Source organism: Notolabrus celidotus, chromosome 10, assembly GCF_009762535.1.
Source record: "Notolabrus celidotus isolate fNotCel1 chromosome 10, fNotCel1.pri, whole genome shotgun sequence".
Taxonomy (NCBI): Eukaryota; Metazoa; Chordata; class Actinopteri; order Labriformes; family Labridae; genus Notolabrus; species Notolabrus celidotus.
In genome coordinates, this window is record NC_048281.1 from 4,970,147 (window position 1) to 5,114,325 (window position 144,179).

At 40.2% G+C, this 144,179-nt stretch overlaps 5 protein-coding genes and 1 long non-coding RNA gene across 9 annotated transcripts; 5 read left to right on the top strand and 1 right to left on the bottom strand.

Moving 5' to 3' along the window:
• The first annotated feature begins 6,070 nt into the window (after positions 1-6,070).
• fn1a (fibronectin 1a) lies at positions 6,071-40,143 on the top strand. The gene is made up of 49 exons (XM_034693943.1): positions 6,071-6,374; positions 7,140-7,265; positions 7,378-7,515; positions 7,835-7,966; positions 8,685-8,822; positions 9,772-9,930; positions 10,330-10,527; positions 10,616-10,798; positions 12,347-12,523; positions 16,310-16,465; positions 16,814-16,942; positions 17,172-17,315; positions 20,372-20,493; positions 20,592-20,760; positions 21,132-21,317; positions 21,455-21,583; positions 21,762-21,851; positions 21,970-22,164; positions 24,882-25,160; positions 25,281-25,544; positions 25,838-25,932; positions 26,213-26,381; positions 26,490-26,576; positions 26,810-27,001; positions 27,465-27,737; positions 28,862-28,976; positions 29,092-29,168; positions 29,255-29,344; positions 29,518-29,784; positions 29,904-30,020; positions 30,202-30,366; positions 30,496-30,651; positions 30,773-30,886; positions 31,566-31,835; positions 32,030-32,241; positions 32,650-32,737; positions 32,888-33,073; positions 33,156-33,245; positions 33,410-33,601; positions 33,708-33,797; positions 35,406-35,508; positions 35,624-35,843; positions 35,958-36,128; positions 36,281-36,419; positions 36,583-36,750; positions 37,489-37,614; positions 37,875-37,981; positions 38,179-38,298; positions 38,661-40,143. Exons 1-49 carry the CDS (start codon positions 6,245-6,247, stop codon positions 38,727-38,729), a joined length of 7,512 nt encoding a protein of 2,503 aa, XP_034549834.1. The 5' UTR covers positions 6,071-6,244; the 3' UTR covers positions 38,730-40,143.
• A 2,356-nt stretch (positions 40,144-42,499) lies between these two features.
• On the top strand, positions 42,500-50,771 carry umps (uridine monophosphate synthetase). Its single transcript, XM_034693673.1, has 10 exons — positions 42,500-42,741; positions 44,707-44,860; positions 45,301-45,425; positions 45,511-45,698; positions 45,784-45,875; positions 45,956-46,116; positions 46,200-46,317; positions 46,442-46,617; positions 46,706-46,820; positions 49,382-50,771. The coding sequence occupies exons 1-10, from the start codon at positions 42,592-42,594 to the stop codon at positions 49,558-49,560; spliced, it is 1,458 nt and encodes a 485-aa protein (XP_034549564.1). The 5' UTR covers positions 42,500-42,591; the 3' UTR covers positions 49,561-50,771.
• A 2,565-nt stretch (positions 50,772-53,336) lies between these two features.
• Positions 53,337-53,973, top strand: LOC117820045. The gene is made up of 2 exons (XR_004632676.1): positions 53,337-53,510; positions 53,676-53,973. It is a non-coding gene; the product is annotated as an uncharacterized LOC117820045 (long non-coding RNA).
• A 4,131-nt stretch (positions 53,974-58,104) lies between these two features.
• Positions 58,105-65,664, top strand: cryba2b (crystallin, beta A2b). 4 transcript variants are annotated; one of them, XM_034693677.1, is made up of 5 exons: positions 58,105-58,144; positions 63,334-63,522; positions 64,394-64,535; positions 64,870-65,012; positions 65,292-65,664. In XM_034693677.1, exons 2-5 carry the CDS (start codon positions 63,365-63,367, stop codon positions 65,437-65,439), a joined length of 591 nt encoding a protein of 196 aa, XP_034549568.1. In that variant the 5' UTR covers positions 58,105-58,144; positions 63,334-63,364; the 3' UTR covers positions 65,440-65,664. The 4 variants fall into 4 exon arrangements, with proteins under 4 accessions (XP_034549568.1, XP_034549566.1, XP_034549567.1 ...); XM_034693675.1 differs by lacking the exon at positions 58,105-58,144 and adding an exon at positions 62,625-62,700; XM_034693676.1 differs by lacking the exon at positions 58,105-58,144 and adding an exon at positions 62,850-62,935.
• A 4,647-nt stretch (positions 65,665-70,311) lies between these two features.
• fev (FEV transcription factor, ETS family member) lies at positions 70,312-73,239 on the top strand. Its single transcript, XM_034693678.1, has 2 exons — positions 70,312-70,883; positions 72,027-73,239. Exons 1-2 carry the CDS (start codon positions 70,778-70,780, stop codon positions 72,566-72,568), a joined length of 648 nt encoding a protein of 215 aa, XP_034549569.1. The 5' UTR covers positions 70,312-70,777; the 3' UTR covers positions 72,569-73,239.
• A 20,194-nt stretch (positions 73,240-93,433) lies between these two features.
• Positions 93,434-96,466, bottom strand: cdk5r2b (cyclin-dependent kinase 5, regulatory subunit 2b (p39)). Its single transcript, XM_034693679.1, has one exon. The coding sequence runs from the start codon at positions 96,109-96,111 to the stop codon at positions 95,215-95,217; it is 897 nt and encodes a 298-aa protein (XP_034549570.1). The 5' UTR covers positions 96,112-96,466; the 3' UTR covers positions 93,434-95,214.
• Positions 96,467-144,179: the final 47,713 nt, after the last annotated feature.

The following is a 144,179-nucleotide window of genomic DNA, read 5'->3' on the forward strand; positions in this document are numbered from 1 at the left end:
TAGTGTTTGATCAGTCTTTTACATACCAAACATGTTGCACTACTCTCACAAACGCACAATTTTTAGGAACTTTTTAGGCACCCTGGCAGGAACTGTTACTGAACAAGACTGCACTAAGATGCATGCAGGTGAACACACATGCTAGCCCCAGTTTGAAACTGCATGCTCTATAAGATAAGGGTGGGCGGATTATCCCAAAATATCGATGCTACAGATACTACGCCTCATTTTTGAAGATTGATTCTAGCGTCAATAGGATCGATACCAGTTTCAGTTTCTCTCTTCTAGGTGTGATCCATCTTATCAAAGAGTAGAGCTGTCTGCAAACAATGTTCTGTTCTCTTGATCACACTTAGTGCATGCACTCTTTGCTTCTTTACTGCTGCTGTCCTGTGTGCTCAAACAACGAACAAACGCATCCTTCATCGCGCAGCACGCACCCTGACTAATGGTGCCAATCAGACATGCATTGCATGCCGTGATGACTGAAAGTAAGAGGAGCATCTTGTGGAGCTATTTTACAGCTGTCACTGAAAATGTAGTAAATTCCTACTGTGTAGGAAGGCTGTTCTCCACCAATTTGTTAAAACTAGGGATGCTCCGATCAGGTTTTATGCTGCCGATTCCTATACCGATCAGCCATGAGTGCCGATCACTGCCGATCACCGATACCGATCACATGGATTTTCTGTACATTTTTCAATTTAGTTATGGTGAGTGCTACATGAACTGGGAAAAAAGGAACCATAAAATCACCTTGATTTAGAAAAAAAAACATGTTTTTTCTTACTTCTTCAAGAGAAAAAAATACAAAAACCTTGCAGTCACAATGCAGCAACTATTCAGTCAAAAGAACAACTGAAAAACACTTGAATGTACCTCCTATCAGTAACCCAATCTTTAACAGATTGGAAACATTAAGGCTCTCAACAGGCTAAATAGTGCAGAAAGTCCAATAAATAAAAGACAATATGTCTCACAAGTTTGTCTTTCAGAATATGCCATGTTTGAAACTCGTGAAACTTACAGAGAATGGGATTCCTTCTTTAGGGAGACGTTCGATGTGAGAGTACACTGTCTGGTGTAGCTCTGGCAGCGCTACGTCTCTATGAATTATTTACGTCCCGGTGGCACGTAGCGGGGCTCCAAGTGAGAGAGCAGTCGGCGGAACCCGGTGTCTTCCACCACTGAGAAAGGCTCATCTAGCCCAATTAATTCAATTATTTTTCGGGTTATTTGCTTAGCCTTCTGACTGTCACGCTCATACTGGCGAGTGTTGCCACCGTGGGCTGTGTTAGCTGCCGTCTGACTGATGCTGCTCTGGCTGTCTTCTTTTCATTCACTGCCGTGAGCCTCAAAAACTCTCCATACGCCGCCAAGTGTTTGCTCTTTAAATGTCTTATTAAATTGGTTGTGTTGAGGCTTTTTTAACGTGCTTCCCCTGCAAGGTATTTTTTCGTTGCATGTGTTGCAGGATGCAAACTTTACATCACTCTCACAGACTGTCTAAAAATTCCACACGGCAGACATGTTTGTTGTGGTTTGCCGCTGCGCACCTGCGCAGTGTGAAGGAAAGGGGGAGGGGGCACACTACACACAGGTCCTCTTCGGGCTGCAGGCTGCAAAGTATGAGCTACAGGTGATGTTTTTTTGTGATCGGCAATGAAAGGCATTGATCGGCAAACGCCGATCACGTACTTTTTCACAGAAATCGTCCGATTATGATCGGTGGCCGATCGATCGGAGCATCCCTAGTTAAAACATATAAAAATCCACGTCAAAGAGAACTCTGAGTCTCAAGGGAAAATAGGGAGGAGGAGGGAAATGCTTCAGGCAGAGTATTTGTTGTTTGCCTTTAAAAACTGTCCTGTGTTTTAGCACCAAAGTACATAAGATACTTTTAATAATAGAAAGTATCAGTGTCGGTATCGGAGATTCTGGCCCTGTATTACTTGGTATTGGATCGAAACCAAAATTTGTGATATCACACCCCTACTATAAGAGCCTTATATAAAAACATATACACAGCAGCAGTCTCAATCAAACAATAATTCCAAGACCCGCTTATACACTTTCTTTGGGACCCAGGTCTGACCGAGTACGGGTCCTCGTTCAACCATGGCTCCATTGAAAGCAAATATTCTGCTAAATTCCAAGCGACAATTTGCTGAGGACAAAAGACATTCTCACAATATTTAAAAAAATCAGACCTTGTACTTGCTACACAACTAGAGGCTTAACTTCTCTGCATAAGGACACTTAAAGCACAAGGTATAAGCCGTTGTTTTTGTGTGGCTCTTTGACCATGTTTTCCAAGCTCAAGAACCTATTGTCTCCAAACAATGTAACCAAACTGTATACTGGAAATGATGCTGCCCAACTTTCATTGAGACCATCCTGAGTGATTGGCTTTTAATGGCACCATACCACTTAAATCCAGATTTTATAACCATGAGAATGTTTGTATATTCTCATGTGGAGCCACAACAGGCCAGTTAGCTTGCACAATAACCAGATAATAGCTTTAAACGGGTTTGTCTGGCTTCATCATCATTCATCCCAGCATTGCAGTAGCAGAAGTCATTTAGACATGGTAACCACAGGGGAAATGAGCTCAGTTTGGTGTAGTCATGTGAGGATTTTTAAAGGATACAAAACTGTGGTGAAAACATGATTAACTTTTTAGTTGAAAAAGGCTAAATTACTATAAATTTCAGACATAAATTCTAAAAGATGAATGGAATGAGAAGCCTTAACGAAGCCACCACCCAGGGGAAATATTGAGTCTTTTGGGTGGTGCCTTTAGTTGGCTTTGGCACAGTGGATAACTATGGTTTAATGCAAATTATCTCACTGCTTAGGATTGATATGACAATAATTATGTCATTCTTACGGCATGAAGCAATGACATGTTTTTCTGTCCTCTTCTATCAGGCCTGAAGATGGTTGTCCCTCTGCGGTAGAAATTTGCTGTTGTGAAGATCTCTCACTTCAAGTTCAACACAGAAACATGTTCGTGTCAAAGCCTCCATGAGCTGTAAGACATGCACTCAAGGTGTAAAATCACTGTCAGTAGTATATCACATGACCTTTAACCTCCTTACCTCTGCATGACATCGCCATTCAACAAACAAGTCCTTATATAGGTGGATGTATTCTGAGAGCTCTGTACGGAGAAAAGGAGACCTCGGAGTGAGGGCAAGCATCACAGGAAGATGAGTTGTATATGTGCAGATAGAAAGACAAGCAGATTGCATTTACACTGAATCTCTTTAAGCTAAAACACATGTACAGCTTTGCTGTGCAGATGATGCACCTTCGTCTCTAGGGCTTGTAACATTTGTTAAAAATCAATCCACACAAAAGCTCCAGTCAGATTGACCTGCACGTGCATCCTTTTAAATAAAATGACTCATACTGGATAGTCTGTCCACATTGCCAGCTAGTAGACTTCCATGTATGGGACAAAGTGCAACAGATGGGTTCTGTTCAGAAATGAAGACTCACAGTAAATGACCTAAATGGTCGTACAGAGGCGGGACTTCCTTTGCAGCATTGCTTGATTGCCTTGAATCAGCAGTTAAATGATGACTCATCTGATTTACTGCTGGAACACTTGAGCTCATCTCAGAGGGAAAAAAAATGGCAACCATTATTTTATTCATATTTGGGCCACTCTGAAAGAAAATTGCTTTAAAATAAAATAACACATCAAGTTTCAGGAATCTGTGAACATCAGTTGCTTTTTCTGCATCTATGATTTTTTTTTCTGTGTTTCATATAATTCTGAGATATTGAACATGCAAGCAGCCATCCCAATGCTGGTCAGGGAATGGTACAATGTAATATTTTATAATTATTAGTATTATAGAAAAAAAACATCATCATAGGCAAGGCAAGGTAAGTTTATTTATAAAGCACCATTCATACAAAGAGCAATTCAAAGTGCTTTACAGAGTTAAAAACATCTCTCTCTCTCTCTCTCTCTCTGTCTCTCTCTCTCTCTCTCTCTCTCTCTCTCTCTCTCTCTCTGTCTCTCTCTCTCTCTCTCTCTCTCTCTCTCTCTCTCTCTCTCTCTCTCTCTCTCTGTGCTTATGTAACACTGTACATAGTAAATAGTGTTGGGTCTTATTTATTTAAATTAGGAGGGATTATTATAAATAATCAGCCTCCTTCGCTGCTCTGAAGTCCGTAACTTGCATAGTCTCAAGTCCTCAAAAATAAGGACAGCTAGACAACTTTTGTTGTTGTTTGTTGTCACCTGAAAGCTGTTAGCCTCTTAGCAATAAGATATTAGTTTACAAACTAATAAGAACTTAATCTACTTTGTCTGCTAAACCACTACAGTATATCATGTTTTTTTAAGGCTTGTTAGCAGTTATCATCAACAAACTGTCTGTAATCTCATATCTTCTCAACATCAACTCAAAAGTATGAATCATGTTTAAGTGTCTGAATCATCACCAGGTGGGCAGCCACACTTCAACTTGGCTGATGCATCTGTTGATTACAAAATTAGAGGCTACCAGAAGAACTGTACATGTATCTATAGAGTAATTCAGAGACCTGCCATAAGTGAGTGTCTCACCTTCAAAGGTGTCTAGACATGACTGAAGACATGGCGGGGCGTTAGAACTTGAGAGGGGTTGAGGAGAGAGTGATTGAGCAAAATAGTGTCAGACACTATTCATCACTAAACACTTTTTTCAGCACCTGAAAGTAAAAATTCAACAAAAATTGAGAAACAAAAAATGTCAGGCTCATAATCAGAACCAACAGTAAATTAATAATCTTCAGTAATAGACTAAGAAGGAGTCATTTAGAAATAAGATACAAATAGAAAAAAGCAATAACAGAAAAGGCCAAAACTGGATGACCTGATTCAAAGTGAACCAAAAGAGAAAGTCAGGAGAGAATAATCAACTGAGCAGAAAGGACAGAGAATGATCCAGAGAGTGGAGAAGAGCAAGAAGTGAAAAAAAGATTGACCTCTTGACTTGCACATTTCAGGAGTTAGCTTGTTTCACTGATGTATCAGTTCAATAAAACTCCTGGACATATAAACGCTTTCCAGACATTGAAACCCTGAGCTACTGGAGACTGTCCAGACGCTGACGCCATTGACCTAATTCCTGCAGATCTCTCCCAGGACTGTATAAAACCTATAGGCCAACAGACTGCATCTTGTCAACCTCCTGCAGCAAGATGGTGCTGCTACACTGACCAATATGAAGCCAACACTTTTACTAGGCAAGGCACAGACATTTTCAAGGTTGGCATGAATCTTTTGCAACGATAAGTTATCAAGGCTTATCAAATAGTTTCACACAGGTTTTAGACTTTCCACATGTAGTGCATTTCATTGAAGTCAGCAGGGTGCTGAAGTGTTCTCCTGCAGCTGTAAACAAACAGTTAACGTTTGTCCAGCTAGTAGACTCCAATAAAAACCAAGTCCAGCACAACATGCACAAAACATTAATTCAAGCAGACAACAAGCACGCCAATGCTTGAAAAAGTCAACTTACAAGCACACCTGGGACTCTTTAGGCACAATCTTGGTAGTCATACAACAAGTGACTAAGGAAACAGTTAAATTAAAGGATGTTTGGGTTTGGGTTTTCTCCCTGGATGTAATCTCTAGAGGGGGAGATGAGAAAAGGTCTGTGGATATGTGGTGAAAAGCGTCCATAAACCCAAATGTTCACAGTATATGGGTGGGCTGTGGCCAGGGCTTTAACGTTTAGGACCGGGTGGGGTGATCAATTATCAAATGGGATATTGTCTCCACATAGTGATTTCAGAGAAATCATGAGGTTTGTTTACCTTGGTGTTGCATAGAGACAACCATGGCATCTTAAAACAAACCTCTCTGTGTTAGCTCATGGTTAAAAAAGGAGGAAGAAGAGTTAACGAGCCGAAATTTGCGTAATCATCTTTGCATCGTAAAAACTTTCTGTGCCTCACTTCTTCGACAAGCTGCGTGGGTTGTCGGTCTCTTTGTTGGACCTCCCTCCTCCGGCTGAAGCTAAGCCATGCCCAGATAAATCACTCCCCCAGACTGTTAACCTGCACACTGGGGCCGGAGACCGGAGAGGGGCGGACTGATCTGGAAGGTAGGAGCGCGACATAACATAAAAGTTTGCTCTGGAACCGACTTCTCCCCGTCCCTGGTGAAATATACTTTGCACAAGGAGCACCTGTAACCACAGTCTGTACAAAAAAAAAGGGGCTGACATTATACAGTATGCCCGGCAGCACCATAGCCAGGGTGCTGGTTGCGCTCTGCATCGGGAGTGCGGTGAACTGCATGCCCAAAGGGACGCACAAGAATCGGCGACAAGCGCTGCAGCATCAAACCAGCTCAGTCTCTCAGGGTGAGTTCTTTTTTCCGCAAGAGCATCTGGTAAAGAAAAAATCTGCCAATTTGATGTTGCAATGAATGATTTACAGATCAATGTGTTGTGTTTTTGATCGTGTGTTTGAACCTTTTAATTCTACTTTGGAATAAAGCAAAATCGAACCTCTAAAACGTATTTCATTGCGCACATCTTGTCTCTACTAAGTGATGTGAAATCGTTTAATCGTCCCTTTTGAAAAAAAGATAACATACATTTAGATAACCTAGTGCCATTTGTGTTTGCTTATGTCACATTGACTGTAATATGGTTATGATTTTGGAGTCCCAGTCCCAACTCCCAGATCTTTCGTGGTCCCCTCCATTCAACCGAGCGTGCATGCTGCAGATCAAAGCTTCATGTGACAGAGAAATACAAAGTATTGGCTTTAATTTTAAACTTGAAAAGAAGCAAGAAAAAAAAGGAGAGATGTTCATGTGAAGTCATGGGATGTGAACAAAGAGCCAGCCTGGTGGGGGGGAGAGAGAGAGAGGGATAGAGGGATAGAGAGAGAGAGAGAGAGAGAGAGAGAGAGAGAGAGAGAGAGAGAGTAAGGTGTAGAAGTGCGCACTGCAGCTGATTTATTACTCAGCCCTGGGGGCCTTTGATGTGAAGTTAACACATCCAGGGTCAATTTCACAGACATGGGTGAAGTCCTGTCCCACAATACAATGTTTATTCAAATGTAGGACTTGCTTACTTTGGTATTAATCCCTTTTTTTTTTGCATTTTAACCTGTAACAGAAGGATGCATTGAGAATGGTCATTACTATGCTGTTAATGACCAGTGGGAACGGCCATATTTGGGCAGCACTCTGATCTGTACCTGCCAGGGAGTTGCTGGCATAAAGTGTAAAAGCAAGCCTGAAGGTTAGTTGTGTGTTTCTTTGTGTTTTTTATGTGTCCACAAATATTTTTTGTATCATTTCCCACAGCAGTCCATCATCGGTGTATCATCTTTTTCATTGTTTTCTCACTGTAGCAGAGGAAAGGTGCTATGACAAGGTCAACGAGAAGCACTACACCGTGGGAGAAACCTACGAGAGACCTAAGGATGGCATGATCTGGGACTGTACCTGTATCGGCTCTGGGAGAGGCAAGATCAGCTGCACCATTGCCAGTAAGTTTGTTAATTCAGTGAGAGCCTGCTTTACAAGGAGCTGCTCTGCTGCCATTAACTCTGCTAACCCCAGACCCCACATCCCACCTAATGTGTCTCTGTGTATATCCTGGTTTCCCAGGCTGATGCCAGTAAACTGCTTAATCTCCATATTCTCCACAGCTGATTAGCAGCCGGAGCTGTGCAGCTGTTAGCAGTTAGCCGGGGGGGTTTGGATAATGGAAGAAATGTCTGAGGGTGTGTTTCTTTGCCTTTCTGTGCAAACCCTTAAACACACATTAATCTCTCTCTAAAATCCTTTTTCCTTCTGTCTCCCCAGATCGCTGTCATGAGGGTGGGGCTTCATACAAGATTGGTGACACCTGGAGGAGACCCCATGAGACTGGAGGCTACATGTTGGAGTGTGTCTGTCTGGGTAATGGAAAGGGAGAGTGGACCTGCAAACCAGTCGGTGAGTCACTCAGACAGTCAGCGACTAATGGATGACTGTATTGAAGCTGATGAGAAAAATGTCTGAAACTTCTGGTAAAATGCCATACAATTTTGTATGAGATATGTCAATCATTATCCATTACTCAAACTCTATATCCAGGCTCATTATTTAAAGGTGCAGTGTACAGAAATTGGTGGCATTAAGCAAACAGACTTAGTAGAAATTGAATATAATATTCGTACGTATGTTTGAATGAGTGTTTAATCACCTGAATGTAAAAATAGTTTGTTTTTTGTTCACTAAGATAGAGCCTTTTATGTTGACATAAGAGCGGGTCCCCTTACATGGAGGCCGCCATCTTGCATGGCTATGTTTCTACCACAGCATAGTACTGACAAACTAGTAACAGGCGTTTTTTGTATTTAGTTAGCTGCTGCTTGAAATGCACAAGTTGGAAGACAAAAATAAAGAAGAGTGCACAATATTTTGTATTAGATGTTTTGGTGGTAAAAACTTGACAAATGGGAGGAACATTTTTATCATGCAAAACATAAGCTTCATGTCCTTGAAGGCCACCGTCCCTTCACTGATGGGACAAGTGAGCAGGGGAGCGTTTCAATCCAGAATCTGACTGCTAGATAATGCTAAATATTCCCATTTCTCCACACTGTACTTTCATTAAAAGGTATGTTTGATCAAGGAAAAACAGTTTTTCACAAGTTTCTGTTTACTGCAGCTGAACGTTGCTATGATAACTCCGTTGGAACATCATATGTTGTTGGGGAGACATACGAGAAGCCATATCAAGGATGGATGATGATCGACTGCACCTGTATGGGAGAAGGAAGCGGACGCATCACATGCACCTCCAGAAGTAAGGAACCCAGTATTCTTCTTTTGGCAATCTCTTCCTCCCCTTCTTTATACACTCCTCTTTATCCATTGATCATGTCTGCTCCACTATACAGGATATATTTCAGACGGAGCATCTGAATAGTTATGACTTTAAAAAATGCAATTCGAAGGCCCAGCTTCATTTACCTAATGTGACTTGTTCAGCATTTCCTTATTTGTGTGCCTTCTCTCGTCACTTCACTTGTTGACAACAGATGACAAAAAACTGTCGTTAAGGGCCACGCAACTAGGAAAATGAACTTATCCACAGTCCCTGATGAAACACAGCTTACTTTGGACCAGCTCCACATGTCAATACACATATCATGATTAAAGATAGATGTGCTCTGTAGCCTAACTGGTAGAACTTCAGGGAAAATGCAGCTTGTGATTTGTCAAAGCATCTTTACAGGCTGTGGAGGAAATGGTTCCCAGTTGTGTTTCCAATTAGAACCATTACTTGCATTTTTAATGATGCTGGGTGATGTAACAGATTTAAATGAATGTCATTCAATGTTGACTTTTTGTTGCTTACAAGACTTCAGGGTGGCCTTGGACACTTTAGTGCTGGAGGTTGATCAATAAATTGTCACAATGCATATCTTCAAGAAGTTATCAACAAAGTCAGAAAGTACAAACATGCAAACAGCTGGAGGCCAGGAGGAGTCCTTCCCCACAGAGTCACTGCAGACATCTGTGCATGCAATCTGCACAGCAAACAACGACTAACTCTTATTTTGTGTTGACTTTGGCAGGTCCAACAGGCAAAAGCTGTGCTGCTCATTTTGTTGAGAAAGTTTAAGTCATCTGCTTTCATTGGATTTTTCTCCTATCAGACTCTGTGAAAGGCACCAAGAAACAGCCAACCCTCAGACTTTTTCTTGACCAACTTAAAATAAATGATACCTTCATCTTTTAATTTCTCCCAGATCGCTGTAACGACCAGGAAACCATGACCTCTTACCGTATTGGAGATACCTGGACCAAGTCAGACGCCCAAGGAAACCTGCTCCAGTGTCTCTGCACAGGGAACGGCCGAGGGGAGTGGAAGTGTGAGAGACATGCTTCTCTTCACACCACTAGCCTGGGTGAGAAATGATAATACCCCCTTCCCCCCTCCCTACCCTCTCTTTCCTGCTGTCTGTGAGGAGAGAAAAATGTTTACCAGAGACAGATGCAGTGGGGTGAAAGAGATAAGAAGTGCCAAGTGTCCAAGTGTTGAAGTGAGAAAAAGGTTTTTTCTAACACATGATCATGACCTCATGTGAAAGAGAGACTTTCAGCTGGGGAATAAAGAGGCAGAGATGAATCATGGTAAAGTTAGGGGAGAGGAAAGTCATCTTACACTGTACTCCAGTAAAGAGTCCACATTCTGAAATGTCTGTGTTTTAATTTAAAGTATCCTTCTAAGCTGCATCCTCACTTCATAAGGAAATGTATACTTGCATTATTGCTGCCCCTGTTCTAAATCTAACCTCACATTTCAGGTACCGGCTCTCGAGTGATCACCAACATCCAGCCTGCCGTCTACCAGCCTTCCCATGTGCCTTCCATTCCCCAGGATGGACCCTGCAGGACAGAAACAGGACTCTCTTACTTCATTGGCCAGCGCTGGATGAAGAACCAGGGGGCCAAGCAGATGATCTGTACTTGTCTTGGCAATGGCATCAGCTGTGAACAGTGGGGTAAGAGAAACGTACATGTGAATGAACAAATGAAACTGAGTTAGGTGATGAGCTCTCTGTCATACTCACTGTCACTTTCTTCAAACAGATGGACCAGCTCCGGTGTATGGTGGCACCTCAGGAGGTCAGCCCTGTGTGTTTCCTTTTGTCTACAAGGGGAAGACTTACCACACCTGTACCTCTGATGGACGCACTGATGGACAGCTGTGGTGCTCCACCTCTTCTGACTATGAGACCGAGCAGAAATATTCTTTCTGTACAGAGAAGAACGGTGAGCTGTGTAGACATTTTAAGGGGAAATTAGCAAAGTGTTAACACAGGTTACACAATTATTATTTATATTACAACCACCTTAATTCTGGAAAACAAACAGATAGTTTAGTCAGCTGTTGCTGATTAATAATTATGTGGAAAGTCTCTGCAGTCTGTGTCTGGTAAACACACTCAGCATGTAGTGCTAAAGTCTTATGTAAGGTTGTAGTTTTAACATTTGAAGATAAAGGCTGGGCCGAGTGTTTTCTTTTAGTAAGGTCAACACTTGTGGAAAAGGGCAGCTGTGTTAGCCAAGAAATCTGATTAACAGTGGACAAAAATGTAACCTTCCATTGAAACTTTCAAGAACTCGATGGACCTATAACTGTTGTAATGATTACACCTGTGAAAAGACAGCATGTATTTTCAGGGCTGTGAAGTAGCTTTTAGCATTGCAGAGTTGTGAACTTTGTCATCAACTCAACTCAACTCTCAACTCAACTTTATTTATATAGCACCTTTCATACATAGAAACATGTAGCCCAAAGTGCTTCACAGAGTAACAGACAGTAAGAAAACAACAGCAATGGTAAAATTATAGAAGGCATGAAAAAAGAAGAAATACTTAAAAAAGAAAAGAAAATCAACACAGTAAAATTAATAAAATAAGTAAGAGTGGAAATAAAAGTTAAAAATAAGGTAGAGTTAACGAGATCAGGTGAACACAATAAATAAATAAGATAAATAAATACATGTTAAAACAATGGTTTAGATAATAATGATAAAAATAATAAAAATGATAATAAAATAATAAAATAATAATAAAAATAATATTAATAATGATACTGATAATGCAGTCCAGGGCTAAAATAAATTACTCCACATTAAAAGCTAGATTAAAAAGGTAAGTCTTAAGTTTACTTTTAAAAACACCCAGAGAGCTCGCCGTTCTCATGTCCAGAGGCAAAGAGTTCCACAGCCTAGGAGCATAAAAACAGAAAGCCCTCTGGCCGGTACCTGTGTGAGACACACGAGGAACATTTAAAAGGGAAGCATTCGAGGACCTCAGTGATCGGGCTGGAACATAAAATGACAGGAGATCAGTGATGTATGGAGGAGCAAGGCTGTTAAGAGCTTTAAAAACAAGTAAAATGACTTTAAAATCAATTCTAAAAGAAACAGGGAGCCAGTGCAGAGTTTTTAAAAGAGGAGTTATGTGGTCAGTTTTCTTTCTCCTCGTTAAAACTCAAGCTGCAGCTTTCTGAGAGATTTTTTGGGCAGGCCCGTATCAAGGTTTGTTAGTGCATTATTAGTACTTTTATCTTTTGGTCAGGGGAATTCCTTTTTTGACTTTTGCTTCTAAGAATACACGGCTAATGTTGTATCAATGTTTACTAAAGGCTAGCTTTGTTTTCTGACCAATCTGAACTGGTAGATGAAAAAAAGAGCAGTAAAGTTTGTAACTGCCTTGGTATGAAGATTATACCATACATAGCTTTAGTTTGGATTTTATATCTAGATTTTTAATGTAGTTTTACTTGATTTTTTGTTGTTGTTGTTTCAACAGGAATTTTAGCAACACGTGGTGGCAACTCTAACGGTGCTCTGTGCCAGTTCCCCTTCCTCTACAACGGCAGAAACTACACCGACTGTACCGCAGATGGACGTAGAGACGGCATGAAGTGGTGTGGCACCACAGTAGACTATGATGGAGAACAGCGTTTTGGGTTCTGTCCCATGGCTGGTGAGTCTGCTTGTGTGTATGTGTGCATGTGTGTAGAAGGGGGCAGAAGGACTTCAGATGTGAGGATTAAGATGCTGACATACAATTGAAAACTATTTTAGGCTGTGCTGTATTTTACTTAATGTAATTTAAAACTTAAGAAGTCAGTTTAAAGGAAAACAGAGACTTTTAAAACTCTTCAGTTAAAAAGCATATGTTTGCAAAGCTGTGTAGTTTCTGGACGAGGTGAGACTTACGATCACGTTATAACCATATGGCACCGTTAAGTTCACACACCAGCTTCTAACAGATGTGTTAAGCCCTTTTACTTTGGAGTAATCCTATTTCAATGTGGCTGGATGTCAAAACAGAGGGGAAACCCTATTTCAGAATGTTTGTATACTCCAATGGATGAGCTTGCAGAGTGGTCGTGCAGCTCAGCTCAGTAGTAGCCCCAGGGGTCCTAACATGATTAGCTGATTACAAAGTCCCACCCTGTCTCAAGTGTGTCTCCACCCAGTATAAATCAAGGAGTTGACATTGCCTTTATAACAAGAGAATTGTAGGTAACCTTGTTTAATTTGCATGAAAACCATTATCAGAGTGATGTTAAAAAGAAGCCCGGGCTAATGGCTCAGACATAATCTAATTTACAGTTCTAACACCTTTCATTTATACCACAGGCTCATTCACATTGAAGTCCCTGCTGGCTTGTAAAAAGCATGCTGTTGTGTTGTTTAGGTGTCAATTAGGTCTCCATGGGTAACAAAAGAGACTGAAGCCAGTAAAACCCCAGGGGGTCATTGACACTGCCCTAATGTCTGTGGGCAGGGTAGGAGTGATGGAATGGTAATGATAACATAGATGCTGTTAAATGCAGAGAAAAACATTTAACTCTTAAGATGTCTAAAAATCAAATTGAGAAGCAGCTGCCTAGGCAAAGTCTCTTTAGATAACAGAGCCAGTTCAAACAAAGGAAAACAAGCTGTCACGATATATGTGCTTCTTTGGAATTCAGGTGAAGAATCAAAGCTAACACATGCCTTTAAACATAACTGAAAATGAAGGCTGACGTTAAATCCAGGCGCTTCTTAGATTGAAGTTCCTGAATGGTCTCGGTAAAAAGTGACATCATAAAACAAAATCCATAAATCTCAAGGCAGGTTATCCCCAGTTTACATAAGAAATCACTCTCCCCGCTGTCTTTATCTAAGTAGAGTCTGGCGGACTTCAAAGTGGACAGATAGAAGATGGAAAATTGTGTTTGGCAGCAGGCTGTAAAATGTGCATGGTACTCAGTGGAAACATCTACAGGACTCATCTGAGATAAGCAGAAGAGAACTGGGGCACTGGATTTGTTTAATCTCATCTTGAACATATCAATTGTAGTTTTTGTACAATGCAGGCAGCAGATGAGCGATCCTTTAAAGAATTGCAGACATTTGAAACTTGTTTAACTCCACTCTGAAGTCAGGGGGATTTTGCTGTCTGCAGATGATTAGAGTTGACAGATAAACATATGGAAGATCTATTGTGTCTCTTCTTGATAAACTGTGATTGCATCGCAAAGGACGGGCAATAGATTGTGCTTACTTTTTGATTAACCTGACACTTTTCTCTTCAGAATCGCTCTATATGCCTGCAGCAATCCAGAGCCCCACCTTTAGGCCAACACCCTGTTGTTAAAAACACCTTGTAAAGACTCAAGAGTGAAAGAACAGTAGCCTTTAGACAGTGTCAGAGCAGTCTGTCTGTGGTCAACCTCATCCAGCAGTCAAAGCAGCAGGGGGGCTCAGATATTGACATTAATGACTTCAGAGAGATCGTCAAAACAAACATGGTGCTTGAGATGTTAATGGTGGTACTTAAACATCAGTAATAGTCTGGAGCCCCTTCTCCTCCACCTGTAGCCATCTTCTGAAGAGATGGTGTGATAGGCTTATCTGATATCTGCCATGTGTAGTGCAACAGTCTCCAGCTGTGAGATGCATTCAGGGTAAACATTCATTATGCAAACTGCATAATAACATTATGAGATCCACTTCTCTATCTCTGCCTCAATAACCATCTTCAAAATCTGCTTTAAATTAAAACATTAAAATTCCAGACATTATATTTACACCAGATCTATGATGCTTCATTTTGATGGCAGAATTTTGGGCCAAATTGCCTCAAGGAAGCATTACTCACTTTTAAAGAGATAAATAATTGTTGGTTCTGTAAACATAGTTGAGTTGAGGACAAACATATTTAGACAGCCTTTGTTATTGGGATAGATTGGAAAAAGACAGAAGAATGTCCTTGAATGTCCTGATTTCACTTTGTGCAAACCAATAGATCACCCTCCAGCTAGAGACAAATGGGAAGAATGTGTTGAAAGCACCCCCACACAAGGTCTCCGATAATTATTTTAAGGCTCGCCATGCTGGGCACAGAAGAAGCATCATACTAATAAGGGAAAAATGTGCTATGCCACAGAACATTTGATGTGATTTGTACTCTTTGTTAGGCTTTTGAGGCGTCAAAAATAAACAGGGCAGCTAACAATACATTTAATAAAGGTGTTTTTTATTATACATTAATCCCAAGTCAATGTAATGCAACTACAGAAATGGGTAAAATAATAAAAGTCATAATCATAAAAAAAATACTTTAAAATAAAATCAATGCAGTAAAATTAATAAATAATTAAGGGTAGAAAGCAAAATTTAAAATCAGTTCAAGTTAAAAAGATTAGATAAATACAAGAAGTAAATAAACAAGACAAATAAATGTTGTTAAAATGTTAAAAGTAAATTACTCCAAATTAAAACCAGATCACAAAGGAAAGTTTACTTTTAGAAACCCAGAGAGCTCGCCCTTCTGATATCCAGAGGCAGGGAGGTCCAGAGTTTTGGTGCATAAAGACAGACAGCTATCTACTTTTGATTGCAACTTTAGTATAAAAAATACATCTCCATGCAATAATCCCTTATATGTAAACACATTTTTTAATTCATGCAACATAAAACATAAATCATAGAGATCAGATGTAGTGATCCAGTCCTTACTGATTGTTAAATTCAAGCCCCAGATCTTGTTGTTGTAGATCTCAAACCACCTTTCAATCAGGTACTTTTATCTTCTTATCCGTGTCCTAAATTCCAGCAGCTGTAATTCAATACACAGCCTTGTTGCACACCATGAACACCAAGTCTGAGGATTTATCCTGCAGAGAAGGAGGTGGTCTACCTAACTGTAAAATTTAGGGCTGGGTCCCAAGACAGCAGATCTTCCCTTTATCTTAACCTGACAACACTTTGTGAAGAGTTTTGCATGGATGCATGTGACTCTACCTGAAGCAATGTCAGTCAGAAGGTTTTAATACCTGGCACAAAGTGTAGATACTTTGTCCAGTTGAAAGAAATGGTTTCCCCTCACACACACAACCACACACAGAGTTCATGCAGGCCTCTGCATGCTCACCCACTGTCACCAACTTCCTGATAGAAACAAGAGACAGCTGTTTCTGGCTTTTAATTTAGGGAGATCTCCTTTCCTATGAGCACAGGGGTTTTGATGGTTTTATCACTCCCAGCCTTGGGTTGTAAATGAAGGTTATAATGAGTGATCTTGGAAGTTGATTTTTTACTTATTAATGCACTTGAGTCTGTTTTTAGCTCTGTGCCAGTAAGCACTGCCTTTGTTACCAACAAACGATACCTTCATGTGCATTTTGGTGATTCCTGGGTTTCTGTTTCTTGTGGTGTAGCTCTAAGCAAAAAGAATGCTATATGTGCTTAGTAACTTGTGTCCTGTTTGTTGTAGCCCAAGAAGAAGTGTGTACCAGTACCGAAGGGGTGATGTACCGCGTGGGAGACCAGTGGGACAAACGCCACGACGTTCTGGGTCACATGATGAGATGCACCTGCGTGGGCAACGGTCGAGGAGAGTGGAGCTGTGCTGCTTACTCCCAGATTAAAGGTGTGTTGGTGTAGAACCAGGAGAGACACAGAGGTCATATGTGTAGAGGAAGAAAAGGTGATTGAGTGGCATGTCAGTGTGGGGTAGTAATTAGTGAGTAATATTAGAATTTTGAGTGACGAGGTGAAAGGTCACATGCCGTATAATCACCCACCTGGCAAAAGATGAATAGACAGTGCACCTGCATCACACACACTCACACACACACACACACACACACACACACACACACACACACACACACACACACACACACACACACACACACACACACACACACACACAAACCTTACACACTTGAGAACTCACCAGTGTCTTTAAAAATGCATGTTTGGTTGTCCATTGCAGATCAGTGTATTGTGGATAATCTGACCTATGAGGTTAATCATACCTTCACCAAACAACATGAAGAAGGCTACATGATGAACTGCACGTGTTTCGGACAAGGGCGTGGCCGCTGGAAGTGTGATGCTATTGGTGAGTTTTACTTACATGTGCATCTTCAGTTTCAGCTCAAATGTTAACACTTCCAATTTAATAACCTGAACCCACTTTTTCACCCCTAATCGATCCATTCTGCTGTGAGACACACACATCCCCAACAGAAAGCCCTGAAATGTTAAGCAGAACAATATTTAAGTGGTGTTCAAAACTCATGTCAATTCTTCCTTTTTCATGACTCAGTGTAATGTCTCTGTGTCCTCAGACCAGTGCCAGGAGCCAGAAACAAGAGCCTTCCACCAGATTGGAGAGTCTTGGGATAAAGTCATCCATGGGATCATGTACAAGTGCTACTGCTATGGCAATGGTGTTGGAGAACTGAGCTGTGAGCCTCAGCAGTCCTTCCCTGGTAAGATGTTAGAGCTATTTTAAGGTTGGAGAATGATGCTGATACACATGTAACACATGTAGGATGAAATATTTTGCTGTAATGTTAATGTTAAGGTTTCCAGATGTATATCAGGCTTTGGTGGTCAATCCTGCACTCTATGATCAAGACTCATTGATGGAATATTAGATTTTTGACACTAGCCTGTTTATGGAAGTTATCAAAAGGTGTATTCATTCTTTATTTTCATGTTATTAGCCCGATCAGGGTGAAACAAACATTCCTTTTTGGTTAGATACGTACTATATCACAGTTTTGATATCCTTCACAGCAAGTTTCTTTAAAGCTCTGACCTAACTGGCGATCCCAGTCCAAGACTTAGAATATGAAAGCTGGAATAGTAAAGATAAGGAATGGGCTAAATGCTAACAGGAGCAAACTGTTTGTTTAGGTCACCTCCAAAATGAGGCCCTTGACTTTGATGTGAAACAGGCAGAAATGGGAGGGGGTGTGATTTCCTGCTTTACAGAGTCACCCCCCACCCCGAGCCTTTGTTCTTGCTAGCATGTGGCACATCCCCTGCGCTGTTGCCACAGCTGCACAAAACACCACAGTGCAGGTGTGTGCATGTACACTCCCTGACAGACACACACACACACACACACACACACACACACACACACACACACACACACACACACACACACACACACACACACACACACACACACACACCTACCAAATGTAAGCCTCAGAAGCCTTTTGAGGAACATTTTTCATTAAAGGATTGTGGATTTTGGAAAGAGATTTAGATTGAATGTAAACACATGTCTGCGTTTAGATTTAGGCTTTTTAGCTCTTAACCGGGATCACTGGGAGCAAAGACACGCCATGTTGGGTGGAATTTTGTAGTTTATGTTACCTTGTTACCTGAGACCAAGCTTAGCAAGATAGTGCTAACGCAAACAAACTTCTGACAACTATCTGTCTCACAGTCTGGACTGACTTCAGGTGGCCTCTGGTGTGAGATCTGACTTCTCATCTCAGCCTGTTTTTGTTGTATTTTTCAGAACTCTGTCCTGTTACTATCTACCATGTTTTGCAACCCAGTGTGCAGGTTGATCACATTTTCAGGCCTCCCTTTTTCCTGCTTCTTAGAGTGAGATGCATATTCTTGAGCAAGAAGCAAGTCCCGTTTTCTCTGTAGCTCTCCTTGCTTTCTTGAGCTGTAGCTTGTTCTTGTGTTACAACCCAGAAAAAAAGCATGCAGTGCTTTTTTCTCTACTGACCCTTTGTCTCCCAATTCTCTGTAAAACAAAAAAAGCTGGAGTAAAGTGTCAGTGACTGCACAGTAGAGTGCATTTAGCTTTTTTCAGTAACCCAGATTTTTAGAAATTGTCATCATAAATATGTCTCTGTAGCTACAACAGAGGCTGCTTAGCAACAGAACTCCAGGCTTGCCTTACAGAGGGGAACATTTGAACCGTTGCTTGTTTGCTCTTTGTGAAGCAGGTTGAAGGGAGATACAAAATGTAGGGCACTATTCTGCCGTAAGTGGCCATAATAGCAACCATCTGTGAGTTTTCTTTGTGTGTGTGTGTGTCTGTATAGAGGCAAAAATACGGCGTGCTAAGATTTAAGGGCAGCAAGAAACAAACCCAGACTCTCAATTGGCTCGCTGGTTAGAACACCATAAAAGGTAAAAATAGAAAACCCAAGTAAAGGGGATTTTCAAGGTTTCTCAGATTTAGCTCCTTTATTGATAAGATCTTTTAAAAAAAAGTTGTTTTCTTTTCTGCCGTCTGTGTTTAGCCCTCCTCATCCGGGGTGTTGTGGGGCATTTTACATTGTTAGTTCGACTCCCCACATTACTTCCCCTTTTCTGCGTCCCTTATCACAACCTCACTGTTTGCATCTGCCGGTATCAAGAATGAGTGTTGTGTCTAAGTGTACAAAGTGACGGGGGCTGTGTGCATGCTTGTCACAAATCTGAATGCATGCCATGCTGGGAGAATTAACGTGAAATATTTCCACTGCAAGTGCGCATCTGTTTCTATGTGCGGACCACATCTGATTCTATGTAACCCTTACCCTCGCCATTGGCCTGTGGGTCTGTAATAGGCAGTAATTGGTCCCAGATTGTTTTTGAGGTTTGTGTATCTGCAAGCAACTTCTGGTTAACCGAGCCACTTGCTCACAAACTTTGATTACAGGTCTGCTATTTGGAAAAGTGGTTAGAAAACCTCGGTTCTTTATAGAAGCTACCAGTTTCTATCAGCGCAGCTTATGACAGGAGTCTGCTCGACACATGACTTCTGTTTGCATTAAACACGACTTGGTGGTACCCTTTTTTTCATCGCTGGAAACCACTGAAGAAATAATAATGTTAGCTTCTACTAATAGGATTTTCTTCCTTTGGTGTCTACCATGCTGCCAAGTCTATCATGTTCAACTTTTATCCACTCAGTGATCAATCCATACACTGTAATGTGGACCACGACTGTCTGCAGTAACACAGTGTATTGTCAGATATCAGGCGTGGTAAAGGATGGAAGATTAAAGAAGGGATTCTGTCTATCAAAATAAAGAGATAAGTTGAGTGTGTAATTTGTCTATGATGTCAGCTTTCCTCTTTAAAGTTTTCTACATGCTGCTCTTTTAATAGGCCTGTCTGAGGCTGTAAAGGTTAGGAAACATGATGACAGAGAGAGAAGGCTTAAGAGCAGAGAAAGTAGAGACACAGTTGCCTCCTCTCCAACTGCTGGAGTCTGGGCTGGAATCTCACATAGTCATGCTACTTTTTCCTCACTCTTTCTACGTTCTGTTCAGGGAAAACACGGCCACACACTCAGACTTTCAAACACTGTCAAAGTGTACAACAGGTTACTGAAATTTCTGTTCCTGCATAAGGTCCAGTTGAATTTAGTGTTTTCCTGTCAAAAAGAGCCTCTCTTTGTTTTGTGTTTTAAATCTGTGCGTGCTCCATTATGATTTTATCTTTACATAAAAAATGGAGGTCCCATTCTGGTTTGTTTAGACTACAGGTCTCACCCCCTTGCCTCTATTGTCTCCCTCAGGTGGTACCCGCCCAGTTCAGGTGATAATAACAGAATCAGGAAATCAACCCAACTCCCACCCCATCCAGTGGAATGCCCCACAGTCTGCCCACATCACACAGTATGTCCTCAAATGGAAAGTGGTGAGTCTTCTTTTTTAACTCATTTAACTCCTGTCTTGCATGCTACACTATAAAAAAACTCCCTTTTTACAATTCTAATACCTCTGTCACTTAAACAGAAAAACACTGTGAGCCCGTGGAGAGAGGTGATGATCCCAGGTCACCTGAACTCCTACACCATCTCTGGTCTGAAGCCCGGTATCACCTATGAGGGTCAGCTGATTAGCGTGCTGCGGTTTGGACGCCAAGAGATCACACGCTTTGACTTTACAACCACTTATGGATCATGTGAGTGGAGGGAGTGGATGGATCTCAGGGCTAGCTGAGTTTATGCATGACAGTTGATTTGACCGTTCTGACAATGAGAAGATTATTTCGCTACTTTTTTCATGCAAGCCCGTTTAGACATGGGTCTTTTCTTTTTTCAAATACTAGCTTCATACTTGTTTAACCTAGCTTACTCTAATACAAATATCTAAAAGATGGTATTGAAGTCTGGGGGGGTGAAAAAGTTCTTGCAGGATTACTAAAAATCTCGAAAAAAATGATACCTAACATTCCTCATTTCGCTCTTTCTTTGATTGTTCAAGCACACACTGTTAGTCTCAAAGTCAAAAGTGGTCACATCTCTCTTTATTTCTTTCTCTGTTGCTCTGTAGTGGCTACATCACAAGGCGAGACCACCCAGCTTCCTCCTGTGGTCGACATCTCAGAGTCTGTGACCGAAATTACCTCCAGCAGCTTCGTCATCTCCTGGGTCTCTGCCTCGGACACAGTCTCTGGTTTCAGAGTGGAGTATGAGCTCACTGAGCAGGGACAGGGCACTGGACAGCCCATGGTGCTAGGTAAATGCAGACACACATGTACAAATCACAGCAGGATTTTTTTTAAAAGAAGTAGTGACAAGATTATGCATGAAATGGATAAAAACTGTTAAGATATGTGAATATTAATCCATGATGAAAATATGTCCTCCTGTCAGACCTTCCTCGCACGACTACCTCAGTGAACATTAATGAGCTTCTACCTGGGAGGAAATACACTGTCAACGTCTATGAGGTGACAGATAGCGGAGAGGACAATCTCATTCTGACTACTTCACAAACCACTGGTTAGTAGAAGCAGACATGCACACAAACACTCCCATTTCTTCTCCATGCCTTTCTTTCCAGCTGCAAATATTCCCTTGTTTCCCAAACATGCAAAAAGTGCTGGCTACCAGGAATATTATGATCTAGTGAAATGCTTGTAATTCTCCTTCTCACACTTTGACCTCATTTGATCCACAGCGCCTGATGCTCCTGTGGAGCACGAAGTGGACGTGGTGGGAGAAACCTCCATCGTGATCAGCTGGGATAAACCACTTGCTCCCATCACTGGTATGCAAAAGACAATCTTGTTCACGGCTTGAAAATCTTCTGTTATCATGAATCTTTCTGCTAATGTTACCTTCACACAATGAGCTGTTTGTTCTCCTCCTCCTCCTCCTTTGTGCAGGCTACCGGGTCGTCTACACGCCATCAATTGAGGGTGAGAGCACAGAGCTGACTCTCCCTGACACAGCAACATCCGTGACTCTGAGTGACCTCCGACCTGGAAAGTTGTACAACATCAGTATCTACGCTGTGGAGGATAGCCTGGAGAGTGAGCCGGTCTTTGTGCAGGTCAACACAGCTGGAGATCCGCTGCCAGGTAACAGACTGAGATATGGAAAACAAATAATATTTATCAGTGGAGGTCAAACTCAGCAAGACTGAATCTTTAGTAAGAATGCTTTGGTTGCCTGAGCATGTTAAAGAGGGGGAACAATAAGATAAGACGTAGATTGGTACTGTCTTGCATGGTTTTCTTTTTCATGGAAGTTTATACCAACTTCCATGAACATTAGGCTCAAGCCTTTGTTTCTGTTCTCCTGCTGCCTCTGGAAAGATAAATATGTACCTACAAATAGGAGACTTTTACTGGCCAGTGCTTCCTGATGCAACTTCTTTGGTCTAGTATTGTTTGAAAAACTGACATCACAGAGATCAAATGCACGTTTCACAAGGTCAAGTCTTTGCAATCTGAACATCTACATAGTTTCTCAAGGGCTTGTGGGAGTTTTCTAAGGTACAGGGGATTCGGTCCTTCTTCCTGTTAGCACCAGAAGTTGGGGTGCATTGACTTAAACTCTACAACTTTGGTGATTTGAATCTCAAGATATAATCATTGGTTCCTTCCCCTCACCTGCTCTGTTGTTGGTTCACACAAGTTTTACTCGTTACCCTCCAGAATCAGCCCCCATATTATCTACAGGCTTATTTAGCCATTTTTGAAAACTGTTCCTATTCTCAGCAGTGGATCGATGATTTTTCCGATAGAAAGTAAAGTCACTGAGTTCACAGCTGTTGAGGTCTTATTCTGCTCGACTGGAGTTATGTAAAACATCCCTGTCTGCCAGGATGAACACGCTCTTGGGCCAGTTGAGCAGATGCTTCAATTGTGTGTGTGTGTGTGTGTGTGTGTGTGAGTGATTGTTTGTACAGTGTGATGGAATAAAGATCCATGACCTGGTTGAGTCCTCTGTAGCAGATTTACACTGAGTAGCGTGGACCAGGTCTACACATAGGAAGCGGTCTGAGCTGGAGCCGTCACTGCATCAGTTGTGGAGTCACTGCCAAGTGTTGACTCATACCTTGTCATTTGATTTTGCAATGCAATCATATTGATATTTTCTGGAGAGCTGAACCTGCCAGGATCTTGACTGGTACGATCTTTTGTTTTGATTAACTTCTCGAGACAGCTGGATCTGATTAGATGTGACTCGTAAGGTCAGGATGAGTGAGCTGTCCATGTTGAAATGAGGTTTGTTTAAAGTTTTGAATGACAAAGAGTTTATGCACAGCCCCACACAGCTTTATTTATTCATTTGACCTTTCTCCTTTCTTTTCATTGTCTTTTCCCTTTCCTCCTCCTCCTCTCCGTCTTATTGACTTATCTCATCCTCTTGCCTTTACAAGCTCTTTTCTTTTCTTTGCTCTCTGTCCAACTCTTCTTGAGTGCTGTTGTAGGTTGTAGCTGTTCGTGTGTATATAGCACCTGGTCTGAAAACGATATGTAGCCGTGCAATGCTTTGGCATGGAAATGTTGTTAATTCTGAGTTTATCTGATGATATGCAACAAAGAATCACAGTGTTTGCTTTTTCAAATCCACTCGCATGTGCAAGGATTATTTGCATATGCTGTCACAGAGCTGTGAGGCCAACTTGTTCAGAGGATGACATGAGTTTCCACTTTATTGCTAATTTTTGAGGTTGTTGGAAGTATCAACTTGTTGCACACTTAAGCTCTTAAGCTGAATAACATCCTTGCACTTAGCATAGCTCCAAAAGTATTTATACATCCATCATTCTCCCTTAAGGCAACAACCTCTTTCTATAAACTGCAAGTTGCAATCCAGGAATCCAATGATATCATTATTCACAATTGGGATTCACCCTTGCAGTATTAATATGCATTTTAATAAGATGCATGTTATTCTTAAGGTAGAAGGATGGGTTGGCATGTCACATTTTCTTAATACTAACATGCTTCTTCTTCTCTGTTGCTTAAAGGGAGGATTGGATCACTGGCTAACAATAGCATTAGACTCCTGTGAATCCTTTCATATCAATCAATCAATCAACCTATCAATCAATCAATCAATCAATCAATCAATCAATCAATCAATCAATCAATCAATCAATCAATCAATCAATCAATCAATCAATCAATCAATCAATCAACCTATCAACCAATCAATCAATCAATCAATCAATCAATCAAGCTTTATTTGTATAGCTCCTTTCATACAAAAATCCAATGCAATTAAAAGTGCTGTACAGCAATTGAAAAACACTGAAAAAGAAAGAAGTAGAATTGAAATAATGGCAAAAAAATACTACATATTAACAAAAAAAATTGACTAATGCACACCAACAAAAACAAAAATGAATGTATCAAAATATCTATAAAAGTATAGATAGTTAAAATAAAAAATTTAATTAGAAAAAAGTTAATGTACAAAATAACCATGAAAATATAAAAAGTTAAAATTAAAAGTGTAATTAGAAATAAGTTAATGCATCTAAATAACCATGATAATATACATAATTAAAATAAGTATATAAAAAGGCTAGATAAATGTTGAAGATAAATAAAAGCACTATAATAACAATACAATGGAGTAGAAAATTAATACAAAAATAAGTAGTTTAAAATAAAAAAATTAAATTTAAATCAATATTAAAGTTAACATTAAAATAATACAATTATGAAACCAGACAAAAAAGCCAGTCTGAAAGGTTATAGATAATGGATAAGAGACAATGTTTTCAAAGTGAAGATAAAACATGAACATTAAATCTATATTTTTCTCTTCCTGTCCACAGATGAGGTGGTTTCTCCCACAGACCTGCAGTTCTTTGAGGTGTCCGATAAGAAAATCGTTCTGACCTGGTCCGGCCCGACTACTGATTTATCAGGTTACCGTGTTACCGTTGTTCCTGTGGATGAGAGCGGATCTCCTCAGAAGGAAATGACTCTGCCTGTCAGTCAGAACTCCTACATTGAAGTGACCCACCTACAGCCTGGAACACAGTACCGCTTCAACGTCTACACCACCAACAATGGAGAGGAAAGTGTGCCGCTTACTGGGGAGCAATTTACGAGTGAGTATATTTCTGCCTTCCACGATGCTGTCAAAGAGATTTTAACACACTCAAAAGTCTGTTTTATAAGTGGATCTGATTTTTTGTGACTAATCAATATCATAATATCTTTCTTCTCAGAGCCTGATGCTCCCACAGATATCCACTTCTCTAATATCACTAAAGACAGTGCTGTGATGATGTGGTACGCCCCCCGTGCAAAAATCACCGGCTACCGTCTCTTCCTCACCGTCGAGGGCTCTAACCCTGAACAGCTGCGCCTACCTTCTCGCCTCACCCAGTACACCATCCTCAACCTGAAGCCGGAGACGGAGTACACGGCGACTCTGCATGCAGAGCAGGGGAATACTCTGAGTGCAGGAGAGTCTTCAGTGTTCACCACGAGTGAGTGCCTGATGCATATTTAAACAAATCACTTTGAAGCAGTGTGGTCGCTGTGTGTTTGTGTAATGAAGGCTTGTGTTGTGGAAGTTTGAGTTGTTCCAGATGAGTTGATGGTATATGTTTGACAAAGTGGTGGTACTAATTAGAATTCTGTGGTTTTAACGTGTCTTATACTCCATGTGTCATCAAAATGCTTCCAAAAATATCCACAAATGTCCAAATCAAGTTAAGGAGGTTCTCATATTTGACGCACATCCTCATCAAAAGCCGCTTTGTGTTCTGTGTGTTTATAGAACCACCAATGGGCAACGCTCCTCCATTCAGCACTGATGTAACTGACACCTCCATTATTATCTCCTGGACTCCAGTTACCAGCATTGGATACAAGGTATGCTGTCTGATCTTTATAGATCTCTGTTTATACTCATGCTGTGTAGAAAGCACATGCTCTTGGTGTCATGCAGGCTCCATTTCAGTTAGATAACAGGAAAACTACAGACCTCAGGAAGAACGCTGATTGGAGAGAGTATGTCACACCAGAGAAGTGAATGTTCCGCTGGCCTCCATGTTCTTGGGAAAACCCTGACCTATGACCTTTACCTCCTGTACTCCTGATTCATGTCTCTGTCCACGCTGCCTCTCTGACCATGTGAGCATTTATCTTTCAGTTGACGGTTCGGCCCAGTCAGGGAGGTGAAGCCCCCAGAGACGTGACTTCTGAATCAGGGAGTATTTATGTTTCCGGTCTAACTCCGGGGGTGGAGTACACCTACAGCGTCCAGCCAGTCATAAACGGGCATGAGGAGGGAACACCAATCACACGCCGTGTCATCACACGTAAGAATACACTTATAAATACTGAATGATTCCTCCTCTTCTTCTTTATTTACCTTTACTCTAATTCTTCCTCCTCCTCTGAATTCACTTATTCTGGTTTATTTCCAGCTTTGTCTCCTCCTACTGACCTCAACCTGGAGACTAATCCTGGCAATGGAGATCTCACAGTCCAATGGAATGGAGCCAGTACACCAGGTATTTACACACACCTGGATATTTAAATGCAGATGTAAACAAAGGACAAACTAAACTTGAAACAATTATTTAAACCACCTGATTAATAGTAACGATACCTCTCTCATGTGTCCTTTGTTTGGAGGTTTTTTGATAGACCTTCTCTTCATTGGTTTAACCATCTGTTTAACCTGCATTACAGTCATGCAAAACATCCCTTTTCTAAATGTTCTCTCCTTTATTCTCACTGTTAGACATCACTGGCTACAGAGTGACATGCACACCCACCAACGGACAGCAAGGGAACAGTTTGGAAGAGTTTGTGGAGCCAGAGAAGAACTCCTGCACCCTGGAGAACCTGAGTCCAGGAGTGGAGTACAACGTCAGCGTTTTTACTGTGAAGGATGACATGGAGAGCACTCCTGTGTCAACTATTGTCACACCAGGTGAGTGAGAGGTTGTGATGATTTCAGACCATACTGTACAGATATCAAAAAGGTGATATCTTGAAATAACATTGTAACAATCAATATCTAACAAATACTAATGCTGCTAAATTAGCATTGCTGCTCTAACTCAGCTAAGTTAGACCAGAACAATGCTGATGCTATGTTGCTTCTGTGTATATATGAACTATCAATGGACATGCTTCATTGAAATAACTCAGACATCTCACTGGATGTTGATATATGCAATTAAAAACAACCTTCCATTTGTGTGATGTGTTAGATATCTCACCAACTGGAAGTCGACTTCATTTATTCTTTTGCCCTAACAACCGCTCCTGTCTTTTTCCAACTCTTCTCTTTTCATCCCGCCTTTGCCTCCTGTTTCTTTGGTGTTCCTGCTGTCTCTCTTTCCCTCTCCTTACTCCCTCCCCTCCCCAAATCCTCCCTTCCACCTCTCCAGACGTTCCACAGCTGACCGACCTAAGCTTCAGGGACGTCAGCGACACCACCATCAGTCTTCGCTGGTCGCCATTTAACACCACGGCCATCACAGGTTACAAGATCACTGTGGTGGCGGCAGGTGAGAGTGTACCCATCTTTGAAGACATGGTCCTGCCCAACACTGGCCACTACACTGTGTACGGACTGGAGCCTGGTATCGACTATGAGTTCAGTGTCACCACTGTGACGGACAATGGAGAGAGCGAGCCAACCACACTCATTCAGCAGACATGTAAGACACATGTTCCCAACAGATTACATCTATTACATTACTGAGAGAGAAAAACAATAAACAAGTCTTTAGTTATAAGAAAAAAAACCTATCCTTTAAGTCATTTGATTTGCCTTTGAGGAAGTTACAAATCACACCATGTGTGCTGAGATTATATAATGTAATAAGGCTCCCATTAACTTTAAGACACGGATCTTCAAAGCTAACTTTTGAAGTTTGTGGTGTAATTGCTTTGCATACTGTGTTGACAGTTAAATAATCCTGTGTGTGCATATGTGTGTGTTAGAGTGTTTGTGTTTGTGTGTGTAGACCATCTGGTTTTAGTTAAGAGGCTTTTATCATACTTAGGCTCATTTTTGCCCCCCAATGCAAACACTGCTTGTTCTTTCTCTTTAAAGATGTCGTTAAACTTCAGTCATGTATTTACACAGACATGCACATGAAACACAGACTCCTCCTTTAAAAAGAGAGTAGTGTGATTTCTTTGTTGTTTGAGTCATTTCATGAAATTCTTCATTTCTTTCGACCTCACTTATTTTCATAGAATTGTTACACTTCTCTTGACACTTTTCAAATGATGGGTTTTTAACATTATACACTATATGGACATAAGTATTTGACCACACATGTTGATTATTAGATTCAGGTGTTTCAATCAGACCCCTTATCTCCAGTGAAGGCCATCTTAATGCTTCAGCATACCAAGACATTTGGAAAATGCTATGCTTCCAACTTTTTGGGAAAAAGCCCTTTTCTGTTCCACCATGACTCTGACCCAGAGCACAGAGCAAGCACCATGGAGAACATGGTTTGATGAGTGGAAGAACTTGACTTGCCCTGACCTTAACCCCATCAAGCACCTCTGGTTTGAACTGGAATGGAGATTGTGAGCCAGGCCTTTTTGTCCAACATCAGTGCCTCACCTCATAAATGTTCTACAGAATGAGTGGGCACAGTTTCCCTCAGAGATACTCCAACATCTTGAGGAAAGCCTTCCAAGAAGCAAAAGGGAGACCAACTCCATATTAGAGTATATGTATTTGAATGCAATGTCCTTACAGTCCATATAGTATATGTAGGCCTTTAAAATACCTTCAGATCCTAAATATGTCTTTTTCCTGCAGCTGTTCCAGCACCAACAGATTTGGGCTTTGGCCAAGTTGGCCCAGACACTATTGAAGTCACCTGGGTGACTCCCAAGGTCCCTAATGCTGCTGACATCAACAGCTTCCTCATCAGGTAAGAGAAGGAACTAAACGCTCAGTATTCCTTGTTGCATACAAAATAACTTTAGTCATCCTGTAAAACAAAAAGCATTATAAAATGACTCCTTGTTTGTCTCCTCATCATTCAGGTATCATCCCATCGATGATGAAGATGATCTTACAGAAACAAGCACAGGAGGCAGAAGCAACAACGTGGTGCTGAGGAGTAAGTTCTATAAAAAATAAATGTTACCAACAACAATCAGACAGCTGGATTTGTATTTATGTCTTTTTTTGTCCCCCTGTCAACAGACCTGATTCCTAACACAGAGTATCTGGTGAGCGTGGTGTGTGTTTATGAGCAGAGGGAGAGCTCACCCCTTGTTGGCACCCAGAAAACAAGTGAGTGGTGCCTGCAATCATTTGAAAAGAGAACTAAATCAGACCAGGAGTGGTTACCTTGCCTCTTTTATTCCATAATTTATTCATATGATCAAAATGATTCGCCCAATAATCAACTGTTCTGTGATCTGGATCTTCATGCACCCTTCTCTGTGTCCCTCAACCTCCCTCAGCTTTGGATTCACCAGTTGACATGAGTTTCTCTGAGGTCTTCACCAACTCCTTTACCATCCACTGGCATGCTCCCCAGAGCAAAATCACCGGTTACCGTATCCGGTACCAGATGGTCAGTGGCGGCAGGGCCAAGGATGAGAGGCTCCCCCCATCCAGGAACCATTTCACCCTGACAGGACTCACAGCAGACACAGAGTACCTGGTTAACATCTACGCAGTGAGCAGGGCAGAGGAGAGCCTGCCACTCAGTGGAAAACAGAAGACAAGTATGAAATCCTGATTTGAAATTTTATCAAGACATGCTTTCATCATCATCTTCGTCATCATCATCATCATCATCATCATCATCATGTTGTTGATTGAATTTTTGTATCTTTCTCTCCAGTCTCTGATGCTCCCACAGATCTGGAAGTGCTAGACTCCACCCCAACCAGCATCACAGTCCGCTGGGATGCTCCACCTGTCACTGTGCGCTACTACAGGATCACCCATGGAGAGGATGGTGAGATACTTCAGTTCATGTTCATGGTTTTGATTTGTTTCTATATTCAAAAGAAAGAAAAAAGGTATTAGCAAGCCCGTAGCTATTTTCAGTCAAAGTCTCTTACACTGCATGCACTCATTTGTCTGTAAATGATCCAAATACTGGTGTCTCTAACATGTATCACATTGTCTTCATCCAGGAGGTCACAGTAATCCCAAGGAGTTCACAGTGCCTGGAACCCAGTCCACCGCCATCATCAACAACCTGAAGCCTGGAACCGAATACACCGTCACTGTCTATGCTGTGACTGGTCGAGGAGACAGTCCCGCGTCAAGCATTCCAATCTATGTTACACATAAAACAGGTACACACACACACACACACACACGCTTGTACTCTCAGGGGCTTAATCACAGTCATTCATTCTAAGTGATTATCCTACCCCCCTCTGTATCCACTCACAGCTTTCTCCTCAATATCCCTCCTTTCCTAGGCGTCAACTCTCCCTCTGACATGGAGGTGATGGAGGTGAATGACAACAGTGTCACAGTGAGGTGGAGTCCTGCTCAAGGCCCAATCAAGGGATACAGGGTGACCGGGGTCCCAAGAAATGGACAGGGGCCGTCTTTTACTGAAGTGGTGGCTCCAGGTACAGTAAGATTTGACTTGAATTGTCAGGTTATATTTATGCTTGTGTATTGATAACCACTATAGGAATGTTTTATTTTTTTTTATCTCTATTCTCACATTATTTTCTTGCTCTTTTCCAGATCAAACAGAGATCACTTTCTCTGGACTGATGCCCACAGTAGAGTACGTTTTGAGTGTGTATGCTCTTGGACAAGATGGAGAGAGCTCTCCAATGGTTGTCAATGCTTTAACAAGTAAGGCTTTACACTTTTTGGAGATATAATGTGTATATATATTAAATATATATATATATATTTTTTTTTTTTTTTCTCTATCAAGATTTGTTTTTATTAGCAAAACTCAAACTTTGTAATTCAGATGCAATATTCAAATATATTTATGTGTTTTAAACAGAGGTAAAAAAAAAACAAACTCAAAAGACAAAGAGAACAGTTATAAAAATTTTAACTTAAATGGGAAAAATATAAATTATATATATATATAATTTTCCTCCTTTTCTTTTTATTTATTTATTATTATTTCATTTTATTTGGATTTATTTTTATTATCACATATAATTATTTTTCTCATTTAAGTTAAATTTTTTTATAACTCTGTTTAAAACACATTAGATATATATATATTAAAATATATATATGTGTGTGTGTGTGACATATATGTGTGTAATTATATATAGTAATAATAATAGTAATAAGAATATAATATAATCTTTTTTTTATTAAAAAAGAAAACAGGGAAAAAATATATACATATTCATGCATATATATATATATATATATATACACAAATTTTTTTTAGAGATATATTTTTGAAAGTGTTTGCACATTCTCAGAAAAATTACAATAGAGAACAAATCTCTTCCTCTGCTTAGCCTTCCTTGTGACCCTTCACTGTGCTCTTATCACCCTCTAGACGTTGACCATCCCAAGGACCTGACCTTCTCAGACATTGACTCCACCTCCCTGAGAATCAGCTGGGACAGTCCTGAGGGAATTGTGACATCTTACCGCATCTTGTACTCCAGCTCAGAGGAGGGTGAGAGAGAGCTGCGCCCTGCTCCCAGGGGGGACGCAGAGTCCGCTGTTATCTACGGCCTGCAGCCTGGCACTGAATACACTGTGAAAGTGATCGCTCTGCATGATGACACAGCCAGCAAACCACTCATTTCTACACAAGCTACAGGTATGGAAGAAACTGTCTTGTTATTTTTCAGGTGGATAATATCAATCAGATCAGATATGATGAATGATTCAGTTCAGGAACTTTAATGATTTGTATTTCAGGAAGGAATTTGAAGGTTTAACATCCTTAATTTGTCAATACTGACAATACTATCTCGTACTCACCCCCTTTTTTACTTTCTTTCCTCCTCCCAGCCATCTCACCACCCACCAACCTCCAGTTCTCCCAGGTCGGCTCCACATTTTTCACCATGAGCTGGTCTGTACCGGGTCAGGAAAACCGTCTCACTGGACTTACTGGCCTTACTGGTTACCGTGTGGTGGTGAACCCAAAGAACAAGAGTGGTCCTACCAAAGAGATCAACTTGGCCCCAGACACCACGGAAGCACACATCTCAGGACTCATGGTAAAGAAGGGGGGATAACATGTTTGTGTCAGTGTCGTAAGAGACGATGAAAGTTGTTTTAACCCCCAAGATTCCCACTGCTATCCATCCATTCTCTAAGAGTTTACTCATGGATTATATTTTGCTTAATTGCAGGTGTTATTGAGTTCATTTTAGGCCATAGTTAGATAAACATGCACATGTGGAGGCACACCCACTTAGTGATTATAACTCACAGACAGAACGTAATACACAGACCGAATCATGCCTGTGGGCCGTGCTGGTCCACAAGCATAAACATGCAAGCACAGTTGTGATTTCTGCTGCAGCCAGTATAATTAAACTCAGTCCCATGGAGACTGAGCAACACTGTGAGAGACTTCAAGTCTTACTTACTATTTTTCTTTCTCCCTCTCTTGTCTTCTAAAGGTTGCAACTAACTATGAAGTCCATGTTTATGCCTTGAAAAACTCTCTGACCAGCAGGCCGGTCCAGGGAGAGGTCACCACTTTGGAGAGTGAGTGTCTCAAACAATAGGATTGCTTTGTTTTGATGCTGAAATAGAACGAGCGGTGATTTTGGAGACAGTTCTTGTGTTTTGCAAAAAGCCACTCTTGTGTTTGCTACTTCTCACTCTTTTGTTTGTTCTCATAAAATCCACCTCAAGATATCAGCCCTCCTCGTCGCGTGCGCATCTCAGACGTCAACGACTCCTCCATCACTCTAATCTGGCGCACCAAGACAGAAACCATCTCTGGCTTCCTGGTTGAGACCACACCCACCTCCTCCTCTTCAGGGGACACTCCTATTCAAAAGACCATTGGCCCTGACTCCCGTTCACACGCTATCACAGGTATGCAGATATCATTTCAACATCAGATCCTCAGTAACACTACACACAATACCTTATTAAACTGTCCTCGTCTTTAATTCAGGTTTGGAGCCAGGCACCACTTACAAGATCACCATCTATACACTGAAAGGCAATGGACGCAGTGCTCCTTTCACTCTCACAGCCACTACAGGTAACCATTCATACAACCTGTCTATCCCACAGTGTTGATGTACTTTTGACCTGCACAACCCAATGTATATGTAACTTCCAGCCGTTATGTTATCCTATGCTTTACAAGTGAGGCCACTGCTGTTGATCCAAACATGACACTATTCATTTCTCCATCTCTTTTAGCCAAACCATTGGTCATCCCTCCCACAAACATCCGCTTCACCTCCCTGAACCCAAGCAGCATCTCTTTCACCTGGGAGCCCTCCCGCAGTCCAGGAGTTACTGGCTATTACGTCACCTATGAAGAGGCCGGAGGTCTGCCTCGTGAACTGACACCAAGGCCTCATGCAGGCCAGAGCTACTCTGTCATCAATGGTAAGTGTACACCATGAGATACATTCTGCACAGATGGATGAATAGTTTGAAACATGCTACGAATATCAAATGTTCAGAATGTTAATGTGCTGTACTTTCATGTCAGGTCTGAAACCAGGAACAGAGTATGTTATCAAGATCGTCGCTCTGCAGAATACTTTGAGAAGCACACCGCTTGTTGGCAAAGCCAGAACACGTAAGTACATCTAGCATCCACATCCAAGGTGAAAGGCTCATGCAAATTTATGACTATTCTAGTATTTGTTTCATTCTTTCTTTTACAAAGCGTAACATTAGGTTATTACTTAATTTGGTAAATTATTTTTTTTAAAGTAGAAAAATAGAAGAAGACTATGAAGTATGTGTATTACAACTTTTCAGATACTGGAAGTAGAAAAAAAAGGAATGAAATAGAGAAGAGAGGAAAAATCTACAATATAAATCATGCCTATTCATGCTCTTCGATATAAAACATACAACAAATGCATATAATGTATCAGAAATAAGGAGTCTATACATATGTACATTTGAGCTAGATATAGAGCAAAACAAAGTCTATGTCTACAAAAAATAAAAATACACAGTGATCTACATGATGGCTTCATCAAGAAAGCATAAAGGGTAGTGTGTAGATGCTTTCTGTCTTTTATTCAATGCAGGTAATGATGTCATAAAGAAAGACATTTTTCCATTTTGTGTCAAAGATACTTTTAGCACTCCTCAAACTTTGAATCTTTCACTTTAAAGCTAGGCGACCATATGATCGTGACTGGGATTTGATTGGTTTCATCATTTGGCTCCTGATGGCAGGGATTGGTTGGTGTTTTCCCAGGTTTACTCTGGCTGTAGATAGCAGCTTTTTTTTTACCTCTTTTTTAAGAACACATTATGTATTGATTACCATCGGGACACAAAGATAATTTTAGATTAGATTAGATTCAATTTATTGTCATTGGGAATGTCACAGGTATAAGCAATGAAATATAGATTGCATCTAACCAGAAGTGATTGAGTTGTAAATTAAATAAAATAAATAATACAGAATATACAGAGTTATGAATGATGAATAAATATAATATGATATGTATCTACATGAGTGACTATTGACTATTGCTACAGGTATGTACAGGTATGAACAGGCTATGGCTATTTTAACCAGTATAACAAAAAGTGTATCTAAATCTGACCACCAACCCCAGCTTTAAGTTGTATTTCTGTAGGTTATTGTCATCAAGCTTTAACAATGTCAAAATGCATTGTAGAGAAAGTTCTCAAAACATTCAAAAAGCAACAAGTAATAGGTAGACATTCTGCAAACTAACAATTAGAATGTTTGACAGCTGGTTTAGGCTGCCCCCTGCTGGCTGCTGTTAATCCTGACACATCATTTGAGATGAATAAAATATTCTTAGCTTTTTACAACAAAGATCAGATGTGCTGAATGGGACATCCAAAATGACACATCATTCTAGATATCAGTGATGTAAGTTTGAATATCCAAAATACATCTAGACTAGTGAAAACTAGATTTTTACTTATATGAATCTTGATTTTACTTTCTAGGAAGGTTCATACAACAGATATCTAAAATAGTCATTCTGGATATGGAGAATGACATTGGTGATATCTGAAATTGAAAGCCCAATTACACCTGAATAGCAAAAGTGATGCCATTCGTGCCAGTAGAACAATATGGATACCTGAAATAACCATCCTGTTTTAAGTGGTCCAAATTCAGCCCTTGAATCCTTGTATTAGCTTGCCTTGCTTGCTTCTAACAGCTATCATACATGTCTTTTTTCAGAGCCAGCTACAGACTTATTGGTGCCCAAGCTGCCAGAACTCCCTGTTCCTCACAGACCCACCACTGACATCTTAGACGTCCCTGAGTCCTTCAATGACCAAATGTAAGAGCCACATCATACTGTCATTATAAGGCAACCTAACAGTTTATGTCTGCATTTTAGTCCATAGCTTTCCAATAACTATTCCTTATTCATCTCTTTCTCTTTGTTTGTCCAGTTTCGACTCCAACCACGTTCGCTTGGCTGGTACAAGTGGTCAGAACCAACCGGGCCAGCAGGGCCAGCATATCTATACAGAGTACCAAAACCTAGGCCCTAATAATGGACTCAACGGCCCATACGGTGGACCCAAAGAAGGAAGGAGACCAACTCTCAGAGAGCCACTCATCTATATTCCTGTAGCTGGTCCTGATGGAAACAGAGTCCCCCTGGTCAAGGTGTGTGGACTGTTTGGTGGTTGAGATAAAACATTTTGATACATATTTATTGTAGATTGATTATAGGTGTATATTAGTGATGTTATATTGAATCTCTGGTGTTTGATCCTGTAGGTGAGCGACGGTCCTCTCCCGGGTCTTGCATTTGGTTTCCCTGACAATGAAACAGACTTGCCCCAAGAAGCACAGACTGTCACAACCATCTCATGGCAACCCATTCCCCAGACTTCAGAGTATGAGGTGTCCTGTAATCCTCTCACAGACCTGGAGGAGGGGGGCTTCCAGGTATATACACACACACACACACACACACACACACACACACACACACACACACACACACACACACACACACACACACACACACACACACACACATTGTTAGAGCTCAAAATATAAGAAACCCTCACTAACTCTCTCTCTTTCTCTCCTTATAGATGCGTCTTCCCGGCACCTCCAGCAGTGCCACACTTATTGGATTGACATCTGGGGCATCCTATAATGTTGTAGTGGAGGCCATGAGGGGCGGGGCTAAGGAGAAGGTTTTGGAGGAAGTTGTCACAGCCGGCAATGCTGGTACAGTAGTACACACTTAAGTTTGAAATGTATTGCTGGCCATGAGATGTATAAGAAAGGCTCTCACTGTAGAATTGAACCGTGTATATCATCAGTCTCTCAGAATGTGAATCATACAACAACCATTGGCTCTCCTTTTAACTTGTTTTCTTCTATCCCTCAGTTCCAGGTGACATCCCCATCACAACCAGCCAGGACGTGTGCTACGACACGTTCACACAGACTTACCATGACGTGGGCTCAGAGTGGGAGCGCATGTCTGAGACAGGATTCAAGCTGTGGTGCCGCTGCCTGGGGCTGGGCAGTGGTCACTTTAGATGTGATTCATCCAGTGAGTACAGCCATAGAATTGGACAGTTTGTGTTCTATGTGCAGTAAATCACTGTAATACAATACTAGCATGGGCAGCCTCGAAAACAAGAATTTGATCTTTACCAGCATCTTTCACGTAACGTGTTATCAGATGCTTTTTTTATTCGTCCAAATTCATAATAAGAAGATTTGATCCGTTTTTTGGTTGAGCCTGTCTACAGTCTGCCCATGCTGGTCTTTCAGTTCTGCCTCTCTTAACATCTCAGTTAGAGAGGACAGCTGAAAGCTAAGCTAAACTAACTAGCCAACATCATTCTCAGTTATTTGTATTGTCCACACAGCTAACAAGACGATACCAGAAACTGAGATCACCATCCAATCACTTCAACTTCCATTTTTTTCACAGTCTTTATGTCTGTATTTGCCTCCACTTGGACAATGTTTATGATGTTTCACATTTACTCTTTGTTTCAACATCAAATTTAAGGATGTAATCATGTTTTCCAAGGTTGTGATATATAGTATAATGTTTATATATATATATATATATATTGCATGTAATGCTTGTTATAGGTGCTGAGGATATAGCCTTGTGAAAAGATGCACTTGTGATTGCTCTGAATCTTTCTATGCAACAGGCAAAGGCAAAATTTGAACTTATGAACTTTTGTCTGGCTGCTTCGTACCTTAACTAATGAATTTCTCCCCCGTTTCCTCTCTTCTCCTTTGCCTTTCCTATTTACCTTCCTTCTTCCAGAGTGGTGTCACGACAACGGGAATAACTACCGCATTGGTGAGAAGTGGGATCGGCAAGCTGAGAACGGTCACATGGTGAGCTGCACCTGCCTGGGAAATGGCAAAGGGGAATTCAAATGTGAACCTCGTAAGTACTGGCTGGCACACACACAAACACATCTCAACCTGTACATATGTAGACACCAGGCTTGCAGCAATTTAACACATGATGATTTAATGCAGTTTTTTATAATGTGTCCAAGAATAATCTGCACTTAAATCTAATGCTGTCAAATAATTATACTATATATATATATAATTTTGATTGTGTTTTCATCTGTTATTGGTATACAATTATGTCAGTTAAAAAAACTGTTTGATCTTAATCATGTTCCCCTCTCTCTTCAGATGAGTCCACATGTTACGATGAAGGGAAAATGTATCAGGTGGGGAACCAGTGGCAGAAGGAATACCTGGGTGCTATATGTACCTGTACCTGCTACGGAGGACAACAGGTTTGTGACACTCTTTGTGAGCTTGTGAGCATGTGTGCAAACAAACCTGTGTGTTAAAGGCTTACAGTACAAGTTCTCTGAATGTCTTCCTTTTGTTTGCTTGTACGAAATGTTCTTCCTTCAGAACTGCTTCAACCTTGTGATCAGACTGTGTTTGTTTGTAAAGTACATTAACCTCCTCCTCCCCTCCTCTGCAGGGCTGGCGGTGTGAGAACTGCAGAAGGCCCGGGCTGCTCACTGATGTCGAAGCTGACCTCCTTCAACCAGTCAGTCCTGATGTCTTTGACCGATACAGAGAAAACGCCCGGCGCAAACTGGTCAGTGTTTCGCAATAACAATAAAGTCCCAACAATGAATGAGCATCAGAGTGTAGTCAGATATGATCACATTGTAAACATACTTTAAAAGTTTAAACTCTAATAGAACAGGACTTCGTTTTATTTACCTCCAAATGCTGTAGAGGTCAATTTACACTTGTTGAACGTGTGATGAAACACCATAAGTGAAGTGGTCACAGTATTGTCTTTTAAAGGCTGCTGCTGCCTCCAAACTGAAAGTCAAGAGTGAACCTCTTTCCCTCTAATATTGATCTGTACAATTTCAAGTATCAAGAGAATGTTACTATAAATCCAGTTAAATCTAACAAACAACAACATCTCTTCCTTCCTCTTCTCTACAGAACATCCACTGCCCCATCGAATGTTTGAGGCCGGAGCTGCTTGCAGACGCCCAGATCCCATCGAAGTAGAGCGTGAGGGAGTGTGAGTGAAGAAGGATGAAAGTGAAGTCCTTGACAGCATCGCTACCACTTTAAGAAGGAAACTTCCTCTTGTTTTCATTAAAAGAAGACATTTCCATCTGACCTGTGCCTTAGAGGTTTTACCCTCACAGTTACGTTTAGTGCCTTTGGACCAGTGTGTGAGATTTATGGGCATCTACATTGAAGCAGATGGCAACAGTGTTTCTTCTTGAAGAGTAATGTGAGTTGAGTTTGGTACTAGCAGAATGCAATCTGCAACTCACCTGTAGATGGCGACCAAATCTCCACACTGGTCTTTTTATTAAGACTTTCATACACCAGCCACTGTGCCTTATCGAATATCTGCCCTGCTTTTCATCCATTCTTCAGAAACAAGGAATTCTTCATCCAATCTAGTTTTGACATCAACCTGTCGGAGCACAAACCCTGCTGCTTTATCACCAGCCAGTATTGTTGTTTATTTTTACTGTTGCAATGGAACTTTTGATGAATTCAAGCATTCCCTGTCAAATGTCTTCATTTTACAACATCAAAACACTCACAGTATCTCTGATTCTATGTAATTATGTTCCCTATTACTATTTGTAACAACATTTGTTACATTCCCCATTATTTTGAGTTTCACTGTGACTTTAACTTGTAGCTAGGAAACGTTTAGATTATGCAGAAATGCATTTTTTGGCTTCTTTTACATTTCACAACCAGGACAGAGTTGGTTTATAGCAGAGCAAGCCATGAAGTATTTCCACTGTTTCCAAAAACAACTTTTACAGCTTGTGTCTCAGCTGGACTTACCCGTCCAGACTGTCAGAATTAGGTCAAGCATTATTTTTTTATTGAACTGAATCAATGGAAAACAGTATGGTTTTAAAAGCTGTACAATAGCTGTCCAGTGTCATTTCTGTTTCTTTGTCTCCAGTGAGCTACTACTTTGTTAAGCAGAGCAGTGGCTCACTAATGTTTCTCTTTGATTTGAAGAAAATTCTTATCAAGAAACCTTCCTTGACAGATGTTAGCGCTGTCAGTTTAATGTTGGAACAAATAAAAAGTTGCATTGCTATTAGTAAAGCTTAGAGCTCTGAAGTCACCATGCAGATATAGTTGTCTGCACTGTAAAATGTTGTCTATTAAAAAAAAAATTCTGGCTACAAGTTAAATGGTTAATTCAAAAAATGTATGAAAAAATTCACCATTGCTTCCTAGTGAAATGCGTTTTAATTACATACATGTTTGTAGTTTTTTATCCTTTATTTATCCCTTTTTATTCAGGCATTTTGTTCAATGCTTTTTTGGGGTGTACACTTTATTTTTATGACTCACTTGTTTTTTTATATTGTTGGTGCCAAAATCTGAACTACTGTGGACTGAATCTTTTTAATAAACTAAAAAAAATCCAAGCCAAGTTGTGTCGGGTTTTTTTTGTTAGAGGGAGTTGTTTGATGGGAGACAAAATCAGTTAATGAGTTATTTATCTGTGGTAAACAAACAACCTCTATGTTCCATAGACTGTATAAGCCATGTTCTCTTTAGTGGGTCTTCACCATAGACAGCATAAAATATTCACTTGTATTCTGAAAAGCAACTCAAACAACCGGAAGTAGGAATAGATTTATGAAGTTATTACCACAAGATATCCGGTCAACGTGTCCTGCCTTCAAAATAAAAGATAGCTCTCGATTTCTTTTTTTAAACACTTGAGTGATGAAACTCATAACCAGAATTATCTTTCTGGGCTCAGTGTGGTGCAGGGATTATATCGGGTTTTAATCTTAGTAAATTAAACGAAAATGCAGAAAATAAGTCATGAAAGAGACAAAACAGCTAAAATAGGCTTGACGGTTTTTCTTGTAAATTGCTAAACAAGTTGACACAAAAAAACAATTCAAAGCTGAACATGCACTGTCACAGGCAAAGCCTTTTATGGTACATAATGTGCTACATTCTAAGAATTGTGCAGACATATCTGTTTTAATTGACAGTTTCTACAGACTTTAGTTTAATTAATGCTAATGCTATGCAAAATCTTACATTGCGCCAGATGATTTTTTTTAGAATACAAAAGATTTAGGAATTTGGAAATATGTACTACAGTGGATAGCAGAAGTCTACACACCCCTGTAAATTCCAGGTTTTGTGATGTAATAAATGAGACCAAGATAAATCATGTCAGAACTTTTTCCACCTTTAATGTGACCTATAACATGAACAATTCAACTGAAAAAAAATGCACTCTGTTTGGGGGAATAATAAAGAAAAAATAAATAAAATAATGTGTTTGCATAAGTGTACACACCCTTTAACTAATAACTGTTTGAAGCACCTTTTGATTTTATTACAGCACTCCATGTTTTTTGTAGGAGTCTATTAGCATGGCACATTTTGATGTAGTAATATTTGCCCATTCTTCTTTACAAAAGAGCTCCAAATCCATCAGATAGTGAGGACATCTGTGCACAGCCCTCTTCAGACCACCCCACAGATATTCAACTGGATTCAGGTCTGGACTCTGGCTGGGCCATTCCAAAACTTTAATCTTCTTCTGGTGAAGCCATGCTTTGTTGATTTGGATGTATGCTTTGGTTCGTTGTCGTGTTGAAAGGTGAAATTCCTCTTCATCTTCATCTTTCTAACAGAGGACTGGAGGTTTTGTGTTAAACTGACTGGTGTTTGTAACTGTTCATACTTCCCTCCACCTTGACTAAGGCCCTGGTTCCATCTGAAGAAAAACAGGCCCAAAGCATGATGCTGCCTCCACCATGCTTCTCTGTGGGTCTGGTGTTCTTTATGTGATGTGCAGTGTTGTTTTTAGGACAAACATACCTTTTAGAATTATGGCCAAAAAGTTCACCCTTGGTTTCATCAGACCATAAAACATTTGATGCTTTTGGGAGACTTCATGTATGTTTTTGAAACATGTTGTCAAGCTTGGATGTTTTTCTTCATAAGAAAAGTCTTCCGTCTTGCCACCCTACCCATAGCAGAAACATATGAAGAATAGGAGAGATGTTGTCACATGTAGTACACAGCCAGTACCAGTCAGAAATCCCTGCAGCTCCTTTAATGTTGCTGTAGACCTCTTGGAAGCCTCCTTGACCAGTTTTCTTCTGGTCTTTTCATCAGTTTTGGAGGGATGTCCAGTTCTTGGTAATGTCAGTGTTGTTCCATATTTTCTCCACTTGATGATGACAGTCTTCACTGTGGTCCATGGTATATCTAATGCCTTGGAACATGTTTGTACCCTTCTCCTGACTGATACCTTTCAACAATGAGATCCCTCTGATGCTTTGGAAGCTCTCTGTGGACCATGGCTTTTGCTGTAAGATGGACTGAGGACATGTGATGAAAATCCTCCTAGAACAGCTGATCTTTATTGGGATTAATCAAAGTCACTTTAAATTATGACAGGTGTATACTGACTACTATTTGTCATGAGTTTGAATGTGATTTTTTATTCTGAACACAGCCACATCCACAGTTATAAGAGGGTGTGTACACTTATGCAACCACATTATTTTATTTTTTATTTTTTATTCTTCCCCCTAAAAGATTTTAACTTTTTTTAAAAATTGAATTGTTAACGTTACAGGTCACATTAAACATGGAAAAAGGTCTGACATGATTTATCTTGGTCTCATTTTTTTACATCACAAAACCTGGCATTTTAACCATAGACTGTATAAAATAGGGTGTGAAGACTTTAGCTATCCACTGTATATATTTTATTTACGGTGCTTTTATTTTGAAGAAACCGGAACGGAAGTGTGTTTGTTTCTGCCGCTCAGGAAGTAGTGAGTGAGTGAGACACAAGTTCCAGTAAACTGCTGCTAAAACCCTCAGAACACTCAAGAAGATGGACAACGATTCAATCGACAGTTTGATCCTGAAGCTGCACGATGTGGACGCGGTGAAGTTTGGAGAGTACAAGCTAAAGACCGGAATGATGACTCCTATTTACATCGACCTGAGAGTGCTCGTGTCCCACCCAGCGCTCATGAACCAGGTCAGCACGTGTTACCGAGCCCAGGGCAGAATAACAACTCTTAATGATACACTTTAAACTATGTTAAAGTCTGTTGCTACTTTACGTACAATCAAAGTGTGGTAAACATCTTATTTGAATGCCTCTGACCCTCGTGCTGAAGTACTGAGATACTACTGCACACGTGGGTGTTTGACACCTTCTGAACATTCATCAATATTTAAGATTGTAGTTAAACATACACCTTTAGTAGTTCTTGAAAAAACACAGAAATAATCTGTCTGCTATTGACTTATGATGAGTTCATGCAACTTTAGGTTTTCAGTCTTACAAATAAATAGGCATAATTAGAGGGAGGAAAGGCATAGTAACTCATGATGCCATACAATACCTGATTCATTGCTACGATAACAATAATATCGCCATACAGCGGTTATTCGATAATTATCTAATTGCAAGACACCTGTATGTTGATGCATTGATGATGTAATTGTCATGTCATCAAGTAGAGACTCGGTAGCATAAATAATTGGGGCTGGAGATGCAATAATTGTAGCATGATGACGATATATTGCTGTATCGTTATTTTGTCCCAGCTCTCAGGGAAAACATGGAGAACTATGTTTGAACCAGTCCACTCCATGACATCAACATCTGACATTGTGTTGATAAAATTGAAGATCTACAAAGTTTAAAGAGATCTGTCATGGAAATGTTCAAACTCCACATGCATGGAGGGATAGTATGGAACTATTATTGTTGCAAAAGTATTTGTAAATTTGAATTATGATTCACAAATGCATGAACTGATTCACAAATGCACACACACAGATCTACAAATATGTAAACATATTCACAAATGTGTACATGAATCCACAAACCTGTACACAGATCTGTAAATGTATCAGTGAAAAATGCATACTAGTGATGACTCTCTTAAAGTCTAAGTGTTGTTAGCAATGATCTAAAAACACACACTAGTCCTCGCTTACAACTGAGGCGTTCCTCTCATTGGCTGTCTGTCTACACGTGACTTTTGCGACAGTTCTGTCGTGTGTGATCCACAAATGCGTAAAAGCCAAGCGGCAACCTCCGGTCTCAAACGATGAAGCCCATGCAGAAGTGTTATAAACTGCAATACATCGAGAATCCACTTGAGGCTGGCTGCAGAAACACCAGAAACCACATAGACATGAATGAGAAAAAGACGATCTTTGCAGCATTAATAAACATGTTTACAGCCTGGTTCAAAAAACGGCTTGGCCCTACGAAGCTAATCTCTCTAATGGCACACACTGTACGGGGGGCAATTTTTTTTCTAACATGACGGTTCAGAAGATATTGAGATTCCAAGTTTTTGCCCAAATAAGGACATGACTGACATGACTCCAGGTCGTCACACTCTGCCTGGTTGAGTTCCGCTTTTTCAATATGGCTGCTGCCGTCGATTGGCTTCAAAACAGCTCTCAGGAACAGATAGGTGACGTCACGGATACTACGTCCATATTTTATACAGTCTATGGTAAAAACACACCTGTGTGAGGCGACTGTTTCAGTGCCCTGAACTCAGGCTCACAGGCGACAGCTGCTGGACCGAAACAACTGAACCAGCATACAATTTTAACATTCACCCAATATTACGTTGTTTTAAGTTTACTTTTACAGACAGGTGATACTACCACTGAAACCTGATTCAAAACCACAAACTTGTGCTTACAGCAGGCGGAGGATGATCCATCGCGGCCTTCCTTCCTACATACTTGTAGATGTGTGTATGCATTTGTGCATCATAATGCACATTTACAAATACTTTTTCAACAGTAATAGCTCCATAGGATAGGGACTATGTACTGTATGGGTGAATTGGGGTACTCAGGAAATCTGTGTGCCTTGTTTTGTGATGCAGCCAACACATACACCACTGCCACAGCACCATCTGACCTCTTTTCTTTGTCGGACTTTTTACAACTTTTGCTTTCGTTAAAGGTTTCAAGTCTCATCTACCAGCGTGTGCAAGAAGAGGGGCTGCAGTTCGACAATGTGTGTGGGGTTCCATACACAGCTCTGCCTTTGGCCACAATCATCTGTTCAAGAAATGAGCTACCTATGCTTATCAGAAGGAAGGAGGCCAAGGACTATGGTGGGTGGCAAGAAGCTTTAGAGCTAAGAAAACACAACAATGGCCTTTTGTTTTAGGGTTGCAACATTTGTTTTCTGACTTAAGCTTTCAAATGTTGTAACACATTATTTTAAATCTCAAGGAGGACAAAAAAACCTCATCAAATATGACAAGATTTTTATCCACTATGATCCTCACCGATCATGCTACCTGTTAGAAGTATGATGCTTCTCTCTATGGACGTGAATGTTAACTGATAGTGCAGTTTGATAGCATCTCTTTCATTGACCATAAAGCAGGTATTATACTATTTACTCAACTTTCAAACGCCTCCTAATGCACCTACTTTTGTCTTGGGATAGCACATATGCTCCACTGTAAGATGACTTAGTTATGGCCTTGAATCAAATTGAAAGTTTCCACTATATGGACTCATGGCGCTCTTCTTTTAACCCTGTTAGGAACCAAGCGTCTGGTGGAGGGTTCATTCCAAGAGGGGGATACATGTCTGATCATTGAAGACACAGTGACCAGTGGCACCAGCATCCTGGAGACTGCTGAAGTGCTCTACGCAGGAGGACTGAAGGTACAGTGGTTGCAGCAGGGATGATTATTTCACAGGGATTCTTTTCGTTTGGGTGATTGTTTGTAATCCTTGTAATTTCTTCAAGGTGACAGATGCTGTAGTCCTGATGGACAGAGAGCAAGGTGGCGTAGCGATGTTAGCTTCTCAGGGAATCAAACTCCATCCGATCATCTCCATGTTTAAGCTGCTCAATGTGCTGCTGGCAGCTGAACGCATTGACGCCCAAACCGCCCAGAGTGTCCGCAAGTTCATCTTGGACAATAACACTTTCAGGTACAGTTTAAAGTCACATTGTTAATGTGCATGTAAATGTGCATGTATCACCTACTTAGTATGACTTTAAATGTTCCTCTTTTAGCTCCAAAAAGGAGAACGGCAATGGAGTTTCAGCCACGAAGAAGCAACGTCTAGAGACAGAGCTGAGCTATGGAGACAGAGCCAAACTACCAGGTATGTGGTCATGGTCACATGATCAAAAGTGGATTTGTCGTTGTTGTTTTTTTTTAATTGTACTGTTTTTTTGTCACCAGATGTTCACCCTTTAGCATCAAAGCTTTTAAAGATCATGGAGGAGAAAGAGTCCAACCTGTGTGTGTCTGCCGATGTGACAAGCAGCGAGGAGCTCCTTAAGCTGGCAGACTCTCTAGGCCCAAAAATGTGCATGCTGAAGACCCATGTAGATATTTTAAAGGTCGGTGTGAAGCCTGTATGTATTTTACAACAAGAATAGTGTCAGATCAAATCTCCTCATGCTGGTTTGATGTCTGCCAACAGGACTACACAGAGGCCTTCAACCAGAAACTGCAGGCTTTGGCTGAGAAACACAACTTCCTCATATTTGAGGATCGAAAATTTGCTGACATTGGGAACACAGTGAAGCATCAGTATGAAGGTAAAAGGGGACGTAGCATATTGTTGTGTTTGTCTTCCCTTCCTTATTTCAATCCTGGAGATGGCTAGTGTCAGTTAACAGCTTCAATTTTAAAGAAATGTGTTCCTATTTCTTCATTCCTCAGGTGGCTTGTACCAGATCTCATCTTGGTCCCACATAGTCAATGCTCATGCGGTGCCGGGGCCGGGTGTCGTGAAGGGTCTCAGCGCTGTAGGGAAGCCTATGGGCCGAGGTTGTTTGCTCATAGGAGAGATGAGCTCCCAGGGCTCTCTAGCTACTGGAGAGTACACAAAGGCCGTGGTGAGCATGTTTCTCTATTGTCTGAGCTCACTACATGTTTATAGTTTTACACTGTCCCGTTGTTAATCCCTGTTATCTGTGTTTACAGCTGAAGATGGCGGAGGAGCACACAGACTTTGTGATCGGGTTTATCTGTGGCTCCAAGATCTCAAAGAGGCCGGAGTTCATTCATATGACCCCTGGGGTGCAGATACAGGCTGGAGGTACTTTTCACAGCACTTTGCACTTCTTTGCATGTTTGGTCATTTTCTTTCCAAGAAAGTTTAGACATGTTCGTAAACATTATTAAAAGGTATCTATGACTGGGCGTTGGTTTGGCTTAGAGGTTACAGCAGGCCCATATACACAGAAGCTGTGGTCCTCATAGCAGTGGTCGCTGGTTTGGCTTCAGGCCACAGCCCTTTTGTTGCATGTCTTCCCCCACTCTCTGGTCCCCGCATTCTATGTCTTGTGGCTACAAGGGGTAATGATATGAAAAACTCACAATAAGATAGAAAGCCAAAGACAGATTGTCAGCAAAATTAAAGAGATCTTATAACTGTGAAGGGAGAAGGGAGGGACTTGATCCAAGGATTCTTCCTGTTCAGGATCTTCAACATAGGTCCACAATCAGAGAGAGGCTGTACCACAGTCCTGTGGGTAAAGCAGAGAGAGCACTGAGCTTTTGGCTAACTTAACAGGTCTGGTTTCCAGTTGCTGGTGGTTATTAGACAAACCACTGTGTGACCCTGCTGCATGAGCTCCTGCTGAGAATTCCCTTCCCAGGCTGTGGGGGAGCTCCTTAAGTAACCTGTGCTATGATTACCTGATTGGCTGCAACACCTGCACTGCAGTGTTCATTTTGGCAGCTATTTTAGATTTAGGCTGTTTTTGAAACCGCCAAATAACTAGCAGTACATACTGATTTGGCCAAAATTCAGTATGTAGTATGTGAACAAGAGCAAAATCTGCAGTATGCCAAAACTCCCCAGATGTCTACTGATTCGGGAAAATTTCACAGTATACATCGGACCAGTCTGCCTCATGTACAGTTTCCCACAATGCACAGCGCTCGTTCCGCTTTTTCTTTTTTCTTCTTTTTTGACGAGAGAACTCAGTTTTTAAGTGCTGTGAAAATTATTAAATTCCATATAAACCACTTCTTAACTTTTTAAATCATAAGTGATGCTAAAGAAGGAGTTTCTCTATCAGCTGCTTTATGAAACTGGAAATCCAGTGACATCTGGCTCAGCATACTGCAGTCCAAACCCAACAGAACGGTCATACATGCTAAATTCAACCGCAGTATGTAGGAGGCAGTACCTACTGCTTACTTCATTCGTAGGTAGTATGTAGCAGGCCGTTTGGAAAACAGCCCATGTCTAAAAGACAACAATGCCTGTTAGTTTTAGTCACATTTTAGTCTTTGAGTTTTGCTAAAACATTTTCTGTCTTTAAATAATTCATGTAGTCGATCAGATATTGGTAACAGGGTTATACCAAGTGTTAAAATCATCAACATTTCACTCTTAAAACACTTTTGCCTGTGTAATAAAGTTAAATAATTCAGCCTGTCCCTGCTAAAAAGTGAAAAGAAAACATTCTTGATGTCACCACTGTGACTGTATTTTGATTCTCATGGCATTTTTTTGCCCTGTAACACAAAATACAGGGCTGTATTGCACTTTTACGACGGTCCCTGAATGTACCTGCAGTGACAGGTGCACTGGACAGATGGCCGGTTCACTGCACTCTGAAATGCATCTGCATCTGGACAGGGAGTTGATAAAAACTTACCAGATGTGTCTGATGTTTCACCAAACTTTAAAAAATAAATAATAAATAAAAAGCTGTAGGCGCTGAGCTCTTTACAGTTATAGCGGCAAAAAGTTCAAATAGCAAACAGACATCCCTTAATTTTGGCTAACGAAATTAACACTCCTGCACTGGGAGATAGATCCCCTCCATCACCTCCCCCAGCCCGAGTTTGCAGTATTGCCCTCTGTGTTTAATTGGAGGGGCAGTTTCCTCTGGTTTGTCACAGTCTCTCTTCAGCTGTCCTACCGAATAAAGTTCAGAAAGCTTCCCCAAAAACAGTGATTCCTAAAGTTGGGGTGAGCACCCCCTGGGTGCACACTAAGTGGTAGGGAGGGAGATCTCATCTAGAATGTTTTTGTTTTTTTAGTAATCAAAAAAAGAATATTTTACCCACTATTGTAAAAATATATTCACACATAGTATATCAATTTGAAAGAAACCCTTCCTAATAAAAAATGTTTCATTAGTTTTCTGCCTTTCTTTGTTTCCAGGTAGGGTTAGGGTTCATTAACAGTTACCCAACAGAAGCATCAGGAGCAGCAGGTTATGACTGACTTGACTGACAGGCGGGAACACTGTAGCTGTTGGCGATGAGGCTCAAAGCCCGCCTCTTTACCTCACACTAGCACAACAGAAGTTAGGTTGCCTTCAGCATTTCCAATATGGCTCCCGCCGACGATTAGCTTCAAAACAGCGCTTCAGAAAAGTTGCATAACCTCATGGTTATAGTTTTCTTTCAAATCCACCATACTGCAAGAGCCTTGGCAACTATAAGCAGGTCACAGTTTGGATACAACACAAATACTGTCCAGTTCTGTGAGGTTTCTCCTCCAGTTGATGCTATGACTCATCTTGAACACAGGGAGGAGCTATTGGACAAACAATATTGCTTTGCTTTGCGCGCTATCAGTAGTCCTTCTCCTCCCCCATGTATCTCTCTCATCACCTGTTCCTTCCTCTCCTACAGGTGATGTGTTGGGCCAGCAGTACACCACTCCAGAGGACGTCCTCTTCAACAAAGGCTCTGATGTCATCATCGTTGGCCGAGGCATCTTGGAGGCTCCTGATAGGCTGAAGGCTGCTGAGTCATACAGAAAGTCAGGCTGGGAGGCTTACACCAGAAGACTGAGCAAGACCGACCAATAGGAGCGAGTTGTTTGTCACCTGGTTGAATTTCAAAATGTTTCTTTTACCTTACACTGATGAGAAGCTCTGTGAAAAAAACTGGATATATGCTTTAATTTCAGGAGGAACCCCAGTGTGCACATAGGAGTATACGTAAACACAAACAGAGACATTACAATGCCACATCTGTACGCACAAGTGTTACCACACAAACACACAAACATTTACTGACGTTTGTACGTGGTATCTGGAGACTGAGCCGATAACATGTAAATATGGGCTTCTGATTCTATCCTGTTATAAAGCTGCTTTGATATAATGACTCCTTCCTGTATACCCAGCTGCTGTGGTGCTATAACCAGGTTTTAAAATTTTGGGGAAAAGGATTCAGTATTTCGGTTTTCTTCCTCACCATGCCAAGTTTAACATACATAATGAATTATATAGATAGTTTTATTTTTGTTGAGTGTGACATGGCTTATAAACTTCAAAAGTCATAAATGGGTTTAATGGTATAAGCAGAAATGGATGGTACCTTCTACTTCCTGTGTAGATGGAGCTTTGTTGATTAAAGAACCATTCCTATGCATGCTTTTGTATCATCTCTGGAACATCAGACTGAGATCTTTATTACAAAGAAGAGGGTGTGACTGGTTTTGTTTACTTGTTGTGTTGTGGATTTGAATTCAGGCCATTTCTTGTTTACAAAATGAACTTTGGGTCAACAAAAGACTGATGGCTTTTTCTTTGCTTGATCGTTTGCAGCGACCTGAAGAGGATGTTACGGTTTGAGGTTGATTTTCAGCTGGAGAACTCTACAGTTGGTGTTAAAACCACTCAGATATTTTAGGTTGTTGCACATTTAGTCATGACTGTCCTCCTGTAGTCCAATGTCTACCGTCCATATAGTTTCATTCAAAATAATAAATACTGTGTTGAGAAACAATTCCAAAGGGATATACTCACTGAGTCATGATGTGGAATAACTAGTGATGTGAGCGAGCCAGCCTTTTCCACTTCAATCACCTCACTTATAAAAGACACAGTATGAATACCTTGTGTTTAGATAGACAATTATATTTGGTTTGTGACACCTCCTTGTAGGAACAGTCAGAAATAAACACTGCAGCATTACTGAAAGTATTCTGTTTGGTGTTCTCTAACCGCAGACTTGTCTTTCTTTCCCTCCATGTATTTTCCATTTTTGAGTAATAAAATAAATGGGACATGTATTTTTTGTCATGAGAATAAATACTTCAATAAATCTTATAAAATATGTTTTCCTCTGTGTTTGTGAACAGTTAAAAACTGTCTCTTCCTTTATATACTACTGTATAGCTACTAACAGCACATATTACAGTATTTCTCAATTGCTAAAACACTAAACTCTGTCTGAACAAGATTCCTTAGCGGCCTGAACCCATGTATTGAATCAGTCACTCTTTTGTCACTTTTTTCACCTGTTAGACACAACTTCAAACACATTCTCACTCACTAAAACACATGTTGCACTGTGATGCACTTGTGTTACATAATGATAAGCACAGGTAGCAAAAGTGAAACACATTTAAAGCACAGGTGTCACAGCTTAAACACAACCACTCAAAACTGATCACACTTGTGGCTAATGATGTGAGGAAACCAATGTAAGCCAGTTCAGAGAGCACTGGTTGTTGAAGGTTGAACAATGGACAGAAATAATCAGAGAGGCAGAGGAAGAGCGTGTGTAAGAGGTGGTTGAGGAGGAAGAAGACAAGAAAGACAAACAACAGTAACTTCTGATGAAATCCGAGCTACTGTGATTGACCATGTTCTTCTCATTTGTATTTATTTTCACTTTATTGTTACATACAGGTGCTACATTCAAAGATTTTTTTTTAGCCTCCTGTGAACAATAAACATGATTCCTACAGCTTCATGTCCTGAGCATTGTGTTTTCAGTGTGTTGATGTAGTGCAGGGGTGTCAAACATGCAGCCCGCGGGCCAAAACCGGCCCGCCAGAGGTTGCAATCCGGCCCACAGAACGACTTTGCAAAGTGAAAAAATTACAGATTAGACATTAACTGCAAATTTCAATGAAAGTAACTACTATTTTAAATTTGTCCTCTGAGGGTCGCATACAATCATAGTGCTGATGGAGCGCACCTGAACAGCACTTTTTCCCGGGACTTTTTCCTCAAAGTGAGAAAATAGATGACTTGCTGTTTGCATAATCCGGTTGAGATTCATTAAGTCTTTTTAGAGCACTATAAGATGATCCACTAACTACTAACACTAGCACAACACCCCTGCATACAACACTGTCCAGCAAGCAAACAGTTCCTTTCGGAGCTGAGGGGTCCAGGATAGCCAACTTTACCTTCTTCATTATTATAATTTCTCTGTTCTTTTGCAGTAAAAATGACACTCTGTGTGTCAGGTGAATTGATAACTTGTTTGGTGTGTTTGCAGCAGGTTTCAGTGCTTAAAGAGTAAAATGTTCTGCCCCACTATGAGACTCATCATGGAGAACTGTTTTTGTAGAAAGATAGTTGATTACATTTTCAGCACATACTTGTACTATTTTGCACTAAAACAAAGGGAAAAATTTAAAGTTGTCGTTATTTATAGGTTATTATGTTATGATTTTACTGGTCCGGCCCACTTCAGATCAACTTGGGCTGTGTGTGGCCCCTGAACTGAAATGAGTTTGACACCCCTGATGTAGTGTGTAATGACTGCTCAGTATTGTTTTTAATTCTGATTGACTCTGGGTATGTTCTGACAACATGGTTTGGTTTTGAAGTAAGAGTCAGAGGTTTGGTGAATGTAGTTTGAAAATAGGGTTTTGTGTTTATAGTGTTGAGAAAAGCGTGGTGGATGTCAAGAAAGGTGTTTTAGCAACTGAGAAATACCATATACACGTCTGTGTACAGGTGTTAATCTACTAAACTGTTGCATGTTTTACTCCACATTTCAAAGCAGGAATGAGCAGTTTGTCAATGTTTTTTTTGTATATGCAACTTTAACATATTTAAATGCTAGTAGCTTGAACTTGTATCCATCAGACGGTCAATATTTTTGACTCAAGTGAAAATGTAATTCAATTCAGTGAAACTATATGGTTTTGTGTCAGTCTCAGGCCTAATTTAACAAAAATGAGAATATCATGGGTTTGCATCTTTTGATAAAATGAGTCATATTATCAATATATTACTATACATCAACTTGGAGGACTATCCCTTTAATTTAAAGGTGTAGACGTTTGAGACATAAGTGATGTCACCTAAATTGTTTTTAAAACAAGTCTTTCTTTGGTATCATGCTTGAGGGATGTATGCACACATTTAGAACAGTCCACATCAGTGTTTCTTTCTGTCTAAGGATCTCATGCTGGATTGTTCCTTTAGAATCGAATCTAGTTTGAACCCAGCATAACTACTTCCCTTGAAAACTCCTGGAGGGCTATCAAACAAGACTTTTTTCCAAAGTTGTAAGGCAGGGTGAGCCACCCAGCAGCACAAGTCATTTGCAAGGCATATGTTATGGAAATGATGCCCTAACGGGCGCTGACTGGGGCAAATTGAGTCGGCAGGTAGCGACGTTACAATGCGCCTTTTTAAAGATCAACGCAGGCACAAAGGTTAAACACGTTGCCTGGCACAGAGGAGGTGGAGGAGGAGGAGGTGAATGAGGGAGGGCGTTCTGGACGGAGAAAAAGCGTTGGTGAGAATAACTAATTTCGTTTTTGTGTGTGTGTCCAGCACACACTCACGAGCCCCTCCCCCTTGTGTCAATATTGGATCAGATCAACGCACCGTGCGACAGGTGTCTGTGCTCGCCCTGAGGATCCTCTCTGTCGTTTTCATCCATGAGGCGTGGAGAAAAACGTAAGGGGTGGAGAGAGAGACGGAGAGACAGAGAGAGAGACTGGAGGTATAAAAGGTGTATACCTGTCACAAACGGCACACACGTTCAGTGCGCGTAAAAGGTGAGTCCTTCCCAAGCACGCGCATTTGGCCTCTATCCTTAACTTCTAATAAAGGTAGGTTGTTTTTAAGGTTCCTCTGTTACTTTTATCATTCAGACTATTCTTTGTCTGTACAGTGATGTCAAATTTATTTGTATTTTAACTTTTCCAAATCTCTCTCTACAGGATACCTGAAGACACAGGAGCCAGCTGTTACGCGCCCATTGTCTGTCTCTCACTCGGATCATCATTACTTTTTGTTGCGCCTTTTTCATGTCTGTATTTGCTTCACGTTGAGCCTCACGCACAATACCTGAAGATGAAGTTTTGTTCGTTCGGCTCGCGTTATGCAGGTACGGGTTGGCAACTGGAAAAGACGCAAACTTTGTTTTTTCGTTATGGGGGCATCCCCGCTGCATCACTGTTGTTGACAATGTCAATCCGCAGTTAAGACTCTGACTGAAGTAAAGTTGTTTTAAATTTGGTTTGTTTGTTTGGCATCAAATTGGAGGGCCTCGTGTTGCAGCCAGTCTGCAGCATATAGCCAAAACATATGCACAAGACATCAGACGCTTGGACCTCTGCTCTATCTCAACGACTAAAACCGACATAGTTTCAGTAACTGAAGCACCAGGTGTACAGAGTAGCTTGCTGTTTAGATGGCCTTATTTGCATACAGCTGGCTGCAGGCCATTCTCTAAAGAAAGCAATGTCAGCTTCTGAAAACTTGTTGGCTGACAACTTCCTTTATCCAGACGATGATTGAAAAAGTCTTGCAAAATAATTTGCATGTCTCATTGGAAAAGATATATAATGTAGTCAAACATTATTGGTTAATTTATTTGGAGAAAAAGAAAAGAAAGGTTATAGCAGGCAAACTAAAACTGCTCTGACTGGCGATAAAGGTGGCAAGAAGTCTTTAGATTAAATGTTTTATCCTCTATCCAACATGTGTTTTCTTTTTTTTTTAACTGAAACAGAAAAGCAAGGTTGTTGATCCAGACCTTTCAAAAAATGAATATGATCATGTAAAACCTGCTCGCTTTTAACAGACACACCTGCATGTTCAAGCCAGGAATAATGCTGCAAATGAGACAATGTAACTGCTGATAAACTGTAACTGATAGTGGTAAAGTGACCAACTGGTGGCCACTTACTGTTTACCTTTCAGTTAGTGATAGTAGCTTACCTTCCTTTATGCACCTGCCTGAATTGACCCTGCATATCATATCTGAAAAGGTCGACATTTACAATGATTGGGGTGATAATCGTCGTATCTCCCTTTGGCTTTTATTTGATAATCATTTTCCTAACGGCCTATTCATGATGACAGCATGTATTTTCCACTGGGGGCTTATTCATTACTGTCCATCTCCTACGTCATGACCTGAGGCCTCAGGGTGGCAACAGGGAGCACAGAGATAGGCTTAATGGAGGGTTATGTTAATCATTAACTAAACATTAACCACACTCACCAGACATCTGATAAGGGCCATCTGTCATCTGGATGCCATGATGCAGAATTTAGACGATTGAACTGCTTGAACCTTTGGCTGTTACTTCTGTAAAAGAGTATCTGCCTTCTAGTGTTTAAGTGCACTGCTTAAATGTACACAGGTGTAACAAAGGTGTTACCATACATCTATCTGATGAAAAACACACACAACTGACAAGGCCAGTGTTACAAATACTCTACTCTGCTGTACATTTGTAAGAAGTAAACGTCAAACAGATAACTTAATTTAACAGCAGCGATGACAAGCAGCATTTGGACAGTTCTTTCTTCAGGGGAAAATAAACATCCAGAACAACATTCAGTCCAAAAGTAACCTGAACGCACACATTGTTACAGACTACCCAAACCGGAATTACACAATTAAAGCATCATGAGTTCAGTTTTAAGAGTTGAAAATTATGAATCCTACAGGCACACTTTATCCAAAAATGAAACACACATTTTCATGTAATGATGCATTGCATTTCAAGATTTGCAATCTTGGTGCATGATTAAAGTGTAATTTCTGATTATGTAGTCTTATTCAGTTGCATTTCTCAGTGAAATTGCTCATGCTCAGGTTTTATTTAGATGTACTGCTTCTGTTCTCCAGTGAATCCCCAGTGCATGTCCTACGCAGGTGTCATCACCTTACAAGAGTCATTATGTGCGGGAGTCCTTCCTACATGTCATTCTTTACCTGAGAGCCTATTTGCCTCTGCTTGGAGCTCTTGTCAATATTTGTTTAAAGCCAGATGAAGGGAAGGCTCACACTCCTCAGTATCCTGGTTACCTTGCCCCAATTTAAACTGACAGTCCCAACTGGTCCTGCTGTTGTTGCTACACCCTTCCCTACCAGCTCCAGGAGCAGCATGAGCACACAGGTAATTTGTTTAGGATTCAACGCGGAAGCTGGCCAGAGGCTTTGTTATTTTAAAAACTAAAGTGCACGAGTGGAGAGATCCATCTTAGTGCAGATGACTGTCTTAGAGATTGGTCTTAGTTTTGAAAAACACTAAATGAAGATGTGTTTCACATGGTGACTTTCCAATGAAACATGAAGAGCTCACAAAGAAGCCAGATAATGTGTGTGTTGAAGTCCTTTGTTTTATAAATAAATATTTAAGCCCTTCACTGCAAAACTTTTTACACATTGTTGCTCTATACATTCTTAAGGATACACAAAACCCTACATGTTTGTCCAAATTATGTGAAAATAGGTTGAAATAAAATCCAGATGTGTGCAATATGAATAAGTTAATTACATAGCATGTAGATATATACATATATATATATAGATAGATAGATAGATAGACAGACAGACAGACAGACAGACAGACAGACAGAGACAGACAGATAGATAGATAGATAGATAGATAGATAGATAGATAGATAGATAGATAGATAGATAGATAGATAGATAGATAGATAGATAGATAGATACTTCATTCATCCCCGACAGGTGAAATTCGGGTGTCCATCAGCATACACTATGTACTCAGCTTAAGTCCTGTTTTTATTTCTTCTGCTATAGGCTCTTTGCTGGTTGATATCCCAAACCCAAACCTACTTTCTAGCATCCTATGGGGGCTGATTTGACTTATTGAGTTATTGAATTATTAACAGAAGCTATTTTTTTTGCATGTTTCAAGTATAGTTAAGCTCAATGTGCAAAGATTAAGCATACACAAACACACACACACACACACACACACACACACACACACACACACACACACACACACACACACACACACACACACACACACACACACACACACACACACACACACACACACACACACACATTGTTAAGGTTTAGGAAGGGGGTTTTAACATTGTATTATTTTGGATTCATCTGTTGCATCTATGTCTCCTCATTTGCTCTTCCTGAACTTTGTTCCCTTTGTTTCCCCGGCCCATTTGCATAACTTTCCTATCAACGATAAAGAGACAGTGTGCTCTCTGTATAAAAAAGCCTGTTAAAATAAATCTGTCATGTTGGTCTATAAAAATAAAGTAAATCAAGCTTGATTTAACCATCATGAACTCAAACCTCGCCTCCTCTTATTCCCGGACCTCTGTTGCCTTGGTTGTGACCCCTTGAACTCTGCTGGTCTATATACAGTATCACCATTAAGACTACTGTTTGTATCTGCTCAGCAGGGACATGATTACATTTGTGGTGCCTGCTAAACTGTCGGCTGCTATCAGTACACGGTGAAACAAGAGCTCCCCAGAGGCGGTGTGTGAGCGTGTTTGTGTGTGTGTGGCTGTCTGTGTGTAGGTGGGTGTGTGTGCCTGTAGGATGTGTGCTGCTTCCTCTGACAGTTAGCGATAATGAAGAGTCATGCAAATGCTGGAGGCTGGGTCCCTCCCCTGGTTGCCTAATCCTTACCTTTGCTCCCTAATTTTCAGATGTTAGAATAAATGCATCAGGATGAGAATTAAAGTCATTTTTTAGATTGAAACAGGAGCTCTATGACCCAATGAGGAAAGATAATTTTGGTTTAATACCTTGTGATTCAAAACATCTTATGATAGGAAAAAACGGGACTAGCTTTGAGGATGAAAAATAACAAAAGCAAGAGGCTGTTTTCATTTTGAGAAGGGACAACTGATAGAAAGTTACATAAAAATCATCCCTCTTGTGTTAATTATGTCTGCTTGTACACCTTAATGCAAATGCAGTGTGTGTGTGTGTGTCTGTCAGTACACTTTAACAGAGTTTGAATAGGTCTATGTCAACACTGAAAGTAGCTTTAAAATGTTACAATCTACATCGTACTCTTCAGTGTTTTTCCTGCAGGTCAATCCAGCTGCTTGTTTGTCCGTGCAGAGATCAACGAGGACAAGTGGAGGCGGCACGAGCAGATGTCCTGCTCGCATCCCTCATACCTGGATTAGTCTCCACGGTAACCTTCCACCTGAAGGAGGGTCATTTATTCAGTGCAATCTGTGTGTCACTGTGCGCCTTTATGTGTGTCATGTAAAGAAAAAAAGTCACGTGTTGGTGTGTGTGTGCTTCCATGCAAACACGTTTGAGTGGATGTGTATGTGTGACTGTGCAGGTGCGTTCACTGACTATTCAAATATGAAGTCCCAGCTCTCACTGACCCAGGAAACAAAATCCATCTCACTTCCTGCAACCGATTTACAGGTATGAACCTCCGAAAAACAACATCTAATATGGACATGACTGCAGCCTGTCACATGGGGGAAAAAATAGTGGAAGGAGGTTTTATTAAACAAAAGGTACCAACAAAAATAACTCAAAACCTCCAAGAATTAAATCCAAATAAAACGCAAAAAGAACACAAGAGAGATGTACAATAATCCAACCCAGGACAAGAGAAACAGAGCAACTAAATCCACAGAGTCATTAACACAGGTGTGGAACAAAGGACACAGGTGAAACTAGTCAGGTTAATCAAAAAGGGCGGGAAACACACAAGGGCAGGAAGTAAAACTAGATTGTACACACAACAATCGGAAACTGCAAAATAAAACTGGAAACAAGACTAAACTAAGAAACACTAGAAAATACATAAAGTTCTACAACACAAGACATGGATCACTAAACACAAGAAGACATAGGATAACTTAAAACAGAATAGACATGGAAAGGAACCAAGGCATGAAACACAAGGGAAAAAAACTAAACTAAAGATCATAGTGGCATTCTAACACAGAATCTAAAGAAGATGATAGCTTAGATTGAAGAAGGAAACAAAAATAATTATTTAAATGTATAGTGGTTAAAATGAAAGTTGTGTCTGGATCATAGACTGTATAAAATGTGGATGTAGTATCTGTGATGTCACCCATCTGTTTCTGAAGCGATGTTTTGAGGCCAATCGTCGGCCGGCGCCATATTGCTGCTGTTGAGTGATTGTGACATAAAGAGGCGGGCTTTGAGCCTCCTAGCCAACAGCTACAGTGTTCCCGCCTGTCAATCAAGTCAGCTGTGCCTCTCATTGGAAGACTCGTAATCTAAATATCTTTGAAATTGCTTAGTTAGAAAAAAAAATCACCCCCGTACAGTGTGTGCTGATAGAGAAAGGAGCTATCCAGACTACACTCGTTTTTTGAACCAGGCTGTAAACATGTTTATTTCTGCTGTAAAGATCGTCTTCTTTGAATTGGTGTGTATGTGGTTTCCGGTACTTCTGGAGCCAGCCTCAAGCGGATCCTCGATGAACTGCAGTTTTTAGCACTTCCACATTGGACTCATATTTTTAGACCGGAGGTTGCCGCTTGGTCTGGATTTGAAGCGGTACATTATTACAGTGTCTTGGCAGATAAGATGAGCAGCTCTCAGCCTGTATTACTAGTGTCTGATAATCATGTAGGTACAGGATATTGTTATTTAAGTCTCAAGCTGAAATGTTTTGAGAATGAAGGAAAAAAGGCTTAATGACTTGCACTTCAGAATTGCAAGAATAAATGCTTCTTTGTAACCTCGACTTCATTTAAATCTTCTCATCATCTGCATATACCAGGCGATTATTACTTTTGAATTCAGGCAAGAATATGATTCAGCTTAGTTTTAATATACTGTAGGTTGCACTGAGGGATCTGCAAGGCATTTTGGCCCACATGATATCACAGTAATATTTCACAGTAAAGGTACTTCATTGATACCTGAGTGGCTAATGTATTATAACATAGTTTGTATGAATCAATCAGCAACCTCGAACTGCAGCTGGTGCGGAAGCGTTAGAAACTGCAGTTCCCAGAATGTCCACTTGGGGCTGGCTCCTGAAGTACCATAAACCACATACACACCCATTTAAAACACTCGTCTTTACAGTAAAGATAAACATGTTTACAGCCTGATACAACAGAACCATTTTGGTCTGAATAGCTTATTTCTCTAAACCCACATACTATAGGGTGATTTTTTAATAACTCATTAATTTAGAAGATAATAAGGTTATGAGCTTAGCATAATTAGAGGCATGGCTGACTTGACTGACAGGTGGGCACACTGTAGCTGTTATCATTACTTCTGTGAGTATAGTTAGGTTGACCGAAAGTTAGGTTGAGTCAGCTTTCCAACATGGCGTCCACCAACAATAGGCTTCAAAAACCGGTCAGAAACAAATGTGTGACATCACTGAGGCTACGTCCATGTATTATACTGTATTATTTGTAACCCTTACATGAACGCCACCCCTTGTGTTTTGCATTAGACAACCTGCAATGCAAGATGAGCTTTTGAGTAAAATTCATCTAGGTGTGGGAAAACTTGTTCAACATGTGATCCTGGACTTTCTTCCTCAGTCCTGTATGGGGCGGACCAGTTGATGTGTGATGTACAGGTGTAATTTTTCATACAGCAAGATAAGAATTCAAAGTAGAACTGTACAAGCTTTGTATTGAACTACACTGTCCCCGACACATGCAAATCCAACAGCTGCATTTAACAGGGAAATGAGTGTGTCTCTGTGTGTTGCCAATATCTGTGCGTATGTGTGTAGAATCTACAGCTGATCCATTTTATCAGACCTGTGAGGATGAAAGACCTTCCTTATGTATCCCACTGCAATGACACATGTATACAAGCATGCACACACACACACACACACACACACACACACACACACACACACACACACACACACACACACACAAACACACACACACACACACACACACACACACACACACACACACACACACACACACACACACACACACACACACACATGCAAGCACACACACACGTGACACCTGTGTCTATACAAGCCTTTCCTTTCACCTGGCCATCACCTGCTGTGGGGGGAAGCAGGGTGAGACACACACACTTACACATGTACAAGCACACACACGCATGCGTACACACACAAACACACACACACACACACACACACACACACACACACACACACACACACACACACACACACACACATGTAGAGTGAAGAACAATGAACGGGTTAAAGGAAAACAATGAGAAAGCTGTTCACACAAGTAAACAGCTTTCACTTGCCCTTAGCCCATAGGTGAAACACACACACACACACACACACACACACACACACACACACACACACACACACACACACACACACAAACACACACACACACACACACACACACACACACACACCAAACATTTACATCGTTTTTCTGTTCATTCATTGCAGCTTGATCGTTACAGACATCTGAGGATGATTCATCATGATCTTAACTTCATTTTAGTCCAATTTAAAATCAACCATTGAAGCAGCATGGGTTTAAAAGGCCAGCTTCAAGTCTATCAAACATAATGCAATAAACCTCTTTGCCACTAGATGTCAGCAGTGATCAGGCATGATTCTGAAAATGCTGTGCACCTCTGAAAACCCTCTGTTCCTGTTGGACACCCCACTGTTATTACTGGTGTATTCAACATGATTAAATCTACATTAAGTGTCTTTTACTGCAATATTTTAACCTGTAGGTGTGGCTCAGTACAGATGCTGTGTAGTGCTTTCAATTGTGATTTCCCTGTATAATTTAATATGAGAATACTAAGAATAAGTATTTTGATTTGTGTTGTCTTGAATTTGGCTAGACACTATGTCAAAAAACAGAAGAACATAAAGGGAAATGATTTGCACACTATAGTTTAGGAGAATAAACTTATGTGAGTGGGTGGTGTCCATGGGTGTAGCTGTAACAGTGAGGCAAAGGCAAATCTGACATCAAATGTAATAGGGTGAGAGTAGTGCTAAAATTAAAAACACACAACCATTGCATCACTCCCAATTAACATCATAGGGTCTAATAAAGTCCATATTTAACTCATTATTATTCATGCTTTCTGCAGTTTAAGTTTGACTATTTAAAATGAAACCAATGACAGAAACTGGACTCAAATGTATTTGGTTTAGAATGTCATATAAGATATTATGTCTCTCTTATAAGCCTTTATTTGGTGTCCCCTTACACTTAAACCTGGTTGGAAGTGCAATATATCTTATTTCTTAAAACTAAATATTTCTATTTTCAACCTTTTGACATTTCACAGTGTATTTGGTCACTCTGTAGAATATAATTATGCACTAACATGAATCCTATGAGGCTATTGGGGTTTTGTACATTTGAGGAACTTTGCCCCTCATTCCTATGGCCCAAATTATTCCCATACTTCCAAATGTGGGTCTACAAGGAAGGTATGGACTAATCATTTCTGGTCAGGAAATAAAAGGTTCAGTTTTCTTTTACCATAAACTATTGGAAAAGAGATAAGGAAACTTTGAGATGAAACAGGTAGCCCTATACTCACGATTTGGGATACCTCAGGGTCTTTTCCCACCCCCAGTTTCGGCTCCAGTTTACCTACAGCAGAGGAAAAGAGAGAGAGAGAGAGAGGGAGAGTGAGAGAGGGGATCAGCTCCCAGAATGTGTCTATTATCCTGCCACCCCAATCAAACTGTTGTGTCAGTGCGTTACCATTGTATGGTCTTGGGTCAGGTTGCCTGTGACCATGGCTGCCATACTGATGACTAAGTCGGTTTGGGGCTCTGAGGACAATGGCGCTCTGGAGCCTCCACAAAGCACCAGGCTAATGCTCCCCTTTCAGCCGGCCTGCTCAGCTGCTGAGTGTGCAAGGCTGCTGGGCAAATGGAGTGGCGCAGGTCCAGGGGGCCCGGCCCTATAAAAACACAGACGAGGGGCTCTTCCCCGACATTGATTATACTGGATCTGTCCCACCTCAGTACGTCTGTAAGTATAACACACCGCCTCAGACTTAGCTAAGAAACCGCAATAAGGGGACAGCAAGGTGCACTAGGTAGGAGCCAGGGTGTATATGATAGGGAGATAGCTGTGGGTGCACTTTAATGTTGATTTGATTTGCCCAGAAGCAAAGAAATGGTACATATGGCTGCTTTTAGGGTTTACTAGATTATACCTCAGCCACCCTTTTAACAGGGAAACCTGGCAAGATGATGCCGTACTGGTGAGCTTGTGTTTGGCTGGTAAACATGAGTGGACATCCTCACTTCCAAGTTTGGAAAGTGACCTTAAACACATGTTAAAAGTAAATGTGCAATGATGTTTTATCAGGAGAAAGGAACTTGAGCATAATTTTTGCCATCCCAGCCGATCAAATGGCTCTTTTTCTAGAGATAAAGCACAAAGATTGCAGTTCTTGATTGAAATAAACCCCAATAATAGTTTGTCAGGTTAAAATTCGGTGTTTTGTAACTGTTCAGTTTAATTTCAAGACATCTGTCAATCACTCACTTGTCATTTAGGATATCGTACCTACTCAGGACTTGCAGATCTTTTTGGATTTAAGCTTTATTTTCCACTAGTTATACTGATCTCTTTTTGAAACCTCTCTGCCTTGGTCAGGGAGTAACCCCTTAAGGGAGAAGAAGCAGCCATGAACACTCAACAGATGGAGCAGATGGGCCAGTTCAAGATCACAGTGTGGGAGGAGGAGAACTTCCAGGGAAAGCGCTGTGAGTTCATGCTGGAGTGCCAGAGCATCATGGAGAGAGGATTCAAGAAGATCCGTTCCATCAAGGTTGAGAATGGACCGTAAGTCTACACTGCTGGTGTTCTTTTCATTGTCCCTTCATCCCTTTGGTCTTAACATCTATCTATATGAGCTGTGATTTCCATACATGTAATGACCTCTTGACCTCTTCTGAGTCTTGTTCTCTGTTTGGATCATGGTCTGTATTTTTACATATTTGGAAGATTGGTTTTTACCAGTCCTAACATCTTTGCTAAAAGGCTGTCCAAATTAACTGTACAAAGCTTTTACTATGTAGTCTTTAAGAATGCCTCACTGCATAAACAGTAATAGATGCTAAATATTGGGTCCTCACTGCTGTCAAAAACAGATAAGTAACATCAAATACAATCTCATATTTCCTCCTTGTCCAATAATAATTTCATCTGCTTGAAAAAGTCTGATTAAAGCACACATGACTTGAGCACAGACTGTCATCAACAAGAGAAGGGGCAGGATACCAAAAACCATCAATTACAGCCCGCATTATTACTTGGCGTGTATTGTTTGCATTCGTGTGAGCATGCATCCAAGTGTAACCGGGTTGCGATATGAGTTGGCTGTGTGCAGCTGCTGGCTGTGAGCCAGAATGGCTGGCTGACTGACTGGTGATCAGATAAAGAGCAGCGGGTGCAGCAGCAGTAGCAGCAGCGGCAGCAGGGTGGGAGGCTGGAGCAGCAGTATTTAATGTTTGTTTTGTGATCCCAGAGACAAAAGAAGCTGCATGCTGATTTCACTTATGCCCTTTATGTGGGCTGTGTTTAACAAAAACGCCTGTGACAGTATTGTTGCTTATTGTTTCATGTAATCATTATTTGATTTAACTCAAAATGTCGCCCCTTCACCCCCTCTTCCCCCTCCTCATCTCTCCCCTCTACCTCTTTCTTTGTCCAGTTGGGTGGGTTATGAGTACCCAGAGTTCCAGGGACAGCAGTTTATTCTGGAGAAGGGAGACTATCCTCGCTACGAGGCCTGGAGTGGAAACAGCAGCTACAGAACCGAGCACTTGCTCTCTTTCAGACCCATCAAGTGCGCCGTGAGTGACCCCATCCTTCAATTCATCCTTTTTGCTCTTTTCAAAATCTGCTGCTTACTTATACAAAGCACACCTATCCCTCCACATCCACATCCATCTCTCTTTGTATATACCAACTTCTGTTTGTGTTGGTCATAAGCTTATTAGATCTATTTACTCAAGCCCCTCCAGCATTAGATGGCACGCCTTTTACCAGCAGCTTAAGCACAAACAATGCAGTGTCTTTTTGCGATACTTGAAAGTGTTGTGTCACTCTCTCCATCCCCATTCAAACATTTATATCAATTACACTCTTGCTCAACTGTGGCATGTTTTCTTCTCCTTGTTCCTGCAGAACCACAGTGACAGTAAGGTGACCCTGTACGAGTGTGAGGACTTCCAGGGCCGTAAGTTCGAGGTGTGTGATGACTACCCCTCCCTACAGGCCATGGGCTGGTGCAGCAAGGAGGTGCCCTCCATCAAAGTCAACTCAGGAGCGTGAGTCACTCTTCTTCATCAAATCATTACTCAGCCTCGCGGTTCCTTGTGAATATAATTTTACTCAAAACACAAAGTGATCATTTCCTACATTTGCAAACGTTCTGCTCTGAATCCAGAAGAATCAGTCTGTAAGATAAGTCAGCCTGTTCTAACTAACTGTAACGTGGACGTATTATTTCAAATCATCATGTCATTTGAATTATGGAGTCCCTAGTTTTCCTGGGCTTGTTATCATCTGATCTGACCCTGACTCACCCCCCCTCCTCCTCTCTACAGCTGGGTGGCCTACCAGTTCCCTGGCTACCGTGGCTACCAGTACATCCTGGAGAGAGACAGACACCAAGGCGAGTACAGAAACTACAACGAGTTCAGCACCCAGGCTCATACCAACCAGGTGCAGTCCATTCGTAGGATCCAGCAGTAAGCCTTCACTGTGCCTGTCTGATCCCACCTGACAGAATAAAGCCCTCACCCTGACTCCCCTCTTCCTCACTTTGAACCTGGACAGACCGCTGTCACAGACACAGTAGATGGACAAACTCTTTCTATCACTCTGTGGCTCTGCTTCTATGGAAACTAAGTACCTACTTCTACTACCATGCTTAGGCATGTTCTTGAAATAGGAAATAAAGGCTTTTCTTCCAAACTAGACACTGTTTGTTTTTTCCTTTTTCCTTACAATGGAAAGTATCATCTGATATAGATAACTCAAAGTAAAGCGATGATTGGCTCCAATCAGCTGTCAATCACTTGCATTTCAAAATCAGAGCCCTTTTATTTTGAGCTTCATAGAGCAGGCTGTCATTAGGGATAGTTTCTAGCTTTGTATTCATTTGAAGAACATTTAAACTTTTAGTGAGCATCGATGGGAAGATTTGATTTAAATCTCTCTGTTAGGCTTTGGAGTGTGTTCTTTTGTTCCTGTCAGACTGTTTTCTTTTTTTCCAATAAACAAGAGTACAAGATTGCACTTGTTTCTATTATTTGTTCTTTGACTGTTGCAGTCACAATTTGCAAAAACAACAAATGAGGTACTGGAAAATTTAGAATCCATGCACTGTCTGTCACGAATTCAACAAACACATCTTAAATCTATAAAAAAAGAATGATTTCAGTCGTTTTTCAAAAATGCACGAGTTAGGATTTTAATTCTCCTGCTTGCTTATGAGTACACATCTGACACGGTAAAGGAACTAAACAGCAAAATTCAAGAAGGGACACTTACTCTAACAATTTTAATGGTTTGACAAAGAAACAGGACATGCAGCTGCTCTGTAGCGTCAATACACACATGTAGCCCTTCCCTATTCCAACTGTTCCATAAGCAAGTCAGAAGAGGCCAGCAGAGGTCCCCTGAGAGACAACTGACACATGTAAGGTTCTTAATCATTGATAAAAGATAAATGTGTGATAAATGTGCAGCCATAAGTACTAAACCCAGTGTGAGTATTTTGACTGTCGGAAGGGCGTTTTCAGTCAGATCAACTTTGAAATGAAGACACTCAGGTTCACAAAACCAGTTTGCAATGTGTCCAACATAAGCCAGTGATACTATTGAATCTAATACATTCACAATCCCAGTCTTTATTCTTTGTATAATAATGTGTATAACATATATATGTTTATTCTAAATCTTGAATGTTGTAAACATCAACGTCCTTCTAAAACAGGCCAGTGTTCAACTCAGTGATGAGGCGGATTTTAAACAATTCATCTTTTTTTGTAATGATTTATGAATGAACCACCTCAAAATCACCAGATGTTCTCATGGCACAGTAATAGAGTTCATGTTCAAAATATAATATCTTGGTTCATTGATGAGTTTAATCTAAACACATTTTTAACCTCTTCTCGATGAGTCCCTTACTGTATCTTTAAAACACCTAAAGCTGCTGGTGTAGATGCCAAATGTAAGGCAGACCACTAATACCAAAGAACAGAAAAGTTCCTTAGTATTTGAACCACGCACACTCCTGAAATATTAAAGCAAAATCTTTTTAGTAAAGTAGTCCATTTCCTTTGTTTCAATGGATTGTGTCTCCCTCTACAACTTTGCATAAAACTACCTCCCAACAGTCTCATAGCTTAGCATCTGTTTGTGTATTCTAATGTGACACCATCGTGTTTATCCAGTAGTTACACAGAGGGATCCTGGAGTGTGTTTACCTCCGCACACACTCCTGTTGGTCCAGGACGTGGGATTCCGTGACACACACCCACAAGCCTGCACCGGCTCATGGTCCCACACCCAAAAAACCAGGATCTTTTAATAAATGTGTAACCATGCACACACACCTTTCTCAAATATAGATTCCTCTGCAGACTGATTAAAGCAGCAGCACAGAGGCTTAGAAAGGAGTGACACTTAAGTCGACTAGTTAGTTCCAAACTCAGGTCCTTTGGGCGCACATTTCAGAGCACCGAGGTAAGGTTTATACTTATCATTTTGCATTCAGCCTTGCTTATGCCTGCAGTTAAATAGGATGTGTATGACTGGTCTCTCTAGGAGTGAATTTCAGATGGTTTTATGATAGAGGAATGTGTTAACCAATAACATCATGCTATTTTACCTGCATTTCTTTCATCTGTTGTAATACAAAATCGCTATATAGACAAGAATTTATATTTACCTTACTTTACTATAGACAAACCACATCAACAACTGCTGATTCTAATGGACTTCATGGGTTAACATGCATTGATATTATTCATGATTCAGTCTAAATTGCATGCTTTAAAAATGCTGAATTAATTCTATTGTTCTATAAAATCTTAATGAATCAGTCTGCAAAAAAACTAAAATAATCATATGTACATGAATGAAAAAAGCAGATAAACCATTCATGGATGTGTTTCTGATGTTTTTCAGTTATGATGTGTTTGTATTTCTCTCTGCTAGTGGATTTTCCGCCTCCTTCTCACCCCTGATCAGAGGTTATATGTCTCCAAACATCAACCTTTGAATGGATACAATCTAGCTTTCGAGGCTTGTTTTAAGTTGCCTGCGACTCGTACATAGACACAGGCAGCTAAAGCAAGTCTGGGACGCCAGAGTCACACCTACTAACACAGCTCAAAGAAAACACAGCCTGGAGAAGAATGAAACATCCAGAAAGAAAGAGGACGAGGAGTTATTTTCTTATGAATGTTGCTCTGCTTGGTTTTTCTAGCCTTTGTCTTGGAGGAAATATGTTGATATATCATGTACGAGAACTACAAGGGACTTATATGTACAAACCTGAATGCTGTAAATTCAGTTAAATAAACAAAAAAAAGCTAGCATACAAATGTAAAGCAATCCTCTGTTCCCTGAATCTTCCAGTGTGTTTGTAGGCGTGCATGTCCGGGCTCGGTCAGGTGACACATCATGAGCAACAGCTAGAACAAATGATGAATGATTAGCAGACTGTTTACTTTGGGTTCAGTCAACAGAGAGATATTTGAATTTAAGAGTCAAGGAAAGATTTTGTGTTCTTGGAATATATGAGAATAAAATTTCAAGGTCGGTTTTTAAGAATTGGATTAATCATCAGTGAGCATAAATGAGTGGCTATCTCTGTGATAAATGCACATTTTCTGAAAGTCTTGGAGGAAAAACCTGTGCATTCCTGTAATCTAACAAAGCTGGATTTTTGGTTTAGATTCCTGCTGCAGCATTGAACCTGACACCTCTAAATACTGCTTTAAATTTCACTGCACGTGTGTTGTATTTTTGCAGATAAGCAAGATGCCAAATCACCAGATGTGACATGCAAAGATGAATGAATATACCAATGTCAGGGTGCTTACATATTCTCTTTATAGATTTTTAAGTAATATTTGATTGTTGGATTGCATAAAGGTGTCACAAGGTGTCATAGGGAAAATGCACAATGGATGCAGTTGATATCCCATAATGAAAACTAGGACCTGACAATGACATGGCAAACATCTTTACACACTAATCCTCGGGGACACAACTCATTGATAAAAATCTGCTAAAATCTTTATTATGGCAACATTTTTGAGGCCTTCGGAAATTACTGATACATCCATTTCCCTTTTAAATTTATATTTGTTGATTTATAGCATCAAAAAAATGCCTCTAAAGATGATGTAAGGATTTCTTTTGTGATGTAAACTCATAAAGATAATGATTGGAATTATATTTAGCATGCCAGGGATATGTTACAAGAGTTTTGTGCCTGAATAAAAGGTTTGCTGGTTTGTTCTGTCTGTTTTTGTGAATGTTGTGCATTTGTCAACTATTTGATAAATCCTGCTTTAAAAAACAGCGTTTTTAAATGATCATAATACCAAAGGGTGATTTTGACTACACATATCTTAAAGATAGAAGCAGACAGATATGTTCAGCCTGTTTTCTTTAGCCCAGCATCTTGGATTTTAAAAAAGTCCATAAGCTTCACACAGTATCTGTGTATATAAAGCGCACATTACAGCCTCAGTGAGCATCATAGGCCATGGTTTTAAAGTTACAGCCTCGTTATCCTCAGATAGAGGCTTTATAACCTTTAAACCCACAAACAGCAGGTTCATGGGGATGAAATGTTCTTGTTTTCTCATGTGCACTGAGGCGCGTTTTTCAAGGTAAATATTCTTTTTCCAGCATGAAATCGCTCTTTGTTGTTTGCCCAGAGGTAAAGAGGCGGAAAAGTGAGGAGGATCTGAACTGGTTTCCATGTCAAACACTTCAATTCACCATAGAAACTCAGATCTTAACGCGGAAACTTTATTAAACTGTGATGGTGGATTGATAAGGGCCGAATTTCTATCGGCCTCTTTTTATTGTGGGCACCAGGCGGGCTGACAGAGGTAAATTGCTCTTTTAATTAAAGCAATGCACCAGGGGAAATTGCTGTCTGAATATTGTCTCAGAGATGGGGGCCAGTGACAGTTGCCTGGAAACTTCAATCTGTCCTCCCGCATTTATTCCAGATCCCAGTTATGAGATAAAGTTTAATAAAAATCTTTTCCTCCGCCACCAACGAAATGAAATCCAACCCTTTCTGAACAAGTGAACACAATGAGACAGGACTGCGGAGGAAACCTCATGTTCAACATGTATCTCTCAGGTTCGTCAGTTAGTCCCATAGAATTAGAGAAATAAGCTGTAATAATAATTCTTTAAATTCTGCCGTGGGTGTGGGTGTCCTGAGGCGGGGATGCTCCGTCTCAGGGCAGAGCATTGTTCGGTTTCAATCTGAAAGCCCGTCTGCTCTTTTGTCGGAAATCGGAAATCCTTTTTCCTGGACGCGTTTCCTGGCTTCCCGGAGAGGAGAGCGCGCAGAGGACACGCTTCTTGCATTAGACTGAGACCGGACCAGGACACAATTAGGATTTTAATCCATTTTCACCTTTTTATTTTTGAGATTTTGCAACTTTTTAACCTTGTACTCTGGTGTATTAACTCTAATAACAAGGATTAATACACGCATTTTACCCATGATGATCTCTGAAAGGCTTTTCTCTCAAAACAGAATAGACCATTATATTTGATACTGAAAGCAATTTATTTTTCATACCTCCTTCTTTTCATGTTTAGATGTTTCCAATGTGGTCTTTTTTGGTTGTGGTCGATGTAACAGCAATTTCAAAAAAAAAAAAAAACCTGTACACTTTAAAATAATTATTATAGAAATAAAATCAAATTTAGAAAATAAAAGCAGCTCTCTAACATATCAAGCGATGTGGTATCCAGTGATAGTGACTGTGACAGATAGCAGGTTTGTACTTTAATATAAAGGAGACCAAAGTAATGAAGGATGCTGACAGTGTTTCTGTCTGTTTTGATTTCAGATCCAACAGAGAACCTGTTGAAAGAAAGCAAAGGAGCATCCTGGGCTCCGATAAACACAGGAGTGCAAAAAGGTAAGAGAAGGGACTCAGAAGCCTGGCAGGACGCATAATGTTTCCTGCACACACATTCCTTTTTAATTATGAATTAATTTGATATAATATATGAAACTCCAACATAATATTTTTTAAATATAGACAGTGATATAAGACATGACGGAGCTGTTTTAAGTCGTATCATTTGCCATGAGAAAACCTCTGAGGTGAACTTATGTTTGATTTTGGTGATAAAATAATGTTTGGATGAATTGATAAAGAAGCACATCCTAAAAAATACTCCCTCATTTTTAAAGGTTTGAAATGTGTTATTTGCTTTTCAAATTGAATGTATGCATTTTTAATATCTGATTGCTTCACACTCAAATAAAACAATATTTATAGATATAGATATTTTTAATTCATAGCATTTACTCTCTGTAGATGAGTTTTTTCATGCCAAATATAATATACATCACGGTGTTTTTCCCTCACCATGCACCCCGCTTTTGTAGTCCGACATGGCTTTATTTAATCTCAAAATGTGGCTCATTCATCTCATGGTTCAAAGCTGAAATGTTGATCAAGAAAAATATAAAAAATAAAGAAACAACGCGGATGGATGATTGAATTATTTTAAAATAAGGAAAAAAAAGCATCATAGAGCAGGATATACCTTTCGGCTGTACTTCCATCATGTGTTTAGTGGATATCCACATATCAGTTAAAACGCGACATAAAGACATGACGATTTTGAATTTTAAAAAGCAGCAAGAAAACTGGGCCTTTTTGTAAATATTTTAAAAAATGTGAAAAACCCACAGATTATCAATAATTTGGCATCATAAAGCCCAAATCACATTTAACCCAAGCATTACAAATTCATTGTTAAAGCTGATAAAAAATACTCTCGTGTGAATTTAAAAATAGGCCAAGAGAAATAAGCTCATGATACATTCATCATGATATAAATCTGCTGTGATTTATGACCTCTATCTCAGATCAATCAATTTAAGCAAATATAAAATATGTCAACAATTGGTCTTGGGACTTAAAGTTGATTTTGACGTTGTTTAACATATCATTTTATGTTCTTATTTTTATTTTAAATATTATTTATTTTCTTATTTTGCTCTTCCTATAATTGTTCAGTCCACATTCACTTTTATTTTTTCTCTCCAGGCAGTGGTCAGATCCAGCTGTGGCAGTTCCTGCTGGAGCTCCTCTCTGACAGCACCAACATGTCGTGCATCGCCTGGGAGGGCACCAACGGCGAATTCAAACTCATCGACCCGGACGAGGTGGCACGGCGTTGGGGGGAGCGCAAAAGCAAACCCAACATGAACTACGACAAGCTGAGCCGCGCGCTGCGCTACTACTACGACAAAAACATCATGACCAAAGTGCACGGAAAGCGGTACGCCTATAAGTTTGATTTCCACGGCTTGGCGCAGGTGTGTCAGCCTACCACCACTGAGCAGGCCCTCTACAAATTTCAAGGCAACTTCTCCCCGATCCCCTTCGCCGGGATATCCAAACTGAACCTCGTGGGCCCCGGCGTGGGGCCGTCAGGTTTCTCCTACTGGCCCGGTGCCCCCCCTGCGGCTCTGTATCACAGCCACAGCCTGCAGCCTCCAGGGCCTTTTGGCACCGTGTCCCCGTCTCACATCAGCTGTGTCAACAACATCAGCAGTCTGAGTAACATCAATAGCCATTACAACTGACTCTGAGCGCATCTGTTAGACAAACTGGAACATGAAATCACCACAGGTAATACAGCGACCGACGGCGAGAGATGACAACGAAGACTGAAGGAGCAGTGTTGGCAGTTTGTGGGTAAAAACAGAATCTTAATTTGTATATGAGGAAAGCTTTGCGCAAACTACGCGGGCCTTTTCTAAACGTGTACTTACGGACCTGTAGGCATGTAAATGCGACTGTGGCATTGGTCTGAAAAGCTCTTAGAACGTGTAACTGTAAGAAAAATGTTTTGCCATTTTTTAAGGTAAGAGAAAAGCAGTAGAATTACGCACAGGTTGAAATTTTACGCACGATAATTCATCCACGAGTTCAATTTTAATTGAGCCCCGAAGTTATGTCACAGTATCTATAATGAGATGGAAATAGGAGATCAGCGTGTAGAAAATATAATTATCAGTAGGGACAAACATATGTTTTATATATTCATTTGGTCTCAACCTTTTTTTTCTGATCCTCTGCACTCCTCCCTCTCTAAGTTGTGCCATTGTTTAACATATAAGTGGTGTGTGGTTGCGCAAATCATAGTTATTACTGGACTATTGGCGCCATCTCGTGGTTTTGGAATGATCTTATAATAATAATAATAATAATAATAATAATAATAATAATAATAATAATAATAACAATGGTCTTATTTATTTACAATTTTCGTCTTTTATTAATCATACATCGTCTCCTTATGCGCCGTTTTCTTGGACCGCCTATTTGACACACCACACCATGCCATGCCTGTAAAATACAAAATCAAACTTAACTTGCAATAAAATGAAAACCTGTACATTTGGACCTATAAAACCAGTACAGATGTAGAGGTTTTTAATTTGTGTGAAATATGCTGTGTGAAATAGTAACAGAATTAATGAATCAGAAACAACTTTGTGCAGTTGGATGTAGAGGGTGATTAAATTCATTAATTCGCTAAGCTTTATCATCTAGCTAAAACATCAAGGAAAAAAAACAGTTGATTGAATAAAGTCTGTTATCAATAAATATGTTTGTTACTGTGTGTTGGGTGTGCTTTTTTGCTTTGGCTCATACTCCGGAGTGTCATTAGAGGGGGACCTTTTTGAACCATGTTGCACAAATAAGCTGCAGGATTCAAGTTATCTGTTGGAAGAGGGTAAAAGTAACCTCACATTTTCTGAACAAATTAAAATAAATCATATTAAAATGGACAAACTTTGGATATTTTTGCATCATAAAGCAAATGGCTTAAAAGTGAATAATATATACTTCCTATTTGGCAACACTTTATTGATAGTCAGAATCAGAATCAGCTTTATTCGCCAAGTATGCTTGAACACACAAGGAATTTGACTTCAGTAAACTGTGCTCTCTTTGTACGAGGCAGAATAGGAATAAGAATAAGAACTACAATAAAAAATAAAATAAAAATAAAATAACAATAACCTTAGCTATAAATACAAAGAAACAACAAATAGGCTTGACTAATATGTACAGGCTAAAATAATATGATAAAGTGCAGTGGTGAGTTGCAGAGGTAGTTTTACATTATAAAATAGTAGTTAAATAGTACAAAAAATAGAAATATGGAATTCTGCTTTGAGAATTGTTGCATTGTGTATCTACATGTATATTTACAGAGAGTATTTATCTGACAGGTGTGACACTGTTATGGTTTAGTGTTCATCAGAGTGATAAGATTTTCAAAAGACAAATCTTAAAAAGGTGACACACATATCATCTTCATTTATCTGTACCTCATGGAGATTTTTAAAGTTATTCCATGTCAACACTGTTTTAGTGATGTAGAGTGCTACTGGTGTTGCTAATGGACTATTAGCCTATAAGCAGTGGTGACTCCAGTTAACAGTAGATCTTGTCAACCACGTGAGGGCGCTACAGCTCTTCCAACATCAGAACACCCTTTACATAACGAGGTGATGACATTTAAAGTCTTATGCAGAAGATAGAAACCATCTGCAAATAGAAGATTAACGCAAAATCTGCTCTTCTGACAGTGCAAACCAACTAAAACTAGAGTATCTGAGCTGAGGATTATCAGACGAATGAATGGGTGTGAGCTTAATGCAATACAGACAAAAAACAGTGCAGCTTGAAAGAGCCACCTCAGAAAGCTGTGACAGGCAGCTGATTTTAAGGATAACGAGTATACCAATATACGTTAATTGTAATTTAACTTCAATAGCATGCAGTGCTTTTGTCAAGTTATATATTGTTAGATAGGAATACTTTCAATTACTAATATGATCCTATTATTTTAAAAGCAACATACAATAAGTGCATTGTAGCTTGTTGATAAATCTCAAACAAGCAAGCATCCACCTACTGTAAGTATGCTATATCTGTGAGGTCATTAAACAAAAAAAGGAAAATTAATTGTAATTTACAAAAAATCCCAGTTTCACTGTTCTAATGTCAAAGAGGGCGTTGGAGTGGAGCCAGAGCAGCAAACAGTGGCAATCCTGGTGAGGTAGCAGGCCGTCTGTATAAAGGAACAAGCAAGGTGTTGGCAGCAGCAGAGGGAGTGTTTGGATTGACCATTTCCTGGATGTAGGATGGAACTGAGCCAATGACAGCATGGCAGGCAAGTGGTGTCCTGGAGCAGCCACCAGCAGCAAGTGTACAGTAGAGTGGTCGTGCAGGGAGAGAGAGCTTGGTTAGGCATTTGACCAGCTGGTTGAACAGGATGTCTTAGTTTCAATAGTTGAGGGTACAAGAAAAAGAAGGAGTGAAAAACAGACTGATAGACAATACATCACAATGAAGTATATAATTTAACTAATTCATTCAAAAGGGCTTAGTTATCTGGCAGTCTAAGCTTATAGCAGCATAGGGCTTGTCAAATGCACGCATAAGCCAGCCCTAACTATTAGCTTTATCAAAAAGATAAAACTTTAAACTTTTTTTTTAAGTAGAAAGTATATGCTCACTGGCCTTAACTGGAATATGGTTCCACAGAAGGGTGGGCTTTGAATTAAAGTATATTGCTCCCATACTACTTTTTGAAAACCACACAACCAGAGGTACAACTGCATTTTTGGAGTGATAGCAAGAGTGTTTAAAGATATCATTGGCCCTGACCTATAAAGGTGTTATGGGGAAATAATTGAAATCATTTTCTTATTTAAGAAAAGCTTATACTGGATAATACAATTCTTGCCAGAACAAATACAGCATGATTTTTTGCAATATTTAGAGAGTCCTCAGCAACTTTTTGGGTAACCTGATAGTATGGATCACAACAATACAGCCTGTAAGTGAGAAACCTGCTGCTTAGTGTTAGGAGTAAAGATGGCATGAAAGTTTGGTCCCCTTTTGAATGGAATAGCTCTCTTAAGTCTGTAGGATAGGGTTGTTGCAGTGATGTTGGTAGTGATGGAAACCTGGTCATCCTGTGACACATTCAGGTTCCTAGTTGAAGTCTGAGTTGGGTTCATATTCATTACTGACAGGTTATGAAAAGCAGATGCCTCATCTGGATTGAGGATGTTCAATCATTCAATAGGTTTTAGTGAAGGAAAAATAAAAAAGTTGAGTGTCATCTGCGTATTTGTGGTAAGAAGAGCATGTCTGCAATTCAAACAGTTGGAACAGAAAAAAATAGGAAACCCTGAAAAGAGCCCTGAGGAACTCCAGTCAGTCTACAAGGTTCATAAACAACAAAGTTATCCTGTAAATTTGGCGTACAGTCTGGTTTAAACTTGAACACGCAATGCCATAGCCTAGGTCCGAGTAGCCCTGTGCATATAGTCTGAAGTCATGTAGCCGTACATTCCGTATCCTCAGAATTTTCCTCAAATCAGATCAAAGCCATAGAATGTAATGGACGTAGTATCAGTGACGTCACCCATCTGTTCCTGAACGCTGTTTTGAAGCCAATTGTCAGCTGCAGCCATGTTGGAAATGCGGAACTCAACCAGTCAAAGTGTGACGTAAAGGCGGGGTTTGAGCCTCCTAGCCAACAGCTATGTGTTCCCGCCTGTCAGTCATGTCCTTATTTGGGCAAAAACTCGTAATCTTAATATCTTCTGAACCGTTGTGTTAGAAAAAAAAATCACCCCCCGTACAGTGTGTGCTGATAGAGAGATTAGCTACGTAGAGCTAAGCTGTTTTTTGAACCAGGCTGTAAACATGTTTATTACTGCTGTAAAGATTTTTGAATTGGTGTGTATGTGGTTTCCAGTGTTTCCGCAGCCAGCCTCAAGCGGATTCTCGATGAATTGCAGTTTATAACACTTCAGCATGGGCTTCATATTTTGAGGCCGGATTTTGCCGCTTGATCAAAGCGGACACTCCAATGCAGAAGTCTGAGTTGCTCACAACAGCGTTTACCACGAGGGCACAGCTACAGCATAGAGTCAGCAAGGGTGCACTGCTTTGAGAATGTGAAGGTCCTCCATTATGGCAAAGTGGGCAGTCTCATTTGATTGGCCTATCTTCAAATCAGTGGTGAGGGTTATTGTGTAGAGTGGGTGCGGTCAAGAGGACAAGTAAGTATCTCATTAGAACAAAGGGGTAAAATAAAGAGGCAGTTAGAACAGAATTAGAAGCTTGGTTAATGGACAGGTGGAGTCAGCAGAATTATTTTTCTTTAAATGAAATTCACATTATCAGGCAACATGATTTGAACAGGTGAATCCACAACATCAACTTCCTGAATTTTTGAATCATTGACTGTATATAAAAATGAATGATGTGTCTGCCAATTGTACAAAAGTAAAGCCAAAAAACAGACAGTGGCATGTTGCACTAGTGATGTTTTTGAGGCTATAGTCTTCTCAGGTATCGGCTGGTGGAGCCTCGATACTGACATCCCACACTTTCAGCTAGCACAAACACATTAAACATGCTCATAGATTGGCAAAGACCCCTCAATTTGGTACAGTCCACAACACAACAGCTTCTTTTGTCTGTTTGAAGTGGACCCTCATGCTTTTGGAAAGTTTGATGTCTCCGATATTATGCTTTCCCTTGTACCTCCTTTACTCTACTAATTTGGTGCACATGGTGGAGAAGCCATATTTGTCAACAGAGCTGTCAGTCATGGCAATGTACCCTTCCTTTTTTTGCACCAATATAAACTAAATGAAAAAGAACACTTGCACATATATCAACGTGATATGAACTCACTACAGTAACATAAACAATGTTAAAGAAATGTATTGTATTTTGATTTTAGAGTTTGACCCAAGTCCCATCTGTTAACATGGAGGAGGCAGGATTTATGACCTATACTGCTACCAATCAATAGAGGGAGCTCCTAATGTTTTTGCCCCACAGTTAGAGAGCTGTCATGCTGTCCATCTTTATATACAATCAATGGGTTGAACTGTCAATCCAGTGGCATACCAATAAACATGCAAGGGCGCTAGTAATGCTTTGAATGGGCAACAGGGCCAGAGAATGGTTGGGGCCAGTACTCATGGCACTCAGACAGCAAATGTAGTAATACTGCTTTACAGATGTCAGTGTTCCTGTCACATGTCTGTGAGAAAACAGTAGGTTGGAATAACATTGGTTTTGTGCGGACTATAGCCTACTCGGGCACCACAGGGCCAGACCAGCGCCCCCTTAATTGTGCATATCATACTTCTTACTACGCATCCAATCACAGAGACTTGAACACTTAATTAGAATTTAAAGGATCATTTTCTCGCTCTCACTTTCTCTCTCTCTATCTAACCTAAACAGCCAAGGAAGATGACAATTCATTAAGTTTTTCCCAATAATTCTACCTGTTGAAGGAAAGCGTGAAGACGTTTTTACGTGCTGGAAAACATTAGTATTTGGCTGTTTTGGCTAAGTACTTTCTCATGGTGTATCAACACTGGGCCTCTTTAAATAACACAGCAAAAGAACAGCTCAGACTTGCTCTTTATGTGACATGTAAAAAGGTGCCTAGAAGTTAGGATTTGGTGCTGCATATTCAATTTGAGAAATAGGATTTTCTTGTCTGTGCATATGTTTGTGTGCACATTTGTCAGAGAGTGAGTGGGTCACTCATTCACAATAACAGTGTGTGTGTGCCCTGCATATCAATAGGAAAGCCTTTAAGTCACAATTGACAACTGAAACTCACCCCTCTTTTTCTCTCCCTTTTCATCTGCCTGTGTCTGAACACTGATAGTCTTCAAGAATTAAGACAACCGAGAGAGGAGGAGAGAGATAGGTGTATATCTGATATTTTCTTGATAACCTCTGTTGACGTCTTCAGTGCTCTGTGTAATAACACAGCGGTAACATCACAAGCACTGACTCATTTCCACAACAGTGTAATCGTCACTACTTTTTTTGCCAACTGCTTTTGTACTAATCTGCGGGGTCTATTGTTGCTGCTGAGCAGCACTCATCATCACTCTTCGTCTTATGCAACAAAGCTAGGTGGGTGTTTTCCCTGCACACCACAGTGTTATTTGCGTGAATGTAGATAGTTGAGGAACCAGAAGAAAGAGAGTGAGGCGAGGAAGAGGATCTTGGTGCTAATGCGGAGGCAGACAGGCAGTCGTGAACCTGGGGATTTGATTTGTCGCTGACTCATTGAAACAGCTTGAAGAAACCACACCAGGGGATTTGGATGTTGTAACTCATGTTCTACAAAACACACAGCCTGAGCTTTGCATCAGCACATGCTATTTTTTTAACACAAAATGTCATCAAGTTTGGTTTTCTATGAATGTGTTTTTGTACTTTCTTGGCAACCAGCTGTTAATGTTCACATAAGTATGGAGTGACACTCAATTTAAAGATTAAAAAAATGCACAATAAATGACGTTTAAGTTGTTGCAATCTCAACTCTTTTAGGTGAATCTTACATTGTGTAGGGGAGACTGGGTATGGTTGTGACACTTTTTGCTTCAGCACCTGTAACACATTGAATTTTATAGCTAAAATTCTACACGTTATTAACAAAGTACCTTCTTTTGTATACTACAAGTTGAAGTAAATAAATATCTGCATAGATATTATAGACCTTGTAAGTTGATGTCAAATACATAACCTAACTTTGATACAACCCATCCCACTACCAGTTGGGTAGGTAGTAAGAATTAGCCTAAGGATGCAAAAACAGAGGCCACACCATGTGATACACTTCATAAAAAGGTTTATTGAAATGAAAGAACAATTCAAAATGTCTCTGTCTTTCTGTGAGGAACCATAACTCAAATCCTTTCTTTCTCCTACACTCAGGGGGGTTCGCAAAGGTATAAATTAGCTAACAAGAAAAAATGTCTTAAGGATTTATAGTCATTTTGAATATTATATAAAAAATATTCAAATAACCTCAGTACGTAACTGCATAAGTTACAATGTTTGTATATTGATGTTGAATTATATATGCAGGTCTGCTAGCTTAGCCATTCTACCTCAGACCAGTTATATGTGATTGATGAATTCATGTGACCCAGAGAATACACACAATAGTATGTTGTTAACAGCATACTAAATGAAGAGTTATTAAGCAGTTTGCAGTACTGTTTGAGGATGTAGTAAGTAAAGGCGTTTTTCGACCAGAGGAACTTTACCTTGAAACTAGGGACTTTACCCCGGAACTACATGCGTGGGTCCGTCGGACCCAGGGTCTAAATTTAGTTCAGGGGTAGATAATCTCCCCCCTAAGAAGCCCCTGCTAGGGGGGTAGTACTTTTCAGGTCCCAGGACTTTCGGGGGGCAGGGCCTGCAATGCTGAACGTGTCTGATTGGTAGATTAACCGCAGTGTTTTTATTAATCCGCCCTCCGTCCACAATAACATCACACACATCTGTGATTCACTTGATTTCTCTTTCTTTCATTAGTTTTTATTTGTTCTATCTTTTTTGTATGTGTGTGTACTTTTCAAAAGAAGAAGCTGTGATTCTCTTGATTTAGCAGCTTGTAACAGTAGTCTTCTCTCAGCCCAACGTGAATGTTTCTCTCCTGGTGTTTTGGTTTTAAAAGTGACCCTGTAAACTGGAGAACTTCAGCTGAACGTGTCAGTGTTTGTGGTGTTTACACAGCTGTTGAAACACAGAGGGAGTTTTAAGATTCAATATCCTCATCAGATATTTAATGACCCTTTAAAGAGGTTTATGAGGGATGCATCCGGCTGAAAGTCTCCAGTTAACAGGGTCGCTGTTTATCCAAAACACCGGACGATCTCTGCCACGGCTTTTTGAGTTCAAAAGGATTTTAAAGCCGTGTTGAAACGTCTTTGCTACTCGCACTTATCTCCTCTCACGTGTTGATTCAGTGAATCCATCTGTGATGAAATATAGCACCATCTAAAACAGCGCCAGCTGAGTCTCTTCATGCTAACAGGCTAACTGTTGTGTTGCTCATAATGATACCTGCCTGTCCGTCTGCTTCTATGGTGTCATCTGTGAGGAATGGCATTCGTCTTTGTTTTACTGCCCTCTACTGGTCTGGTGGTGTAGTACATTTACTTTTTTTTTCTCCATACGTCACTGCCCTGATTTGCACAATCTACCCGGACTTCAGCCCACTGTTGAAACGCAGACAACAGTAGGGGCACAGGAACCTTTTAGTTCAGGGTAAAGTAGTCCTGGGGGCTTTCAAACACTTCCATAGACTGAATCAAAAATGGATGACATGACAGCTTGCAAAAAGTGAAGCCAAAAACATTTGGATTTTCTCCTACTAACTGGCTACAGTATAATTCATGAAGCCCTCCTTCACCAAATGTATAGATGAAAGTATCAAATCGCTGTAGTCCTTAACGGTTTCTGTTATTGTACGCTGCCCCTTGTGAGGTAATTCAAGGTTTTTATCAAAACATCATTCCTTCTTTTCCACTGCCTCAACATCCTCAAAAATTATTTAAAGCTGCTGTGAGGAACTTTTGTTTTGTATCGATTCTGGAGCCCCCTTGTGGACAAAGTGATACCTCTTATCTCTTGTCCTATACATGCAAAAGTAGTGTTTTCAACAAAAACCTCTTCCTGTTGTCTTTTAACAGTCAACTTTATCAGGCAATGTGATTATTTTCCATGAAAACAGTCAAATAAAGGGTGTTTCTGAAGCAAGATGTCCATCATCTGGTCTGACACCTACCCCCTCAGGCCGGTTGCAGGCATTAAAAATGTCAACGGAGAAGGTAGCAGTGTTGTTGTGGATGGTCTTGTTTGCTATTGAAGGTCATAAAGAGGCACCAGTATCATTTTCAATATGTTTCTCAGCCAGTTCAAAACTCCTCACAGGGCCTTTAAACCAATAAAATCTAACAAGTAGTCCATGAGGAGATAGCTACATGAGGAGATTACAACCCAACCCACACCTGTCAGCCATTGTTTAGCTAACTATATTGGGACAAAGGTTTGAAATTAGCAAGGAAAAAAAACGCATCACATTTTCCCTGAGAAACTAACATTTCATTCAATGTAAGCCATATGATTTTATCTGAAATAGAATAGTATAGGTAGTAAACAAAATACAGTCTTGATTTAAAGAAACATTCTTACCTCAGAATCAGATTGTTTCTCTCTGTAGAGACCAGATTCAACTTTGGGATTAGGGAAGAGTAACACTAAGATGATCATGTGACTTCTATGTAATCCCTGAGGGGTGGAAATGGTGGTGTAATGATTCTTCCCATGATACAACCATCTACTCTTCTTGTAAAGTTTCAGGGGCTCATTTTTTTTTTATCAAAGGCTGAAAGGTGCACTCTGGGACAGCTGAACCAGGACAGCTTGAAAGCAGTGGAACTTTAAATCAAGCTCTAGGGTACTCAAGCCAAGACTAACATGATGACAAAGGAAATGTACGCTTTGTCCTTTCTCACAAAAAAGCCCCCCCAGCTTTAAAATCCATCAGTCCGAGTAAGAGACACTAATTTGAGTTCACCCGACTGATACTTAAGAATTGAGTGACAGAGTATAAGGGCAATTACAGGGAAGGAACTGTTTTTCCTCTAACACTAAATGTTTGATCATGAAATCTGTTAAAGACGTAGTGAATCTTGTCAGGTTTGGCATGAGTCACGTATTCCAGTAAAAAAGCACTCAGGACACTATTTCCCACAGCAGTACATTACTGGGACACAGGGTACAGCAGTCAGTGGGCTTTGTGTGGCTTTTGTAAAGTGTTGCAGTCAGTGAGTCATACAGAGTGGTAATGAAGGCTGGGCTAAATTAGAACAGTACACCTACGTGGAGCTAAAATAGACCTGAGAACAAGACGGAGGGAGAGAGAGAGAGAGAGACTGGAGGAAAGGTGAGATGTAAAGAGGTGAAAAAAAGCGAAATGAGGGGAGTGGAAAAAACAGGGAACGACAGTTTCAACATTTGGGTTTTGACATTTTTTCAGAAAAGCCCACTTGTTTGGGCACAGACCCAGATTCTTTTCATTTAGAATACAAGAATAGCTATTCCTGTGAACATGGTTATACTCAACTTCCTATTTATATTTCTTTATCCTCCAAACTTTCCATTTTACTTAGAAATATTTTAACAAACTAACAACTTTAGGGCTAAATCACAGAGGACATGCAGAGTAGTTTTATAGTCAGATATTGTGACTTCACCAAAACTGGTAAGATAGTTTATTATCTGGGGGGTTGTTATCATTTTTACAATATTGGACCCATTAGTTTACATTCAACTTGTATTAAAGGTGACATATCACGCTTTTTTCATCAATATTGGTCTAAGAGGTCCCCAAAACATGTCTTTAAAGTTTATGCTCAAAAAAACACTTTGAAATCAGATTTTGGCATGCCTGAAAAGCCCTCTTCTTCAGTCCTCCTCAGAACACTCTGTTTTCCCTCTGATCACGTTACTTCAACCCTCTGAATCTGATCCAGAATCTGATCCTGACGGAGAGGCGCCTGTAGCAGGACCTTTCTGAAGGATTGGTCATAGATTTAGTGTTTCTTGTTGTTTTATTTATCAGTATGTAGACGTGTGTCTTGGTACACAGCTACGAACATGTAGCTATGTGGCTATGCTAACTAGCGCTAGCACTTATCCATGATAAATAAAAATCATCCACTAGATCTTCAAATCTGCAGGCCTGGGGAGTAAAACCGACCTCTACCAGAAAGGCAGCAGGACCTTTCTGAAGGATTGGTCACAGATTTAGTGTTTCTTGTTGTTTTATTTGTCAGTATGTCGACGTGTGTCTTGGTACACAGCTACAGCTATGAACATGTAGCTATGTGGCTATGCTAATTAGCGCTAGCACTTATCCATGACAAATAAAAGACATCCACTTGATCTTCAAATCTGCAGACGTGGGGAGTAAAACCGACCTTTGTGTTTATTAAGACAGCCTACAACTAGCATGCCTCCCTCCTAAGCTCCTTGTTACCACACGTGTGCAGGTAATGAAAAACGGAGGGGGGATTCAGTATTATTTTATACAGTCTATGGGCTGAACAAGCTCCGAGCTCTGACTCTGTGACAGACCGGATATTGTTGTTACGTAACAAAAACACGGAAGTCTGAAACGGCTCGTTTCACACACATTTACAGAAAGGTGGAGAAATCAAAACAGGGGCAGAATGGATTTTTTTCATTCTCGGGGGGTTTGTAGACATGCCAGGGACACATATTTCAGGTAGAGAACCATTAAAAAGTCAATTTTGCATGATATGTCACCTTTAAACCCATACAAAAACAAGTGACTGTAAAATATATCATATAGAAATGTTAAAATTACATGACTGTATATCCAGCTGTTTCCACACTTGGATTAAACCAATTCCAAAAAACACCACATAATATGCAGATGATGGTTTGGTCCAAACTGAGATACAGGTTTCTCAAATTTAGCAATATCAAAACCAGAGGACTGGGAAAAGATAATGGCTTGCAATCAAAATGTTAATTTTTATACTTAGTGTTTGGATGTGAGCACTGAAGCTTCAAAATACAGGGTTTTAGCTGTTGCTTAACACGTAATGGAAGAATTATCATGCAGATTCATGTGGTGTGAAGTGAATCATCGTGAATGCAGAGGAGAAAATAACAATGAACATCGTGTAGGTGTGACGTGGATGATGGAATTGGTTCTGGATTTGTTTAAATTGCATAACAACAATGTGAAGAGTCATATGAGCATAGCACTTTGTATTGGTGTGATATTTAAAGTATTAAACATGGTGTTGATGACATGTCACTCTAATGAACTGAATGAAGATTTCTCTCACTCTTCCTCCAGAGCTTCAGTTTTCCCTGCTTTGTCAACGTGTTGACCAGTTGCCTATTACTGCAAAGCTGTGATGTAAACTAGTTTAAGAGATTAGCAGGGAGGTTATGTAGCAAGAGGACAGCAAAATAGACATAATCTCTATGGTGTGTTTCCTCAGTTGTTCTAGATTGGGTTTCTTTCCATTCAGGTTTAGATGAGGAATGATTAGAATCATTTAGATTAAGTGAATTAACCTAAAGACTGTGAACATACTGATGAAAATGTTATACTAATCAAATGATGAAACTACATATTCATTCTCCTTGCCATAGCAAGTGGTGAAATAAGTATTTCCATTGGTTACTTAGATAAACACTCTTGTAAATGCAGCCTAATCTTTTGTTATTATCAATCTCAGAACCAATCCGATATCTTCTAATGAACATCCATGGCTGAGACTCAATGTTTCAAGGACATGAGAATGAGGCTGAATTTGAGAGACAACATCAGCCACTACATCATTATATATGTAGGGGAGAACGGGGTTGGTTGTCACACTTTTTACTGTTTTGATGATTGCTCATCATCAAAACATCTTTCAATAGTCATTCCTACATTAAATTGAAGCTTAAGGTGTTGGCTTGAAATGTGTATCCTCTCATTTTCCAACTCATTGTAACAGAGAGGCAATTAACTATCAAAGACACTCTGACACATAGTCACACACTATGGGGATGGGTGTCACACACTATGGGGTTGGTTGTCACAATTGTATTTTAATGGGAAAAATATTTTATAAAAGGCAAGAAGGCAGAACTAAATTTGAAAGTTTAATTGCACTAACAAGTGATAGGCCTACATAACTTAATGTATTTTAACATCAAATGAGCAAGGAGCATCAACAGGAAACACATCTTTAGGCCAGCCTATATAACAACATAAAGAACAAAACAAATAGGCCGAACAATAATGGCCGACTCAACTAGGCATTACATGTGACAACCAACCCCAAAGGGAATGTGACGACCAATCCCAACTAGAATTTTTTGCTAGCATCAAGGCTAACAACCATCTAACAACTACTTAGCTAGCTAATAAAAATCTGAACTATAGCTTTCCCCTCACACTTTGTAAGGGTAACACTTGTTTTGTTATAAACCCATCGTTTAAAAGCCCAGAAGAAAAATACTGAGGAGCTGAATATTTACAATTTGACATGAAAAACACAAAAAGTCCTCTCACCTCAAGTTCAGCTGTCTTACTCCAGAGAAGACTATGTAGGTGAGCTCTGATCCTAGACTGTAAATAAAAATGGACAGCGTTGCTCCGCCTCTTCCCGTTGTACAGTTCTGAAGCCAAAAAATCCTGCTCCTAGGTGCCGCCATTGTGCAGCCAGATCCTGTGAAGCCACTGTAATAAACTCCGCCCTACAGCGTAGCGTCACAAGACACTGTGTGTCCTTTGAAGTTTCCCTCTACGGCTGTGAATCAAAGGAAACCCGGAAGTAAAACCCTGTTTTTTAAACTCTAATAACTAACGAAAAAGAAACTTTTCAGGAAAAAGAGGACTTGGACACAAAACAGTCAAATACTAACTACATATCACCACAGCATATGGATATGAGAAACGTTCGTACCACGTGTATTTCTTTTTTAAAGTTTGACTGCTCCCCCTTTCAAATGAATGAGGGAGACAGATTTTTTTTTACCTATACTGCAGCTAGCCACCAGGGGGCAGTCACACTGCTGAGAGCTTCACCATCAGGGGAGCATCCGGCTCCCTTGGCTCTGATCCTAATTCTGGAAATTTCCATACTGGATGATATGACATGAGTGTGCCAACCAACCCATGTGACAACCAACCCCGTTCTCCCCTACCCATGACATATGTGTTCATTCTTTATACAAATAAGTTCCCAGAATTTTGGCCAATGCCTTGTGTCTCTATTACTCTCCAAACAAAATTATTTCCTTGTATGCAACCAAAGCCTGCTTTAACATTATTGTCAAATGCAAATAGGACTAAGAATACAAAACATAACAGATGTATAAATATTATCCCAAACCTTCAGATTCTGGAAACATGGAAAAAAAACCGATTATTATAGGGAGCATGAATTCATTATTACAATGGTAAAACTATTATCTGTTATCTGCCAGTTGAAGACTAAACTAGGCGCATTTGTTTCTAAAGTTTTTCAGCTGTCATTTTCCAGTAATCAAAGCTCCACTGAGAAGTTTTTAACTGGTCATGAAAAAAACTGAAATGAATACTAATTACTTTCTGTTTGAGCCACCAAAGCAAACAAGGTGATCAGCATCAAGACGGACGATTTCCAAATGGTCAGTTTTAATGCCTGAAACTGCTTATGTCGGGGGAGTTGTCAGACAAGGACATGATTAGCATGCTGCAGAACTGACACTTTTTTCATGTTCCACAGCAAAGATTATTGAAGAGTGGTATGTGACTGTTACAAGAAAGAATGAAAACACAATTAAACACGATTAATACACTCAACACTATTTACCTGTGTATACAGGACCAAATCAGCAAAGAGATAAGAGGCAAATCTTTGGCCACTGGGGGCACCAACATTGACACACCAATAGTTCCAAACAGGAGCTTTAATCTTCACTTCTTTGTAATGATTCATGCAAACAGCTGAGTTTGAAAATACAATTTTGAAAACTATGACTTATGGAGCTGTGGTGTTGCAGTGTAGACCCAAAAGCACAACCGGAGGCAGATGAAGCAGTTAAGTGTATTTATTGAAGGGAGCAAAGGGTGGAGGGAAGGAACCTAGGGTCCAAGGTGTGAGGAGGGAAGGCTGGAGACGTGAGGGCTTGAAGAGGAGGCTGGTGAGTGAATCCAGGGAGAGAGTGTGGCAGTGTGGCAGAGATTGAGCGGTAGTTGGGGCTTGTGGAGGCACTGCAGGAATGGAGAACACAGCAGTTAGTCACAGGTGAAACACACCAAGCTGGAAAACTCAAACACTGAAAAAGTCAGCAGAGAGTTTGAGAGAACAGGCCGAAATACTACATCAAGATGCAGGATAATCTGGCACTGGAGAAGCCTCCCAGCAGGGCTTCAATGCAGGTGGTGATTGCAGTGATCAGACGCAGGTGTGAGGGTGCAGGTTGAGCCGCCCAATCTCTGTGAGGAAGTGAGAGCCTCCATAGTGAAACCAACTTCAAAAATTGCCAACTTAAACTTATGTTGCAATCACCACAGGAGCTCTGGCAAAATGTCAGTAAGAAAGACTGTGTTGAGCCACCCTGTCTTCACACCCTCATCTGATTTACTAGCCCTAGATGTCATCAGTGATTTCCCCCAGTCTTTGCAGTTCTTCTCATTCATCAGCCCGAGACGACTTAATCACCCATTTCTCCTTTACGGCCCTGTCTTTACAGTTTTGATCAGCCATCACATCAGCTTTTGAACTCCATGGGTGGTAGGATTTTGCCTATTGCCCTGTAGAGTTCAAGCGCCAGAGAAACTCTAAAAGTAATTCAATATTACATATATCTGTAAAGATTATCCTTAATTTATGAACTTGTCTCTCCTGATTGAAGTACGTTGTAGAAGATGCCTATTTTCCCTGCTTTCCAGACAATCCCTCTGCACATTTTGGTCAAAGAAGTCTTCATTACATCATATTACTGGGGTACCACTTTAGTCCAGAGGGGTCACCAAAATTAATATTCAATGAAATTCCTGATAAATTCAAATATTTATGTCAAAAGCTCTCTGGTGTCATCGAGGAAATATTAGGATATGTCAAAGTAAAATTTCCCCTCTAACCGGCACATTGTTCTGTGTTATATTATTGTTTATTTATATAGTATAAACTGATCTCACCATTTAAACCGTATTTTACAGTTTAAAGCTCCTGTGAGGATTTTTTTAGCTGGTTATGAAAAAGACTGAAATTAATATTGATGTCTTTCTATGACAAAAAAAGCAAACAAGACCATCAACAAGTAGAGTGACTGTTTCTATACAGCTGTTTTTAATGTGTGAAACCTATGGCAGGGGGTAGGTGTCAGATGAAGTGGTTAACTGAACACTGTTTTTTTGTACCTACCCACGATGAATGGTTTATTCCACTGTGACAAGAAAGTGAGATTATTTTTGTTGCGAAACACGTACTACACATATGTAGCTCTAGCGAAAATTCAGACAGGAAGACTATAAAAGCAATCACAGCAGTTGTTTAACTCTCCCCAGCCTTGTTCAATATCTCACCCGCTTCCAGCTGCATGCTCCAGAGCTGTCATTGGTTAATAAGCGGCGGCTGTCATCCAATAATAATAACAATAATAATGCATTTTATTTATAGGCTCCTTTCTTGACACTCAAGGTCACCTTACATCATTAAAACAAACAGAGTTGAAATAACAAACAGTAATAAAATACAATTTAAAAAGTTTTAAAAGAATGAACTATGGAGTTGTGGTCAGATGGAGTAAGTTTAAACAGATGAGATTTGAGTTTGGATGTAAAATGTGGGAGTGAGTCAGTATTACGGAGGTCAGGTGGGAGAGAGTAGCTCAGTGGCACGCCCTTAACGTCAGCCTATCAACTTTCTGCTGTCTTTTTAAATGTGTCTCTCTCTCCAGCTAGTTCCTTCTTGCATTGATGGTGTGCACCCCTCCACCTCCCCATCTCCACCTGGTCTCTGAAAGTCTTCAATTCCTAGAATTCATCAACCACGACCACCAGAGTCTGGACTCTAGGGGGATTTCTTCTGCTGCCAAATGCACACATCCATGCTGAAAAATTATCCCCACAGAGTCCTTACGCCAAAGATTTCTGTCAAGTTTCATTATTTATGAATTTGTAATAAATAACATTTAATCTCCAAACTGTGTCTCTCCTGATTGAAATACAGGTATACAGTATATGTCCATAGGGGGCGCCAAAATCAGCACAAACAGAAAATTCCTTACAGGAGATTTAGGTTGGTGGAAGTAGAGCTGCCTTTAACTCCTAACACTGTTCCAATATAATTATTATCATTTTTATTATTTATTTCTTAAAAATAATATATTTTAAAAGCGTGGAGAAATTACCATCCTAGATTTATAAACACATAAATGATACAGTATTTCCATTTACTTTGGCACGCATCAAGGTTTCTTATCCCGGTCTGTTTCTTCATTTCAATTGAGACAGAAGCATGTGATATGCAACATGTGACATGATGATAACAAAAGTGATGCAATCTGCTTCAGCGGGGGTGTCACTCAAACATCAGCTATTATTTTCCTCTTTCATTCCTGACAATAGGAAGACAAATGTAACCGAGTATGAAACACAGCAGTAGCAGAGCAGAGGTGACTCAGAGCTAACAGATGGCTGCATGGAGGAGTGTGAGACATGCCTGCACTGAGAGATGCTCACAAACATGTATCTGTGTCTCTTATTGACCACTGCAGTGTGTGTGTGTGTGCCTGCGTGTTTTGCAGTGGTTCAACCCACGCTTAGTCCCACACTGCTCACTTTGTCCAGCTCTCATTCACTTGCCTACTGGTTACTATAGAGACGCAGGGGACAAGAATGCTGAAAACAGGCTGGCAGACAGATAGGCAGGAGACCTGGGCTGAATCTTAATAATAAAGAGAAGACTCACAACACTGCACTGGGTGGCTGTTACATAACGCTGCTGCAGGATCCTACCATCACGTCAACCTGTGAAGTGTTGGGGGGGAAAAATGCCAAAACTGGAGCACTACATGAAACCTGTTTCAATCATCATGACATTCATCTAATTTCACTGAGGAGCTGACGATGCTAATTTTTTTAACATTGGTTCTACTTGAAAGTGTCCCAGATTTAGCCATATGGGCTAATTTTCATCTGCAGTCTCGAACAGGTTGATAATTAAAAGACAGCATTAAAAATAAGATATTTACACATTTAAGGACATAAGCATGAATACACATTACATTGGATATCAAAAGTCTTCACACCCCTGTTAAAATGCCAGGTTTTGTGATGTAAAAAATTGAGACCAAGATAAATCATGTCAGAACTTTTTCCACCTTTAATGTGACCTATAACATGAACAATTCAATTGAAATTAAAAAAAAAAATTTAGGGGGAAGAATAAAAAAAAAAATTATAATAATTTGGTTACATTAGTGTGCACACCCTCTTATAACTGGGGATGTGACTGTGTTCAGAATTAACCTATCACATTCAAACTCATGACAAATAGTAGTCAGTATACACCTGTCATAATTTAAAGTGACTTTGATTAATCCCAATAAAGATCAGCTGTTCTAGGAGGATTTTCATGACATTTCCTCAGTTCATCTTACAGCAAAAGCCATGGTCCACAGAGAGCTTCCAAAGCATCAGAGGGAGCTCACTGTTGAAAGGCATCAGTCAGGAGAAGGGTACAAACATGTTCCAAGGCATTAGATATACCATGGACCATAGCGAAGACAGTCATCATCAAGTGGAGGAAAATATGTAACAACAGTGACATTACCAAGAACTGGACATCCCTCCAAAACTGATGAAAAGACCAGAAGAAAACTGGTCAGGGGGGCTTCCAAGAGGTCTACAGCAACATTAAAGGAGCTGCAGGGATTTCTGACTAGTACTGTCTGTGTACTACATGTGACAACATCTCTCCTATTCTTCATATGTTTCTGCTATGGGTAGAGTGGCAAGACTGAAGACTTTTCTTATGAAGAAAAACATCCAAGCCCGGCAACATGTTTCAAAAACATACATGAAGTCTCCCAAAAGCATCAAATGTTTTATGGTCTGATCAAACCAAGGTCTGAAGAGGGCTGTGGGTTTGGTCAAATATCACCACGTCAAGATGTGCCATGCTAATGGACTCCCAACAAAAAAAACAAGGAGTGCTGTAATAAAATCAAAAGATGCTTCACACAATTATTAGTTAAAGGGTGTGTACACTTATGCAACCACATTATTTAATTTTTTTATTATTTATTCTTCCCCCTAAAAGATTTAACAATTTTTTTAATTGAATTGTTCATGTTATAGGTAACATTAAATTTGGAAAAAGTTCTGACATGATTTATCTTGGTCTGAATTTTTTACATCACAAAACCTGGCATTTTAACAGGGGTGTGTAGACTTTTGATATCCACTGTATATGTACACACATTTTAGGCTGTATCTGCTATTAACCTGCATTACAGATTGCCATAAAGAGATCAAATGAAAAAAAACAAGCCACATACAAACAGAAATACTAGAACAGTGACATAACCAGCACTCCAGATTAACGGCTCCTCCAGATGTTCTGACTGAACAGATCATCTAACAGAATATGTAACAGTTTCCATGAGAGGTGAAACTGTTTGGACTTTATGAAATATAATCTCTAAAACACATATGCCAGGGATTAAAGATGGGAAAGCCAGACAGAGGTTTTAAATTTTAGATCACATTCTGCCTTAGTCACAATAGGAAGGAGTGAGGGGTTGATATGTTGTGTAATGTGATTACGGATAAAACACAATCATTGACATGACAACCTGCAGTCAAAAGGAACTGAATATAGATGTGTTTTCAAGTTCCATATCTGCACAATGCTGCTTTTCTTATCAACAACAGATTCAAATAGGATGGCAGTGGATAAATGAAATATAAGCCTCTCCATCCCTCTCTGTTTTCATCTACACCTTCTTCTCCCCTCCTCACAATTATTACTGTGTCCCCGCCCACCTCTCAGTTTAAATCACCGTTGTTCCCTTTCTGTCAGGATTCTTTCATTTTGTTCTGTAAATAGATTTTGTATGTCCTATAAGACACAGAAAGAGAGAGAGATAGCACGAGAGAGTGGAAGAGAAAAAAAAGAGAGAGAGTCACAGACAGTTCTGAGACTGCAGCAGATTCTAACCAATCAGATGAAGGAACCCTGCAGCCCACTTGGCTTATTCATAAAAAAACAGGAGAAAACCCATATCATTCAGCTCCATTCTCTCTCTCTTTCTCTACAGCGTGTCATCAATACACTTAAAAGATACATTTAAATGTAAAACTGATTCAGGGTGTTTTAAAACCTTCAAGTAGTAATTCAACATTTTTTTTTGAAGAGATTTCAGATCTATTCCTCTTTGTTTTTAAAGTTTTTTTTTTCCTTTTGGTTTCTGTGTTCCCATTTTCATATGTGACCCCGATTCAAATACCCAGGACACACAGATGGAACTCCAGAAATATCCTAAATATATGTCAGCGTACTTCTCTGTGCTCAGTGTGATGCAGGGATATCAGTCGCAACACTATTTGAAATACAAAATGACTGTTATAGAAGATTTATCCGCCATAAAATAGGCGGATAAACTCAAAATATGTATTTCTATATCTCAATATTTAAATTCTTCCTAGAAAACTTTTTTTATGTAACAGTGACTTGACCTGATAACTATTAGTGTCACAGCAACCAATGAAGCGTCATGAGTCTTAGCCTCATGGCAACCTATGGTATCATCGCAGTAAGCATATTTGTCATGGGCTTATTTCTGTTGCATAACCACGTCCCAAGGGTTCCCTGCAAATCAAAGGATTAGTGTGTGGTGTGAGTGGATAAGAGGCTGCCCAAGTTAATCAGTGCTTCGGCTAACTAGAAGGTTTGTACAAACATGTGTGCTCATTCATGGAGGCACATATGGTAGTAAGCAAACACATGCAGACTGAGACGAAGTGAAGAAAACAAAGCCAGAGAGAAGAGTTCCTACATGAGTTTGGATTTATTTCATCATGGTCACCATAAACAGTTACTGCACTGGTCTTTTTTTTTTATTTAACATGTAGCAAGAGTGAATGCAACTGTGGTGCAACACCACAGACAACACACACATCTAGATATCACTTTCCAGCTGACATATATGAAAAATGAGCTGTACAAAAGATTGAATTCACATATGATTATCCAGAGCGAGACTTGCCGACATTAACTACAAACGTAATGGCAAACATTCCAGTGCCTTCAAGTTAACACTGGTGCACGAGCATTATGTCATACCACTGTGCAAAACATCAAAAGTTTGTTCACAGCTGTGCAAAATAGCAGCATTATATTCAACTTTCCAAGCAATGGTAGCACAACACATCACGATGATCACTTAATACTGAATAATAACTGTCAGGTTTGTCCTATAAGCTTGTTTTCAGAGTTTTAGCTTATAGAGAACGCGATGATATGTGCAAATGATATTCTTCTGTTACTTAGTATGAGACATTCACATTCAATATTTACACTGAGGAGACATTCTTTCTTCGTTGACTGAAAGAGAACTGGACCCAGTAAACTGAGTACCACAGCACATTCACAGAGCAGGCCCAAAATAAGCTCTATTTGTTTTGTGTTGTGCATGAACAACATCAAACACGGCCTCCTCCAAAACAGGCAAAGACAATAAAATAAAGAGCTTATTTCAAATTTGGAATATTTACATGTAAACCATACAATCCCAGGCCAAAGCATTTCATAGTTGGCACATATTACATAAAAAAAACCCTTTACATTCCATTTAGTCTCTATTTATACAGGCCTCTGCAATGCATTGGGAACCAATACACAACAGATGCCCTGGTTGCATTTAGTGCAGATAATCACATTCCAAGGGGAAGATACTCCCTTTACCAAATTTGCATTACTGCCCCTACCTTACCTTTATGTTCAACTGCCTACTGACAGGTAACATACCTGCCATGGATCATGTTGGTAGGCAAAAACAAGCTAATTCAATTCACAATAAGGTATTTTATGTATAAATGTATGGTTTTCATTACATAAAAGGAGCTTAAAAACAGAATTTCCCATCCAGGTGCAAAGATAGCCCCACACAGCATGAAAGATATCCCTTTTTATCTCTGGTACTCCTAAAATATCTACATGTATACCAAGAAGAATGCATTGTTCTCATAAAGAAACATGTTTCCGATGGAGTTGCATGTTAAACAGCATGCAGAGTATTTCAAAAAGCACAATGTAGGCCTATAGCGTCTACCTCTATACCTGGGAGGCTTAGGCTTATGTGCTGAAAGTGTACTGGGCTTATTTCTGTCCTCTTAAGCCACGCTTGACTCTGTTGTGGCGAGGGGACTCAAATAGCAGTGGAGGGAGGAGAAGTGGCTTCACAGGTCAGCACCTCGGACAGCTCCGCCTTTCTCAACTCTGCACAAACACACAAACACACGCATACATCTATTCTGGTCCGGCCTAGAAGCTCACCTCACTGCGACATCCTCTTACTGACCCACAAACAGGGCTAATCATGAATGAAATCCCTCTGCCACTCAGGGAAAGAGACAAAAGAGGACAATATACCATTGGCATGCAGTTATGAAATCTCCTACTGTAGCCTAAACACCACATAAGTTATATTATGAGAGAGAATCAGCCCAGACGTGAGAAGCCCTCTGGCTTATACATTCAAAACCACCCTAATGTGGTTTTGCAAAACAATCATCTTCTTAGAAAACACCAGTTTCTTGTTCGTCTGCATGTCAGCGGTCCAGATTTGACTCGCTGCTTTCTCGCTGGTTTTTGAGATCCTGGAAGACCTCGGTGAAAAAGTGCGGGTCTGCATTGAGCTGCAGCATTTTGGCACTCAGCCTGCTGATGATCCGGAGCGCGTTCTCCCAGAAAACGTCTTTGTTCGCCTCGATCATGAACGGCTTGAGTGGGTAGGAGATCTCGTTGCCCATGTAGGAGTAGGCGAGGTAAAGGCAAGTCTGAAAGGTGCCCTGCAGCTCTGCCGAGCTGGCGATGCTGTCCTCTATCGTGTCTTCGCACAACAGGTACACGAACACCACGTTAGCCGGCGTGATGAAGCCTTGATCTTGCCAGCCCTGCAGCAAAAGAGTCCGGTCAATGTTCCGGAACCAGAGGATCACCTCCCCACTGTTCAAGTCTTTCAGTTTAAAACACCTGCGGCACACGAAGTTCCCCAAACAGCGCAGCAGCTCCCCTGTTGAAGCCTGAATAATAACCCGCCTCGGCGACGCAAGAGACTGGCTGCTGGGTTGCTTCTGCACGGAGGAAAGCCTCCCGTTTTGAAGGACAATCTCGTTATTCTGCTTAGGAGCAGTGGGTACAGTGGGCACCGGGACCGGGATCGGTGCCTTGGGTTTCTTCTCTTCGTTTTGGTGCGTTTTCCTGTTATTGACGCTGTTGAGCTGAGAGATTTGGGTGTACGGGAGATCGCGCGTGGGCAGCGGGTTCGGGGTCACTTTCTTGGCACTCTTCTTGGCCGAACTGGCCACCAGCTTTTTCCAGGAAAGAGCCACGAACATCGAGTGCCGCTTGAGGCCCTTGTCAGGTTTGAATCCATCACCTGCGCCCTCAGCGTCCATAATCGACGCCCTCTTTGACGCCGGTGATATCGAGAGCACGGTACCCATGACTGCAACGGAGAGAGCCGCGGTGGTATGGATGCTGCTGCAACCTCAACGCAGTCTTCTGCAGGGTGAGAGGCGGTGAACGACAGTCACGACCACGACTGAAACTCCATTTACACGTTTAGATGCTCCGTGTGGTCGCCCCTGGGTGATGAGGGACGGAGATGGAGCTGGTTCCCAGACTGAGGTTGTATTCCAGCAGATGCTCTGTCAGCGCGTCATGGGGGGGAGACGCTGCGACACAATCCTAAAGCTGTACCTTCAACCAAGATTAGTCGCCTTGCGTAAGTGAAGCGCTTAAGCGAACCACAGACTGCAGTACCCGACTGACAGCAGAGCCAGCCAATGAGAGAGCCAATCAATGATCCAATCAGGGGCGTTGTTGTTTTTAGCTTTAGGTTGCCATTGATAGCATAGCTTTTACAGGTAACACCATTTTGGTCTCAGTGTTTTCCTCCTCCAGCCAAACGTGGAAAAGTAATGCTAAGTAAATCATGTTTACAAGTGTTGGAAATCAACAGAGTGTAAGTCAAAGGTTGCCTTTTTTATTCTTTCTCCTAAACTGGAGACTCACCTAAGAAGATGAGTGATAAATAATAACTATGGTTATTGCATATGGGCATTTTTCTTTTGCATGAAGTCATGCACAAACACTGTCCCTGTTTTGATGAATCAATAATTGAATTGAAGTCTCAAATGACTTAATGCATTCTTGTGGGCATTGTATAAAGTATTTCCCTCCTTTTTCATGTTGATACATTGGTTTTATTTTCTTCACCTGTGTGGTTGAATATCTGGACAGTTTGTTCCAGTCTGTTACATTTATGTGTGAAGTAAAGTTGTCCATCTCACATTTCAAATGCTCTCTCAAATGGAAACCAAACATGGACATCCTAAGCTGCTGACTTTTGAAGAGGGTTTGGGGATTAAGTCATCATTTAAGGATTAATGCTACCTTTTAGCTCCTGGTTTCACTGCTTAGTTAAACTAAATATCTCAACCAAAGGTAATCTAAAGTCTGTCTAATGATGTTTTGTGACTGTAATATTTTTTTTCTGTTTCATGGAAGTACCTGCCTGAGGACTTCAGGTGAAATTTAGCTATTGTGCTATTTCTCACATATTTACACTGATGCACACTACTGAAATGTTTATTAATGTGCATTGCCTTAATAAAATCTAATAAACCAAGAGGACTGTATGAAAAAGAAATGAACATTTCTAAAACCTCAAACACTTCACGGCCCCTGGAGACTCATTCACTTGCACAAAGTGTCCATAAGTGTCTGCATGAGACACTCCAGGTTTCTAATTGTAATCTCTTTTCATGCATTCTGCATGTTAATGCAGAATCTGAAGGCCAATGACCACATTTTGGTACTTGGAGTGCTCTGGTTTGTCGACTAATATTGCATGTCCCTATAGCAACCACTGGAAAAGAGTCTTATTCTATTAAAGGAAAAAAATACTGAACTTCACTTAAAGCCACACTGTTAAGAAACGTAGGAAGGCTTTTGAAGGTCACTCAACAGCTGCATTTCTCAGCTGGTTTATTTGAAAGCACATAAATGCTGTCCCCCAAAAGGTTCATGTTCTCTTACAAATTCATACCAGAATGTTTTCTGAAGATGTTTTTGGAAAGCAATCTGTACAAAGTGTTGGTGCCAGCTCTGGGCAAACTGCAGCTTAAAATCTGAACAATGCATACCTCATGCCAGGCAGTTGTTTTTTCTCTTTGCACCTGTTTCATGTGTTTCATCACAACCTTCAGTTTTTTTTGGATCTCTGAAATGTTAAAGTACTAAAGTGTGATCAGTGAAAGGGCCACATGACAAAGTTTCAAAAACTTTAATTGAAGAGAAGAATAAGAAAGTCAGATTGGCTTCACAAAAGGATGACTACAGGTAGAGATCACTGAGCAATTGTGGAGGAGTGAATAAAAGTTGTATAATAAAACAACAATAAACCAGCAGTCAGAATAGAGCGTCCCTGACCAAACCTTCTCATAAATGTTCTTTTATTATTTCTGATAGAATATCAGTGATTTCATCTGTAATTATATCACTACCGGCTTGGTGTAGTAGTGATTTCTTGTTGTCGGCCAGGTTTGTAATCCTGCAGCCAGTCACAACTGCTGCATGCATGTCTCTGGAAACTCTACGAGTGATCCAATTAACCTCGGCAGAACTGGCACTGCTCAGCTGAGTTACATGACTGCTGTCTTAGATTCACCTTGAATGGAAAGAGATAAAAATAGCACTGAAAGTCTGTGCACTTCTGAAAATGGGATTTGCTGTTCAGGTGAATTGTAAAGGATCATGAATTAAAAAGTAATTTTGACTTAATTCTACCGGTTGTCCTGTAATACATTTCAGCAAAACAGAAGCCACAATTTCCATATAAACACTAACTATTCTTTTACTATTTATTTTCTTATTTTCTGTGTCTGTATTCATCAACTCATTCAAAAAATGGATTCACCCTGTCAGTGTTTTGAATTGAATGAACCTTTTGAGGGTCGTTTGCAAGAAATCAGAGAGATATCCAACAGCTTTGAATAGCTTGTCTGTTGCTCTCCAATCCTGTGAGTATTTTTAGAGTTTGACTTAATTCCTTGTACCCTCCACTTTTAGACTGTTCAATCTTTTTTCAGTTTGGATGGCACACGGTGAGGTGAGGAACTGTGACCCCTTGTTGATGCAGCTCACACTGAATGTGTTAATTAAGTTTGGTGAAACACATTGGATACAGGAAATACAGCTAAATGATGTGGTGTACTGTATTTTAAAGAGGTGTAGGTGTTACCATAAACAGGATAAATGGGTGGCATGACAGAGTGAAACCAATGTGTGACAGACTCCTCCACTTTACCTCCCCCATTATTCTCATCATCAATTCCTCATCAACTCACTTTAATCCAATCATCATCATCATTATCACCTCAGTCTTTGTGATCATAAATGACAGTCATCATCATTCCTGAGAAGCCTGATATACTTAATAAAATGTGAAACCAAACTTCTGCTACATGATGAAAGGCAGGAGTAGGAAGATTTTTTTAATGAAACTAAATGAATAGAGATGAAACACAATAACATCCCCGAATCTGTAAAGTGCTTCCAATTTATTTCACTCAAACTCTTTTGATCGTGTCCACGCTTGATCCATCAAAAATAGGAGGGTAATGAAAAGGAAGTCTTTCATCACAAATCAAACAGAACCCAACAGGATGTGGGAGAGGAATAATCTCAATGTATTACACACGAAGCATCTAGCTTGTCTGGCTCCATTATATACTGTCTATCACCAAAGGGTTAGGGTTAGAATTACAAGGTTGGATAATGAGAAGGTAAGAAAATAAAGGAGAGAATGGTTTAAACATAGGCGTTGGATAGTTTGCTCAGTGGAATCAGAGCAAGGCTTAGTAAGTACAAAGTGCCCATAGAAATAAAGTCACAAACAGTTGCGGATGAGCTGCAAAAAGTCCAAAACTTTGTACAACAAGTAGGTTTGCTTTCTTTGTGGTAGGATTTTTCAACCACCAACCTTTTAAAAACACTCTATGGGTGCTGGTTTGGCTCAGTTGGTAGAGTAGGCGCCCCATGTACAGATGCTACAGTCCTCATTACATTGGTAAGATCAATTCTTAGTACCAGCATGATTAAGTTGCATGTTGTCCCCGTCTCTCTCCCCCATTTCCCGTCTCTGTACCAAGCTTACCTGTCAGATAAGGCCAAATTAAAGGGATTCTATTTCACATAACCACCGGCTAACTACACACTATCCCACTAATTACCTAGCTACAAACTAAACACACATACATGTGGTCAATAACTATTTGTCTAAAGAGGATTTTATTGATTTAAAATGAATTGATTCAAAGCTAGAAAAAATAATCCATCAGTGTCAACGGTCAGAATAGTTTCTATGGTGTTCTTCTCAGCCTACATAGCAGTGAAATTGACATTACACTTAACATTTTAATGCACTGTTAGCTCTAGGTACTATCCTGCATAACTGTTATAGATCTCAACATTATCAACCAGTCACGTAACGCTGCCAAAGCCTGGCCTTCATGTCTGTTTTCCTTAATTTGATAGAGATCATTTGACTCAGCTTCTTGTCTGTTTTATCATCCCCTGCTTTTATCAGCACAGTTTTCCCACTTCTCTACTTCCTCTTCTTTTCTGCTGGTGATTTCATTAGAAAGTAACATTTGTTCCATTGCAAATAGGAAGAGGTGAGGTCCTATCAAAGTCAAAAGACTATAGATGTGCTGTCTCCTTTTCGCAGATTGATTTGATATGTGTGATGTGCAGTTGCAATTCTAGGATTTATTTTTAGGGGGGGCCAATAGGGGGCCAATGTTGTATTTTAGGGTGCACCCAATTGCCTTGTGTATGAATTGTGCTCTACAAATAAACTTGCCTTGTATTTATATCATATGTTTACATTATAATACATTTTATTGTTTACCTTTGTTAATATTAAATAAATAATTTATTACTATTAAATAACACTGCGCTGCAGGACTGAGAGATACAGAAAATCATTCATCCCTGCAGCAATTAGGCTTCATAACCCTCTAGCCAATGGGAGATGAGCTGACATACACCTGAATTACTTGTTTTGTGTTTTATGTGATTTTTATAATTTAATCTGCCAGACACCTGAATTTCCTCCTTTGGGGATGAATAAAGTACATTCTATTATATTTACAGACTGTACAACTTGCATTATTTACAACAGCATGAGTCTCCTGTTTCCATGCTGAGTGGCAAATTGTGTGACAATTTAAAAAAAAACACACCATAGCTAGTTTTCGTGTCACATAAACATTAATGCAGGAACCCCTTGACAGTTATGTTCCATCTAGTTGGCACGTTTTATTAGCTTCGCTACCTAATAATTGTTATAAACTTTTTGTCAGCAAAATGTTAAATGATGAACTAAAGGTAATGGGTCAAACTAAGAGTTAAGATAAATTATCAGTAACTTGTTTGTGTTCAACTTAGTTGAGTCTCCGTCAGTGCCGTGTGTAATGTTGTTGGCGCTAGCATTGCATTTGCATGTGCATCAATGGTAACATCTATGTTCAGTATTATACATGGTTATCTTTTCACAAAATGTAGTTTAAATGTCCAAGAAAAATGTAATCCAAAACATCCAAACAAAAACACAAGGGAACCAAAGGGACAACAGAAGTGAATCACAAGGAATACTGGAAGCAGGGAACATAGAGGATAACATAAGAAAGGCTTAAATGATCCAACAGAAGATCAAACAAACACAAGAACCACAGAGAGAAAGTGGGGGAATGATATGAGGAGACAATGCAATCAACCAACAAAGAGAGGTGTGCACAGGGAATCTAAATGCACACTGGGCAATCAACCACAGGTGTGACAACGAGACACAGGTGGAACAAATGGGACACAATCAAACACAGAAAGTAAAACTAGGCTGGAAAGACTGAATATAGCAAAACGAATAAAACAGGAAACATGAAGAGAAACAAGGGTGCTGGCTCATACAATTATGCAAGAAACTACAACTGAAAAGCAGGAGGAAATCTAGCTAGTTACATTCTAAATTATTTTAGTATCCCATAAATAAATACTTCTAAACCAGATTATCACCTTCCTTGCTTCAGTAGTCCTGATTGATACTAGGCAGGTAATAATGTACAAAGATTGTAGTGGAGGTTTTTTTTTAAATAACTGATGCTGGTAGTCAGATTTTGATCCACTTTTTGTTATACTGGTTAAAATGATCTTTATGTCCTGATGTCAATCAATACATAATGTGTTCTTAAAAAAGAGTGAAAAGAGCCTCTATCTATAGCCGGAGTAAACCTGGGAAAACACCAACCAATCCCTGCCATCAGGAGCCAAATGATGAAACCAATCAAATCCTGTCCTGCCGTTCTGCCCGCCTCCTGCAAACTCAACGATGTGCTGAGGTTCGGTTTGGAATCAACCGGGGGGTGTTAGACTGAGTCCTGAGGAAATGCTACATTGAAATTCATGCTAGTTTTCTGTGACTACCAACCAAGCGTCAACCTCCGCTCTCAAAAATATGAAGCCCATGTGGATATGTTATAAACTGCAATTCATCAAGCATCTGCTTGAGGCTGGTTGCAGAAACATGGGAAACAACATACACACCAATTCAAAGAAGACCATCTTTGCTGCAGAAATAAACATGTGTACAGCCTGGTTCAAAAAACGGCATGGCTCTACGTAGCTAATTCCTGTATTAGCACACACTGTACGGGGGGGTGCGTGAATTTTTTTCTAACGCAACGGTTCAGAAGATATTAAGATTATGAGTTTTTGCCCAAATAAGGACTTGACTGACAGGCGGTAACACATAGCTGTTGGCTAGGAGGCTCAAACCCCGCCTCTTTTGACTGGCTGACTTCTGCATTACCAATATGGCTGCCGCTGACAATTGGCTTCAAAACAGTGCTCAGGAACATGGATACTACGTCCATTATTTATACAGTCTATGCTACCAACCCTAGCTTTAAGGCTGCAAGGTGGTGCAGTGGTTAGCACTGTTGCCTCTCTGCAAGAGGGATCCTAGTTCAAACACCTAGCTGCGCAGGGGCCTTTCTGTGCGGTGTTGGCATGCTTTCCTTGTGCATGTGTTGGTTCACTTGGTGTCCTGCCACTGTCCAAAGACATGCTTATCAGATTATTTGGTGACTCCATTTAGCCTGTAAGTGTGAGTGTGTGTGTGTGTGTGTGTGTGTGTGTGTGTGTGTGTGTGTGAATGCTTATTTGTCTCCACATGTTAGCCCTGTGACAGACTGACAACCTGTCCATGGTGCTCCCCACCTCTTGACCAATGGCAGCTGGCCACAGACCCCAGCAACCCCAAAATGAGTTAAGCCGTATAGAAAATGGATGGATGGTTCTTGAATCAGGTGAGATGAGAACTCAGTTTGTTACTCGAAACCCAAACATTAATCAAAATTGATGAGAAAGGCACATGAAGCTGAGGATACCAGCAGAGTTAGGTGATAATTCTCTTGTTATTATGTCTGCACACTGATCTGAGCTAAAGATATTTATAAGAGCAGTTTGAGTGTTATCAAATTTAAATTGTAAGGTGATCTCTAGATTTAAATACCATTACAAAGAAATCAGGTGAATAAAGGCATTTGGCAACCACACTAATTAAGAGTTATTAAGGGAAAATAACAGCAGATATTGGTCAGATTCATTTAGTGTGTGCCAAGAAGAAAACAAAAACACCAGGGTGGAAAAAAAAAATTCACTGTGCATTAATGAGGCTATTCTTTAGAAAGTACCATCGTGTATTTAAAGCTCTTTATTTGCCGCATTAATCTGAGTTGCAGTGAGAGTAGAAAGACAGTATGTGTGAAGAATTGTGAGGGAGGGAAAATATAGGTGGATAATATACTGAGACACTGTGGGAAGAAGAACACTACTTTAAAAACAACCAAAAGAGAAAAAGAAGCGTAAAGGCAAGTTGAATTCGTGATAGCAATACTGGCTGATAGCTAGAAGCTCTATAAATCCAGTAAGATTGCCTGATGCTGTAGCAGCCATGTTATACAGTTTGTACATATGGAAGAAAGAGACTCAAAAAGGAATTATGCAATACAACAGAATCATTTAAGATACAACCTTAAAACATAATCCACAACCCACTACAGTCAGTGAATAAAAATATGCATATATAACCTTACAGTGCATGTTTGGATTTTTCTTTTATATGCACTGAGACAGTATTATGAGGGGGTTGTGATGGAGTTGTTTCTGTTCCAGATGTTCACTCAGATTATTCATTTCAGGATGAAGGGAACGTCTGATGTGTAAATGGACTGGACAGACAGAACATTCAGTGCTGTCAACACAACTAAAGCCATGAATAAACATTTCTGTTCTTCACAATTTTAAAAGCAACATAAACACATTTTTTAAAATGCACTAGAAAGTCATTCTGGACTATATAGAACAGAAACTCTTTGAGTAATTTATAACAATCTGCAAAACATGCTGCACACTATCCACACTGTAGTTTTCAACCCACAGTATCCATAAGATAGGTCGTCTCTCTGGACCTCTGTATATTACACAACAGCAGTATCACACATAGCATCTACAGTACATTTCCATGATTCTCAGAGTCCTGCTGACTGAGCTGAAGAGGAGAGAACAGAGCATTATCAAGAAATTTCAGCTGTGCTGTGCAGATTCTGTATTATGCAAGTTGATGCCTCAAGGAAAGAACATTTTGAAATGTCCTTCTCTCCATGTCTTGTTGTTAGTTTGCCACCTGGTGGTGTTTTCAGATGCAGCAGTTGCACCAATTTCTAAGTTGAAAAACAGAACACAGTTCTCTCAAATCACTGCACTTTACCTCAAATCTATACATTTATTAATAATAGTTATGAAAAAAAATTATCCTCCAGTTAATTCATGCCATTGCTTCCCTTCACCTTCCCATCAGCACCAAGTCTTCACAGCATCATCGGATTCATCGTTGCACCAGCCTCAGACGACATCATCAGCCAACACCTCCAACACCCGTGATCTCGCTGCCTGCTGCTCAGGGCAGACACCTTTTGATCACACTATCTCCCTGTGGAGTTCAAGCGCCAAAGAGACTGACAATTATTCATTACCACATCTTCTCTGTAAAAAAAATTAATTAAGGAAGCACTGGAAGTCAAATAAGACCCGAGAGTTAAAATAATTCAGAATCTGTTTTGCACTCGCCTTGATGAGTTTTCTGTTTTGGCAATGGATACAGTCTTTAAAAAACAACTCCCAATTTGAACATTTACTAATGTTAAGTCAAGAGTTAACCACTGGAGGGCAGTCTCTTTCCACCAACTGCAAATAAAATCCGACTGTGAGTGGAAATATTTGTGACAAAGCACCTTCTGGTGATGTTTGCTGTCAGCAGGCCTCTTCAACACCTCAGCCCAACATTTAATTAGTTTGAGTGAAACTGTGGGATGACATATCAGGCAGAGTGATTGAGGAGAGGAGGAGTGAAGGTTTCTGAGACCTCTGACTAATATTAGCCTTAGTGACAGAATTCTCCCATCAGCTAGCTCAAGGCCTGCCAGCAGGACAGTGGGAGTGAGTAGGGAGAGAGGAGGGTGGAAACAATCCACAGCACTGACAGGAAGAGATAGTACAATGTTTTTATTGCTTTCTCAGTAAAAAAAAAACCAAATAAACATGGGGAAAGCACGGGAGGCAGAAAATATTAATAATATTTACTTTTATTTTGATTGATTTTAAGCTTGTCAAGGGAAAGTATTTTAAAATGAGATCATCATAACCCTCAGAATTGTGCTCATGATGAAGCAACGTGGTGATCAATGTTTGCTCATTCAAAGTGCAGCTTCAGTAATGAAAGGCGAAAACTTTAGGTTTGAATATTATGTCTGTAAGACATAATATTTTACTGTAAGGCCATACATTATTAGCTGTTATGAGAAAAAAATAACTAAGCAGATGTTTAGTAACAAGCATAGACTGTATAATAAATGGACGTAGTATCCATGACGTCACCGATCTGTTACTGAAGCACTGTTTTGAAGCCTATGCTGAAGTCAACCTAACTGCTGTCGAGCTAGTGTGAGGTAAAGAGGTGGGCTCTGAGCCTCCTAGTCAACGGCTACTAGGAGGTGTTGATGAGGAGTTCACCGTACAGCTTCTGCATTGGCTTATATTCTCTCAGCTGAGGGTTGCTGCTTTGTAACAAGGCTAATCCGCTGTATAATGTATTATGTTAAAAATTATATAAATATATGTTTTATTTATTTCTTATTTTCAAATAGATATGGACTTTAATGAGAAGATGTGTCCACTTACGTAATTGTTGAACTGGTTCAAATATCATTCGCATGATGAAAAACAAGGAGGAAGACTAATGTGCAGAGTTGTAGAGATTTATTAAACTGAAAAAACAAAATGGCAAAAGCTGAAATTAAACTTACTCAAACGTCTCTTAACAAAAATCCAAATAGGGCCAGATGAAAACACAAACACCACCAGTGGGAGCATGAGGAACAACACAGGGGCAGGGAAATATGCATGCCTGTTTTCGAAACGGCATACTACATACTACCTACAAATGTAGTAGACAGGTACTGCCTACTACATACTGCATTTGAATTTAGTATGTAGTATGACTGTTCTGTTGGATCTGGTCTGCAGTATGCTGAGCCAGACTTCACTGGATTTCCGGTTTCAGAAAGCAGAAGTACGGCCAAGCTGAAAGAGAAACTGCTTCTTTAGCATCACTTATGATTTAAAAAGTTAAGAAGTGGTTTATATGGAATTTAATAATTTTCACAGCACATGAAAACTGAGTTTCCCTCGTCAAAAAAGAAGAAATAAAAAGCGGAATGAGCGCTGTGCATTGTGGGTAACAGTACGCGAGGGAGACTGGTCCGATGCGTACTGTGAAAATTTCTAAGAATCAGTAGACATCTGGGGAGTTTTGGCATACTGCAGATTTTGTTCTTTTTCACAAACTACGTACTACATATTGAATTTTGGCCAAACCTGTATGTACTGCTAGTATAATAGGTGGTTTTGAAAACAGCCAAAGACTCAATAATTGGACAACACAGGTGAGGAAACACAGAGGCTGAATATGCACTTGTTAACGAGCAACAGGTATGGACCCAGGACACAGGTGAAACTAATGAGGGTAATCAGAGTGGAGGATACAGAATTGGTTTGAGAGGGAGAAGCCTTCTGGAATAACGTTTTCAATTATACTGACTGGCTGCGGGCTTGGTTATTACCTTTTAAGTTCTGTATATCAAATAAGATTAAAGAAATACATGTCAAAGTTTTGCACAACATTTATGTATGAGTTCCTATCCTAATTCTTAGATATTAATCAGAATTGTACTTTTTGTAATATGAAACAGAATCATTGGCAGCACCTGGTTTATAATTGTACATATTCCACTACTTTCTGGTCTCAAATGACAGGGTATTTGTTGAGCAAAACTACATATAATCTTACAATTGAGTGTAAGACTGTCATAATGTATTGTGAATGTAAATATTTTAGAAACGACAGAATTCATTGTACATTTATTGGTACTATATGTCAATTTCATATTCACAAATGTAAAATGAAAAAGTGCACCCCCTACTTCCCTGGTATTTTACAGGAACTAAAACTATACTTAAAAACCCTTACATTGATTGATAGCAAAACAGATAACAAAACAGTAGACCTTTTTAAAGGGTCCCACATGAGTTATATGTCATTTTTATTTTATTTTTTCTCCATGTCTCTTTTATTTATTATGGTATATGTGATTGTTTGAGCACATGTCTGTAGTGTTTGTAAATGTATTATTATTAAATGTTTAATACAAAATAAATACATAAATACATTTTTTTTTAAAAGTGATGGATATACTCAAGGGCAGGAAGTAAAAAGAATACAAACCCCAAACATCAAGAACTACAAAACAAAACAGGAAACAAGAAACACAAGTGAAAATACACACATTAGGAATACAACACAAAACATGGATCACTAATGAACAACACAAGGAATACATAAGCATAAACCAGAATACATACCTGCAGGAAGGAAGACATGGGACACAAAGAAAATACAAAACTAAACTAGAACAACTCATAATACAATCTTTTATTTCCAAGTAAATGATTTGAGTCAAAGACTTCTTTTACAACAGTAATTAAAATAATGGACAAATATCAATTGAAGTCTAGTAAATACAAAAAACAACTGAACTGGAGTTAGATTGAACCATTTATCCACCTACCCTCCTTTTTGACTTATTTGGTATGCCTTTTTGAAAATGTGTGAATGGGGATCATTCATCATGTGTGTGAGTGTGTGTCTGTGTGTGTATTTGCACGCTGTGCACATCAAACAGTAGAAAAGAGATTGGGTGTCGTGTCTTATCGCAGAGGCGTCTGTCAAAGCCTGTGGTAAGGATTAGCATGGCTGACACAGGCAGGTGGAGACAAAATACAATCTAGAGAAGACCGAGTGAGAGGGAGACAGGTGGGATCATACGGACACACACACACACACACACACACACACACACACACACACACACACACACACACACACACACACACACACACACATATACAAGCAGGTGGGTAACTGTGACTGTCATAGACTTGTGAAAGAGCTGCCTCCTCCCCTTGCCTCTGCAGCTGCGTGGCCATGGAGCTGCTGATATAAGTGCACCCACACACACTCATGCACACACACTTTCACAAGATATTCACATACTTTCCCATCAGTGACAAAGCAGGATTGTTAACACCACTGAATGGGGAGTTCATATGTCAAAAGGAGTTATTCTCTCATTGAGAAACATGGAGGAAATCAGTACAGCTTTGTCAATAAGCCCCCTCATAAGAACACTAACAATCGAGAAGATGCCTTTGTCTATGTTCAGGGAATATGATGCACAGTTCAAGATTAAACCATTAAATGTTGAATAATGTAGATAAAACATGCTTCACCTTAAGTTGCAGTCTGAATTCTGCCAAAATGGCTACGTCAGTACTGATAACCTATTTATGTATCATGTCAATGATGAAACATTTTGCATTATGAATATTCATTACATCTAAATGTTAATTTTAGCCTCTGTTTACTTTTATATTTCTGATTTGGCCTGTGTGGTGCCTGTCAAACTACTTAACAGAAATGTGTGTACTGCAGTGACCCCTACTGGTTAATGCATAGCACTGGTGTTTGGGCTGGGAGTTTAAGATAAGATAAGATATTACTTTATTGATCCCCCGGGGGGGATTAAGTTGTTACAGCAACCCAGACATAAGTACAATCAAGAAAGAAGTTTCAATAAGTAAAAATAAAATAAAATAAAATAAAATACGTAAAAATAAAAATAGATGAATAAAGCTAGAATACAATTTAGATATATACAATGTTACAATGGTATTTAAATTAAATAGAAGTAATTACAGGCAGTATTAAAACATTTTCAGTAGTGACAAGTTTCACAGTTAATGTGGGGAACGTGCAGTGCTCCACGTTTCCTGTTCTATTTGACCATTTTACACCATCACACTTTTCTGTATGATCAATGTTTTGCCCTGGACCTAGTTTTTAAGCTTTTCATACTTTCACTAATAAGATAAGACAGTGGATGGGGAAGGAAATACATGACGCACAAGGCCACGGGTCATTTGGTTACCTGAATGGAGGACTATGGCTGTTTTTGAAACGGCCTGCTACATACTACCTACGAATGTAGTAATGTAGTTACTACATACTGCATTTGGATTTAGTATGTAGTATGAGTGTTCTGTTTGATCTGTTGTACAGTATGCTCAGCCAGGCGTCGCTGGATTTCCGGTTTTGGAAAGCGGAAGTAAACATTGGCCAAGCTGATAGAGAAACTGCTTCTTTAGCATTCACTAATGATTTAAAAAGTCAAGAGGTGGTTTGAAAACCACATAAAAACTGAGTTCCCCCCGTCAAAAAAGAAGGAAAAAGAAAAAGTGGAACCAGCGCTGTGCATTATGGGAAACAATACGCAAGGGAGACTGGTCCGATGCATACTGAGAAATTTTCCCGAATCAGCACGACATCCGGGTAGTTTTGGCATACTGCAGACATTGCTCTTGTTCACTTACTGCTTGCTACATACTGAATATTGGCCACATCTGTACGTACTGCTAGTATAGTAGGCAGTTTCGAAAACAGCCTATGAGTCTCTATGAATGAGGTGTATGATTGAACCCCTGAGCTGAACTGGGGCCCAATCTTGGGCCTTTTTTGCCTGTAAGTATGGAATATATCAATTCCTTGACATTAAAGGAAAGAAAGTTTATCTACTTTTGCTTCCTGAAGGACACTAAAAAGGATTAGCAATTTCTAAGCTGGCTTAGCGGTTAGCCCTATGACTCAGCATTTTAAGTGTCTACCCAAACACAGCCCTAAAGTTGTGCCTTACTGTAGCCTACTGGATATGTCCTACTTTGCTGCAGTTTTATGTTAAATATTACAGGAATAAATCTGAGGAAAGTCACACCTTGTGATTAGATGAGGTTTGACACTGTTAGCTAACAGCTAAACTTTGTATATGGACAAGAACAATACAATATTTACTCCCAAAATGGTTGCAATTGTGTTAAACTGTCAGGAAATCTTATACATTATATGTTTTATTCTTAAGCCACATATCAGTGGAAAGGGGTAAGTGGCTTTATTTAAAATGTTTGGATTTGTAATATTTTGCAACAGGAGTAGCTCTGCTGTGCTGATGCCTGATTTTGCTATCACCAAACAGATATTTGGCTCTGTACTGAAAAAAAAAGGCCACTGACAACACGGTGGAAGGACCAACTTTCATTAAAAGAAAGTGGTGGAAAACAAGACACGGTGAGCAGCTCTTATTGTTAATATGTTCAGTGTTGTTTGTGTTATATGACAGTACACAGCTGGATATATTCATTCATTCATTCATTCATTCATTCAGTGTTTGACAACACAACATATTCGATACACATCTTCACAAAATAGAGTATACACTGTCCATGAACAAACAGGAACAAGAAGAAGAAAAACTTATAGTACCTGCCCCTCCCCTTAATCACAACATGATCTACCACTAAACCAGACGGCTAACCCGTCTGTAATCACCTTCTCTTTTCATCAAACATCAAATTTAACAATGAACACTGAACCATCAAATACAGATTTACTGGATGAGTTTGTAGTTCCTCATGACTTTACCTTTTAACATTCTTTTAAACTGTAAAATATTAGAGAAACATTTTATATCATCATCATCCAGAGAACTCTAAAGTTTAACTCCACCAACTGAAACACACGTTTGCTTTAATGTAGTGCGCGTGCATGGACTTTTGAAATTAAATTTCCTCATGAGATGTAAATACAAACAACTTCTGTATGTTTTCAGGTAATGATCTGTTTCTGGCTTTAAACATAAATAATAATGTTTTAAAGTGAACTAGATCTTTACATTTCAACAAATATGAGCTGATAAATAAACTGTTAGTATGTTCTCTAACATTCACCTCATTTATAAGTCTGATTGCTCTTTTCTGTAACACATACAAAGGTTTAATATTGGTCATATAAGTGTTCATACCTCCGAGCAATAAGTAAAATATGGAAGAATAAGTGAACAGTACAAAATACGAAGAGATGCAGAATCCATACTGTCCTTGGCCCTGCCTAAAACACCAACACATGTACACACTCTCCTCTTTATATAATCTATATGTGGTTTCCAAGTCAGTTTATCATCTATGATCACTCTCAGATATTAAGCTTCTGACACTCTTTCATGTTAACACCATATATATCCAAACTAATTTGATCATCCTTTTTTTTATTACCAAAAATCATAAACTTAGTTTTATTCCAGTTCATGGATAACTTATTTTCATCAAACCACCTCTTAAGTTGGACCATTTGCACACTATAGTATCTCTAATTGACTTTAAATCCTTTCCAGAACAAAAAATATATGTGTCATCCGCGAACATGAACAATATATGAACAATTTGCCCGCTTAAAACAATGTGTTGATACCAGCTGTGAAGCAGGAGCTATCAAAGCTAATGTGGCCACCCTGAACAGGCACATGTAACATGTTGCTAACAATACAAAAGCAGCATCTGGTGCAAAAGAGGGCCACCTGCTTCCTATTGAATTATGTAACAAAAGATAAAAACACCAATATCAATACAAGGCTTTGACACAGCACCAGTTCAGTCAAACACAGACAGGTGATCAAAGGCTATTATCTCTCTTTTCTCTCTGCCTTTCTCATGCAAACACACTTACAGGGGGCTGCAGGCCTTCCCTCTCTCATGAAACCAGCCTGCAGTTGTGTCCTGCTACTATTAGAAAGAGGGGTGATATTTAATTCTCTGAAGGACATATTTTAAGCAGCCAAAAGGTAGATGAGAACAAATGATGCAGACGCTATCTCTTCCTCATGCAGGTTGCCTGTTGAGTACTATCATCACGTAAGGGCTGGAAGGAACATAAAACAGATATGCTATGCTTTGTATCAAGCTAACTGTGTGGTTTGCTAAGACCAGATCTCAGTTTTTGCGTTAACATTGTTAGTTAAAGCTAGGGTTGGTTGTCACGGAAAACTAGCATGAATTTGAATGTAACATTTCCTCAGGACTCCGGCTAACCCCTCCCCTCGGAGCTCCTCCAAAACGACGCCCCCGCTCACATGCAGGAACGCCGCTGATTCGTGACCATGTGATGGTGACTGATTCAAAACCGGTCCTCAGCACATGGTTTGTGTTTTGCACTACGTCAACTCATGTCTCACTCAGCGGTAAGAAAACACCAAAACAGTCTCATAGTGAAAGTTAAAAACACGAACAAACATGAAATGTACGCTTTGCAGGAGGCGGGCAGAACGGCAGGATGGGATTTGATTGGTTTCATCATTTGGCTCCTGATGTCAGGGATTGGTTGGTGTTTTCCAAGGTTTACTCCGGCTGTAGATAGCAGCTTTTTTTACCTCTTTTTTAAGAACACATTATGTATTGATGCCATCGGGACATAAAGATCATTTTAACCAGTATAACAAAAAGTGGATCTAAATCTGACTACCAACCCCAGCTTTAATAATTGAAATGTAGAGTAATTAAACCAGTTGGAGTGGCAATATCAGAGCACATTTTAATGATAATACTTTTGTGCTGTTTGGTATTTTTACTAAAGTTAAAGATCTGATTCTTTTTCTGTCTCCGTACAATTTTTATGTCAATGAATTTGCTCATTGGTTCTTTTGCAACAGAATAATATGAGCAGCCAAAGTGTCCTTCTCCCTCCCTTATCCACCTCCCTCCTCAATCCTTTTACTGTTATTTGAAAATCTCAGGTATTCCCCTGACACCTGGGAGATACAGCCCTGCAGAAATGTTGGCTCGTGTATCTGTCCTTGAGTCCTCTCTTTCCCCTTTAGAGACCGTTTTGGCTCACTTGATTTACCTTATGTTATCTCTCTCGCCCCAAAGAATTGCTCTCACGGACTGTCATGACTTCATCTGCCGCTCATCGAGCCAACCTCAGCTTTAAATTCTAAATCTGAAATAAGTTGTTGCCTTTTCCATTGATATCCTTTTATGATCACATGGCAATCTTTGTTGAGGAGCCTTTCAGCAAACAAATAATGTTCCATCCCTGTTAACGAAAGTCTTGTTCCAAAAATTCCTTCCTGAGAGTTGTGTTTTGATATATTAAACTCTTAATGCGTCCTTCGGTTATTCCATCACATTGTGGTTGAGCGGTGTGCACACCATATCTGAAAATCTATGCACCATCCAAAGTCTTCAAAGATGCAACATCCTCAAAGTGAATTTAGAGGGAACTGCTCCTCCCAGGACAAGTAGGCTACACGGGGGGATCAGGTGCACGGAGCGAATCATTGGAACATGCTCGGCCGACTCTTCAAAACATCGACATCAGACGATGTAAAAAGAACTTGGAGTGAATCATGAGAGACTTACATCATCCTGATCACGGCCTGCTCCACTGGCTGCTGGTTACGCTCCCTAAAGATCAGAACTGAGAGGATGAGAGGGAGTTTTTTTTTAGCTCAAATCAAATGGACTGTGAATTTACAGAGACCTGATTGACATTGGCCTGCTTACCTAACTCGTGCACTTTTTATCAGCGCAATTGCGCTCTTCAAAACATTATATAATATGTTTTTTATTCCAGTTGAACTTAAAAAACAAACTTTGTTACTTGATCTTAGGCTTATCTTTTTAATATATGTTTCTGTGCTCTTAATTTATATGACTTTGCGTGTCCCATCTATTCTTATGGTAGTGCAGCTCTGAGATGTAGGCAAATTAATTTTACTTTGCTTGCACTAGTGCAGGGGTTCCCAAACGTTTCAGCCCGTGACTCCCAAACTATAGGTGCTAAAGACCCGCGACCCCCACTGTCCCTCAAATACCTCTTTTCGACCAACGCGAACCGGATTGTATTTCCAGGCTGGTGCTCATGCTGGTTCGGAGCATAGACTGTAAATAAAAATGGACAGCATTGCTCCGCCTCTTCCCGTTGTACAGTTCTGAAGCCAAAAAATCCCTCTCCTGGGCGCCGCCATTGTGCAGCCAGAGCCTGTGAAGCCACTGTAATAAGCTCCGTCCTACAGCGTGACGCTGTGTGCCCTTTGAAGTTTCACTCCACGGCGGCTATGAATCAAAGGAAACCCGGAAGTAAAACCCCGTTTTTTAAACTCTAATAACTAACGAAAAAGAAACTTTTCAGAAAAAAGAGGCCTTGAACACAAAACAGTCAAATAATAACTACATATCACCACAGCGTACGGATATGAGAAACATTCGTACCACGTGTATTTATTTTTTAAAGTTTGACTGCTTCCCCATTCAAATGAATGGGGGAGACAGATTTTTTTACCTATACTGCAGCCAGCCACCAGGGGGCAGTCACACTGCTGAAAGCCTCACTACCAGCCACCGGAACCTCTCCCTTGGTTCGAAGCTGGTTGAACTTGCGAACCAACACGGCACTTGTTTGTTTTTCCGCCCACTTGAGCCTGTGGAAGACACAATATGACGATGATTTACATGACTGCTCTTCCCAGCAGCACCAGCACAAACTTTCCCTCACAACAACAACGATGGCGGACAACGGCAGCTTGTCTCCTCGGCCCACTACTGCTTTGCCTTGGAATCCATTAGTCTCTTTTATTTGTTTGCTGCAGGACAATGGCGGAAACATGTTTGGTTTGTGTTTTCGATCACGGCAACCCCGCCACTTGCCCCTGACGTAAGCGGGTCCGCAGTTCTAGACCAGCAAAGAGTTGGAGCCGCTCTGGAACCGGTTTTCCCGGCCGGGAGCCGGTTCACTCAGTCCAAACACGAAAAACCGGTTCTCAATTGAATGCCCGCTCCGAACCGGCCCTGAAACTGCCTTGGTCGAAAAGGGGTAAAAGTGATTTAATGCGGCTTCATTTAGCTGGTCTGCAGAATATTAGCCTACCTATATGAGCATGTGTCTGTGTTTCCTGTGCTGTTATGAATTAACCTACTGCTACTGATGCTTTTGATAATTAACTGTTCACTAACCCTAAACTTAGTTCAATCAGGAGAGACACAATTTGAATATTAAAGGTTATTTATTACAACTGAATGAATGATGGAACTTGACAGAAATATTTGGTGTAAGGACTCTATGGGGATAATGTTATGAGCATATAGGATGTGTGAATTTGGCAGCTGAAGAAATCCCCCTAGAGTCCAGACTCTGGTGGTGGTGGTTGACGACCCAAGGAAATGAAGACTCGCAGAGACCAGGTGGAGATGGGGAGGTGGAGGGGTGCGCACCATCAATGCAAGAAGGAACTTGCAGGAGAGAGAGACACATTTAAAAAGACAGCAGAAAGTTGATAGGCTAAGATAAGGGCGCGCCACTGAGCTATTGGATGACGCCGCTGCTGATTAACCAATGACAGCTCCAGAGCATGCAGCTGGAAGCGGGTGAGCTATTGAATGAGGGAGAGGAGAGTTAAACAACTGCTGTGATTGCTTTTATAGTCTACCTGTCTGAACTTTCGCTAGAGCTACATGAGTCATCTGACAAAAAGAAAGGCAGAAAACTCATTACATTTTCTATTTTCAAGTTTTTATTTCAAGTTTAGCTTCAATTATTGTAGATATTTTTTACTATAAATGGGTAAAATTTTGTATTTTTTGATAACTTATAAGAAAAAAACATTCTGGAAGACAAGTCACGACCCCCCATTTGTGTCTTGCAACCCCCAAGGGGTCCCGGCCCACACTTTTGGAACCCCTGCACTAGTGTAATACATCACTGTCCAGATGAGGTTGCATTTCCCTTTTTCTCCAGCAGGCTACACCCTTGTCTACCTGTTAAGCAGTATTCTTCTTTCTCAGGAGAACAGGCCTTGTCGGCTTGTGTTTTAATATTTGTGAAACTGTGCTCAAGTGATATGTGAATTCATAGACAGAACTGATCCTCCATGCGTGATATTTGCAAGTCAAAACCCACACTTCTTTGAAAAACTCACAGACTGTACACAGCACTCCCATACTTCTGCACACAGACTCAAACTCACGCATACACACCAGTCCCTCTCTGCTTGTCATCATCCCCTGCCTTTGATAGCATGCTGTCTAGTCATACCAGCCCCTCTTTGTTCTTCCAAAATAAACCCCTCTCTCCTCCCTTTTCCAAAGGATAGGAGGATAGTTTCCAAAAACTAAGTGGAAAAACAGTGACAAGTGATAACATCTTTAACTTTTTCTTTTACAGAAGGCTTTGTTTCATCCAAATATGCACAGAAACCCATTTTAGTTCCAGGATTTATAAAAATGTATCAAATAGTTTATGTTTGAACACCTGTCCTGCAGATCCATATGCCATAACTTGCAGACTGATCACCTGTTTTTAAGACAAGATGTGCAGAATCAGTCTCCTCAAATGCTTTCCCTGTGCTTCAGGTAAAATTAGATCTAAAACAAGATAAACCCCCATCCACCCACACCCTAATTTCCCTTTGCTGAGTGTTACACTGGAGCTGTTATGGTTCACACGCAGGTTCAAATGCAATCTGTTGCACTGTTGGGAAGAACTGGAGTGGTGTTTACACAGAAGGGAGATTCCTGCTCTGTAGGACCGGAGTGTTGAGGCTTTGATGCACAATAGGAGCTACTGAACGAGAGCAGGGAGACAGTCGGGTTGGAGGGAGAAAGAGATTGAAGTGATGATGACCCTCTTGGAGTAACCTCGGACTGCTCTTCTTGGAAGGTTCACAAAATATGGGTAACAGATGTTTGATGTTTTTGTCTGTGGGCTCACTGTGGGCACTGAGATCTGCTGTGTTTTTTGTAAACCAGCGTGTACATTTGAAATAAAATAAATAGGAAGTGTGGAATTTGCATTATATAAATCTCACTGACTTTGATTTCATTGTGTCTCAAACATCCATTAAAGGCTTACCAAGCTTAGCAACATGTTTGCTGACCGGCAGGTGCAAGTCTTATGGGAAAAACAAGAAAACAGTGTGTCGTTCACAGTCATAAAACACAAGGCAATACATTTACTGTTTTTGTTCCATCTTTTGTGACTGCAACAAAACTGTGAGCTTCAATGCAAACAGACCTCTTTCAGTCCCCCTCTAGCCTCTGGCTGTTGTACTTTCTCTGAGCCAGAGATCAGGCAGAGCTCCACAGTTCTGCGGCTGCTGGCCAGCTGGCTGATACATTTCTATCAACTGGTGGCTATCTGACTTCCCCTCCCACATCCTCCTCCTCCCCCTCCTTTTTCTCTCTCCATCCACGTTAAGTCAAAACACACGAAACACATTCGCACACACACACCAAGAAAAAAGCTGTGCTTGAGAATTTGAATAATATAGGAATAACCTCCAAGCTCAGCCAAATAATATTAATATTAAATATCATTTTTGTGTTCTTAGAGATTACGATTGTTTGGATGAGAAAGCAATGAGCGGCAGATGAAGTCATGACAGTCCGTGAGAGCAATTCTTTGGAGCGAGAGAGATAACATAAGGTAAATCAAGTGAGCCAAAACGGTCTCTAAAGGGGAAAGAGAGGACTCAAGGACAGATACACGAGCCAACATTTCTGCAGGGCTGTATCTCCCAGGTGTCAGGGGAATACCTGAGATTTTCAAATAACAGTAAAAGGATTGAGGAAGGAGGTGGATAAGGGAGGGAGAAGGACACTTTGGCTGCTCATATTATCCTGTTGCAAAAGAACCAATGAGCAAATTCAGTGACATAAAAATCCTACGGAGACAGAAAAAGAATCAGATCTTTAACTTTAGTAAAAATACCAAACAGCACAAAAGTATTATCATTAAATGTGCTCTGATATTGCGACTCCAACTGGTTTAATTACTCTACATTTCAATTATTAATGCTGGGGTTGGTAGTCAGATTTAGATCCACTTTTTGTTATACTGGTTAAAATGATCTTTATGTCCCGATGGTAATCCATACATAATGTGTTCTAAAAAAAGAGGTAAAAAAAGCTGCTATCTACAGCCGGAGTAAACCTGGGAAAACACCAACCAATCCCTGTCATCAGGAGCCAAATGATGAAACCAATCAAATCCTGTCCTGCCGTTCTGCCCGCCTCCTGCAGAGCGTACATTTCATGTTTGTTTGTGTTTTTAACTTTCACTATGAGAATGATTTGGTGTTTTCTTACCGCTGAGTGAGACATGAGTTGCTGAGGACCGGTTTTTAATCATTCACGATCATATGGTCGCAAATCAGCGGCGCATGTGCATGCGAGCAGGGGCGTCGTTTTGGAGGAGCTCCTAGGGGAAGGGGGGAGGGGTTAGATGGAGTCCTGAGGAAATGCTGCATTCAAATTCATGCTAGTTTTCTGCAACTACCAGCTCAAGCTTTAAATGTGTGATTCACTCTTTGTATGCTGAGTAAAATTTCACCTTTGTACGGTAGATATTCTAGACATTCTATATACAGTGAAGTATTAAAGTTCCATTGGTTTCCAATTTAGAAGTTTTGGGATGGCTTTCCATGAGATATTTCAGTAAGAAGGTGAATAAGCAAAGACCAGCCCAGGACATTTTTACTAGAGAAGCACAAAGTGGATATTTTAACCAATATCGTTATCTGTTTTCTTGATTGTTAGTTTGTTTGTTTGTTTTTTTAAACTTTTTTGTAAGAAAAAAGTTAATAATGTGTGGTTTATGCAAACCTGATGGTAAGAAAGGCCAGGGTGTAGAGAGCAAAGATGGACAGAGATTGATATTCCATACCAACCTATTCCAGCTGACTGCTCACTATTGTTTACACACAAAAAACTAAACAAAATAAAAAACAAAGAAGTTTTATGATTCTTCAATAGTTGTTTTTAATTTACTTTAACAAAATGATAAAGCACAAAGTTAAATTACAATAAAAAAAACTTAAAACCAACATACTTTGACTTTTATAGACTAGTTTACCTCAAAAATGTGGTTCTGTTGAATCAGACATGTCAGTCTGCTGGATAAGAATTAAACTGACATCATATGTCAAATCAGACATGTGAACAAAGAAACCTTAGCAGTTTTCAAAAAGTTAAGTGGGTCCCTCAATACAAAAGAAACGACATGTTAAAATCTTCATCCAGACACTGGGCCGTCAAACTAAGCACACAGTGCGTACTGGACTAATGTCAGAAGTCCATATGTCCATGGTAGGACTTGTCATTGTTGTGGATCAGACTGTAAATGTGTGTGACATCACATCTTACAGGGCAGGTAGGGATACACCTGCAAAGTTGTGGTGACTCAGATTCTATTCCAAAGACACCATTAGATGGTAAAAGAGTGTTTTGTTGTCCTTGGTAAACTCTGGTAAATGCTAGCTGTGATTACTGCTGCATTGTATTCTCTGGATACATCTTAATTGCGATGATGAATTTTCAGGTGACTTGTTATGTTAATACTTGCAGCCTATATTTCCTCCTTTTGGTCTACTTGCAAAGCATGGTTTGCAAATTGCAGTTCAGTTATCCTCCCCTGAAACTGTAGAACATTTGTGCTACAGCTGTGCTTGTTGTTTGTCTTCTTCTCTGTGCCTAATGGCAGATGGCATACCCTCACCTACTGTGTCAGAATGTGAAGGCTTGTTTATGTATGAAAGAAAGCAGTCATCATGGGTAAGATAATATTATTGGAAACTACATAATCCCATCATTGGCTAATGATTTATCAGACCACTACGTATCATGCATCTTTATTTTTAATTCATTTATATATATATTTATTTTGTGTATTTATTTATTTGCTTTCCACCAATCTTTTATTTATTTTTTCAACAAATGATCGAAATGAAAAATATAATTTTCCTTCCATTCCAATAGAGCAAAGGTTAGTCACTCCAAATGGTATTAGTTTTCTAACGCTTTAAGTCCATGGGAGGGAATTCAGTCATTATTATTTTCTGCTTCACTGTCCAGGGGTTAGACAGCACCCACCAGCAGAGGGCAGCATCACATCCCAAACCCCAGTGTTCAAAAGCTGGAACACATGACATCAACCTCTGCACTCCCATGTGAATTACCAGAGTCCTCACCCAGGGGTAAGGAGTCATCCAAGGAAAACAAACCAAAGCAACCAAAAGGCTCTATTACTGGAATGTGGGTTTGTTACACCCTCAGTGATCCACCGTCTCTCCAACAGGTGCTCAAAATATGTGCACAGTTTTCATTGGGTTGATTTGACTCATAACGTTTTTGAATTATGGCGGTTTATTGAACGTCGCTGTAATAGTTAACATGAGAGGAAAAGATTGAACACTCTGTTATACTTAAATGTAAGGTTAAATAGCTCCTGTGTGGTCAAGTTGTTAGCCTGCTTAAACGTTGTTTTCTAAAGCCTGCAGCTTCTGATTCACGCCTCATTAGATGACGCTGACCTCTGACCTTTCTTGTGCAATCACATAGAAAAGCTCCTACAACAGATTAGCCTTTAATGATTCATATTACATATCAGTCATGCTTTCAGATTACACCTGAAATATGCTACTACTCAAAAACCGTCTCTTCTGTCATGTTATATGTGTTGTTTCTGTGTAATAGCATCACATGTCACATGGTCGGCACCCTAGCTTCGCAGACAGATCACACGGCTACTGCTAATGTGAATCCTGTTATTGCAAGGGCACCCAGAGGAGTATTTAGCCCCACAGTGGGCCTCTCTCTCTCGGCTGCTATCGTCCCACATCAGCCCTGGGCCCCTTGATGTGGTATGGGAGGACAGGACGGGGCCGAGCGGGGCCCAAAGTGATCAGTCGAGCAGTACCATCTGAAACCCATTTCCCCACAATTAGAGAGAGAGAGAAACTATCAGGACCAAACATCACCCGTTTCCACAGCGTTGAGTCAAACATTTTCATGTGTGTGTGTGTGTGTGTGTGTGAGCTGTATCTCCCCACCACAATCACTCACAGACAGACTTACACACACATTTCTTTCCCACCCTAAACAGTGACAGAGCATTTCCAAATGTGTTTACTTACAAAGAAAAACCACTTGCCACCAGAAAAAAGGAGATATATTAAGACTGATGCAGATAGACAGACACACAGAGAATACCAAGCAAGAGAATTGGTGATGGAATATGTAGTTTTAGAGGGTGCTAGCTGATGGTATCAAGCTACTTTTTCACCTTCTCACCTTTGCAGCAAGCATCACAAAGAAAGTGTCAGTATTACATAGAGAAAATTCAAGATCTTATTCAGGGTACTTCACCTATCTGAGAATCCCATCAACCATGGTGCACGGTGTGTGTGTGTTTCAGTGTCTGTGTGTACATTAGCAGGCTATGCGTGTTGAGTTGCTCCGTCTGGATGCTCATTGGACATCAAACACAATAAAGCATCAAATGGAATGGAGCTGATTGCTATCTCCAAACGTAATCAAACCAATTCAACCCACTAAAACGCAGGCACAATCTGCTCTCCCTCACACACACACACACACACACACCCAGATGTGCGTACATGTCCACACATCCTCTCCAGCTCCAAACCCAGACTACCCTCTTCCACTCCTTTCTCAGTGCCTCCTCCCCGGTTCAGATCATTGGTCATGATGTGCTGGCCATGTCCTTGGCCCAGGATGTATTCACAGAGTGCTGCTCTTTGCTGTGGTATCAGTGGTCGGCCATTTTACAAACATTCTCCAAAGAGAACCTGTCACTGAAGTTCCTATCCAGGCGAGCCAAGTACTGCAGCTTCCCATGACCCTCAGCTTTCATGGGCTAAGTTGACCTACAGTGAACCCAGAGATGACCTTTTGGAACAACTCCGGGTTTTTTGATCAGTTTGTCTGTTATGAATGAGGCATGCATATGATAATATCAGGGCATGTAAAAGGCTACTTATGCTCTTTGGGTTTTTGGGCTAAGTTGCCTTGTGTTCTCTGACTTTGGCTCAGTGGCTCTCTATAATCACCTTAGTTCTCTGTGGGTAAGAGATGGAGAGATGGAGAGAGAGAGGGAGAGGGACTGACAGAGGCAGGAAGAGGGTCATATGTGTGTGTGGCAGAGATTAGTTTCAGGATGACTTGGACTGCTTGATCAGTGAAATGGAGATGATTCCTGACTCCAAGTAGGTACTTCAGTCCTGTTCACACATGCACAATACTTTCAGAAATTTTGGGGGTGGGCTGCACGTGTGAACGCAAATAGCTGAAATTGTCAGCCTGACTTTCTCAGAATTTTCCCGCTAGCCGTCTTCTGCACGTGAGGTTAGAGTGAGCTGATGTGGTAGCACAGCAGGAAATATTCAGGAAAGTGTATCAGTGGTGAGTAGGTGAGGGGGCGATCTAATACTTATATCATGTGACTAGTGTGCTGTGGAGTTTTGCTGCTTTGTCAAAAAATGTTAGCTGTCAGTTTGCGGCATTGGAGAATGTGTTTTCATTCCATATAGGGGTTAATTGTACAGTAAGAATGAGGAAGGCCTGTTTTGGTACCCTATCATGAAACCTTTAATTAAGATCACAAGGAAGTGTGTATCTCAATATATCAATATTCCCAATTAAATAATTCTCCTAGTTTGGAGTCATTTTTAAATACACCACTGCTCACTCCATTTGCATTCTCACAGTATGGAGAGCATGTTTTGATACTCTAGTACAAATTCCTCTATTAAATGATAGTCCCTGTGGTTATAAGCTCCCAGGATTCTGGCTCTACACATGCACAGAGCCGCTAAGTAGCACATTTCCATTAGGAGCAATAATCAACAGAACACCTCAAGAGCAACAAGTAGCTGAATAAAGACATCACCACTTAGTAAGACAGCTTTATACCCACATCTGCTCTCCGGTATGTTGTTTGTCATTTATCTGTTGATTCTTTGTTGATAGCTTCAATTAGCAGTTATTGACGATAACAGAGTGGTGAATTTATGTATAAATACAGGGATGGAGAAAAACAAAAATCACTGATAAGAGAATAAGAAATAAAGTGAAACATAGAGAGAAACATGGAGGATTAAATAAAATAATCTGCTTGGTTAAGACTAAAACAATACTCCAGGACTAGGGGTGGGGATTGATAAGATTTTATCGATGTCAATGCCATTGTCGATTCTGCTTATCAATCCAATTCCTTATCAGTTCTCCTAATGATTCCTGAGTATTTTTTTGAGGGGGAAAAAAGTAGTTCTACAAAGTCTTCCGCACCGAAAGGAACCATTTTATTTTTTCCAAAATTATGCCTGCACAAGACTGAACATGAACATATTCAACTTGAACATACTGAACAATATTGTTGACCTCATTCTCGGCTGCATGAGTCTAGATGTGGCCCCTCGAGCCTGAGGGAAAGCGTCCCACCTCCGAAAGGGGAGAGGTAGACGGAGGTTCGACATATGCCTCAGCATATTTGAGGTATTTTAACTTAGGAGTTCTGTGTCGCAAAGTGTGTGACGTAATGCAACGTACTGCGACGTGACGTGACGTCGTGCTGGGAAGTGATTGATTAAGAAGAATCAATAACATTCGAGGTGTACAATTCCAATGGAATTGATCAATTGGAACCGGTTCTAAGTCGGATCCAGTTTTCGATTCCAAACCCTATCCAGGACTACTGTATCATCCTTTTGACCTTATGTTCAACCCAACAGGGAAAGATTCACGATTTCAGGGGACATGTGTGAACAGCCTTCTTAGGGCTTCTGACATTTTCTAGAAATGTGTTTGTCCACACCATGAACATTTGATATCAAGGTTTGGTTGAACATTGTACCTGATCAGATCTCCTTTAGCTCTCTCATCATGCTTGAATCAAGGGCACGTTTGTGCAGACATGTTTGTGGGGAAGTAATATAACACACTTTCGTACCAGACGACTGAAGAGAGAGCTGACTGTACAAACCAGCAGCAGCAACTTTGGGACTGGGGAAAAACATAGCAGTGAAGTCAAGCAATAATGGGGCGTTCACATCAAACGCGAAAAAAATCATTTGCACGAATGACTTACTTGTAAAGTCAATGTAGAGACGTGAATAGACCTGAGGTGTGAGGTATGGACCAGTGGAGATTCCCTCATCTGGAATATATGGGACACTTTGATTCTATCTCTGTGCAGCTTCCCCAAACTCTGTGACTCTACCTGTTTTTATGGGATCAGGAATAAACAGGAGCTTACTGTGAGGACAGAGAGTGAGGAGGATTATCTGCTGCGTTGTGAAAACTTTGTCTGTCAGCTATCGGTTGTTGTAGGAGGTTAGCTCTGCCTCCTTTAGCATAACCGGCTTCCCCATTCAATGTCCGCGAGCTCAACCTTGTTCGATAACAACAGACTGGTTTCTCGCGTCTGTATTCGCAAGAATAGCGCGATTGTTCGCGTCTGGTGTGAACGCGACATAAGACTTTGAGAGAAGTCACAGACTCTTAGGGAAATAGACAGAGAGCCAAATCATCTTTGTTTTGATCTTCACTAAGACAGGCATGCTTTAAGTATCCAGGAGTGGCCACTACTTTCTTTGGCCTCCTCTGAGAACGTCATCACAGGGAGAGGCATTCCTTAACCTTTCACCTTTTGTATCTTGGCTACAGTCAGCTATCATGTCCAATTTGCCCATTTGTGGCTGAGTAAAATCAAAGCAGGGAATCTAAGCTAATCTGTTTTGGATTTGGATGAAGAGGTCTGCTCGAACTGCTCAATGTATACAGGTCAGGTGTTATGTGTATGACGAAGACATATTCAATCTGGGAAAAGGAACATTAAAGACTCAGCCACACCATTACATTAGGCTATGCACTGTCTACATTGGTATACATCATGCCAAATAAGAGGACAATATTTGAAGAACGTATAAAGAGGAAATATTTTGCATCAACAGGTTTGAGAAATCTTATACAACTTCAACTACTAGCACTACTACTAATACTACTACCACCTCAATAACAATACTACTACTACTAAAATAATGATAGTAATAATAATTCTTAGAATTATAATTTTATTGTTATTTTTATAATCATCATTACGATTTTTAGAACTATTATTACTATTATTACTATTATTATTATTATTATTATTATTATTATTACTATTATTATTATTATTATTACTATTATTATTATTATTATTATTATTATTATTATTATTATTACTATTATTATTACTATTATTACTATTATTATTATTACTATTATTATTATTATTATTATTACTATTATTATTATTATTATTATTACTATTGTTATTATACACAGTATTATTATAATCCACAGTATTATTATTATTATTATTATTACTATTATTATTATTATTATTGTTGTTGTTGTTATTATTATACACGTTTATTATATTACCCACATTTATTATAATACTTATTATTATTACTATTGTTATTATACACAGTATTATTATAATCCACAGTATTATTATTATTATTATTATTTTATATATTTTTTTATCATTGTTGTTCCTACTGCTATTATTATTAAAGGAATAGTTTTTTAATTTTCAAAGGCCTACCTATTATGCCAACAGAGAGATTAATAGATATGCATAGATATAGGTGGAGATATAGATATAAATATAGATAGAGATATAGTATTGAATTGTTCAAGTAGCTTTTCCTAGAATTACACATTATACAGTTGAGTTTCTTCTCTGGAGCATGGTGTTCCACCTTTCATGTTAACCTCTACAGAGGGCCCCTTTCACAAAGTCATATGAAACAGATTTACCTGGCTGGAGCAGGGAGTGAAGAACTGCAGAAAAAGGAACAGAAAGAACAAGATAGAACACTAAAATAGGGAAAGGGAGGGAGAGAGAGGAAGAGAAGGGTTAGAGAAGATCCTCTGAGGGCAGCAGCAGCTCTGGTTTCATCCAACCGCTGATGCTGACTGGCAGCCATGTCAAAAGCTAAGAAGTCAAACGATGCTGATTCTCAAGTTCATCTTTAGGGCATGTCAAAGTAAAGCTTATTATTCATGGTTTTGGAGGGGCAGGAATGTGCAAAAACACTCATTCAGGTACACAAACACACAAATGGAGACACACACAGGCTACGGCGCACATAAAAGTGCAGACAGGGTTTGCAAAAGATACATATTAGATACCCTCAAGAGTTTGCACTGACACACACACAGACACGCGCGCGCACACACACACACACACACAGACAGACGCGCGCACACACACACACACACACACACACACACACACACACACACTGCACTTCATCAAAACATCTTGACAGTCAGGATTATTATACACACATACTGAAGAAGGGATTAAATATAATTACTGATAAGACATCTTCATCGAGAGATTATCTCTGTGATGTACAGAGAGAAAGTCAGGCTTAGACCGTTGTTAGGACACTTGGCTCCCAAACTGCTGATCATAACATGGGAGGAATGATCACATGGCTTTTATATTTATATATATATATATAAGAGGTCTTCCTTAGAGGTACAAACCTGGTATGTTCTTTTCTTTGTAAATTGAGATATTTCTTCAACAGATGAATTCTAGTGCTCGTAAAAATCATGTTGTGTACCATTTTCCACAATTTTGTCCTAGACTTTGCACACTGCACTCTGTAAATGCCGTGTTAGAGAGATTAATCAAACAAACAACAATTTTGGCTGGTGCGTCTCAGCTGAAGCCCCCGTGACAAACCACTGATTAAATGGAATAATGGGATGACTAGTTTGACTGAGTACCTACACATGGTCACAGAACCACTAGTGATACTTGGACTGAATGTTTGCATGTGACAGTTTACTGTTATTCTGTATTGACATTGAATTTCCATTTCCCTTAGATAATTAAACAAAAAATCAAATTGGCACTCTGTCCTGGGGTCAGGGGCTTGTCCAGACTTTTTTGACAGGGGTGGCTAAAATGAAGAACAAATGTAGGCAGGGGAGGTGCGCAAATTAATAGCCCTCACCCTCTCTTTCAAGTTAACCATTTTTACACAGCTATATGACAGCTGTGTGAGGACTTTGAGGACTCAAAAGGAAGATGTTTGTCCAAAGTCACAATTTAAGGAACTAATAAAATAAAATGTGCTGCATTGCAATGCAAAGCAGCCTGTTGCAACACAGCACCAATAGTTGATTTTACCAAGTACCGCCCCTGACAAGGTAAGTAGACTGTCATAGTCTAGGATTTTGGGGTGGCCAATCAGAATTAAAGGCCACCCCTTACCAACACTCTGGATGTGCCCCTGCCCTTGGTACCCTCAACATAGGGATATTACCTAAAGCACTGCTTTGTTCTTTCTATTAGTTTTTGCCAGGCTTTGGTTTTTGGTACACAGCAGGGACTTCTCTCAGTGCTACTCATCTTCTTTATGTCTTTCGTTGGACAACAGAGGGTCAAGTTGCGTTCTGTGTTAAAGAGGAAACATTCTTCACATCAGAAATACCACATACATGTAGACGAAAATCGTGTGCCTCATTGTAGCATTTCATGAATTCTGGGTAGAAACTTTGAAAAGGTTTATTGATGTGATATTTTACAGTCGTTCGAGTCAGTGCTATTAAAAAGCAGCATTCTCTTGAAATGATGACATGTCCAGTAGCTATATACATATCTTATTGCCTTACTTCCTGGTAACATTTTCTTGGCTGCTTTTTGTATTTCTGCTTCAATCCAGTATATACTTAGGTCATAAAACACACACATGACGGGGGATGTTAACAAGTTGGCTTAGATCACGAATCCTAGGTATTTTTACTTCTTGTTTTAAGCATGTGTCACAGCTGGGATCAAATATGACTTTGGTATGAAATGCTTGTGTCTCAGAATTGCTGCCAGGCAACTACATGTCCATGATAGAGGAAAAAGGAGGGAGGAAAGTGAGGGAATTAAGTGTACATCATGTCAAATCTGGAACGACACATACCCATACACAATCAGCATTTCTTCAAGTAGCAATTAAAGTGCACCATTGTGTTTTATAACACTGCTCTCTATTTGATGCACATGTTCCTGGTGGTGACAATTTGGCAGATTGTCCTGGCATTGATTGCATCTGATGGTAAAAAATCTAGATTTTGAGTATTTGGGTTCCAATGCTGCCACAGAGGTGTTAAACCAGCCATTAGGCACCTGGTCCAAAGAATAGGTGTCCAGTGTATACTTCTGATTGGTCCAGGATCTTTGAGATCTGGTGAACACCTGACTCTTGTTGCCAAGTGTGGGGCAATGACTGCGAGGAGTAAACCGGTCCTTGTCTGGGCATGTCTTGACCTATCCCTTGTCACAGCTGAGCTGTAATGTCTCTGAATGACCTGTAGAGGGAGCACTTCCCTATGCTCTTACACCATGCCTTTCACCACAGCTGGCTCTAACACCTGCTCTCCACATGTCTTCTTCTGCAAAGGAAGAAATGAGCTCCTCTTTCAAACTTTGCAGGTTTTTTCAGTCAGACTCTCTTCATACCTGACTTCTCAAAAGAAACCCCTCTCACAAAGACAACTCTCTTCATGAACCCTCTTCACCTTTCTCTTCTCAGCTCTCACTTTCTGTCTCTGTTGGCTCCTCTTTTCCATGCCATGACTGTTTACACAAGTCTTTATTACACCCATGCTGCTGGAAGCGAAGGTGAAGCGAAAGAAGGAAACATCACATGGTTACAGAATGCCGGATCGAGGCATGAGGGAACCTCCTCACATCACTCCATTACGCCACTCCTTCCTATACGCTTTCTCCACGCTCAATGTAGCCTCTTAAACCCACAATGATGAGGTATTTGCTTTTAATGCCTCTTTTATACACTTCAGCACCTAAGTGCACTGTGGCTGAATTGTGTAATTAGTATATTTTCTTTGGGGATGAAGTGAAAGAGTTGCCACACGCAAATGTTGTATGAGTCATGTAATGATTCAGAGGGAAAATTAGTCTTAACTTGAACAATGGTTGAGCTACCTGTGGGTTCTAAGGTAACTATGAAAGTTTAACAGCAGTCAGTGAAGTGTCCTGTGATGGTAGGCTGTTGGAGTGTAAATCCTTTGCCCTCATTGCAATTATCTCTCCGCGTGTTTGTAGTAAATCTGCACGCATATGGCCCTGCCTTTGAAGACACAGCTACTAATCCCCTCACCCTGTCAGAGAAAGAGAGGGAGGGAAGAGGGAAAGGGGAACAGATAGAAAAACTTAGAGAGGGAGAGAGACTTACTTGTAGAGCTATGAAAGTGATGGTAATCTTTACAGTGAGTTCTGTAAAAAAGAAAAAGGGGGGGAAAATCATCCTCATATTTGACCAAAAAGGGAAATCAGAAGTTTCCAGAGTTGATGATGCTCCACTGTGTTTCTCTTTTTGTCGTATTTTTGTAATTCCACAGATTCTTAGTTATAAAACACAAATAATATAGTGCAGTCCATTTTTTTCTGTTATTTATATTACCACAAAATGGCACGCAAATAAAGGATAGCCGAAATGGCCAAAGAGGAAGGCCAAGTCTTTAATATTTGTCAGGAGAGGGAAGCCACAGGGAGGGTGTTTCCCTCTGGCCAAGGGGCCGCTGCTGTGGTGACTGCTGCCTGCCTGCCTGCCTGCCTGCCTGCCTGCCTGCCGGGGGCCGCCTGTTAGCAACAATGTTTGATCCCTGGAGCCCGAGATCCCTGGAAAAGCTGAACTCCATTTGCCTCGGTTGGTTGACTTCTGGAAGCAGAACAGTCAAGTCAGCAGTGGACTGGCCCCGATTCTGTGCAGCTGCTCGGAGAGTGAACACCACGAGAACCGCGCAAGGAACCGCTAGGGGAACCGCCACGGAACCGCGTGGAGAACCTCGACATGTGTCATAGCCACAATTTACAGAGTTGTGTGTTGTGAAACAGATATATGATACCATGACACTTAACAATGTTATTTTGGAAATGGTATATAAGCTCTACCAACTAAGAGCCCGGGTGCAGTGACGTGGAGTTTCTCATTAAAACACAGTCTCTGCTTTCCTTCATGCTGTTGCAGTAATCTCAATTTATTTACTGCACATCATCCTGTCACAGTTCTTGCAGAAACATGTAGCTAAATTCAGAAATGTATGCGACTTCTCTGTGCTAGTCTACCACAATGTAATGTGCAGTGGATAAGTGCACACAGTGATGTGATTGCTTGCTTAAGAGCATGTCAAAATCAAATGCATAACTGAAAGTTGAGTTTACTAAGTTGTTTTTGGTTTCCATCCATAATGGGTGACTAATTTGCCTCAGCATCACTCCCTCTTGTGTGTGGTAATACATGGCTCACTTTTACAATGTTTGTTGTCAGATGTTATGACGATCTTTGCCAATAACGGGTCAATCTGTGTTCTCCAAGCTTTTCTAATTTCCTTGTCTTGTGAGTGCACATGTGACTAAAATGTATTTTAATTAATGTCACATTTGTTTGACAAAAATCTTACCAAGGAAAAGTGTGAGAAAGTACAGAAAGTGACATGCAGTTTCTTCTACTTCTGTGAAATGTTGCGACCACATGGAGCCTTGTAGAGGTCTTACATGTATTACATGTGCTGCATTCAATGTATGTTTAACATTCTTAATGCTTTCTGACTAGAAGTGTTCGGGACAAAGCTGTTAAAAGGGACAAAGTTATTATATAGGACATCTGAGAAACACATGATTTCACATAAAGGGAAATCCATATGTGAGTAAAAGCTACACTCCCACAGAGATTGATAGTGATGGCGGTCTACCGTTGGGGGTTAGAAGGGCAGCTGTTTCGGGGATCTGTGCAAATATTCCCAGGCCATCGTCATCACACCAAAATACATAATGATTAGTGCAGCCACATCGACCCATTAGAAATCATAATGCACACACACAAACACACACACACACACACACACACACACACACACACACACACACACACACACACACACACACACACACACACACTCACACATATGAGTATTTACACACATCGAAGGTTCCCAGACATTCTTGGTGATGTGTGGAGCCTCAAGCCCCCGTCACCATGTGTTGAAGTAACGCAGAGGCAACCACATCAGGGTCTCCTGCCCCACCCTGCTCAGCCACAGCATCCAAAGCACACACAGACATACACATACACACAAACACACACTAGTACCCTCTGAGTTTTTGTAACATAATTTAGATCTGAAATGTACAAAAACTAATATCACAAGTTCGACACATGGATGATATTTTAGAGTATATGCAAATTCCCAAACCACGTAAACACTCACACAAACAGATGCACGCTCGGGCTGACCAGAGACATATGGAACCATGCAGGGGTTTAAACCAATGATTCACTCGGAAATCTCTCTGGTTGTATCTGGTGGACGGTGCTGTGGTTTTGGTTGGTTTAAGAAATGTTTGGAAATCTAAAAAAATGCTGTGGGAAAGGAATGCAAAAAGAATTTGAATCATCATCAAAGACAAGCATTAAATACCATTTTTTATGTTGAATACATGTGTTTGTGTATGTGTGTGTGTGTGTGTGTGTGAGACTGTGTGGGTTCTGCAGCTGCTTGTGCTGCTGTGGTGTAGTTCTTTTTATCTGACGCGCTGACAGAAATGTCTGTAATGCTGTACTTCTGAATTCACTTTATTTTTGTTATCTTCTCAAGTTCCTTTTGTCAATCATCTTTATTATTTTAACCAATATCCTGTGTTGTGTGCCACCCACTACTGTAACTCCACCACAGTATGAGGTAACTAGTAATGTATCTGGTGACTTTTCAAATTCAACAACCCATTTAGATTACAAAAATGGAATAAGTCCTGTCACTTCTTACTTTCAGTAAAGTAGCCAACGACTACAAGTTGAATCATCTGACACGGCAGGTGAGGTTTTGCTGGCATCAGGACAGAATAGTGCGTGTAACTAACTAACACAATGGCTGATGATCATTCATGTGAGCTTTCTGTTGTGGAAATGCAAGCATTATTTTTCTTTCCTCAAGGTTCAGGACAAGAATATAAGTTGTAGTCTATGTGCTGGAAGGAAAACTTTGTCCACCACCAAGACAGGTAATTATAATGTCATGAAGCACCTAACCAAACCACACACCTCTACTAAGCTAGCTGCCAGAGGGCCTGGTGCTGCAAACACTGGTGACCCAAGTGCAGCTCATGTTAGCTCAGCAGACCAAGGAGGAGTCACTTCATCCAAACAGCCAAGGCTTGAGTTAAAGCTAGGGTTGGTAGTCATGGAAAACTAGCATGAATTTGAATGTAGCATTTCCTCTGGACTCCGTCTAACCCCTCCCCCCCTGCTGCCCCCCTCCCCTCGGAGCTCCTCCAAAACGACGCCCCCGCTCACATGCACAAGCTTTTTTTTTACCTCTTTTTTTAAGAACACATTATGTATTGATTGACATCGGGACATAAAGATCATTTTAACCAGTATAACAAAACATGTATCTAAATCTGACTACCAACCCCAGCTTTAATATAACCGTTAGCTCCACAATCTGTAAGCCAGGTGGGACTAAACAGACTGATTGCAAGACATAGAGGCAGGGTACTTCAGAGTATGAAGCAAAAAGAAGTAACATTGAGGTTACTTTTCCAAGTAACTATTTACTTTCAGTCATGCAGTAACTCAGTTGATCATTCAGCTACTTGAGTTGAAAGAACAAGTAATTGTGCTAACTACTAAACTATTACATTTCAGCAACTTCCTTGTGACTGCCACTTTCAAACACAATTCATTCCCCTTTCAACACAATCACATATTTGAATAAAATTCACTATGGTAATCATAAAGCTATTTTTTTCATATATAATACAGATCTCCCTGGGTCTCCAAACCCAAATTTTAAAGGCTTAAGAATGACCATCAATGACAATCATATTTTAAAAATTTCACTGATGCCCTGACATTTAAAATATTGACAGATATGCACAGGTTAGTAAGAAGAAGGCCCTTAAAATCACAGGTGACCCGTCCCATCCTTTGCACTACCATTTTGAACTGCTCCCATCAGGTCTGCGTTTTAGACTGCCATGAGCCACAAAGAAGGTTTACAAGAACTCTTTTGTTCCAAGAGCAACTCAATTATTAAATTCTTAGATTGCAAAATCAAACCTAACTTTTTAATTCTAGCAAGCTCTTAAATAACAAACTGTAGCATCCCCCCCCTCCTGATTTTTATGACCTCAGTTGTAGGATGTATATATGTATGTATGTACATACGCTATGTGCATGCATATATGTAAATATCTATGTATATGTATACATGTGTGTCTTTATGTATGTGTATATGTATGTACATATATATATGTTTTATATTTTTATATTCCATATTTTATATCGGCTCCTTTAAGGAACTCTGCTGACCATCACCGTATAGGAAGAACCCCAAGCGCTCTCTCTGTTCTTGTCTACAAATGTTGCATTGTCTGTTTGTCTGTGTGAAGCCGAAGCCAATTTCCCACATTGTGGACAAATAAAGTTCTAATCTAAACAATGTGCATTTATTTGTTTATGAGTCACACCTGATTTATCTATTTCCAATTACCAATTTCCATTAAAATTGTGCCCTGTATTTTTGGTTAACATTTCTTTCAAAGCAGATTAAAGCTTTTATTGACTCTCTTCAGATGAGCACAGGCATCTTCATCTTTACTTCATCATCACATGCCATCAAATAACAGAGCAGCAAATGTATATATCATCTCATTTAGCTTCTGCTTCTAAAGCATGTTAAACTCAGGGCTCTGAACCCTGGCGTCCACTTTAAATTCCCAGGCCCTGAACTCATTTTGTGAAGAGTGATGGTGACCCTCTTTGACCCTGCAGAGGACCTGCAGGGGTCACACCTATTAGAGCGGTTATAAACTCTTTCTGGTATTCTTTCTGTCTGTAATTAAAGCAGTAAATTACCTGCTGATGGTGGCAGGGTGTTAATAGTAACTTTATGGGGCCAATAACATGTGAGGGTTGCCTTGAGCGGGAAGTAGATGTGTTATCATACACCTTGAATTACTTTGGATGGTTTCGGATCAGTTATTTGCACATTTAAATGTCCATTCTGCTTTAAAATAACAGATCACGTAAAAATCTAAAGTTTTTGTCATTAATGTTTTCATTGGGATTGTACAAGTTTTCTACTTTGTACATGGACTATGTGGCAGAGAACAGGACACATTAAAATGAACAGGAACTATGAGGATCAGTATTTAACAAAACTCCAGAGCTCAATAAAAGTAGCTTTTGGCTACTATTCCAGATAGATAGATAGATAGATAGATAGATAGATAGATAGATAGATAGATAGATAGATAGATAGATCTTCATTTGTCCTTAATAAGGAGATTTGTTGCCACCGTCTGTACTGGAATACATGTATGAACACAATAAACAATAAACATCCATCCAGCCTCACAGCAATGGTGCACCGCATCCCACATATATACACACCAGACACATATGAACACACTGGGCACATATAAAACACACCGAACACATATGAACACACTGGACACATATATGCACACCGGACACATATAAACACACCGGACACATTACAGTGGCATTCTGTTTAGCAGTGCTATGGCCGATGGGACGAAGCTTCTGCCAAACCGGGCTCGCCTACAGTAAGGGGATCTGTATCTGCGACCGGAGGGGAGTAGTGTGAAGACCAAGTAGAGGGGGTGTTGGGGGTCCAGTGTTATAGTGCGTGCTCTGCGTATGATGGCTCTGTTGTTATTTCTCATAGAAATAATGTGATAGCTCAATTGTAAACTACATCAACACAATATTTTTTGTTATCTATGATAAAAAGAGAGGTATCTTGCATCTACTTATGCATACTGTTAACATATGAGTACATAATTACATTTCTATATAAGTTTGTTTTGATATGGTTTGATTATAAAATTGTATTTATGACAGAAATCTTTTATATATTGTGGTTTCTGTGTCTGTTAGCTGGCTGCACTCCTAGACTAAGCCACAGCACTCTTATGGTAGCTTGTCAGGCCTGTGTGGAGTGAAGTAACCGTTTGACTTAATGGAAATATTGACCAAGTTGTCAACGTTTCACTCCTCAGTCTGGACCTCTATCCGCTCGATAAAACCTTCCCATGATACCACATGTGCACACATGCTCTGACACACACACACAGCTATAATCACATTCGCATCAGCGTCTCTGTCTTGTATGGTTACTATGGCAATGAATGGCCTTGATTTCAACCATAACTAAACCTCACAGAGCTCCAAGACCAAAACATATCATGATAACCAGAGGCTGTATATTCCACAGACGGTTGGCTTTGTTCTTCTCCCTAATGCAGTGATATAAAGTTCAAAATAACGTCGGCAAATTAGAAAGCTTTAAGTTTTACTTAAGGTAAGTGTTCAATTTCTTTTCAATAGTGGGTCTAAAATAAATGCTATTGAACTATCAAATCATTTATATCAAAACAGCAGCCAAAAGCTACTTTTTACTGAACTATGGAGTTTTGTTAAAGCTGGGGTTGGTAGTCAGATTTAGATCCACTTTTTGTTATACTGGTTTAAATGATCTTTATGTCCCGATGGCAATCAATACATGATGTGTTCTTAAAAAAGAGGTAAAAAAAGCTGCTATCTACAGCCGGAGTAAACCTGGGAAAACACCAACCAATCCCTGCCATCAGGAGCCAAATGATGAAACCAAACAAAATGTTTTGGTGTTTTCTTACCGCTGAGTGAGACATGAATTGACGTAGTGCAAAACACAAACGATGTGATGAGGACCGGTTTTGAATCAGTCACCATCATATGGTCGTGAATCAGCGGCACTTGTGCATGTGAGCGGGGCGTCGTTTTGGAGGAGCTCTGAGGGGAGGGCAGGGGGTTTAGATGGAGTCCTGAGGAAATGCTACATTCAAATTCATGCTAGTTTTCCGTGACTACCAACTATAGCTTTAAATACAGATCATCATACTTCACAGACGGCCATCGTTGTTCTTCCCCCTAATGCAGTGATATAAAGTTCCAAATAACATCGGCAAATTAGAAAGTTTTAAGTTTTACTTTAAGGTCAGTGTTCATTTTCTTTCCAAGAAGTTATTTGTGATATTGGCAAAACAGCAAAATAATGATAACATTGATCTTAAAATCAACAGGTTAAAGTCAAAATATCTAATATTAACATTTACAATTACTCCGATGATAACAGGGGTGAGATTGATAATATCAATTATAGCAGCAGAGTCAACAGTTCTAGACGAGCAGGTGAGACTGATATTAATAGTTCCAGTAGATGGAGTCTGGCACGTCCATGGCAGCAGGCTGTCTGCAGCAATGATCTTAAGTAACCTACGGGACAAGGGAGCTCAAGAGCACCAGGAAGTTCCATAGCTAGAAAATGTAATGGGACATGATGAATTTAAGTTAGCGACATGCAGACAGATAGAGGACAGAGATAGAGATGGGAGCTCCCCCAACAGTCTAAGCCTATAGCAGCATAACTAAGAGCTGGTCAAAGCCTGAGCCAGCTCTTACTATAAGCATTATCAGAAAGGAAAGTTTTAAGCCTATTCTTAAAAGTAGAGACGGTGTCTGCCTCCAGGGCCCCCTGCTCCCTGCCTGGTAGATGAATCCAAAGGAGAGGGGCCTGAAAATTGAAGGCTCTACCTCCCATATTACAAATAGCTCATTAAATTGGTCAGGGACGAATACAATGTACAACTTTTTCATACATTTATTCAAATGACTATTTACATAAGAGCACATTGTTCTGACACAGGACTTAAAACGAGTCAGCTGCAGAAATATACATTTTGGATTTGAGAAAACAAAACGGTACATTTCCATTCCATTCCATTCCAATGGTGCAACTCTCAACAGTATATGCAGTTTTATGAATCATTACTCAACAACTTGATGCACGCTTAGATGCTTAACTTAGAAGGAAGCCTAACACCACTTTGTTCAGTCATTGTGTGCATTTGTAAATACAAGTCAAAAAGTTCCTGGGAGAAAAGACTTTAAAGAGATTCTTTCTCCATCACCATCATCTGGTCACAATTGTGTCATTACAGCCCCTCCTGTCTGCCAGTGAGGTCCCTTTAAATGCCCTGATGATAAGGTTTCAAAACCAACTCTTACTTTTTTTCAATCCATTCATTGCTGGGCTCCTTCTCGTCTTCTGTATCCAATCTCAGGAGCCACACAAGACGCTGGTTAATAAAGGAAACAAGGTCGCTCCCGTCAAGACAAGCAAGACCTCAATTGACCTTTGACCTCTCACATTGTGACTCGCTCACAAGTATGGTGACTCAACATAGACACAGACACACATGGACACTTAAGGCAACTCAGAGGTCCTGTTCCCGTAATATTTTCAAACAAAGTGAAACAGCTTACATCTGTGTACAGCTGCTATATGTGCTGGATGTCACAGAGCAGCTGTGGAAGTTTTACTGGAAAGACTCATGAAAAAGCGAGTTAGCTTTGTGTTTAATCACCTGCTTTGAAATAATTAAAAACACTTTAAACACAGCAGAAAAAGCATTGTGACTCTTTGAGTACAGCTTTTGAAAACAGTTTAAAGCACACCAGAGTGGCTTTTTCCCAGCAGTGAGGCTGTTATCCATCCTTACTGGATTGGTAATCTTAGTAAAGAAAATGACTCAATTAGCCTGACTATAGAGATTTTCTTATTTTCTCCCAGCATGTTATGTCTGTGTTCTTGAAGTGTTGACCATGTGGGCACATCTGTGTAAGTGTGGGTCATTTAACAAATAATCTCCTCTTGATCGTCGAGTGGCAACCACTCATTCACCTGATCTGAGAGACGACCTCACCCTATTATTTAGCTCCAGCAAACAGCCTTCCCCCTCAAAGTGGGTCACTTCTGACTTCTTCATCTAATGACTCCAAAGTCATTACTTAGACTGACCCTGCAATCACAGACTTCTACCCACACACAGAGCAATTTAGAGGCTTTTGTGACATCTAAAGATTTATTCACAGCTTAAATAGAACTGGCTTATAAAGAACAAACGCAATGATTGGTCAGTCAATGCACATTCTAAATAAAGTGGATGAGCAATGTTCTCAGATGTCTTTTTCTGAAGTTTTCTGGGTGCTTATTTTTAATCCCGTACCTATGTTTGGGCATTACAGTGTCATTCTCAGTGACAGACACATTCAAAATAAAATTTAATGTGGTAACCCACCAGACACAAGCCTATTACTCATTGTGGATGATGGGAAAGGGCCTAACATTTAGTGGAGTGATTGGTTGTCCTTCGTCATCACATCGAAAAGTCTTTCCTTTGCACTTAAAAAAAACATCTGCGTTCACATAACAGTGCTAAAACGAGTTTAGATGCTGGAGTATGCATGCCAGAGCAGTAATCGGTGGTATTACTGATAATGAAATACCACTGAAGAACACCATGGGCCTGTGCATAAAGCTGTTCTTTAACAGAGCGGTAACTACAAACAAGGAAAACATGGTGAATGTTGATTGAAAACAGTTAACTTTGTCTGGAGAAGTGTGAATAAACTCAATAAAGTCAGCAGCACAAACACAGCACGGTAGTCCGCCATTGCTATGATTCTCCTACTCACGCTTAGCTATTTGACTGGGGACTTAATGCAAAAGGGGATGTTTTCAGAGGAACTGTTAATCACTTGGTGACTGAAGGGGTTGCGTTTCCTGTTTTCAAAATGTTGCATTTTTAGTCACCTGAAAGGCAGTTTCCAGTGTAAATGAACGGCCAGAAAGTGACACTTGTTGACTGCTTTCCATTGAAAACATGTCCATGTAACCATGGCCCTAATCTTAAAGGTGACATATCATGCAAAATTGACTTTTTAATGGTTCTCTACCTGAAATATGTTTCCCTGGCATGACTACAACCCCCACGAGAATGAAAAAAATCCATTCTGCCCCTGTTTTGATTTCTCCACCTTTCTGTAAATGTGTGATAAACGAGCCGTTTCAGACTTCCGTGTTTTTGTTACGTAACAACAATATCCGGTCTGTCACGGAGTCAGAGCTCGGAGCTTGTTCAGCCCATAGACTGTATAAAATACAACTCAACTTCTCCGTTTTTCATTCCCTGCACAAATGTGTGCTAACAAGGAGCTTAGGAGGGAGGCATGCTAGTTGTAGGCTGTCTTAATAAACACAAAGGTCGGTTTTACTCCCCACGTCTGCAGATTTGAAGATCTAGTGGATGATTTTTATTTATTATGGATAAGTGCTAGCGCTAGTTAGCATAGCTACATAGCTACATGTTCGTAGCTGTGTACCAAGACACACGTCTACATACTGACAAATAAAACAACAAGAAACACTAAATCTGTGACCAATCCTTCAGAAAAGGTCCTGCTGCCTTTCTGGCAGAGGTCAGGTTTACTCCCCACGTCTGCAGATTTGAAGATCTAGTGGATGATTTTTATTTGTCATGGATAAGTGCTAGCGCTAATTAGCATAGCCACATACCTACATGTTCGTAGCTGTGTACCAAGACACACGTCGACATACTGATAAATAAAACAACAAGAAACACTAAATCTATGACCAATCCTTCAGAAAGGTCCTGCTGCAGGCGCCTCTCCGTCAGGATCAGATTCTGGATCAGATTCAGAGGGTTGAAGTAACGTGATCTCTGAGCAGCCGTGTATATTCAGCCAACATGTAAACATTAGATCAACGTGCTGGACAGCCGAGGCACATCCACTTCCTGAGGGGGCGTGGTCAGAGAGAAAACAGAGTGTTCTGAGGAGGGCTGAAGAAGAGGACTTTTCAGGCATGCCAAAATCTGATTTCAAAGTGTTTTTTTGAGCATAAACATTAAAGACATGTTTTGGGGACCTCTTAGACCAATATATATTGATGAAAAAAGCGTGATATGTCACCTTTAAGACAAATATACATGTTAGTTTTAGTCACATTTTGTCTTTCTTCAATGAAAAGTCAATGGAACCTCAAAACATTTTGGTCTAGATCATCCAATAAAAAGTCATTACATTTCAGCCAAAATGTTTCCTTAGAAGTTGTTGTTGAGGTTGTATCAAGTATTTGAATCTGCAACATTTCACTTTCTTAAAACAGTTACTCATGTAATACTTAAGTTAAATTAACTGAGCCTAGAGTAGACTAGATAGTGCTGATAGAGTAGTAGTAGAGTAAGGGAAGTGCACTGCACCCAGATAGAAGTAGTAATATAAAGTAACGTTCTTAATTTAACTGGATGTCTTTAAATTTCCTCCTTCTAAATCCAAGTGAAACAGAAATACTGTTAATCTGGCCCGACACCTTCACCACTGCAGTTCAACAGTCTGTTGGCCCATTAAAACTAAATATCAAACCCACTGCAATAAACCTAGGAATCACTTTTGACCAGCACATGACTTTCGACCATCATATCTCCAAACTTATCCAATCCTGTTTCCTCCAACTCAGCAATATAGCCAAAATCAGATCAATGCTTTCTCTTTCCAACCTGGACATGTTACATACTTTGATTTTCTACCATTAAGATTATTGCAATTCCCTTTACACCTGTCTAAGTCATTCATCTCTACACCGCTTACAGTTCATCCAAAATGCAGCCACCAGAATACTAACTCGCACCAGCTGTCAGTCCTGTATCACCCGTTCTTGATCACTCCACTGGCTTCCAGTTAAATTCAGAATTAATTTCAAGATCCTTCTAACCACACACAAATCTCTGCATGGTCTCACCCCCAGTTACATCTCCCAACTCCTCGTCCCTTATTCCAGCCCTCGTCCACTCAGATCAGCTAATCTCAGCCTTCTATCCATCCCCCGCTGTAACTATAAAACAGAAGGTGACCATGCTTCTTCCATCTATGCCCCCTCCCTCTGGAATCAGCTCCCTCAAGCCATCAGGCCTGCTGAGTCTGTTGACAGCTTTAAAAATGACTCAAAACACATTTGTACACACAAGCCTTCATAGAACCTCCCATTTAACCTCTACGGTTGTCTGTCTATTGCTTTGTTTGTCTGATTATTTCTGCATTATGTGTTTTGTTTCTATCTTGCTTGTTTTTATTGTTTTGTGCCTGTGAAAAACTTTGTAACCGAGCATTTTAAAAGTGCTATAGAAATACATTTTTACTTACTTACTCATTCCAAGTCAAGAAAAAAAAACACACACAAAAAAAAAAAAAGATGGCTGTGGCTACTTTGTGTAAATTGCATTTCTTTGACTTTGAATAATGTGTTTTCATAAAGAAAAAGGGCTGTATTGCACTTTTATGATGGTTCTTAACTGTACCTGCAGTCATTGGTAATTAGGAAATGTCTTACTGCTGTCCCAAGTAATTCCAAACTAGGATATATTAAAGTTTTAACACAGTTGACAGTAACAGCAGAAGTCAAATATCAAACTGATGTCACTCAGGTAGCTGGTTGTGACTTTTTCACGGACATACACCAAGAAAATGGATTATCAGTACAATGAGAAAGAGGCATGAAGGCAGTGAGGATTTGTACCTGCAGGACACTTGTTTTAGGGAAGTGACCAAGTTAACACTGCACCCTCCAACCAACTACCAGAGCCTGTCAAAGGAAGGCATTGCATGTATTTAGACAGATGAAACGCACAGTGGAGGAAAATGTTGTGTATTTGAATGACCGACAGTCCATCACTAACACTTCACTTTTTCTGCATCTGGTAAAAATCTAAAATTTCTATACACAACTGGTCTGCAGGTTTTAAAAAAAGTTTGTCTTCTTAGGTTTTCCTTCCTTCCTCTTCCCAGTATAGCTCCAACTGCTACTGATTAACAACATCCTCATGCTTCCATATGTGTGTGTGTGTGTGTGTGATGACGGCTTTGATCTCACCATCACCTCCTATGAACCAACACAGCTGGCCATAACGTGTACTGAGTGTGTGTGTGTGTGTTGTATTGTCTACACCGCACCTGACTGAAATGTACATTCACCTTGTGTGAGCATGTGTGACAGCAGCAGGTTCTTTGATGTTTGGGGGGTTTGCTCTTCATTGACCTTTTGCAGTCATGTCATGTTTTAAAAATAATGGAACGGTGCAACTGAGGTCAGGTGTGTCACGAATGATTCAATTAGAGCTTTACAAAGAGTACGGTACATTAACTCTTATCTGCATTGATTTCATGGATCAAATTGTCAAAAACAAAATCTATTTAGAGCAAGTCATTCATTTCATTTTCCTTGGCATCAAGGGATCAGGATAAGAGATATTACGCAGCATATTACATAAAAAAATGTATAAACTTTTGTCTTTACTTATTTGTCATGGAGCTATTTGTTATAACACCAAGTCCTTTCATAGGTTTCAATTTTCCTCAGTGATTCAGCTTTTACAAATGTACACATCGTTCCAACACTGATCATACTGCAACCAGATACTGAGGTCTCTGTTGCATTGTAAACACTGTCCTCACTACAGCATGCAGCTGCTGGAATGTGAAATTCACAGTGCATAATGGAAAGGCCAAAGCGCTGCTGATGGGGGTTTTAAATGAAACATGAAGCGCTAAAGCTTTAACTTTATGTTTGTGTCATTGAGACAAAACTTGTTTTAGTGTGTTAATAAAAAGTGATTCACAACTTGAAGTAAGGCTGCATTGAAGGGTCACCTTTTTCTTTACATTGATACATTTTTTGCTTCTTCTTCATGTCAGAGCACACATTTCTTTTTCCAGGCAACAAATAAATCCAGTCATGACTTAAGTATGGTGGTAATACACCTGATCTCACATGTCATACTGTTAGCTGTTTGCATCCCCCCTCTGCCAACCCGACTACAGCGTCCAACTTTCTCAACGCTGCCATGGCCAGACTCCAGACAGACCACCAGAGTGCCCTCTTCCTGATCTCCGGGGACTTCAACCATGTATTTATTTTCTACATAGCTTATTTTGTCTTCTGTACATACTTTTATTATCATTATCTTCATTGTATTTGTATTTATATCTTATTAATTACTTTCTTCTATTAATATTATTTGATATTCTTACTGCCCTGTGATAGGTTGGCGACCTGTCCAGGGTGTACCCTGCCTTCCGCCAGAAGCCAGCTGGGATAGGCTCCAGCCCCCCGTGACCCCTAACGGGATAAGCGGTCAAGATAATGGATGGATGGATGGATGATATTCTTACTTATTGTGTATAGGAGCAACTGTAATGACTGAATAAATAAAGTAAATAATAAATAAGTATTTCTGATTCTGATTCTGAATGTCATCTGCAAACAGGAACACGGGTACACTACAACGTTTTTGCCACAACCATGCATGTATTACTGAGAGCTGTAAACTGTTTTCAAAGGTTGGATCCCGGTGTATTCCTAGGAAATTTGCTCTCTGAGTATGTATGCTGAGAGAGTCTCTGTGGATTTCCTCCAGCTTCCACAGTTTTGGGATGGGAGATGCATCAGGAAAGCACACTATAGTCGGGGCCACTTGAAAGCATGCACGTCCAATGGTACCTCTGACCGAGCTGGCTGACCTCCCATAGGCTTCAAGCACACATGAATATGATTATGTAGAGAATGTATATGATAAAAGTGCTTGTTGAGCCAGTGTGTCATGACTGTGGCCACTATGCCACATGTTGTTACAATGACAGTTGATCTGTCTTACTAACAGTTATTCATTAACTATTACACGACAAAGCATTTGATTTTGATTGATCATTACATGGCAACATTGCAGTCAACAGTGTACTATAACTTGATTGCAGATTATTGTTTTGAAGAACAGACCATTGCTAGGGATGCAGCTTTAATCAAAGACTTAATGGCAGACACACTGTTTTCCTATCAATGCAAAGAAAGAAGTCTGGTTTATTTAAAGCTGCAGTTGGTAGTCCTGGAATAAACATCATTTCAGGGTGAGATTTCAAATGTCAACACTACTCCTCCACACCAGATTTCCCTCTCACTACACCCCTCTCCCTCCCTCTCTGCTCCTGTAAGCCCCGCCCACAAACAGACCATAGCGCATGCCCAATCAGGAGAGTGGTTCTGACTGGTCAGAGCTGATGGGAGAGAGTGGAATTTTTAGATTGCTGGATACAGA

Excerpts from the sequence above, each read along its gene's own strand:
- fn1a (XM_034693943.1), top strand. The coding sequence starts at position 6,245 with ATGCCCGGCAGCACCATAGCCAGGGTGCTGGTTGCGCTCTGCATCGGG. Across the intron at positions 7,967-8,684 it reads GTGGACCTGCAAACCAGTCG|CTGAACGTTGCTATGATAAC; the intron begins GTGAGTCACTCA and ends TGTTTACTGCAG. Across the intron at positions 30,887-31,565 it reads GGTTGTCAATGCTTTAACAA|ACGTTGACCATCCCAAGGAC; the intron begins GTAAGGCTTTAC and ends ATCACCCTCTAG.
- umps (XM_034693673.1), top strand. The coding sequence starts at position 42,592 with ATGGACAACGATTCAATCGACAGTTTGATCCTGAAGCTGCACGATGTG. Across the intron at positions 42,742-44,706 it reads ACCCAGCGCTCATGAACCAG|GTTTCAAGTCTCATCTACCA; the intron begins GTCAGCACGTGT and ends CTTTCGTTAAAG. Across the intron at positions 45,426-45,510 it reads TCTACGCAGGAGGACTGAAG|GTGACAGATGCTGTAGTCCT; the intron begins GTACAGTGGTTG and ends AATTTCTTCAAG.
- cryba2b (XM_034693677.1), top strand. The coding sequence starts at position 63,365 with ATGAACACTCAACAGATGGAGCAGATGGGCCAGTTCAAGATCACAGTG. Across the intron at positions 64,536-64,869 it reads TCAGACCCATCAAGTGCGCC|AACCACAGTGACAGTAAGGT; the intron begins GTGAGTGACCCC and ends TTGTTCCTGCAG. Across the intron at positions 65,013-65,291 it reads ATCAAAGTCAACTCAGGAGC|CTGGGTGGCCTACCAGTTCC; the intron begins GTGAGTCACTCT and ends TCCTCTCTACAG.
- fev (XM_034693678.1), top strand. The coding sequence starts at position 70,778 with ATGCTGACAGTGTTTCTGTCTGTTTTGATTTCAGATCCAACAGAGAAC. Across the intron at positions 70,884-72,026 it reads AAACACAGGAGTGCAAAAAG|GCAGTGGTCAGATCCAGCTG; the intron begins GTAAGAGAAGGG and ends TTTTCTCTCCAG.
- cdk5r2b (XM_034693679.1), bottom strand. The coding sequence starts at position 96,111 with ATGGGTACCGTGCTCTCGATATCACCGGCGTCAAAGAGGGCGTCGATT.